The sequence below is a fragment of the Maylandia zebra genome, linkage group LG3 (assembly GCF_041146795.1).
Source record: "Maylandia zebra isolate NMK-2024a linkage group LG3, Mzebra_GT3a, whole genome shotgun sequence".
In the NCBI taxonomy this organism is placed as follows: Eukaryota; Metazoa; Chordata; class Actinopteri; order Cichliformes; family Cichlidae; genus Maylandia; species Maylandia zebra.
In genome coordinates this window covers 48,542,686-48,686,864 of record NC_135169.1, presented here as the reverse complement: position 1 = coordinate 48,686,864, position 144,179 = coordinate 48,542,686, and the positions used below count along the sequence as shown (strand labels likewise).

The window sequence follows — 144,179 nt, the reverse complement described above, 5'->3', positions numbered from 1 at the left end:
CTCAAAAAGCCTAATCTGGATCCATCTATACTCTCCAATTATAGGCCCATTTCCAATCTGCCCTTTCTGTCCAAAGTACTGGAACGAGTTGTCCTCAGGCAGCTCCAGTCGTTTTTAGACAACAACAGTCTCTATGAGAAGTTTCAGTCTGGTTTTAGAGCTCGTCACAGCACTGAAACCGCCTTACTGAGAGTTTTTAATGATTTGCTTTTAACTGTAGACTCTGGTTGTGCTGCAGTCCTAGTAACCTTAGACCTGACAGCAGCCTTCGACACTGTTGATCACAACATACTGTTATCCCGCCTAGAACACTGTGTCGGTCTGAATAGAATAGAATAGAATAGAAAGGTACTGTTTTAAAGTTTTTCCAGTCCTATCTGGATAACAGGAGTTTTTCTGTTCACCTCGGTGACCTGTCATCTCCCAGAGCTCCTTTAACTTGTGGTGTACCTCAGGGGTCCATTCTAGGCCCCCTGCTGTTTATTCTGTATTTGCTCCCTCTGGGCGATGTGCTGCGCAAACATAATGTGTCCTTCCACACCTTTGCTGATGACATTCAGATCTACCTCCCTCTGAGGTTAGACTGTAAGGACTCTCTGCAGCCGTTATTCTCCTGTTTGTCTGACATTAAGACTTGGATGGCTCTTAACTTTCTACATCTAAATGAAAGTAAAACTGAAGTCATTGTGTTTGGGCTTCCTAAAGACCCCAACCTTTCCTTTGATTTTATGGGACCCCTAACTTCCGAATGTACTTCCTCCATTAAGAGCCTCGGTGTTACTTTTGACAGTGCTTTTAAATTTGATAAACAAATCAGCTCCGTAGTCAAGGGATCTTTTTATCATCTACGGATTTTAGCTAAAGTCAAGTCCTACCTGTCCAGGAACGATCTAGAAAGGGTGGTCCATGCTTTTATTACTTCACGGCTGGACTACTGTAACTCCCTTTATGCTGGTTTAGATCGTTCCTGCCTGCATCGCCTTCAACTAGTGCAGAACGCTGCTGCTCGCATGCTGACCGGCTCCAAAAAGAGAGACCACATCACTCCGGTCCTCTGCTCTCTCCACTGGCTCACAGTTGCTTTTAGGATTGATTTTAAAATTTTACTGTTGGTTTTTAAGGTTCTGAACGGTACTGCACCTCCTTACCTGGCAGAGCTTCTTAGCATTTACCGCCCCAGGAGATCTTTGAGGTCAGCAGACCTGATGCTTTTAGATGTTCCCAGGTACAGACTAAAGACTAGGGGAGAGAGGGCTTTTGCTGTGGCTGCACCCAGACTGTGGAACAGTTTACCTCCTCACATCAGATTCTCCACAAGCCTTGGAACTTTTAAAATTGCTCTTAAAACTCACCTCTTCTCATTGGCTTTTAGCAAGGTTTAACTTATTGTTTTAATTTATTGTTTTATCAGTGAGGTGTTTTATGTACTTGTGTTTTATTGTATTTTATATTTGTATTTTATTGTACAGCACTTTGGTCAGCCTCGGTTGTTTTTAAATGTGCTTTATAAATAAACTTGACTTGACTTGACTTGATCCACGGATTAGGCCCTGGAAGCCGTTTCCTTCAGACCCCATTCCTACGAAACTGCTCAAAGAAGTCCTGCCATTAATTAATTCTTCAATCTTAAATATGATCAACCTATCTCTAATGATCGGCTATGTACCACAGGCCATCAAGCTGGCTGTAGTTAAACCTTTACTCAAAAAGCATCTCTAGACCCAGCAGTCTTAGCTAATTATAGGCCAATCTCCAACGTTCCTTTCATATCAAACATCCTTGAAAGAGTAGTTGCCAAACAGCTAACAGATCATCTGCAGAGGAATGGCTTATTTGAAGAGTTTCAGTCAGGTTTCAGAGCTCATCACAGCACAGAAAAAGCTTTAGTGAAGGTTACAAATGATCTTCTTATGGCCTCTGACAGTGGACTCATCTCTGTGCTTGTCCTGCTAGACCTTAGTGCAGCATTCGATACTGTCGACCATAATATCCTATTAGAGCGATTAGAACATGCTGTAGGTATTACAGGTACTGCACTGCAGTGGTTTGTATCATATCTATCTAATAGACTCCAATTTGTTCATGTAAATGGAGAGTCCTCTTCACACACTGAGGTTAATTATGGAGTTCCACAGGTTCAGTGCTAGGACCAATTCTGTTTACACTATACATGCACCCCCTAGGCAGCATCATTAAAAGATATAGCATACAATTTCACTGCCATGCAGATGACACCCAGCTCCATGAAGCCAGATAACGCACACCAATTAGTTAAACTGCAGGAATGTCTTAAAGACATAAAGACCTGGATGGCCGCTAACTTTCTGCTTCTTAATTCAGATAAAACTGAGGTTATTGTACTCGGCCCTGAAAAGCCTAGAAATATGGTATCTAACCAGATTCTTACTCTGGATGGCATTACCTTGGCCTCCAGTAACGCTGTGAGGAACCTTGGAGTAATTTTTGACCAGGATATGTCCTTCAACGCACGTATTAAACAAATATGTAAGACTGCGTTCTTCCATTTGCGCAACATCTCTAAAGTTAGAAATATCCTGTCTCAGAGTGACGCTGAAAAACTAGTTCACGCTTTTATTACTTCCAGGCTGGACTACTGTAATTCATTATTATCAGGATGTCCAAAAAACTCGCTGAAAAGCCTTCAGCTAATCCAAAATGCTGCAGCAAGAGTCCTGACAGGGACTAGAAAGAGAGAGCATATTTCTCCTGTTTTGGCTTCCCTTCAAACCCAGAATTGAATTCAAAATCCTGCTCCTCACATACAAGGTCTTGAATAATCAGGCCCCATCTTATCTTAATGACCTTGTAGTACCATATCACCCCATTAGAGCACTTAGAGCACTGATCCTGAATCCTCCCGTAGTTATGCTGCGATAGACGTAGGCTGCCGGGGATTCCCACGATGCATTGAGTTTTTCCTTTCCAGTCACCTTTCTCACTCACTATGTATTAATACAGCGGTCCCCAACCCCCGGGCCTCGGTACTGGTCCATGAGTCGTTTGGTACCGGGCCACGAGAGTTGAGAGTTGAGGCTCAGGTGTGAAATGTATGGTTTTCAGGATTTTTATCGTTTTTTTAGCGTTATTTTGTTATCGTTTTTATCGTTAACTCGGTTTTCCTGGGTCTTTTCACGTGTGTTATGAATAAATCTTCTTTTTTACGGTACCGGTACTAGGCCAGTCCGTAAAAATATTGTCGGGCATGAACCGGTCCGTGGCGCTTAGGGACCGCTGTGTTAATAGACCTCTCTGCATTGAATCATATCTGTTATTAACCTCTGGCTCTCTTCCACAGCATGTCTTTTATCCTGTCTTCCTTCTCTCACCCCAACCGGTCGCAGCAGATGGCCCCGCCCCTCCCTGAGCCTGATTCTGCTGGAGGTTTCTTCCTGTTAAGAGGGAGTTTTTCCTTCCCACTGTCACCAAAGTGCTTGCTCATAGGGGGTCATATGATTGTTGGGTTTTTCTCTGTATCTATGAAGCCCCTTGAGGCGACTTTTGTTGTGATTTGGCGCTATATAAATAAAATTGAATTGAATTGAATTACGGACTAAACCTGGGACATTTGTGGCCCCAGTGCATGTGCCCTATCTGCCTTGTTGGTGTCCTTGATTTTTAAAAGTAAAATGTCTTATTATGCTATAAATAAAGCCAGAGAGTGAAATCTGTGCTACACACAGTGGGACACTGCCATAGACTGGTGACCTGTACAGGGTGTACCTTGCTCAGTCTGTGACAGCTGCTCCAGCCCTTCATGACCCTGAATCAGATACACCATTAAAAAGGGGGTGGATGGATTGACAGGGGATCAGAGGTATGGTGGACTGTAACTAAATAATTAAATAGAAAAAAATTAACTGTAAAAATAAATCTGTTAGGGTGCCTGGGTTCGTTGACCCAAAATTTTGAGTTTTACATTATTATTGAACTTTGATTTTGCCATTATTTATCATTTCTAGTCTTTTGGTTTCTTAGAGTTCTGTCTTCTGGTTTCTGTCTCTGTGTTACATAGTTGTTCTGTCTCCCCCTGTCTGCTGTATCCCCTCGTCAAGTCCGCGTTGTCTGTGTTATGTTTCCTGTTTTACTTTGAAAGTCCATGTCTCATGTTAATGTATCTGGATTTGCTTCCCTTGTCTCGCTACCCTTATTTGTCCCAGCTGTGTTTCTCTGTTGTCTCCCATTCCCTGATGGCTCTCTCTGGGTATGTAAGCCCTGAGTTTTCTTTGGTCTTTGTCGCGATCTCCCTCATCCTATGCTGTGTGTTCTGTTTGGCTGCCTGTGTAAGTTTCTTTTGGTATTCTTGCTTTTGTTATATTTGTGTTTAGCGTTAAAGCTGTTTTAAGTTCACACTTTTACCTCCAAGTGTCTGCACATTGGGTCCACAGTTCCTGCCTGCACACAGCACATGACAAAATCATTGTGTAAAAACAAAACAAAATGCTGTCTTCTTTATTGACCATTTACCGTCAAACACATTTCAACTATAAGCTTTCATCAGTGCAAACCAAAGCCACATCCCCAGATATAGAACCATGGGAGGTTTAAACACTAATTAGTGTGAATGCTTGAAAAGTTAAATCAGAAGAGCAGGCTGTCTTTACACTGTCACCACGTCCATATAATAAACTCCACAGGCATGAAAAATGAGAATTCAGTAGACATGACATATGTGAGTGAAGTTGCCCCCCCCACCTTCTTCAAATCCAACAAAAGTGGTATCAAACGTTTGTGCTGGTTTGTGCTGCAAAAATTGTCGTTTGTGCTGCTATCATTTTAAAGATATTAATCAAAATTTCTAGAGGTCATCAGAGGTCAACCAGCCCCCCCACATTAATTAAATCAAACAAAATGGGTGTCAATCAACTGTGCTACGTTTGTGCTGGTTTGTTCTGCAAAAATTGTCGTTTGTGCTGCTATCATTTTAAAGATATTCAAGAAAATTTTTAGAGGTCATCAGAGGTCAACCAGCCCCCCCACATTAATGGAATCAAACAAAACTGGTGTCAATCAACTGTGCTGTGTTTGTGCTGGTTTGTGCTGCTAAAATTGTCGTTTGTGCTGCCTCTGTTTTAAAGATATTAATGAAAATGCAAACGTCAAAAGGTCAACCAGCCCCCCCACATCACCCAAATCAAACAAAAGTTGATGTCACAGGTTTGTGCTGCAAAAAATTTTGTTTGTGGTGCTATTATTTTTAAAGATATTAATAAAATTCCATCCATCCATTTGCTTATCCTTTTAAGGGTCGCAGGGGGTGCTGGAATCTATCCCAGCTGTCATAGGGCAAGAGGCAGGGTACATCCTGGACAGGTTGCCAGTCTGTCACAGGGCCAACACACAGGGACAGACAACCATTCGCACTCACATTCACACCTATGGGCAATTCGGATTAACCAATTAACCTCTCACCACAAGCTGCATGTCTTTGGAGAGAGCCCGGAGAGAACCCACGCAAACATGGCGAGAGAACCTGCAAACTCCACACAGAAAGACCCTGGCGTGATGGTGGAATTGAACTCAGGACCTTCTTGCTGTGCGGCAACAGTGCTAACCACCGTGCTGCCGTAATAATAACATTAAATAACATTTATGAAGAAATTAAAAGGGGCATGCCAGTAGGTGCGTATCAGTTTATAATTGGATAAGGTGTTTTGAGCCATTAAGCATGTGAGTGAAGTTGGCCCCCCCACCTTCTTCAAATCCAACAAAAGTGGTATCAAACGTTTGTGCTGGTTTGTGCTGCAAAAATTTACATTTGTGCTGCTATCATTTTAAAGAAATCCATACAAATTTCTGGAGGTCATCAGAGGTCAACCAGCCCCCCCACATTAATGGAATCAAACAAAACTGGTGTCAATCAACTGTGCTACGTTTGTGCTGGTTTGTGCTGCCTCTGTTTTAAAGATATTAATGAAAATGTAAAGGTCAAAAGGTCAACCAGCCCCCCCACATTAATGGAATCAAACAAAACTGGTGTCAATCAACTGTGCTACGTTTGTGCTGGTTTGTGCTGCCTCTGTTTTAAAGATATTAATGAAAATGTAAAGGTCAAAAGGTCAACCAGCCCCCCCCACATTAATGGGATCGAACAAAATTGATGTCAAACGTTTGTGCTGGTTTGTGCTGCTAAAATTGTTGTTTGTGCTGCCTCTGTTTTAAAGATATTAATGAAAATGTAAAGGTCAAAATGTCAACCAGCCCCCCCACATTAAGGGAATCGAACAAAATTGATGTCAAACATTTGTGCTACGTTTGTGCTGCAAAAATTTACGTTTGTGCCGCTATCATTTTAAAGATATTCAAGAAAATTTGTAGAGGTCATCAGAGGTCAACCAGCCCCCCCCACATTAATGGAATCAAACAAAACTGGTGTCAATCAACTGTGCTACGTTTGTGCTGGTTTGTGCTGCCTCTGTTTTAAAGATATTAATGAAAATGTAAAGGTCAAAAGGTCAACCAGCCCCCCCCACATTAATGGGATCGAACAAAATTGATGTCAAACGTTTGTGCTGGTTTGTGCTGCTAAAATTGTTGTTTGTGCCACTATCATTTTAAAGATATTCAAGAAAATTTGTAGAGGTCATCAGAGGTCAACCAGCCCCCCCCACATTAATGGAATCAAACAAAACTGGTGTCAATCAACTGTGCTACGTTTGTGCTGGTTTGTGCTGCTAAAATTGTTGTTTGTGCCGCTATCATTTTAAAGATATTCAAGAAAATTTGTAGAGGTCATCAGAGGTCAACCAGCCCCCCCCCCCACATTAATGGAATCAAACAAAACTGGTGTCAATCAACTGTGCTACGTTTGTGCTGGTTTGTGCTGCCTCTGTTTTAAAGATATTAATGAAAATGTAAAGGTCAAAAGGTCAACCAGCCCCCCCACATTAATGGAATCAAACAAAACTGGTGTCAATCAACTGTGTTACGTTTGTGCTGGTTTGTGCTGCCTCTGTTTTAAAGATATTAATGAAAATGTAAAGGTCAAAAGGTCAACCAGCCCCCCCCCCCCCCCCCCCCAGCCCCCCCCACATTAATGGGATCGAACAAAATTGATGTCAAACGTTTGTGCTGGTTTGTGCTGCTAAAATTGTTGTTTGTGCTGCCTCTGTTTTAAAGATATTCAAGAAAATGTAAAGGTCAAAATGTCAACCAGCCTCCCCACATTAAGGGAATCGAACAAAATTGATGTCAAACATTTGTGCTACGTTTGTGCTGCAAAAATTTACGTTTGTGCCGCTATCATTTTAAAGATATTCAAGAAAATTTGTAGAGGTCATCAGAGGTCAACCAGCCCCCCCCCACATTAATGGAATCAAACAAAACTGGTGTCAATCAACTGTGCTACGTTTGTGCTGGTTTGTGCTGCTAAAATTGTTGTTTGTGCCACTATCATTTTAAAGATATTCAAGAAAATTTGTAGAGGTCATCAGAGGTCAACCAGCCCCCCCCACATTAATGGAATCAAACAAAACTGGTGTCAATCAACTGTGCTACGTTTGTGCTGGTTTGTGCTGCCTCTGTTTTAAAGATATTAATGAAAATGTAAAGGTCAAAAGGTCAACCAGCCCCCCCACAGTAATGGAATCGAATAAAAGCCTTCAGTTTTCAGGCCCCTCTTCTGTGGAACCAGCTTCCAGTTTGGATTCAGGAGACGGACACCATCTCTACTTTCAAGATTAGGCTTCAAACTTTCCTTTTTGCTAAAGCATATAGTTAGGGCTGGACCAGGTGACCCTGAATCCTCTCTTCGTTATGCTTCAATAGATGTAGGCTGCCGGGGGATTCCCATGATGCATTGAGTTTTTCCTTTCCAGTCACCTTTCTCACTCACTATGTGTTAACAGACCTCTCTGCATTGAATTATATCTGTTATTAACCTCTGGCTCTCTTCCACAGCATGTCTTTTATCCTGTCTTCCTTCTCTCACCCCAACCGGTCGCAGCAGATGGCCGCCCCTCCCTGAGCCTGGTTCTGCTGGAGGTTTCTTCCTGTTAAAAGGGAGTTTTTCCTTCCCACTGTCGCCAAAATGCTTGCTCATAGGGGGTCATATGATTGTTGGGTTTTTCTCTGTATCTATGAAGCGCCTTGAGGCGACTTATGTTGTGATTTGGCGCTATATAAATAAAATTGAATTGAATTGAATGTTTCATTAGCGTGGATGTGGCACACTTAATCAAAATGATTTGCCAGTGGGACTGTTTGAGGAAAAAAGCCTCATCGGGTGAGGGATTTCTATGTGCGATCAATGGCACAACTTGTCAAGTCCCAATCCTTGGAAGAAGCAGAGGTCCTAATACGCAGCATTGCTATTGTGGCATTAAGTGAGACAGAAGGCTGTGACAGTTTTGGAAACCTCATTATGTCAGAAGTGTCCAAATCAAATCTGAAAAGAAAAATTGCAGATGAGACTATGTCTGTTTCTGATGACAAGGAAGAAGAAGACATTAGATTGGATCCATGCACAGAAATAAACACCGACTTAAGGCAGTGGGTGGCAGATATTTGTGAGGGGAGCAGGTGCCATGCTGAAGATCATGGTGATCGAGACAATATGCACCATCTACCTGAGCTCGTCCCACACCTAATTAGATTGGGAGGATACCTACCACTCTGGACTGGAGAAATGGTTCCCCTATTTCAGAGCAAAAAACTCACTGCAACTTTAGCTAATGTTGAAGCAGAGTTCAAGAACATTAAACATGGTCTGTTCAAGCATGAAAATCTCCCTATAAGGATAGATAAATTCATTGCACGTCATCTTGGTTTTATTGAAGGGAACATGCGGATCTCTTCTGCAAAACAAATACGAAAAGAAGCAGAGGTTGCCAGACAGGATGGTACAGTGAAGCGTCAGTATCCACACAAAGCCTTTGTGGAGCAGGAAGTGGATGATAACCCCTCTCAGGAGCCCAAAATTGACACAGACATAGACATACAGGAAGGGCACGAAGTACTGCAGTGCGTTTCACGTTGATATCAGGCGCCTCCTAAAAAGGGAAAAGAAAAGTTCATTTAAGGCAAAGTTTTCAGGTGTCATTCTTTGGGGAGAATACATGTTTATGAAACTGCATGACATCAGACTCTACCAAATTTTGGAGACTTTTCTTTTAAGATACAACCTTTCTGTCTCTTGTGACAGAGAGTCTGTTTCTTAATCATTTGACAAAAACCCTACACAGTATTTTAAAATAGTGTTCTCCAGATCAGAGCTGTAATCTATATAGAACATGGGGTTCAAAGCAAGGAAAAATTATGTGTTTATCAGTGAAACCTTTAATTTGTGTTAATTTTATCATTATCAATATATGAAATCTTCACCTTAAGGGACTTAATGAATGGTTTCTTCTAAAAATTAGACATGATTGAGTCATTTCACATCATATGAAAATATTAATTTTTAATACAAATTTGGCCCTACAAAAATGGAAACTCAGTAACAAAGATAATGGAGATTCTCTAAACACGAGCAAATATCACAGTAAAATTGTTGATTGTGATTTACACATTGGATGTATCCTCAGTGATTTGGTACAATTATACAACATTTTATAAGAACTGAACAACTGATGAAACTAATTATAGGCCAATCTCCAACCTTCCTTTCATATCAAAAATCCTTGAAAGAGGATTTTTGTTAGCTGTTTGATCTGTTTGATCTGTTAGTCAAACAGCTAACAGATCATCTGCAGAGGAATGGTTTATTTGAAGAGTTTCAGTCAGGTTTCAGAGCTCATCACGGCACAGAAACAGCTTTAGTGAAAGTTACAAATGATCTTCTTATGGCCTCTGACAGTGGACTCATCTCTGTGCTTGTCCTGCTAGACCTTAGTGCAGCATTCGATACTGTCGACCATAATATCCTATTAGAGCGATTAGAACATGCTGTAGGTATTACAGGTACTGCACTGCAGTGGTTTGTATCATATCTATCTAATAGACTCCAGTTTGTTCATGTAAATGGAGAGTCCTCTTCACACACTGAGGTTAATTATGGAGTTCCACAGGGTTCAGTGCTAGGACCAATTCTGTTTACATTATACATGCTTCCCTTAGGCAGCATCATTAGAAGACATAGCATACATTTTCACTGCTATGCAGATGACACCCAGCTCTATCTGTCCATGAAGCCAGATAACACACACCAATTAGTTAAACTGCAGGAATGTCTTAAAGACATAAAGACCTGGATGGCCGCTAACTTTCTGCTTCTTAATTCAGATAAAACTGAGGTTATTGTACTCGGCCCTGAAAAGCTTAGAAATATGGTATCTAACCAGATTCTTACCCTGGATGGCATTACCTTGGCCTCCAGTAACGCGGTGAGGAACCTTGGAGTCATTTTTGACCAGGACATGTCCTTCAACGCACGTATTAAACAAATATGTAAGACTGCGTTCTTCCATTTGCGCAATATCTCTAAAATTAGAAATATCCTGTCTCAGAGTGACGCTGAAAAACTAGTTCACGCATTTATTACTTCCAGGCTGGACTACTGTAATTCATTATTATCAGGATGTCCAAAAAACTCACTGAAAAGCCTTCAGCTAATCCAAAATGCTGCAGCAAGAGTATTGACAGGGACTAGAAAGAGAGAGCATATTTCTCCTGTTTTGGCTTCCCTTCATTGGCTTCCTGTTAAATCCAGAATTGAATTCAAAATCCTGCTCCTCACATACAAGGTCTTAAATAATCAGGCCCCATCTTATCTTAATGACCTTGTAGTACCATATCACCCTATTAGAGCACTTCGCTCTCGCTCTGCAGGCCTACTTGTTGTTCCTAGAGTATTTAAAAGTAGAATGGGAGGGAGAGCCTTTAGTTTTCAGACCCCTCTTCTGTGGAACCAGCTTCCAGTTTGGATTCAGGAGACGGACACTATCTCTACTTTCAAGATTAGGCTTCAAACTTTCCTTTTTGCTAAAGCATATAGTTAGGGCTGGACCAGGTGACCCTGAATCCTCCCTTAGTTATGCTGCAATAGACATAGGCTGCCGGGGGATTCCCATGATGCATTGAGTTTTTGCTTTCCAGTCACCTTTCTCGCTCACTATGTATTAACAGACCTCTCTGCATTGAATCATATCTGTTGTTAACCTCTGTCTCTCTTCCACAGCATGTCTTTTATCCTGTCTTCCTTCTCTCACCCCAACCGGTCGCAGCAGATGGCCCCGCCCCTCCCTGAGCCTGGTTCTGCCGGAGGTTTCTTCCTGTTAAAAGGGAGTTTTTCCTTCCCACTGTTGCCAAAGTGCTTGCTCATAGGGGGTCATGTGATTGTTGGGTTTTTCTCTGTATCTATGAAGCGCCTTGAGGCGACTTATGTTGTGATTTGGCGCTATATAAATAAAGTTGAATTGAATTGAATTGAAAAAGTTGAATTGAATTGAATTGAATGAAACAACTTACTTATGTGACCACATATGAAGTGTTATAACTTACCACAAAAGGTGAACTGTGCCACTGACCCTTGGTAGATCTGCACATGATAAAAAAAAAAAGCATTATAAATACTAACACAGCTATTAATAATTAAACTAGTGGGGTACATTTAAGATGTTAATGTCACAAAATAAAATAGACTGGTAGAAAGAAGTACAAGGAAATGGTAATGGGGGGAGCCATGAAAATATATCTTTTCAACATGATTCAGTGTGACAAAGCAAGGGCATGATTTTTTAAAAAAAAACAAAAAATAAACAGGTTGTCACGGTCCTGGGTCAGTGACCCAGTGTTTTGAGTTTCTTGTGCCTCTGAGTTTTTTGTATTATGTTCTTAGTTCTCTTTGTTGTCCCAGCGTATTCTTTAGTGTAGTGTCTTAGTTTGGTTTTCTTGTATTCTGTTTAGTTCTGAGTATTTGGTAGCTGCCCTCTGTGTTTCTTAGTTGCTCTGTCTCCCCTAGTCTAGTTTGCATCTGTGCTAATTCCTGTTTTACTTTGAAGGTCTGTGTCTCATGTGAGTGTATCCTACTTTGCTCCCTTGTCTCGTCAGTTCTGATTTCTCCCAGCTGTGCTCTCCTTCTGTGTCTCATTCCCCTCGTTACTTCCCATTGTATTTAAACCCTGTGTTTCTCTGAGGCAGTGCTGCGTCGTCCCTTAAGCTGTGTGTTTCTTCGTGTGCCTCTCTGCAAGGTGTGAGTTTATATTTTCCCAGTTTAATTTTGTATGCTCGTTTTCTGTGACTAGCAATTAAAGCTGTGATTTTGAGTTCATCCCCTGAGTCTGAGTCCTGCATTTTGGGTATCTATAGACTAGTGATGGCCAAATGAAGCTTTCCGAAGCACTGAAGCTTGTATTGAAAAACGGTTCATTACTCGAAGCTTTTCAACACAGTCCTTTCCGGTGACATCTGGTGGTGAAAATTTTGAAGAGCAGCTTGAATCTGCAAAATAAAACGGACTGCTCAATTATCACTGCTCACTCAAGAGTGGAGTTCTCTCTGATATTGGGCCACCGTTCCGTTGCTTTGAACATGTAATTGGTTTTGTTTTCTCGATTGGGGGGCTGAAAAAAATGTAATGCGTATTTGCGTAATACATTTTGATCAATAAACTTTCCCTATTTAAACATGCACTATGGTGGCCTTTCTTTGCTCATAACTCCTTGATGTTGGTAAATACAATAAGTGAGCAATATATATAATATACATATGATAATGCACAGCACATTATGGAGTATGCCCCTGCTGTGAAGTCCTGCCTCCATCTACTTGTCGTTTAATCACTGGACAGCTGGACAGGTTCATACAAAATATTAGATTAGGCCAATTGTCCTATACATATTTTTGACCTAGGGGTGGGATTGATTGTGAACTGGAAAGGGAAAATGCTTAGGAAGCTGAGTAGGGCTGCATCGTCACTGATTTGTAGAATCATTTTGATTCGATACAGGATCCGATTCAATTTGATTGGAATCTGGAAAGTTTTGCCTCAGTCAGAAATATTACAAGTCTGATCATTTAACAGTATATATCCATAATTTCGTATCTATTAAAAGAAAGCTGACACATGTGAGACTTAATTAGAGATGTAAACAGAGAGTTATGAAACCTGCAGCTGCAGAAGCCAGCGGGGAAAAAAAGAGGCAAACACAGCGCGGACCCGCCGACACAGCAAAATCTGACTCTGACGGGTCGGGTCCGCGCTCTGTGTTCACGTTTGTATGCAGAATCCGTAAACCTGCTCCCAGTTACTGTTTTAGCTGCATGGTGTTTGACGACATGTTTGTGAGGTTTAACCTGAGATGCTGGCGTTTCAGGCATAATAACGTTAATTTACAAATCGACACGGGATTTTAATGAATCAATATCACTTTATTCAATTTAGCATGGATTGTAATCAGAAAGGCGATAGTCAAAACCCACCCCTAATCAAGAACTTGCAAAGTAAAAACATGATCAATGTAAGGTAGCCCTTTTGTTATTTACAGTTAACAAGAGGATTAGTGTTACTGTGCGCTGGCTGAGTCTGTTTCTTTTCTTAGAAATAGTTTCTCCTGCCCTGAAGAAAATCCACTTGCATGGAACAGAAGAGGCTGTGGAGTGCAGGAACTACACTGCAAGTTGGTAGATGTGCAGGTATTCCTGGGTCCTGCAGACTATCACCTAAAAACAATAAACAAAATGATTTTCTAAACTGTGTAGCAATGTCATGTACGTATAGTGTCAAATACATTTTTGTAGTCTTCATCAGCTTTAATTCACATGGAAGTGTTCCTAAAGTCATATGCTGTAATGATATTTACATTATGAAAACATGATTTTGGACATTTCAAGTTTTTCACTTCGGCAGATAAAATGAATTGAGCAAAATCAACTCAAAATATTCCCACACGCCAGAACGTCCTCTCTTCCTCGCTGGCTCCATATCTGTCAGTGGAATGATCACCTCGTCGCTATCTGTCACCATCAACACACTCCACGAATCCCGTGGATGATTCACTTCCTTATATCTGTTTGAATCAGGTACCGAAGCAGTTACGTGCGTAATGAAGCTTCGGACGTCACTGGTCACGTGACTTTTGCCAAACGAAGCAAGCCTCGACACAGTGCTTCTGAACCAGTGTGTTGTTTTTTTCGACACACGCTCCGGAGCGTCAGCTTCAAGCGGGCCATCACTAGTTTGCACTATGGAAAGCACAAAATCAACTTCTAAATGAAAGAATGAGACAGGTCAGTTTTACTATAGATGCACTCTGGAACAAGATTAGTCAGACTGCAGGTACTCAAAGCACCTTGCACGCTCCTGCCACTACGTAAGCCAACGGCGAGGTGACGTTTTTCACTGCATTGTTGCATTTACCTCAGTTAGTGTAGCCCCGGTGCTCTTTTTGAATCTGTTCATGTTTTTCTAACGAACCTTTCCTAACCTTTCTCTGTACAGATCTTCCTGGACCCCTTCTTGTTTCTGGTGGACCCTGTTAGATGAACATGAGTGGATTCCAGTGTTGAGTGGGTTTGAGTGAGTCACAGACTGTGTGAAGAGGAGTGTGGACATGTTACCCTTACCCCGGATCCCCCACCCCCACAGGCCCCGATCCTTCATCACTGTATATATTACTGCTAAATATTCCATCAGAACATTTGATAAAATGTGTTATTTATTTAGAAAACCTTATTTTAAACTGTATCAAAGGAAAATTAGACTTGACAAGTCTTAAAGCTTCAAAGAAACGAAGAAGAGACAAAAAGTTTCAGACTCTGTCGTATTTGTGAGGTGTTTATTTTGGAGCATAATATATATAGCACAAAGCATCCACGAGACATTACACAATCAAAGGGCGTGACTGTTCAGTGGATTATTTCAGGCTTATAATCGCTTGAAAGATAAACTTTGGACCACATGTAAAAGAACTGTCATTATAAAAACTCAAGTTTGCATGCGTTTTATATGATATTATCTGACAAAGCAGAGCAATGTGTAAGGATGAGCAGGCAGCTGGTTCAGAAAGAGCTCTGGTCCAGTCTTTTCATGATGCGTTGGGTCCAGGAGGCAGACGCATCCACACACACTGAACGAGACTTTTTGGTAATGAAGCTGAAACAAAGAGGTGGAAATTCAGAAATCTGAATTTTAAATAAGCTTCAAAATTCTCTCAGTAAATATGTTGTAAAAATAACAATAATAATAATAATAATAATAATAAAGTATACTTTATTTATCCCAGTAGGGAAATTACTCTCTGCATTTAACCCATTCACTCTAGTGAAGCAGTGGGCAGCCACCAATCAGGCATCCGGGGAGCAGTGTGAAGAGACGTTACCTTGCTCAGGGGTACCTCAGGGTAGCCGTTCAGTGGTTTCGAATGCCCGAATATGTACTTTTTTTTTTTAAATGACCAGTAGACAAAATGTCATAATATAAACACTTAAATGTGTATTTCAAACAATTTACAAGCAAAATAGCCAAACATCCACGTAAAATTGATCAAATTATGAAAACAAGTTTGTGCATTTTTCTTGAACATTTACAGGATAAAATTAAAAGACAATAGTAGGAGAACAAATACAAGTTCAAATAAAAAGTATCAAACTCATACTATGTCCTGAGCATCATGTGTAAAATGACAATTTTTAATTGTCCAGAAACTCTGCAGTTACAATGATCATACTGCATAATTTTCATTACAGTATTTTCAGTATTTGTGTTAAACATTATGAAAATAAAATAAACCCAGTTTTCTTCACTTACATGATGGCAGACTTTGGGCATCGGTGATCAGTCAGTCGATACGACTTGATGAGGTTTGCTTGAATTCTTCCCGGGTACAACTTGAAACAGCAGGTGTCGGGACCATTTGCATCTGAGGAAAAAGACATTTCATTAGACTTACTCAAAAAATAAAACTTCTCTTTTAATGATGACACTTAAGGTAATCTTACTGTTGCAGTTAACTGCAGGCAACAAAGCAGCTCCAAGGATGCACAGCAAAAGGAACTGAGCGGTTTTCATTATGATTCCTCAGGAGTTGATGATGATGACGATAAAGACAACAGCTGCTCTTCAGACGCAAGCAAGGGCTTCTAAATATTAGGTGGTGTGCTGTTACATTTATCAAGATCAATACTTTTCTTTAAAGGTACATAGGGTGTCATTGGTGTGAAAGAGGGAGGGTGGATGTGGTTTCAAAAATTGCTGAAAATGCCTCTGACAGAACTTTCCATTCGGTTACATTGACAGGAAATGAAGCTGCGGTTTAGCCCAGCGATGCAGCTCAAAGCATGACACTGTTAACAAAACCAACTTCTACATCCCCCTCGCCCAAAAGTTTTAAAAAAATATGTCACAAAATATTATGACCACAAAAAAAACGCTAAAACAATCGTTGAGCAGTCCATATGACTCCATGAGTTTTGCTTTAATTCTTCTTGGTACAACTTTCAGCAGCAGTTGTTGGGATTATTTCCATCTGAGTAAAGAGGATTAAGATCAAACTTTTTAGAAAGTATAACAATAAAAAAAATATTGATGACCACCAGAGCTAGTCCTACTTGTAGATAATCAAATGGTATAAATTTCTAAATTCACCGCGCCTTGTTCTCAAATTATCGCATTCCTAAGACTTACAATTCAATTCAATTTTATTTATATAGCGCCAAATCACAACAAAAGTCGCCTCAAGGTGCTTTATATTGTACAGTAGATACAGAGAAAAACCCAACAATCATATGACCCTCTATGAGCAAGCACTTTAGCGACAGTGGGAAGGAAAAACTCCCTTTTAACAGGAAGAAACCTCCAGCAGAACCAGGCTCAGGGAGGGGCGGGGCCATCTGCTGCGACCGGTTGGGGTGAGAGAAGGAAGACAGGATAAAAGACATGCTGTGGAAGAGAGACAGAGATTAATAACAGATATGATTCAATGCAGAGAGGTCTGTTAATACATAGTGAGTGAGAAAGGTGACTGGAAAGGAAAAACTCAATGCATCATGGGAATCCCCCAGCATGTCTTTAAGACATTCCTGCAGTTTAGCTAATTGGTGTGTGTTATCTGGCTTCATGGACAGATAGAGCTGGGTGTCATCTGCATAGCAGTGAAAATGTATGTTATGTCTTCTAATGATGCTGCCTAAGGGAAGCATGTATAGTGTAAACAGAATTGGTCCTAGCACTGAACCCTGTGGAACTCCATAATTAACCTCAGTGTGTGAAGAGGACTCTCCATTTACATGAACAAATTGGAGTCTATTAGATAGATATGATACAAACCACTGCAGTACAAACCACCTGTAATACCTACAGCATGCTCTAATCGCTCTAATAGGATATTAGGGTCGACAGTATCGAACGCTGCACTGAGGTCTAGCAGGACAAGCACAGAGATGAGTCCACTGTCAGAGGCCATAAGAAGATCATTTGTAACCTTCACTAAAGCTGTTTCTGTGCTGTGATGAGCTCTGAAACCTGACTGAAACTCCTCAAATAAACCATTCCTCTGCAGATGATCTGTTAGCTGTTTGACAACTACTCTTTCAAGGATTTTTGATATGAAAGGAAGGTTGGAGATTGGCCTATAATTAGCTAAGACTGCTGGGTCTAGAGATGCTTTTTGAGTAAAGGTTTAACTACAGCCAGCTTGAAGGCCTGTAGTACATAGCCGATTATTAGAGATAGGTTGATCATATTTAAGATCGAAGAATTAATTAATGGCAGGACTTCTTTGAGCAGTTTTGTAGGGATGGGGTCTAAAAGACACGTTGATGGTTTGGAGGAAGTAATTATTGAAGTTAACTCAGAAAGATCAATTGGAGAAAAAGAGTCTAATATAACATCAATGGTACTAAGAGTAGTTGTAGATAATATTACATCTGTGGGATGATTATTGGTAATTTTTTCTCTAATGATAAAATTGTTATTTGTGAAGACCTGACCTCTGACCTTGAGATCACCTTGACTTGAGAAGGTCACAGGACTCAGACTTATACACTATTTTAAGTAGCTGCACCTGTGGTATCAATTTCAGAATCCTACACAAGTTATCTGATTCACAAACTTGGGTGTTGATGCTGCCCGCCCGTCAGTCAGCGTAGCCCCAAAATGATGAGGAAGATAAGGAACATTTCTTTGAATTAAAATGTTTTCTAATTTATAGGGAAATTGGTGAAATTAACATGGAGAAAGGTCTTTATTTGCATAATTTTCAGCTTAGAAATCTGAACTTTGAGGCACCAGACAAAGAGCGATTCAGAAGACCCCTATGAGCAGAACACCAAGGGAACAGTTCACCCTGCCCGGGATAGGGTCACTGGGGCCCTGCCCTGGAGCCAGGCCTGGGGAGGGTGCCCGCGGGAGAGCGTCTGGTGGCCAGGTCTTAGTCCATTGGGCCCGTCCGGTCACAGCCCGAAAAAGTGACACGGGCCCATCATCCTGTAGACCAACCAACCCCACAGCTTGGGCTCTGGAACCAGTCCCCTGGAGAGGGCTTGGACTCTGTCTCAGTCTAGTTGTCCCTGGTGAGAGGCGGGCTGGAGTGGGTATCCTAGTTTCCCCTCAGGTTGCTGCCTGTACGTGGTGAAGAGAGAGCTGAGTGTAAAAGCAAAGCTTTCAATTTACCGGTCGATCTACGTCCCTACCCTCACCTATGGGTATGAGATGTGGGTAGGGACTAAATCCTTGGCTCCTAGGTGAGGTGTACCGGGCACGTCCCGCCAGGAGGAGGCCCCGGGAGAGACCAAGACCACTGGAGGGATTATATCTCTTGGCTGGCCTGGGAACGCCTTGGTGTTCCCCTGGGCAAGCTGGAGGAGATGGCAGTAAATGGTTCTTAACAGTGCTTTTCTACTCTTCTGAGCACTCAAAGCGCTTTACACAACTTGTGCATTCACCCATTCACACCCATTCGCACAAACACATTTCCTTAGTGCTTTCTAACTAACATTCACACAATTCAATTCAATTTTATTTATATAGCGCCAAATCACAACAAAAGTTACCTCAAGGTGCTTTATGTTGTACAGTATATCCTATAATAATAGATACAGATAATAGATATCTATGTTTTTAGATATAAATAGTGAAACCAGCATTACCAGAAGGATATCTCATATGTTGATCTCCTCAGTAAGGAGTGTTTGGTTGTTGTGTCACTGTAACATCACGAGCTGCAGAGCTGCTGCAAGAAACTGAATGGCTTGAATGACCTTATGTCCATAAGTTTACAACCGAACCATATCTTCTGTGGGTATTTAAATACTTAAGGAGAAAATAAGAATTAATTTCTTTCAGGTTCCAATGTAAAATAAGTAATCTATATAATATATCAGGCATTACCCCTTTTTGCTTCTGTTTTGTTAAAGAAAATGTTGAAATAGGAGAGAAATGATCAGACTATCAGAAAAGAAGGAGCATGTGCCTCTGTCTGCTATCATCTGGCCAAACCATGGTCACACTGCCACCTGCTGGGACAAAGATGTTACGACAGCTACAGGATTGTTTAGAAACTAGATAGGCCTATTTAGTTGAAATGAATTATTTTAGGGCATTTTCAAATGAAAGTATTTCAATATGTAGTAAAATGATGTATAAATTATTTTTTTAAAAGTATAAATTATTTCACACAAACTTGATCACATATAAATATAAATGAAAGTCAAATCTCCAAAAACCGGTGAACCCCAAATCAACTGTGTAGTATATTCATTTCATAATTTTTCAGCACTAACCCATAATATTTTAGAAGGACATGGTTTCTTTATATATATTCTAATCTTAAGCACTTAAAGTGTTCATGACACATTCATTCAATGCTTCAAACATGGGGGCTAGGTGGCGTGTACTGTCTTACCCACGGGCACTTTATCATGCAGAATGGAGGAACCTGGGACTGATCCACTGATTTTCTGAATATTGGATACGTGCCCCTCTTTCAGAGCCATAAACATTACAGGGTGTATAACCCACTTAATAAATAATTAAATAATAATAATGTTAATTTTCTTAGCAACATATTCAGTCATGGTTGTAGGTGCACCCATTTATTTTAACATAAATGTGGCAATTTCAAGTTTGACCTGATGATGGCAGTGGTTTTTCACACCTACACTGCCAAAAGCCAGTTAGTTAGAAGTGTGTGTGTGTGTGTGTGTGTGTGTGTGTGTGTGTGTGTGTGTGTGTGTGTGTGTGTGTGTGTGTGTGTGTGTGTGTGTGTGTGTGTGTTTGCCTTATTTTCACACTTACTGTCAAATTTGGTAGAGAACGACTCTGTCTACCTGATCATAGGCTCTGAAAATGGATTTGTATAAAAACTCTCAGTCATTCCATTATTTTTCTCAGCTCAACAGTACTGTGTAAACGCCTTAAGCCAGCCTAAAAGTCTTTATTCCCTTATTTCCTAGGACTCAAAGTTTTAGTCTAACCTTTGACCTTTGTGAGGAGTTGTGCTTTCTGAGTGCTCTTGTTATTTTTAAAGTGCTATTGACCTACAGATCTCCAGGCTTTCTGAAGGTCTTTCAGAATTTATCTTTGGCTGCTTTTTCGCTTACTTCAGTCCAGTCCTTGTGCCTGAGCATATTCTTGTTTGTTAAATCTTCTAACACCTAACTCTGTATCGTTTAAGCATTAAAAATGTGCTTAACTCAAAGGATGAATCCTCACTGTGGAGGACAAAAGAAGTGTAGTGGTTTATACATTTACCAAAAGAGCAAAATATTGCTGGTTCAACCCCTTAAGGAGTCACGAATCCCTTTATGGCCATGTCAGGACGATCTGGTGCAAAAGCTTGCCAAGTCTAATATGCAGAGTTACCTGTTGTGGTAACCCCTTGTGAATAAGGGAGTAGTTGAATTTAGCTCCCACTATGCAATACCTAGGAAGTGTTTAATCGGCAAGTACTTCAATTTTGAGCAGAGCAATGATCCCAGACACACTGCCAATGCAGCGAACATACACCTGGATAAAAATGTAGTCATGGATCGGCCTCCCCAGAGAGCAGATCCAAGTCTGGGATCATTCTGAGATAATCTTGACACGGAAACAAAAGGTAGCCAATATCTGAAGAAGGGCTTTGGAATGTCCTTTAAGAATTCTTGAGAATTGTTTCCAAATAATACTTAAATATATTACCAAAGAAATTGCCTAAGAGGGTTCAGGTTGTTGAAGAACAATGATGATCATCTTAAATATTGACTTCAAAGGTGAATAAAAGTGTACAAACTAGAATTTTATTTAAATGTATGTTTGCACATTTTCATCATTGCACTTTTTTTTCTCATTTTTGTGGCAAAGTATACAGAAACAAAGGTTGGCTCAAGACTTTTGGACGTTATTGTAAATCCAGTTAATGGCTGCAAGAGAAATTAGGAACAGAAGAGGAAAGAATTGTATGGATGTATTTTGACCTCTGATGAATGTTCTAATCTTCGGCCATAACATAACTTAGCAATTTGCAACACCAAGCACAAGACTGTGCCTAATTACTCTGCTGGTTAATTTGTGTTAAAAAACAAACAAACCTAAAAACCTTTTTCTTTTAGATACTGGATGCTACATTGTTTTCTGTATGTCCATGGAAATATTTATACTGATATAAAAGAAAAAGAAATCTATTGTACAAGAGTTATAGGTCTAAGACAGAGTGCTGGGCCATTTCCTTTAATATAACTTCTCTAATATCTCTGACAAACTACATAAGGACTCAAAACAGAACTCACAGAAGGAAGTAGTTGTTCTTTGTTTGGGTGTTTTTGTTGTTGTTCTTTACTTAAAGTGAGAGTTACTTGATATGTTGTCAGTAGCGAGTTCATCAACAGGCAAGCATTCAATAAAGCTCAACAAGTTCAGAGACCAGCAGACAGAGTAGCATTAACTAAGGTGTCCTCTAGCCAGTAGCTCAGGAAGTCTGTCCCAGCTGACAGTGGGCAACAGCAGAGGTGAAGTTTGGACAGGAAACTAGTTAATCATTAGCAATTTGTAAAAGCAGTGGTAGTTAAGAAGAAAAAGACAGAACTGGGCCAGAAAATTATTATTATTAAAGAGTCAAATATTTATTTTTAATTACAAATGAAATTCCAATGATAGCTCAACCATAAGATTCTTAGTTGGTGCATCGAGGGAAAGCCAAACATTTACATACAGTTACAAATCAGTTGCATATATACTTTCAGAATCGACCAAATTATGTGTTATTTATTTTAAAAGTGTCATTTCACACAGTATGTAAGGAAGACTTGGCAACTCGTAAAGCTTAGAAGAAATGAAGAAGAGACAAGAAAAAGTTTCACACGCTTGTATTTTTGTGGTGTTTATTTTGGAGGATAACACATAACACAAAGCAAAGAGACATTACACAATCAAAGGACTTTTCAGTGGATTGCTTCAGGCTAATAACTAGCTTTGGATCAGTTGAGACAGAGTTGCACTAATTACAAAAATCATAAAGCCACATTGGATATGATATTATCTGATAAAGCAGAACAAAATGAAATGATGAGCAGGCAGCTGGTTTAAAAAGTGCACTCGTCCAGCATTTTCATGATGCTATCGACCCAGGAGAGAGACGGATCCATACAGACTGAACGAGCCTTTTTGGTAATGAAGCTGAAACAAAGAGAAATGCTGCAGTTATTATCGGTTCTTTTTTCTTTTTTTACTAAAAAAGTACAAATAACAAAATTTTCCAAAGTTTTCTATTTCAAATGGAAAGTGGGAAGTTTAGCATGAAAAAATGTCCTTATTTACATAACTTTCAGTTCAAAAATGTAACTTTGCATCATGTGCATAATTTTAATTTTTAATTGTACAAATATGCTGTTACAATGGTCATACTGCGCATTTTTCTTTACAGTAATTTCAGCCATTGTGTTAAACATTATGACAAGAAATAAACCCAGATTTCTTCACTTACATGGCGGCAGGCTCTGGGCATCGGTGATCAGTCATGTAATACGACTCCACAAGGTCTGCTCTAATTCTTCCTGGGTAAAACTTGAAGCAGCAGTTGTTTGGGCCATTTCCAGCTGAGTAAAGAGCATTAAGATCAGACAGTAAAAAAAAAAACAAAAAAAAAAAAAACATACTGACGACCATTAGTGCTACCCCTCATCTTCCTAGTAAATACACACATGGTTTACATTTCAAAATCCACCTCGCCTTGTTCTCAAGTTTTTGCATTCCCAACACTTTTAGGAAAACTTCTGACCTTGAGTTCAAGGTCACCGGGATTTAGACTTGCCTGATATTTTTAGTATTGGTTTGAAAATCCTTCACAAGTTATATCGTTCACAAACTTGGCTGCTGTTGCTGCCTACCTGTCTGGCAGGGTAGCACCAAAATGATGAGGAAGATTAGGAACATTTCTTTGTATTAAAATTTTTCGAAAGTGCTATATTTTAAAGGGAAGTTGGGGAAATTAACATGGAAAATATGTCTTTATTTACATAATTTTAAGTTCAGAAATCTGAACTTTGATTAAAGCCAGCTTCAAAATTCTATCTCAATAAATATGTACTTTATTTTTTCAAACAACTGCCTTCTAGTGTGTGCAACATATGATGAAAGCAAAGTATCCAAACACGTAAAAACTGATCAGAATATGAAAACAAACAAGTTTTTTCATTTATTGATCACTTCCAGATCAGACAGAGGTGCAGTGGTGATGCAACCTGACCTTTTATTTTGTTTAGAACCGGCACTAAAGTAATGAAAATATTAATGATGTGAGGATTCTGAGCAATGTGCAATAATTGATTAGTGCTGGTACAAAAGAATTCACAAACTATTCATCCATATCGTGAAATCAGCACCCTTACTAGATCTCTTATGTCGAAAACTTTGGTAAGGAAAGTTCAGTTGCCGTTTCACTCTATCACAAGGATGTGCAGAGCGTCTGTGAGAAACCTTCTCTGACGGTGTGTTGACTCTTGGGAGCTTCACTACAGGAGAAGTAGTTGCCGTTGTCTCATCCAGGTCTTCTAAGGGTTGAAATACAGGACAAAACTATTTAGCTGTATACAAAGAAAATAATGCAAAAAAAAAAAAAAAAACACCCCAAAAAACAACTTTCTTGTTTTTAACAATTCACAAAGATTCAGGTAGCTTTGGCTAGTGTTTTAATGATAATAAATCATTTTAAAAACTGCATTTTATATTCACATTCTTCGTTTATGATGGGGAAAATACTTGTTAAAGCCAACTTAAAAATTCTACCACAATAAATATGTACTTATTTATATAAAAACTCAGTAGACAAACCTTCATAATATAACACATAAATGGGTATTTTATATAATTTCCCTCCAGCAGAATGTGTGAAGGTGCCACTTCAACACAGGCCTTCTGCTGGACTAACTCACTGTTACCAGGAAGATATTCTGCTTGGTTAGGAGCATTCAGTTGTTGTGTACCTCTAACATCAGGAGCTGCAGAGCTGCTGTGAGAAACTGTCTCTGAGGGTGTGGTGACTCCTGGGACCTTCAGCTCCACTACAGGAGAAGTAGTTGCCGTTGTCTCATCCAGGTCTTCTAAGGGTTGAAATACAAGACAGCAGTGTTTAATTGGGTGGACTTTCAAACATATACTAAAATGTCTAAAAACACTATAGGCCCTCCAACACATGGTATATTCCAGGAAAGGTGACACCATTTTCTATAGAACTAAATAGTCAGTAGTTAGTGGTTTGGTACATGTTGATCTCCAGAGTCTTGAATGCTCTGGAGTCTAGAGCACTCTTCTGTAGAGTCTTAATTCTGGTTTGAGCAGGGATGAAAGCAGAAAGGAAGCTTACTTTTTAAGCTTGTGTTGGTGGAGTTGGTTTTATTATCAGGGATGTAGACTGCTGGTACACTTGATATCCAGTTTATGTCAGGTGGAGGCTGAATACAAAACCCTCTCAGCAGGATTTCCTCATCAGAGATGCTCGTGCTTCTTCTCTTCTCTGCACAAACACTGGAGATGAAAAGACATCACCTCAAAACGATCATTATATTTGAAATATGATATATTATAGGAGGAATAATTTTACATGAACATTTTCTATTTAAAACACCAAAAGCAAAGCTCTTACCTGGAACAAGATGCGGAGGTAAAAAGAAAGCAATCCACATGATGTTCATTAGAGCTACGATAACATGAGTCCACTGCATGTTTCTGTGTGCTGCTATAGTGCACCTGCACATGCACCTGGCACTGTGAGCACAGTAACAGATGGTGTGCAATAAAGACATGCTGAAGGATGCACAGCAGCCCTAAGATATTTTAAAATAACTTCATCTCTCTCTGCGGGTGTTTGTGGGTTTCTGATTGAGCAATTTCTCATTTAACCACAAAGAACCAACAGCACATGATCATCAGAGTGTCTGGTCTCCAGAGCACAAAATGTACCATCAGTGCTATTAACCAGCACTTGTACACAAATACACTCAATTCTTGAACATCACAGTGAGTTCACTGTTCTCAAGCTGCCTGAACATTCATTTGATCTATTGATATTGTTCATATGCGTGCTTCCCCATCCACAATGCGATGCCTTTTATCATCAGAATCAGAATCAGAATCAGAAAGGGTTTTATTGTCAAATGTTGAGCGGGTTTACAACATTAGGAAATTGCTGCGGTGCTTCAGTGCAAACATACGGTCATAAATTACGCTTAAATAGACATGAAAATAAAAATAAGATAAGAATTAAAAGTGCTACGTAGATAGATAGATATATACATGATATATACATGAGTGCAGGTGGTGATCAGTGCCAAACATGGAATGATGCAGTGAACACAGCGTAGGGTCATGTGTTAGTGGTGGGAACAGTCATACGGTTATTGTTCATGTGTTCAACAGCAGAAGGGAAGAAACTGTTCTTATGGCGAGAGGTTCTGGTGCGAATGGACCGGAGCCTCCTGCCTGAGGGGAGCAGGTCAAACAGACTGTGAGAAGGGTCAGCTGAGATCCGAGCTGCACGCCGCAGTGTCCTGGAGGTGTACAGGTCCTGCAAAGATGGGAGTCTGCAGCCAATCACCTTCTCAGCAGAGCGCACAACACGCTGCAGTCTCTGTTTGTCCCTGATAGTGGCTCCAGCGTACCACACGGTGATGGAGGAGGTGAGGATGGACTCGATGATTGCCGTGTAGAATTGCATCATCGTCCGTGTTGGCAGGTTGAATTTCTTCAGCTGCCTCAGGAAGTACATCCTCTGCTGGGCTTTCTTAATGACGGAGGTGATGGTGGGCTCCCACTTCAGGTCCTGGGTGATGGTGGTACCCAGGAAGCGGAATGAGTCCACAGAGGTGATGGGGGTGTCAGTCAGGATGATGGGGGGTAGTGGAGCTCTGTGCTTCCTGAAGTCCACAATAATCTCCACTGTCTTCTGGGCATTCAGCACCAGGTTGTTGTGGCTGCACCAGGACACCAGACGTTCAACCTCCCTCCTGTAGGCAGACTCATCCCCGTCCGAGATGAGTCCAATAACGGTGGTGTCATCTGCAAACTTGATTAGTTTGACAGACTGGTGATCTTAGATCATAGGTGATAATTTTCTTCACTTATTGAATGTGATATGAAAAAAGTGTGATGATCCTCTGCTCTCTCATTGCTTTGAAATACAGTTTCCTACAAAATCATGTAAGGACACGCGATGATCATTTAACTGACAAAATAATAGATATATATATACAGTGGCTTGCAAAAGTATTCGGCCCCCTTGAACTTTTCCACATTTTGTCACATTACAGCCACAAACATGAATCAATTTTATTGACTGGCAGCTGTACTTGCAGCAAAAGGTGGTTCTACAAAGTATTGACTCAGGGGGCTGAATAATTACGCACACCCCACTTGTCAGTTATTTATTTGTAAAAAAAATGTTTGGAATCATGTATGATTTTCGTTCCACTTCTCACGTGTGCACCACTTTGTGTTGGTCTTTCACGTGGAATTCCAATAAAATTGATTCATGTTTGTGGCTGTAATGTGACAAAATGTGGAAAAGTTCAAGGGGGCCGAATACTTTTGCAAGCCACTGTATACAGCCCCATGAGAATGTAATGAAATTGAAAACAATATAAAGCCTGGATGTTGCTCATTAATACCCTCGAAAGTTCCCCAGTATGACAAACTTTAGCCTTTGTTTTGGTTGGAGTTCCGGTAAATATGCTGCTAACGCTTCTAGAAAGCCTTCCTGGAAGGTTTGAGTCTGGCCTCTGACTGCTATCGTCAGGCCAAACCACGGTCGCACTGCCATCTCTTGGTACAAAGATGTTACGACAGCTACAGTCCCGTTTAGAAACCAGATCTCCAGCTGATCTCCAATTTTTTAACCACTAACCACTGATAGTTTGTAAGCAGATGGCATATGGCAGGACCTTTGAAGATTTATGATTATTATTTATTTAGTATTTTCTAAACGTATTAAAAAGCACTTAAAGTGATTAAGAAACATTCATAGAGTTCCTTATCTATCACACGAACACTGTATAGTACAAGAGTGTATATCTTATCTATCATTAAATGAGGCGTTGTTGTAGCTCAGAGGGGAGAGCAGGTCATCTACTGTTTAAAAAAAAACCTGTTTCAGTCTGCATGCCCAAACTCCACATTTCTCTCCGATGTGTTAATTAGAATGTGAATATTAGCTAGAACACACTTTGGCAATGAATGAGTGTGAATGAGGTAAATTGTGTAAAGTGCTAAACCAGAGTAGAAAAGTAGAAAAATTCTTTTACAGCACTTTGGTCAACAGCTGTTATTTTTACATGTGCTATAGAAATACATTTGACAATATTTGATGACCTGCTCTACTTTCAAGGAAATAAAGAATCCATAATGTATATAAAAAAGTATTAATATCCATTTTCTTAACAACATATTCAGCCATGGTGGGAGTGGACCATAACCCAGCAAGAACAAGGATAGCTGCAGTGGACAGTTGCCATCACAAAGCTTCAATAACAATTTGCAGAGTAAAATTTGTAGAGTAATTATGAAATTTCAAGTTTGGCCTGATGATGGCAGTGTTTTTTCACTTCCACACTGCCAAAAGCCAGTCACTGTTACACAGAAGTGTGTGTTAGTCTTATTGTCGTTTGAATAACACATTTAGCACAGAACAGCTCTTTAGCTGTTGTACAAGTGTAGTGTCACGGTCATGGTCACACCACATATGCTAATCATTAAAACCTTTGTATTACCCACAATTGTTTGTGGATCAACTTCAGACTTCACAACAACAAAATAGTTTGCCTTGTGGGAAATGTGTAACTAGAATGACTAAGCACTGACCTTGACCATCATTGTTAGAACCCAAGGTAAAAGTTGATCTTGGAAAAATATAAAAATATATCAAGAAACCATGTTGTTGTGCTTTCTGAGTGCACTTGTTAATTTTAAAGTGGTCCTGAGCTTCAGTTCTCCAGGCTTTTTTTTTTAAGTTTTCCTTTCACCACTTTGTCATTTATTTCAGTCCAGTCATTGTACCTTCCATTTTCAGAAAAATGTTTTCATGTTTGTTAAGTCACCTGATGCCCACTGATTCCCAAGGAGCTTTTTGTCAAATCTTAGCATTTCTTTATATGGTGAATAGTGTGTCCCCCCCCAAAAAACAATAAAGAAACTGGACGGCAAGCATAAAAAAACAGTCTACAGAAGATAAACAGAATCTGAAAGTGTTAAGAAATAGAAAAAAATCCAGTAAAAACTTGGCAAAGAAGGTCTGAGTGCTGCATCTGCACCCTCACTGCAGATGCAGCACTGCTCACTCACATGCTGGGCCATCTGACCTCAGGAAATCCCATGATAGGGTGGGGCTAGGTATCATGATAAGCTCAACTGAAACCTTGGCTGATTGTAAGCTACACCCGTTTTCACACCTTGGCTCGTGTGATTAGGTAGAGGATCATTAGGGGGTTGATTTTCCCTCTCCGGGGGACACTCCCACAGGGCTTAAATCTGGGACTGTCCACCATTTGACCCTAGAACTGAAGAAGCTTCTCAGATGAGAGGCGAAACATCTTCAAGGAAACTTACAGAAGTCCAGATGCTTTTCTTTCCAAGCTCCTTAGACTACGATGACCTGGATGACTGAGAACCTTTACAGAGAGATATAGGTCAAAGGTCAGGCACTGGTATAAAAGCAGGCTGATGTCAGCATGTTGTAATAAAAAGCATTTAAAAATCTCAAAATGTTTGTGTAGCTCTTGTCCTTCGAGGGCAGTTGTGCATTCTGAGTGCTCTTGTTATTTTTAAAGTGGTCTTGAGCTTCAGTTCTCCAGGCTTTCTCAAGACATGAACCACTTTTGTGTACAAATAACAGACAACTTAGCAAAGAACCTATTTTAAATTGTATCTTTGTTATTAGAAGCCTGTCACAAAACAAACGTTTGTTCTTATTATTTTAATTACTTATTTTAATTACTTTAATTACTTAATTTTAACTACAACAAATGCAAAGGGCAACAACACAATTTGACAGGAAAAAAAATCTGCATTTTATGCCCACTGATTCCCGAGGAGTTATTAGTCAAAGCTTAGCATTTCTTGATATGGTGAGTAGTGTGTTCTGAAAAAAAAGAATGAAAATGGACAAGAACAAAACAAAAATCGAAAAGCATAAAAAAAACTTGATACAGAAGATCTGAGTGCTGCATCTGCACCTTCGATTCATCTACTGCATCATCAGAAATGATCTGAGTGAAGCCATCAAGAAGCCATTCTTAAGAAAAGGAAAGTAGGAGAAAAGCTGAGGTATGACAAATTACACAAGAGCTAGAGTATCAGTATTAAAAGGCCTCATGGAGTTATGAATGCAAATTGGAAATGTTTTATTTAAATTAAGTCAGTATGTACAGAGTCAGGTCAGGAGAGAAGTACAATAATGTGCTTTTACAGACATCTGGGAAACATGGTGGGGCTTCTGTCCTGGTTTGAGGCTTTGTTTCATTTCACAGGAGTACGCTTTGACAATAAACTGGACTGGGTTAAAAACACTACTGCACTCTACAGGAGTGCAGTAGTGAATGAATAAAGAATCAGCTGAGAGTAACTCCATCTATACATTACCATGTGGAAAGTGTTTAATTGGCAAGTGGCTTCAATTTTCACAATGATCCCAGACACACTGCCAATGCAGTGTAAGTGCACCTGGATACAAAATTACACAATAAAACACCATAAGGCATGAAATGGCCTCCTCAGAGTTCAGACCCGGTAATATAGATCAAGCAAGTCAGTTTAGGCTCAGTGTAAATCAGGAAAAACTGTTTATATTTAGATACTGGATGCTACTGTCATGGTCCTCCAGTCCTCTCTGGTGTTGTGTTTTCGTTGTTCCTCCTTCCTCTTCACTCCTTCTCGCCAGTGCGGCTCATGGTCCCCGCCTTGATCCTCCGCTCCTGGTCGCAATTACTCACCTGCCTTTCATCACTTGTGATTGGTCCTGGCACTTTAGGAGGAACATCCTTCAATTGGTTCAGGAGTATGAAAGGAATCAAGCAAACTAGTGGATTAGAATAACCATCTCCATTTCAACCAAAGATGCAGACAAAGCAGACTTGTTCCCAAGAGTTTGCACTAGTGATGGCCAAATGAAGCTTTCCGAAGCACTGAAGCTTGTATTGAAAAACGGTTCATTACTCGAAGCTTTTCAACACAGTCCTCTCCGGTGACATCTGGTGGTGAAAATTTTGAAGAGCAGCTTGAATCTGCAAAATAAAACGGACTGCTCAATTATCACTGCTCACTCAAGAGTGGAGTTCTCTCTGATATTGGGCCACCGTTCCGTTGCTTTGAACATGTAATTGGTTTTGTTTTCTCGATTGGGGGGCTGAAAAAAATGTAATGCGTATTTGCGTAATACATTTTGATCAATAAACTTTCCCTATTTAAACATGCACTATGGTGGCCTTTCTTTGCTCATAACTCCTTGATGTTGGTAAATACAATAAGTGAGCAATATATATAATATACATATGAGAATGCACAGCACATTATGGAGTATGCCCCTGCTGTGAAGTCCTGCCTCCATCTACTTGTCGTTTAATCACTGGACAGCTGGACAGGTTCATACAAAATATTAGATTAGGCCAATTGTCCTATACATATTTTTGACCTAGGGGTGGGATTGATTGTGAACTGGAAAGGGAAAATGCTTAGGAAGCTGAGTACGGCTGCATCGTCACTGATTTGTAGAATCATTTTGATTCGATACAGGATCCGATTCAATTTGATTGGAATCTGGAAAGTTTTGCCTCAGTCAGAAATATTACAAGTCTGATCATTTAACAGTATATATCCATAATTTCGTATCTATTAAAAGAAAGCTGACACATGTGAGACTTAATTAGAGATGTAAACAGAGAGTTATGAAACCTGCAGCTGCAGAAGCCAGCGAAAAAAAAAGAGGCAAACACAGCGCGGACCCGCCGACACATCAAAATCTGACTCTGACGCGTCGGGTCCGCGCTCTGTGTTCACGTTTGTATGCAGAATCCGTAAACCTGTTCCCAGTTACTGTTTTAGCTGCATGGTGTTTGACGACATGTTGTGAGGTTTAACCTGAGATGCTGGCGTTTCAGGCATAATAACGTTAATTTACAAATCGACACAGGATTTTAATGAATCAATATCACTTTATTCAATTTAGCATGGATTGTAATCAGAAAGGCGATAATCAAAACCCACCCCTAATCAAGAACTTGCAAAGTAAAAACATGATCAATGTAAGGTAGCCCTTTTGTTATTTACAGTTAACAAGAGGATTAGTGTTACTGTGCGCTGGCTGAGTCTGTTTCTTTTCTTAGAAATAGTTTCTCCTGCCCTGAAGAAAATCCACTTGCATGGAACAGAAGAGGCTGTGGAGTGCAGGAACTACACTGCAAGTTGGTAGATATGCAGGTATTCCTGGGTCCTGCAGACTATCACCTAAAAACAATAAACAAAATGATTTTCTAAACTGTGTAGCAATGTCATGTACGTATAGTGTCAAATACATTTTTGTAGTCTTCATCAGCTTTAATTCACATGGAAGTGTTCCTAAAGTCATATGCTGTAATGATATTTACATTATGAAAACATGATTTTGGACATTTCAAGTTTTTCACTTCGGCAGATAAAATGAATTGAGCAAAATCAACTCAAAATATTCCCACACGCCAGAACGTCCTCTCTTCCTCGCTGGCTCCATATCTGTCAGTGGAATGATCACCTCGTCGCTATCTGTCACCATCAACACACTCCACGAATCCCGTGGATGATTCACTTCCTTATATCTGTTTGAATCAGGTACCGAAGCAGTTACGTGCGTAATGAAGCTTCGGACGTCACTGGTCACGTGACTTTTGCCAAACGAAGCAAGCCTCGACACAGTGCTTCTGAACCAGTGTGTTGTTTTTTTCGACACACGCTCCGGAGCGTCAGCTTCAAGCGGGCCATCACTACTATAGACTTTATCAAAGTAGATGTCTTTCTGAAAGTGCTGTAACTAAGTTTAAGAATATAATCCACCCACTGTTATCATCTTCAATGCCCTGTACCAACATAGAGCAGAGCAGCTATCTGATTGCTACCCCCAATTTCACCTCCTCACTACATACGACTCTGGATACTGTAGCTCCTGTGAAAACTAAGGTCTCTAATCAGAAGTACCTGACTCTGTGGTATAATTCTCAAACACGTAGCCTAAAGCAGATGACTCGTAAGCTGGAGAGGAAATGGCGTGTCACAAATTTAGAGGATCATCATTTAGCCTGGAGAAATAGTTTGCTGCTTTATAAGAAAGCCCTCCGCAAAGCCAGAACATCTTACTATTCGTCACTGATTGAGGAAATAAGAATAACTCCCGGTTTCTCTTCAGCACTGTAGCCAGGCTGACAAAAAGTCAGAGCTCTTTTGAGCCAACCATCCCTTTAACGTTAACTAGTAATGACTTCATGAACTTCTTCACAAATAAAATTTTTATCATTAGAGAAAAAATTACCAATAATCATCCCACAGATGTAATATCTACAGCTACTCTTAGTACCATTGATGTTATATTAGACTCTTTTTCTCCAATTGATCTTTCTGAGTTAACTTCAATAATTACTTCCTCCAAACCATCAACGTGTCTTTTAGACCCTGTTAGGTATTTTAGTACCATGGGAGCATTTACTGGATATTGTTTTATAGTGACATTATACAGGAAAACTCTGTCATTCAATAAGGCCCCTTTGTTTTAGTTATTTTTCTCTTTGACCCAAGAATTGATGTGTGAGAATCACAGGCTGGTACAAGGTTGAAATACCACAGAGATCACTCCCTCAGCTACATTAGTTTCTAAATCTCTTAGGAGACGCCTGTTGAAGGCCAGATGGTTTGTTTCAGAATTCACTAATGAAAGAACTCTTTATTTCGTGCCTTGAAAATATGTCGCTGAGATAATCACCATTGTAGCTGAACTGATAAACTATACAAAGGGTGCTTCTTCACCCAAGGGCAGGAAGACGCTCCCTTATCTTGGTCTGTACTGGTTTAAACTGATAATCTGCTGTCTCATGAATTTTACCCTCTATATAAACTGTTGTACTTGTGAATAAAGTTGAGTCAATTTGGGAAGACAACCTGAAGCAGTCTCTGTTTTCTTGTTCTCCCAAGCTGCTCCCGAGCTCGTACTAACACGCTGAATGGCATGCTTGAATATTACTTGAGAATATATTTGACTGTGTTACAGACTAAGGGACATTCTCTGCTGATAGGTGAAGGTACATTCTCTGCTGATAGACGTCCACGCCTCGGAGGAAGCCAATCTGAATAATCAAGATGGCGCCAGTATGTTCGGCTCGCCGTCACTCCACCTGTTTTCTGGTTTTCTGTTTGCTGTTCATTGCCTTAACTGTGGAAATTAACTCGCTCCGGACTTATGACCGAAAAACTCTTTTTATCATCCGAGACTCGGCAGTGACAGCACCTTTGTCCTTTGTTTTTGATGGGCAAACAAGCAGTGCGCCTCCACCGCTCGATGGCATTCCGCCTTACCTACGTCGCACCTGGTTCCTCCCTCCCAAGCTACACCGGAGAAAACGCTGGAGAAGACGAGGGAAGCGAAGTGGTCTCCTGGCTCGTACAAAGGCATTCCTGTCACTTTCTTGCCTGGCTGATCCTCTCCTTGTACAAATGGGTTTCTGCTACTCTGCCACTGTGAGAGGCTCACTCCAACCCAGAGGACCCTGGGTGCGCACTGTCTCTCCAACTCCGCCTGGTGCTGCTCCTCTTTCACCGGTGGGCCCGCTTCTCGGCCCGCGCTTCCTTCAGTCGTCTGGTTCACTCCTCACCATGCCAGCGGTGGCGTCCTCCTCAGGTGAGCGACTCTCTTCCACCTCCGGCCCGCGCCTGATGCCTGCTCCTCTCCTGCGTGACTCTCAAAGTACGTCGCTGGTTGCTTCTGTTCCGGGTGTTGGGTCATCGGCTCCTCTCCAGCCACGGATCCGCAGACTTGGTATCGTTATTTCAAACCTCCGCCCACTCAGCCGCACATCAACCCCGATGACAGCTACTGATCTCACCTTATCTATGGCTTTGATCAACACTCGATCTCTCTCCAATAAGACGTTTCTACTCAAGGATTTTTTCTCTTCTCCTGAACTGGATTTTATGTTCCTGACTGAGACCTGGCTACATGCCGGTGAGACTGTGGCTTTCTCTGAGCTTCTTCCTCCAGGCTGTTGTTTTTTCAACTCTCCCAGGTCTTCTGGTAAAGGTGGAGGCCTTGCCTGTGTTTTTAAATCAGTTTATGACTGTCATCAGATTTCATCTTTCTCCTTTTCCAGCTTTGAACTGCAGCTTTTTTAATTGAACTCATCTACTCCATTACTGTGTGCAGTAGTGTACCGTCCTCCCAAATTCAACAAGGACTTTATCAGTGAGTTTGGGGAATTCTTATCAGGACTTTCAGTAGATTTTGATCATTTTCTTATTGTTGGCGATCTGAACATCCATGTGTGTTGTCCATCTAAACCTCTGGTTAGAGACTTTGTATCACTGCTGGACTCTTTTAACCTGACTCAGTGTGTGTCTGGCTCCACACATGAGAAAGGTCACACACTGGACCTCGTCATGTCTCACGGCCTGAGTATCCACGTCTCTGAAATCTGTGAGAGTGCGTGTATCTCTGATCACCTTCCTGTTCTGTTTTCTGCCACTGCAGATTGTTCTGTTGCTGCAGTTAAAGCTCCTTCACGCCGCCACCGGATCATCAATACCCATGTACCATCCCAGTTCTCTGCTGCTTTCAACAACTCTGAGCTCTCCACGGTGGACTGGATTGACTCCCTGTGTGCAGAAGATTTAACTGCTCTTTTTAACTCAACATGCACTTCTATTCTGGACTCCATCGCTCCCCTAAAATCACTCCGTCCCAAAGCTCACGCTGAACCCTGGATTACAGACTCTGTTCGTGCTCTCAGGCGCTCCTGCAGGTGTGCTGAGAGAAAGTGGAAAAAGGACAAGCTGCAAATCTCCTTCAATATCCTGAGAGACTCTCTTTTAACTTATCAGAAAGCTGCTAAAGAGGCTAAGTCCTCCTACATATCTAACCTGGTCAGCAGTAATGTCCATAAACCTCAGACTCTGTTTCGTGTTTTAAACTCCATTGTTAATCCTCATACGTCCACCTGCCTCACACCTTCTGCCACCCTCTGCAATGACTTTTTATATTTCTTTGTTAATAAGATTTCCTCCCTGCAGTCTGTCATTCCACCTCCACTTTTCAACCCCCGTGTTTCTCCCTCGTGCCACTCTGCCTTTAACCAGTTTGAGCTAATCTCTCTTTCCCAGCTGCATGAAACGGTCTGCAAGGTCAAGTCTACCAACTGTTCCACTGACGCTATTACCTCTCGTCTTCTGAAGCAGGTCCTGGACTCAGTTGGACCTGTCCTTCTGGTCCTGATCAATGCCTGTCTCAGCTCTGGTTGTTTCCCAACACTTTTTAAGCATGCAGTTGTTCAACCTCTTCTCAAAAAGCCTAATCTGGATCCATCTATACTCTCCAATTATAGGCCCATTTCCAATCTGCCCTTTCTGTCCAAAGTACTGGAACGAGTTGTCCTCAGGCAGCTCCAGTCGTTTTTAGACAACAACAGTCTCTATGAGAAGTTTCAGTCTGGTTTTAGAGCTCGTCACAGCACTGAAACCGCCTTACTGAGAGTTTTTAATGATTTGCTTTTAACTGTAGACTCTGGTTGTGCTGCAGTCCTAGTAACCTTAGACCTGACAGCAGCCTTCGACACTGTTGATCACAACATACTGTTATCCCGCCTAGAACACTGTGTCGGTCTGAATAGAATAGAATAGAATAGAAAGGTACTGTTTTAAAGTTTTTCCAGTCCTATCTGGATAACAGGAGTTTTTCTGTTCACCTCGGTGACCTGTCATCTCCCAGAGCTCCTTTAACTTGTGGTGTACCTCAGGGGTCCATTCTAGGCCCCCTGCTGTTTATTCTGTATTTGCTCCCTCTGGGCGATGTGCTGCGCAAACATAATGTGTCCTTCCACACCTTTGCTGATGACATTCAGATCTACCTCCCTCTGAGGTTAGACTGTAAGGACTCTCTGCAGCCGTTATTCTCCTGTTTGTCTGACATTAAGACTTGGATGGCTCTTAACTTTCTACATCTAAATGAAAGTAAAACTGAAGTCATTGTGTTTGGGCTTCCTAAAGACCCCAACCTTTCCTTTGATTTTATGGGACCCCTAACTTCCGAATGTACTTCCTCCATTAAGAGCCTCGGTGTTACTTTTGACAGTGCTTTTAAATTTGATAAACAAATCAGCTCCGTAGTCAAGGGATCTTTTTATCATCTACGGATTTTAGCTAAAGTCAAGTCCTACCTGTCCAGGAACGATCTAGAAAGGGTGGTCCATGCTTTTATTACTTCACGGCTGGACTACTGTAACTCCCTTTATGCTGGTTTAGATCGTTCCTGCCTGCATCGCCTTCAACTAGTGCAGAACGCTGCTGCTCGCATGCTGACCGGCTCCAAAAAGAGAGACCACATCACTCCGGTCCTCTGCTCTCTCCACTGGCTCACAGTTGCTTTTAGGATTGATTTTAAAATTTTACTGTTGGTTTTTAAGGTTCTGAACGGTACTGCACCTCCTTACCTGGCAGAGCTTCTTAGCATTTACCGCCCCAGGAGATCTTTGAGGTCAGCAGACCTGATGCTTTTAGATGTTCCCAGGTACAGACTAAAGACTAGGGGAGAGAGGGCTTTTGCTGTGGCTGCACCCAGACTGTGGAACAGTTTACCTCCTCACATCAGATTCTCCACAAGCCTTGGAACTTTTAAAATTGCTCTTAAAACTCACCTCTTCTCATTGGCTTTTAGCAAGGTTTAACTTATTGTTTTAATTTATTGTTTTATCAGTGAGGTGTTTTATGTACTTGTGTTTTATTGTATTTTATATTTGTATTTTATTGTACAGCACTTTGGTCAGCCTCGGTTGTTTTTAAATGTGCTTTATAAATAAACTTGACTTGACTTGACTTGATCCACGGATTAGGCCCTGGAAGCCGTTTCCTTCAGACCCCATTCCTACGAAACTGCTCAAAGAAGTCCTGCCATTAATTAATTCTTCAATCTTAAATATGATCAACCTATCTCTAATAATCGGCTATGTACCACAGGCCATCAAGCTGGCTGTAGTTAAACCTTTACTCAAAAAGCCATCTCTAGACCCAGCAGTCTTAGCTAATTATAGGCCAATCTCCAACCTTCCTTTCATATCAAACATCCTTGAAAGAGTAGTTGTCAAACAGCTAACAGATCATCTGCAGAGGAATGGCTTATTTGAAGAGTTTCAGTCAGGTTTCAGAGCTCATCACAGCACAGAAAAAGCTTTAGTGAAGGTTACAAATGATCTTCTTATGGCCTCTGACAGTGGACTCATCTCTGTGCTTGTCCTGCTAGACCTTAGTGCAGCATTCGATACTGTCGACCATAATATCCTATTAGAGCGATTAGAACATGCTGTAGGTATTACAGGTACTGCACTGCAGTGGTTTGTATCATATCTATCTAATAGACTCCAATTTGTTCATGTAAATGGAGAGTCCTCTTCACACACTGAGGTTAATTATGGAGTTCCACAGGTTCAGTGCTAGGACCAATTCTGTTTACACTATACATGCACCCCCTAGGCAGCATCATTAAAAGATATAGCATACAATTTCACTGCCATGCAGATGACACCCAGCTCCATGAAGCCAGATAACGCACACCAATTAGTTAAACTGCAGGAATGTCTTAAAGACATAAAGACCTGGATGGCCGCTAACTTTCTGCTTCTTAATTCAGATAAAACTGAGGTTATTGTACTCGGCCCTGAAAAGCCTAGAAATATGGTATCTAACCAGATTCTTACTCTGGGTGGCATTACCTTGGCCTCCAGTAACGCTGTGAGGAACCTTGGAGTCATTTTTGACCAGGATGTCCTTCAACGCACGTATTAAACAAATATGTAAGACTGCGTTCTTCCATTTGCGCAACATCTCTAAAGTTAGAAATATCCTGTCTCAGAGTGACGCTGAAAAACTAGTTCACGCATTTATTACTTCCAGGCTGGACTACTGTAATTCATTATTATCAGGATGTCCAAAAAACTCGCTGAAAAGCCTTCAGCTAATCCAAAATGCTGCAGCAAGAGTCCTGACAGGGACTAGAAAGAGAGAGCATATTTCTCCTGTTTTGGCTTCCCTTCAAACCCAGAATTGAATTCAAAATCCTGCTCCTCACATACAAGGTCTTGAATAATCAGGCCCCATCTTATCTTAATGACCTTGTAGTACCATATCACCCCATTAGAGCACTTAGAGCACTGATCCTGAATCCTCCCTTAGTTATGCTGCGATAGACGTAGGCTGCCGGGGCTTCCCACGATGCATTGAGTTTTTCCTTTCCAGTCACCTTTCTCACTCACTATGTATTAATACAGCGGTCCCCAACCCCCGGGCCTCGGTACCGGTCCATGAGTCGTTTGGTACCGGGCCACGAGAGTTGAGAGTTGAGGCTCAGGTGTGAAATGTATGGTTTTCAGGATTTTTATAGTTTTTTTAGCGTTATTTTGTTATCGTTTTTATCGTTAACTCGGTTTTCCTGGGTCTTTTCACGTGTGTTATGAATAAATCTTCTTTTTTACGGTACCGGTACTAGGCCAGTCCGTAAAAATATTGTCGGGCATGAACCGGTCCGTGGCGCTTAGGGACCGCTGTGTTAATAGACCTCTCTGCATTGAATCATATCTGTTATTAACCTCTGGCTCTCTTCCACAGCATGTCTTTTATCCTGTCTTCCTTCTCTCACCCCAACCGGTCGCAGCAGATGGCCCCGCCCCTCCCTGAGCCTGATTCTGCTGGAGGTTTCTTCCTGTTAAAAGGGAGTTTTTCCTTCCCACTGTCACCAAAGTGCTTGCTCATAGGGGGTCATATGATTGTTGGGTTTTTCTCTGTATCTATGAAGCCCCTTGAGGCGACTTTTGTTGTGATTTGGCGCTATATAAATAAAATTGAATTGAATTGAATTACGGACTAAACCTGGGACATTTGTGGCCCCAGTGGATGTGCCCTATCTGCCTTGTTGGTGTCCTTGATTTTTAAAAGTAAAATGTCTTATTATGCTATAAATAAAGCCAGAGAGTGAAATCTGTGCTACACGCAGTGGGACACTGCCATAGACTGGTGACCTGTACAGGGTGTACCTTGCTCAGTCTGTGACAGCTGCTCCAGCCCTTCATGACCCTGAATCAGATACACCATTAAAAAGGGGGTGGATGGATTGACAGGGGATCAGAGGTATGGTGGACTGTAACTAAATAATTAAATAGAAAAAAATTAACTGTAAAAATAAATCTGTTAGGGTGCCTGGGTTCGTTGACCCAAAATTTTGAGTTTTACATTATTATTGAACTTTGATTTTGCCATTATTTATCATTTCTAGTCTTTTGGTTTCTTAGAGTTCTGTCTTCTGGTTTCTGTCTCTGTGTTACATAGTTGTTCTGTCTCCCCCTGTCTGCTGTATCCCCTCGTCAAGTCCGCGTTGTCTGTGTTATGTTTCCTGTTTTACTTTGAAAGTCCATGTCTCATGTTAATGTATCTGGATTTGCTTCCCTTGTCTCGCTACCCTTATTTGTCCCAGCTGTGTTTCTCTGTTGTCTCCCATTCCCTGATGGCTCTCTCTGGGTATGTAAGCCCTGAGTTTTCTTTGGTCTTTGTCGCGATCTCCCTCATCCTATGCTGTGTGTTCTGTTTGGCTGCCTGTGTAAGTTTCTTTTGGTATTCTTGCTTTTGTTATATTTGTGTTTAGTGTTAAAGCTGTTTTAAGTTCACACTTTTACCTCTAAGTGTCTGCACATTGGGTCCACAGTTCCTGCCTGCACACAGCACATGACAAAATCATTGTGTAAAAACAAAACAAAATGCTGTCTTCTTTATTGACCATTTACCGTCAAACACATTTCAACTATAAGCTTTCATCAGTGCAAACCAAAGCCACATCCCCAGATATAGAACCATGGGAGGTTTAAACACTAATTAGTGTGAATGCTTGAAAAGTTAAATCAGAAGAGCAGGCTGTCTTTACACTGTCACCACGTCCATATAATAAACTCCACAGGCATGAAAAATGAGAATTCAGTAGACATGACATATGTGAGTGAAGTTGCCCCCCCCACCTTCTTCAAATCCAACAAAAGTGGTATCAAACGTTTGTGCTGGTTTGTGCTGCAAAAATTGTCGTTTGTGCTGCTATCATTTTAAAGATATTAATCAAAATTTCTAGAGGTCATCAGAGGTCAACCAGCCCCCTCACATTAATTAAATCAAACAAAATGGGTGTCAATCAACTGTGCTACGTTTGTGCTGGTTTGTTCTGCAAAAATTGTCGTTTGTGCTGCTATCATTTTAAAGATATTAAAGAAAATTTTTAGAGGTCATCAGAGGTCAACCAGCCCCCCCACATTAATGGAATCAAACAAAACTGGTGTCAATCAACTGTGCTGTGTTTGTGCTGGTTTGTGCTGCTAAAATTGTCGTTTGTGCTGCCTCTGTTTTAAAGATATTAATGAAAATGCAAACGTCAAAAGGTCAACCAGCCCCCCCACATCACCCAAATCAAACAAAAGTTGATGTCACAGGTTTGTGCTGCAAAAAATTTTGTTTGTGGTGCTATTATTTTTAAAGATATTAATAAAATTCCATCCATCCATTTGCTTATCCTTTTAAGGGTCGCAGGGGGTGCTGGAATCTATCCCAGCTGTCATAGGGCAAGAGGCAGGGTACATCCTGGACAGGTTGCCAGTCTGTCACAGGGCCAACACACAGGGACAGACAACCATTCGCACTCACATTCACACCTATGGGCAATTCGGATTAACCAATTAACCTCTCACCACAAGCTGCATGTCTTTGGAGAGAGCCCGGAGAGAACCCACGCAAACATGGCGAGAGAACCTGCAAACTCCACACAGAAAGACCCTGGCGTGATGGTGGAATTGAACTCAGGACCTTCTTGCTGTGCAGCAACAGTGCTAACCACCGTGCTGCCGTAATAATAACATTAAATAACATTTATGAAGAAATTAAAAGGGGCATGCCAGTAGGTGCGTATCAGTTTATAATTGGATAAGGTGTTTTGAGCCATTAAGCATGTGAGTGAAGTTGGCCCCCCCACCTTCTTCAAATCCAACAAAAGTGGTATCAAACGTTTGTGCTGGTTTGTGCTGCAAAAATTTACATTTGTGCTGCTATCATTTTAAAGAAATCCATACAAATTTCTGGAGGTCATCAGAGGTCAACCAGCCCCCCCACATTAATGGAATCAAACAAAACTGGTGTCAATCAACTGTGCTACGTTTGTGCTGGTTTGTGCTGCCTCTGTTTTAAAGATATTAATGAAAATGTAAAGGTCAAAAGGTCAACCAGCCCCCCCACATTAATGGAATCAAACAAAACTGGTGTCAATCAACTGTGCTGGTTTGTGCTGCCTCTGTTTTAAAGATATTAATGAAAATGTAAAGGTCAAAAGGTCAACCAGCCCCCCCCACATTAATGGGATCGAACAAAATTGATGTCAAACGTTTGTGCTGGTTTGTGCTGCTAAAATTGTTGTTTGTGCTGCCTCTGTTTTAAAGATATTAATTGTTATGATATTTTGATACCACGGTTAGCATTTACAGGAAAACTGTTACTCAATAAGGCCCATCTACTAGTTGTTTTTCTCTTTCTCTGTGACCCAAGAATTAATGTGTAGGACTCACAAGCTGGTACCCGAAGGTCAAAAACACCACAGAGATGAGACCACTTCCTTACTCCCATCCTCCCTTTTTCTTTATCTCCTGGAAAAGGCTCGTTAAAGGCTAGGTGGTTTGTTTCAGAATTCACTAATGAAAGAACTCTGTATTTTATGTCTAGGAGTGTATTTTGCTGGGATGATCATAAATTATAGCTGAACTGATAAACTACACAAGGGATACTTTGCTCAGAAGGCAGGAAGACGTTTCCTTATTTAGTCTGTACCGGTTTGAACTGGGAAAGCTGACACACGAACCTTTTTTTCTCTATATAAACTGCTGTGTATCAAATAAACCTTTGAGTTGATTCTGGGAAAGCAATCTGAACAGTTTCTGTATCACTTTGTTCTCCTAACTGCTCCCGATATCGTAACTAACCCAGCTGAACGGCATACCTGAGTGTTACTTTGAATAATTAGGAGTCTTATAAGGAAAGGAGAAAACTCTGCTTATCGCTCACGCCACGGAGGAAACCCGGGACGGCAATTTCCTTCATTAATGAAAATGTAAAGGTCAAAATGTCAACCAGCCCCCCCACATTAAGGGAATCGAACAAAATTGATGTCAAACGTTTGTGCTGGTTTGTGCTGCTAAAATTGTTGTTTGTGCCACTATCATTTTAAAGATATTCAAGAAAATTTGTAGAGGTCATCAGAGGTCAACCAGCCCCCCCCACATTAATGGAATCAAACAAAACTGGTGTCAATCAACTGTGCTACGTTTGTGCTGGTTTGTGCTGCCTCTGTTTTAAAGATATTAATGAAAATGTAAAGGTCAAAAGGTCAACCAGCCCCCCCACATTAATGGAATCAAACAAAACTGGTGTCAATCAACTGTGTTACGTTTGTGCTGGTTTGTGCTGCCTCTGTTTTAAAGATATTAATGAAAATGTAAAGGTCAAAAGGTCAACCAGCCCCCCCACATTAATGGAATCAAACAAAACTGGTGTCAATCAACTGTGCTACGTTTGTGCTGGTTTGTGCTGCCTCTGTTTTAAAGATATTAATGAAAATGTAAAGGTCAAAAGGTCAACCAGCCCCCCCCACATTAATGGAATCAAACAAAACTGGTGTCAATCAACTGTGTTACGTTTGTGCTGGTTTGTGCTGCCTCTGTTTTAAAGATATTAATGAAAATGTAAAGGTCAAAAGGTCAACCAGCCCCCCCCACATTAATGGGATCGAACAAAATTGATGTCAAACGTTTGTGCTGGTTTGTGCTGCTAAAATTGTTGTTTGTGCTGCCTCTGTTTTAAAGATATTAATGAAAATGTAAAGGTCAAAAGGTCAACCAGCCCCCCCCACATTAAGGGAATCGAACAAAATTGATGTCAAACATTTGTGCTACGTTTGTGCTGGTTTGTGCTGCCTCTGTTTTAAAGATATTAATGAAAATGTAAAGGTCAAAAGGTCAACCAGCCCCCCCACAGTAATGGAATCGAATAAAAGCCTTCAGTTTTCAGGCCCCTCTTCTGTGGAACCAGCTTCCAGTTTGGATTCAGGAGACGGACACTATCTCTACTTTCAAGATTAGGCTTCAAACTTTCCTTTTTGCTAAAGCATATAGTTAGGGCTGGACCAGGTGACCCTGAATCCTCTCTTCGTTATGCTTCAATAGATGTAGGCTGCCGGGGGATTCCCATGATGCATTGAGTTTTTCCTTTCCAGTCACCTTTCTCACTCACTATGTGTTAACAGACCTCTCTGCATTGAATCATATCTGTTATTAACCTCTGGCTCTCTTCCACAGCATGTCTTTTATCCTGTCTTCCTTCTCTCACCCCAACCGGTCGCAGCAGATGGCCGCCCCTCCCTGAGCCTGGTTCTGCTGGAGGTTTCTTCCTGTTAAAAGGGAGTTTTTCCTTCCCACTGTCGCCAAAATGCTTGCTCATAGGGGGTCATATGATTGTTGGGTTTTTCTCTGTATCTATGAAGCGCCTTGAGGCGACTTATGTTGTGATTTGGCGCTATATAAATAAAATTGAATTGAATTGAATGTTTCATTAGAGTGGATGTGGCACACTTAATCAAAATGATTTGCCAGTGGGACTGTTTGAGGAAAAAAGCCTCATCGGGTGAGGGATTTCTATGTGCGATCAATGGCACAACTTGTCAAGTCCCAATCCTTGGAAGAAGCAGAGGTCCTAATACGCAGCATTGCTATTGTGGCATTAAGTGAGACAGAAGGCTGTGACAGTTTTGGAAACCTCATTATGTCAGAAGTGTCCAAATCAAATCTGAAAAGAAAAATTTCAGATGAGACTATGTCTGTTTCTGATGACAAGGAAGAAGAAGACATTAGATTGGATCCATGCACAGAAATAAACACCGACTTAAGGCAGTGGGTGGCAGATATTTGTGAGGGGAGCAGGTGCCATGCTGAAGATCATGGTGATCGAGACAATATGCACCATCTACCTGAGCTCGTCCCACACCTAATTAGATTGGGAGGATACCTACCACTCTGGACTGGAGAAATGGTTCCCCTATTTCAGAGCAAAAAACTCACTGCAACTTTAGCTAATGTTGAAGCAGAGTTCAAGAACATTAAACATGGTCTGTTCAAGCATGAAAATCTCCCTATAAGGATAGATAAATTCATTGCACGTCATCTTGGTTTTATTGAAGGGAACATGCGGATCTCTTCTGCAAAACAAATACGAAAAGAAGCAGAGGTTGCCAGACAGGATGGTACAGTGAAGCGTCAGTATCCACACAAAGCCTTTGTGGAGCAGGAAGTGGATGATAACCCCTCTCAGGAGCCCAAAATTGACACAGACATAGACATACAGGAAGGGCACGAAGTACTGCAGTGCGTTTCACGTTGATATCAGGCGCCTCCTAAAAAGGGAAAAGAAAAGTTCATTTAAGGCAAAGTTTTCAGGTGTCATTCTTTGGGGAGAATACATGTTTATGAAACTGCATGACATCAGACTCTACCAAATTTTGGAGACTTTTCTTTTAAGATACAACCTTTCTGTCTCTTGTGACAGAGAGTCTGTTTCTTAATCATTTGACAAAAACCCTACACAGTATTTTAAAATAGTGTTCTCCAGATCAGAGCTGTAATCTATATAGAACATGGGGTTCAAAGCAAGGAAAAATTATGTGTTTATCAGTGAAACCTTTAATTTGTGTTAATTTTATCATTATCAATATATGAAATCTTCACCTTAAGGGACTTAATGAATGGTTTCTTCTAAAAATTAGAAATGATTGAGTCATTTCACATCATATGAAAATATTAATTTTTAATACAAATTTGGCCCTACAAAAATGGAAACTCAGTAACAAAGATAATGGAGATTCTCTAAACACGAGCAAATATCACAGTAAAATTGTTGATTGTGATTTACACATTGGATGTATCCTCAGTGATTTGGTACAATTATACAACATTTTATAAGAACTGAACAACTGATGAAACTAATTATAGGCCAATCTCCAACCTTCCTTTCATATCAAAAATCCTTGAAAGAGGATTTTTGTTAGCTGTTTGATCTGTTAGTCAAACAGCTAACAGATCATCTGCAGAGGAATGGTTTATTTGAAGAGTTTCAGTCAGGTTTCAGAGCTCATCACGGCACAGAAACAGCTTTAGTGAAAGTTACAAATGATCTTCTTATGGCCTCTGACAGTGGACTCATCTCTGTGCTTGTCCTGCTAGACCTTAGTGCAGCATTCGATACTGTCGACCATAATATCCTATTAGAGCGATTAGAACATGCTGTAGGTATTACAGGTACTGCACTGCAGTGGTTTGTATCATATCTATCTAATAGACTCCAGTTTGTTCATGTAAATGGAGAGTCCTCTTCACACACTGAGGTTAATTATGGAGTTCCACAGGGTTCAGTGCTAGGACCAATTCTGTTTACATTATACATGCTTCCCTTAGGCAGTATCATTAGAAGACATAGCATACATTTTCACTGCTATGCAGATGACACGCAGCTCTATCTGTCCATGAAGCCAGATAACACACACCAATTAGTTAAACTGCAGGAATGTCTTAAAGACATAAAGACCTGGATGGCCGCTAACTTTCTGCTTCTTAATTCAGATAAAACTGAGGTTATTGTACTCGGCCCTGAAAAGCTTAGAAATATGGTATCTAACCAGATTCTTACTCTGGATGGCATTACCTTGGCCTCCAGTAACGCGGTGAGGAACCTTGGAGTCATTTTTGACCAGGACATGTCCTTCAACGCACGTATTAAACAAATATGTAAGACTGCGTTCTTCCATTTGCGCAATATCTCTAAAATTAGAAATATCCTGTCTCAGAGTGACGCTGAAAAACTAGTTCACGCATTTATTACTTCCAGGCTGGACTACTGTAATTCATTATTATCAGGATGTCCAAAAAACTCACTGAAAAGCCTTCAGCTAATCCAAAATGCTGCAGCAAGAGTACTGACAGGGACTAGAAAGAGAGAGCATATTTCTCCTGTTTTGGCTTCCCTTCATTGGCTTCCTGTTAAATCCAGAATTGAATTCAAACTCCTGCTCCTCACATACAAGGTCTTAAATAATCAGGCCCCATCTTATCTTAATGACCTTGTAGTACCATATCACCCTATTAGAGCACTTCGCTCTCGCTCTGCAGGCCTACTTGTTGTTCCTAGAGTATTTAAAAGTAGAATGGGAGGGAGAGCCTTTAGTTTTCAGGCCCCTCTTCTGTGGAACCAGCTTCCAGTTTGGATTCAGGAGACGGACACTATCTCTACTTTCAAGATTAGGCTTCAAACTTTCCTTTTTGCTAAAGCATATAGTTAGGGCTGGACCAGGTGACCCTGAATCCTCCCTTAGTTATGCTGCAATAGACGTAGGCTGCCGGGGGATTCCCATGATGCATTGAGTTTTTGCTTTCCAGTCACCTTTCTCGCTCACTATGTATTAACAGACCTCTCTGCATTGAATCATATCTGTTGTTAACCTCTGTCTCTCTTCCACAGCATGTCTTTTATCCTGTCTTCCTTCTCTCACCCCAACCGGTCGCAGCAGATGGCCGCCCCTCCCTGAGCCTGGTTCTGCCGGAGGTTTCTTCCTGTTAAAAGGGAGTTTTTCCTTCCCACTGTTGCCAAAGTGCTTGCTCATAGGGGGTCATGTGATTGTTGGGTTTTTCTCTGTATCTATGAAGCGCCTTGAGGCGACTTATGTTGTGATTTGGCGCTATATAAATAAAGTTGAATTGAATTGAATTGAAAAAGTTGAATTGAATTGAATTGAATGAAACAACTTACTTATGTGACCACATATGAAGTGTTATAACTTACCACAAAAGGTGAACTGTGCCACTGACCCTTGGTAGATCTGCACATGATAAAAAAAAAAAGCATTATAAATACTAACACAGCTATTAATAATTAAACTAGTGGGGTACATTTAAGATGTTAATGTCACAAAATAAAATAGACTGGTAGAAAGAAGTACAAGGAAATGGTAATGGGGGGAGCCATGAAAATATATCTTTTCAACATGATTCAGTGTGACAAAGCAAGGGCATGATTTTTAAAAAAAAAAACAAAAAATAAACAGGTTGTCACGGTCCTGGGTCAGTGACCCAGTGTTTTGAGTTTCTTGTGCCTCTGAGTTTTTTGTATTATGTTCTTAGTTCTCTTTGTTGTCCCAGCGTATTCTTTAGTGTAGTGTCTTAGTTTGGTTTTCTTGTATTCTGTTTAGTTCTGAGTATTTGGTAGCTGCCCTCTGTGTTTCTTAGTTGCTCTGTCTCCCCTAGTCTAGTTTGCATCTGTGCTAATTCCTGTTTTACTTTGAAGGTCTGTGTCTCATGTGAGTGTATCCTACTTTGCTCCCTTGTCTCGTCAGTTCTGATTTCTCCCAGCTGTGCTCTCCTTCTGTGTCTCATTCCCCTCGTTACTTCCCATTGTATTTAAACCCTGTGTTTCTTTGAGGCAGTGCTGCGTCGTCCCTTAAGCTGTGTGTTTCTTCGTGTGCCTCTCTGCAAGGTGTGAGTTTATATTTTCCCAGTTTAATTTTGTATGCTCGTTTTCTGTGACTAGCAATTAAAGCTGTGATTTTGAGTTCATCCCCTGAGTCTGAGTCCTGCATTTTGGGTATCTATAGACTAGTGATGGCCAAATGAAGCTTTCCGAAGCACTGAAGCTTGTATTGAAAAACGGTTCATTACTCGAAGCTTTTCAACACAGTCCTCTCCGGTGACATCTGGTGGTGAAAATTTTGAAGAGCAGCTTGAATCTGCAAAATAAAACGGACTGCTCAATTATCACTGCTCACTCAAGAGTGGAGTTCTCTCTGATATTGGGCCACCGTTCCGTTGCTTTGAACATGTAATTGGTTTTGTTTTCTCGATTGGGGGGCTGAAAAAAATGTAATGCGTATTTGCGTAATACATTTTGATCAATAAACTTTCCCTATTTAAACATGCACTATGGTGGCCTTTCTTTGCTCATAACTCCTTGATGTTGGTAAATACAATAAGTGAGCAATATATATAATATACATATGATAATGCACAGCACATTATGGAGTATGCCCCTGCTGTGAAGTCCTGCCTCCATCTACTTGTCGTTTAATCACTGGACAGCTGGACAGGTTCATACAAAATATTAGATTAGGCCAATTGTCCTATACATATTTTTGACCTAGGGGTGGGATTGATTGTGAACTGGAAAGGGAAAATGCTTAGGAAGCTGAGTAGGGCTGCATCGTCACTGATTTGTAGAATCATTTTGATTCGATACAGGATCCGATTCAATTTGATTGGAATCTGGAAAGTTTTGCCTCAGTCAGAAATATTACAAGTCTGATCATTTAACAGTATATATCCATAATTTCGTATCTATTAAAAGAAAGCTGACACATGTGAGACTTAATTAGAGATGTAAACAGAGAGTTATGAAACCTGCAGCTGCAGAAGCCAGCGGGGAAAAAAAGAGGCAAACACAGCGCGGACCCGCCGACACATCAAAATCTGACTCTGACGGGTCGGGTCCGCGCTCTGTGTTCACGTTTGTATGCAGAATCCGTAAACCTGCTCCCAGTTACTGTTTTAGCTGCATGGTGTTTGACGACATGTTGTGAGGTTTAACCTGAGATGCTGGCGTTTCAGGCATAATAACGTTAATTTACAAATCGACACGGGATTTTAATGAATCAATATCACTTTATTCAATTTAGCATGGATTGTAATCAGAAAGGCGATAATCAAAACCCACCCCTAATCAAGAACTTGCAAAGTAAAAACATGATCAATGTAAGGTAGCCCTTTTGTTATTTACAGTTAACAAGAGGATTAGTGTTACTGTGCGCTGGCTGAGTCTGTTTCTTTTCTTAGAAATAGTTTCTCCTGCCCTGAAGAAAATCCACTTGCATGGAACAGAAGAGGCTGTGGAGTGCAGGAACTACACTGCAAGTTGGTAGATATGCAGGTATTCCTGGGTCCTGCAGACTATCACCTAAAAACAATAAACAAAATGATTTTCTAAACTGTGTAGCAATGTCATGTACGTATAGTGTCAAATACATTTTTGTAGTCTTCATCAGCTTTAATTCACATGGAAGTGTTCCTAAAGTCATATGCTGTAATGATATTTACATTATGAAAACATGATTTTGGACATTTCAAGTTTTTCACTTCGGCAGATAAAATGAATTGAGCAAAATCAACTCAAAATATTCCCACACGCCAGAACGTCCTCTCTTCCTCGCTGGCTCCATATCTGTCAGTGGAATGATCACCTCGTCGCTATCTGTCACCATCAACACACTCCACGAATCCCGTGGGATGATTCACTTCCTTATATCTGTTTGAATCAGGTACCGAAGCAGTTACGTGCGTAATGAAGCTTCGGACGTCACTGGTCACGTGACTTTTGCCAAACGAAGCAAGCCTCGACACAGTGCTTCTGAACCAGTGTGTTGTTTTTTTCGACACACGCTCCGGAGCGTCAGCTTCAAGCGGACCATCACTAGTTTGCACTATGGAAAGCACAAACTCAACTTCTAAATGAAAGAATGAGACAGGTCAGTTTTACTATAGATGCACTCTGGAACAAGATTAGTCAGACTGCAGGTACTCAAAGCACCTTGCACGCTCCTGCCACTACGTAAGCCAACGGCGAGGTGACGTTTTTCACTGCATTTTTGCATTTACCTCAGTTAGTGTAGCCCCGGTGCTCTTTTTGAATCTGTTCATGTTTTTCTAACGAACCTTTCCTAACCTTTCTCTGTACAGATCTTCCTGGACCCCTTCTTGTTTCTGGTGGACCCTGTTAGATGAACATGAGTGGATTCCAGTGTTGAGTGGGTTTGAGTGAGTCACAGACTGTGTGAAGAGGAGTGTGGACATGTTACCCTTACCCCGGATCCCCCACCCCCACAGGCCCCGATCCTTCATCACTGTATATATTACTGCTAAATATTCCATCAGAACATTTGATAAAATGTGTTATTTATTTAGAAAACCTTATTTTAAACTGTATCAAAGGAAAATTAGACTTGACAAGTCTTAAAGCTTCAAAGAAACGAAGAAGAGACAAAAAGTTTCAGACTCTTTGTCGTATTTGTGAGGTGTTTATTTTGGAGCATAATATATATAGCACAAAGCATCCACGAGACATTACACAATCAAAGGGCGTGACTGTTCAGTGGATTATTTCAGGCTTATAATCGCTTGAAAGATAAACTTTGGACCACATGTAAAAGAACTGTCATTATAAAAACTCAAGTTTGCATGCGTTTTATATGATATTATCTGACAAAGCAGAGCAATGTGTAAGGATGAGCAGGCAGCTGGTTCAGAAAGAGCTCTGGTCCAGTCTTTTCATGATGCGTTGGGTCCAGGAGGCAGACGCATCCACACACACTGAACGAGACTTTTTGGTAATGAAGCTGAAACAAAGAGGTGGAAATTCAGAAATCTGAATTTTAAATAAGCTTCAAAATTCTCTCAGTAAATATGTTGTAAAAATAACAATAATAATAATAATAATAATAATAATAAAGTATACTTTATTTATCCCAGTAGGGAAATTACTCTCTGCATTTAACCCATTCACTCTAGTGAAGCAGTGGGCAGCCACCAATCAGGCGCCCGGGGAGCAGTGTGAAGAGACGTTACCTTGCTCAGAGGTACCTCAGGGTAGCCGTTCAGTGGTTTCGAATGCCCGAATATGTACTTTTTTTTTTAAATGACCAGTAGACAAAATGTCATAATATAAACACTTAAATGTGTATTTCAAACAATTTACAAGCAAAGTAGCCAAACATCCACGTAAAATTGATCAAATTATGAAAACAAGTTTGTGCATTTTTCGTGAACATTTACAGGATAAAATTAAAAGACAATAGTAGGAGAACAAATACAAGTTCAAATAAAAAGTATCAAACTCATACTATGTCCTGAGCATCATGTGTAAAATGACAATTTTTAATTGTCCAGAAACTCTGCAGTTACAATGATCATACTGCATAATTTTCATTACAGTAATTTCAGTATTTGTGTTAAACATTATGAAGACAAAATAAACCCAGTTTTCTTCACTTACATGATGGCAGACTTTGGGCATCGGTGATCAGTCAGTTGATACGACTTGATGAGGTTTGCTTGAATTCTTCCCGGGTACAACTTGAAACAGCAGTTGTCGGGACCATTTGCATCTGAGGAAAAAGACGTTTCATTAGACTTACTCAAAAAATAAAACTTCTCTTTTAATGATGACACTTAAGGTAATCTTACTGTTGCAGTTAACTGCAGGCAACAAAGCAGCTCCAAGGATGCACAGCAAAAGGAACTGAGTGGTTTTCATTATGATTCCTCAGGAGTTGATGATGATGATGACGATAAAGACAACAGCTGCTCTTCAGACGCAAGCAAGGGCTTCTAAATATTAGGTGGTGTGCTGTTACATTTATCAAGATCAATACTTTTTTTTAAAGGTACATAGGGTGTCATTGGTGTGAAAGAGGGAGGGTGGATGTGGTTTCAAAAATTGCTGAAAATGCCTCTGACAGAACTTTCCATTCGGTTACATTGACAGGAAATGAAGCTGCGGTTTAGCCCAGCGATGCAGCTCAAAGCATGACACTGTTAACAAAACCAACTTCTACACCCCCCTCGCCCAAAAGTTAAAAAAAAAAATATGTCACAAAATATTATGACCACAAAAAAAACGCTAAAACAATCGTTGAGCAGTCCATATGACTCCATGAGTTTTGCTTTAATTCTTCTTGGTACAACTTTCAGCAGCAGTTGTTGGGACTATTTCCATCTGAGTAAAGAGGATTAAGATCAAACTGTTTAGAAAGTATAACAATAAAAAAAATATCGATGACCACCAGAGCTAGTCCTCCTTGTAGATAATCAAATGGTATAAATTTCTAAATTCACCGCGCCTTGTTCTCAAATTATTGCATTCCCAAGACTTACGATTCAATTCAATTTTATTTATATAGCGCCAAATCACAACAAAAATCGCCTCAAGCTGCTTTATATTATACAGTAGATACAGAGAAAAACCCAACAATCATATGACCCCCTATGAGCAAGCACTTTGGCGACAGTGGGAAGGAAAAACTCCCTTTTAACAGGAAGAAACCTCCAGCAGAACCAGGCTCAGGGAGGGGCGGGGCCATCTGCTGCGACTGGTTGGGGTGAGAGAAGGAAGACAGGATAAAAGACATGCTGTGGAAGAGAGCCAGAGATTAATAACAGATATGATTCAATGCAGAGAGGTCTATTAACACATAGTGAGCGAGAAAGGTGACTGGAAAGGAAAAACTCAATGCATCATGGGAATCACCCAGCAGCCTACGTCTATTGCAGCATAACTAAGGGAGGATTCAGGGTCACCTGGTCCAGCCCTAACTATATGCTTTAGCAAAAAGGAAAGTTTTAAGCCTAATCTTGAAAGTAGAGATAGTGTCTGTCTCCTGAATCCAAACTGGAAGCTGGTTCCACAGAAGAGGGGCCTGAAAACTGAAGGCTCTCCCTCCCATTCTACTTTTAAATACTCTAGGAACAACAAGTAGGCCTGCAGAGCGAGAGCGAAGTGCTCTAATAGGGTGATATGGTACTACAAGGTCATTAAGATAAGATGGGGCCTGATTATTTAAGACCTTGTATGTGAGGAGCAGGATTTTGAATTCAATTCTGGATTTAACAGGAAGCCAATGAAGGGAAGCCAAAACAGGAGAAATATGCTCTCTCTTTCTAGGCCCTGTCAGGACTCTTGCTGCAGCATTTTGGATTAGCTGAAGGCTTTTCAGTGAGTTTTTACAGACATCCTGATAATAATGAATTACAGTAGTCCAGCCTGGAAGTAATAAATACATGAACTAGTTTTTCAGCGTCACTCTGAGACAGGATATTTCTAATTTTAGAGATGTTGCGGAAATGGAAGAACGCAGTCTTACATATTTGTTTAATATGTGCGTTGAAGGACATGTCCTGGTCAAAAATGACTCCAAGGTTCCTCACAGCGTTACTGGAGGCCAAGGTAATGCCATCCAGAGTAAGAATCTGGTTAGATACCATATTTCTAAGATTTTCAGGGCCGAGTACAATAACCTCAGTTTTATCTGAATTAAGAAGCAGAAAGTTAGCGGCCATCCAGGTCTTTATGTCTTTAAGACATTCCTGCAGTTTAACTAATTGGTGTGTGTTATCTGGCTTCATGGAGCTGGGTGTCATCTGCATGGCAGTGAAAATGTATGCTATATCTTTTAATGATGCTGCCTAGGGGGTGCATGTATAGTGTAAACAGAATTGGTCCTAGCACTGAACCTGTGGAACTCCATAATTAACCTCAGTGTGTGAAGAGGACTCTCCATTTACATGAACAAATTGGAGTCTATTAGATAGATATGATACAAACCACTGCAGTGCAGTACCTGTAATACCTACAGCATGTTCTAATCGCTCTAATAGGATATTATGGTCGACAGTATCGGATGCTGCACTAAGGTCTAGCAGGACAAGCACAGAGATGAGTCCACTGTCAGAGGCCATAAGAAGATCATTTGTAACCTTCACTAAAGCTTTTTCTGTGCTGTGATGAGCTCTGAAACCTGACTGAAACTCTTCAAATAAGCCATTCCTCTGCAGATGATCTGTTAGCTGTTTGACAGCTACTCTTTCAAGGATGTTTGATATGAAAGGAACGTTGGAGATTGGCCTATAATTAGCTAAGACTGCTGGGTCTAGAGATGCTTTTTGAGTAAAGGTTTAACTACAGCCAGCTTGAAGGCCTGTGGTACATAGCCGATCATTAGAGATAGGTTGATCATATTTAAGACTGAAGCATTAATTAATGGCAGGACTTCTTTGAGCAGTTTTGTAGGAATGGGGTCTAAAAGACACGTTGATGGTTTGGAGGAAGTAATTATTGAAGTTAACTAAGAAAGATCAATTGGAGAAAAAGAGTCTAAATTAACATCAATGGTACTAACAGTAGCTGTATATAATATTACATCTGTGGGATGATTATTGGTCATTTTTCCTGTAATGATAAAAATTTTATTTGTGAAGAAGTTCATGAAGTCATTACTAGTTAATGTTAAAGGGATGGTTGGCTCAACAGTACTCTGACTTTATGTCAGCCGGGCTACAGTGCTGAAGAGAAACCTGGGGTTGTTCTTATTTTACAGAAAACCTGACCTCTGACCTTGAGATCACCTTGACTTGAGAAGGTCACAGGACTCAGACTTATACATTATTTTAAGTAGCTGCACCTGCACAACTTTCAGAATCCTACACAAGTTATCTGATTCACAAACTTGGGTGTTGATGCTGCCCGCCCGTCTGGCAGCGTAGCCCCAAAATGATGAGGAAGATAAGGAACATTTCTTTGAATTAAAAATTTTCTAAAGTGTTATACTTTATAGGGAAATTGGTGAATTTAACATGGAAAAAGGTCTTTATTTGCATAGTTTTCAGCTTAGAAATCTGAACTTTGAGGCACCAGACAAAGAGCGATTCAGAAGACCCCTATGAGCAGAACACCAAGGGAACAGTTCACCCTGCCCGGGATAGGGTCACTGGGGCCCTGCCCTGGAGCCAGGCCTGGGGAGGGTGCCTGCGGGCGAGCGTCTGGTGGCCATGTCTTAGTCCATTGGGCCCGTCCGGTCACAGCCCAAAAAGTGACATGGGCCCATCATCCTGTAGACCAACCAACCCCACGGCTTGGGCTCTGGAACCAGTCCCCTGGAGAGGGCTTGGACTCTGTCTCAGTCGAGTTGTCCCTGGTAAGAGGCGGGCTGTAGTGGGTATCCTAGTTTCCCCTCAGCTTGCTGCCTGTACGTGGTGAAGAGAGAGCTGAGTGTAAAAGCAAAGCGTTCAATTTACCAGTTGATCTACGTCCCTACCCTCACCTTTGAGATGTGGGTAGGGACTAAATCCTTGGCTCCTCTGTGAGGTGTACCGGGCACGTCCCACCAGAGGGAGGCCCCGGGAGAGACCAAGACCACTTTTCAGACTAAGGAGAGAATAAGAATTAATTTCTTTCAGGTTCCAATGTAAAATAAGTCATCTATATAATATATCAGGCATTACCCCTTTTTGCTTCTGTTTTGTTAAAGAAAATGCTGAAATAGGAAAGAAATGATCAGACTATCAGAAAAGAAGGAGCATGTGCCTCTGTCTGCTATCATCTGGCCAAACCATGGTCACACTGCCACCTGTTGGGACAAAGATGTTACGACAGCTACAGGATTGTTAAGAAAATAGATAGGCCTATTTAGTTGAAATTAATTATTTTAGGGCATTTTCAAATGAAAGTATTTCAATATGTAGTAAAATGATGTATAAATTATTTTTTTAAAGTATAAATTATTTCACACAAACTTGATCACATATGAAAGTCAAATCTCCAAAAACCAGTGAACCCCAAATCAACTGTGTAGTATATTCATTTCTTAATTTTTCAGCACTAACCCATAATATTTTAGAAGGACATGGTTTCTTTATATATATTCTAATCTTAAGCACTTAAAGTGTTCATGACACATTCATTCAATGCTTCAAACATGGGGGCTAGGTGGCGTGTACTGTCTTACCCACGGGCACTTTATCATGCAGAATGGAGGAACCTGGGACTGATCCACTGATTTTCTGAATATTGGATACGTGCCCCTCTTTCAGAGCCATAAACATTACAGGGTGTATAACCCACTTAATAAATAATTAAATAATAATAATAATTTTCTTAGCAACATATTCAGTCATGGTTGTAGGTGCACCCAGGAGAGCACGCCATGTCATCACAGAGCCTCGGTTTATTTTAACATAAATGTAGCAATTTCAAGTTTGACCTGATGATGGCAGTGGTTTTTCACACCTACACTGCCAAAAGCCAGTCAGTTAGACAGAAGTGTGTGTGTGTGTGTGTGTGTGTGTGTGTGTGTGTGTGTGTGTGTGTGTGTGCCTTATTTTCACACTTACTGTAAAATTTGGTAGAGAACGACTCTGTTTACCTGATCATAGGCTCTGAAAATGGATTTGTATAAAAAAACTCTGTCATTCCAATATTTTTCTCAGCTCCACTAAAACAAGATGAAAGTCTGCACTATAATCACATCTTGTTTCTTGTTTGTTAAATCACCTAACACCTAACTCTGTATCATTTAAGCATTAAAAATGTGCTTAACTCAAAGGATGAATCCTCACTGTGGAGGACAAAAGAAAATTCCAGATTACATAAGAAGTGGGTCACATCATTTCATATATCAGTGTGGAGGATGTCAGGAGAGAGGTGCAGCGTCTACAGACATCCGTGAAACACAGTGGAGCCTTGATTGAGGCTTAATTCTAGCCAGTGCTGTTGGAATCTTGTCAAAATTGATGGCATTATCAGTGCAGAATACCATGTGATGCATCATGCAATAACATCTGGGGTGGTTCCATAGTGTAGTGGTTTATAAATTTACCAAAAGAGCAAAATATTGCTGGTTCAATCCCTTAAGGAGTCACGAATCCCTTTATGGCCATGTCAGGAAGATCTGGTGCAAAAGCTTGCCAAGTCTAATATGCAGAGTTACCTGTTGTGGTAACCCCTTGTGAATAAGGGAGTAATTGAATTTAGCTCCCACTATGCAATACCTAGGAAGTGTTTAATCGGCAAGTACTTCAATTTTGAGCAGAGCAATGATCCCAGACACACTGCCAATGCAGCAAACATACACCTGGATAAAAATGTAGTCATGCATCGGCCTCCCCAGCGACCAGATCCAAGTCTGGGATCATTCTGAGATAATCTTGACACGGAAATAAAAGGTAGCCAATATCCAAAGAAGGGCTTCAGAATGTCCTTTAAGAATTCTTGAGAGTCGTTTCCAAAAAATACTTAAATATATTACCAAAGAAATTGCCTAAGAGGGTTCAGGTTGTTGAAGAACAATGATGATCATCTTAAATATTGACTTCAAAGGTGAAGAGAAGTGTACAAACTAGAATTTTATTTAAATGTATGTTTGCACATTTTCATCGTTGCACTTTTTTTTCTCATTTTTGTGGCAAAGTATACAGAAACAAAGGTTGGCTCAAGACTTTTGGACGTTATTGTAAATCCAGTTAATGGCTGCAAGAGAAATTAGGAACAGAAGAGGAAAGAATTGTATGGATGTATTTTGACCTCTGATGAATGTTCTAATCTTCGGCCATAACATAATTTAGCAATTTGCAACACCAAGCACAAGACTGTGCCTAATTACTCTGCTGGTTAATTTGTGTTAAAAAAAACAACCTAAAACAAAAACAAAAACAACTTTTTCTTTTAGATACTGGATGCTACATTGTTTTCTGTATGTCCATGGAAATATTTATACTGATATAAAAGAAAAAGAAATCTATTGTACAAGAGTTATAGGTCTAACACAGAGTGCTGGGCCATTTCCTTATAACTTCTCTAATATCTCTGACAAACTACATAAAGACTCAAAACAGAACTCACAGAAGGAAGTAGTTGTTCTTTGTTTGGGTGTTTTTGTTGTTGTTCTTTACTTAAAGTGAGAGTTACTTGATATGTTGTCAGTAGCGAGTTCATAAACAGACAAGCATTCAATAAAGCTCAACAAGTTCAGAGACCAGCAGACAGAGTAGCATTAACTAAGGTGTCCTCTAGCCAGTAGCTCAGGAAGTCTGTCCCAGCTGACAGTGGGCAACAGCAGAGGTGAAGTCTGGACAGGAAACCAGTTAATCATTAGCAATTTGTAAAAGCAGTGGTAGTTAAGAAGAAAAAGACAGAACTGGGCCAGAAAATTATTATTATTAAAGAGTCAAATATTTATTTTTAATTCCAAATGAAATTCCAATGATAGCTCAACCATAAGATTCTTAGTTGGTGCATCGAGGGAAAGCCAAACATTTACATACAGCTACAAATCAGTTGCATATATAACTCATAGATTGTGTTTAAATTAATTGTTTGGTTTTTTTTTTGCCTGTCCCATTTGGTTCTTTAGCCATCAGAATTGTTGTCTGAAGACCAACAAGGATACCCAATGGATTTACTTTGCCAAATGGATCATCGTGGCATTGCCGTATTGGTCCATTTGGTCGATCTTTGTTTTTATTATTTATTATATTTTATTTTCAGATGTTACAGATGGGACAGACATGAGTGAGGGATAGGAAAGGGAGAAAGAAAGAGGAAGGAAAGGGAAAACAGAAGGGGAGAGGGACAGTGAGAAAGGGGGGGAGAAAAAAAAGTAAAAATCTCCTGGATCACCTGTTGAGAGAAAAATAGAAAACAAGCAAAAAAAACAAAGCAACATACTAAACACAACACCATCGCATTAATCTAGCTAAGTGTAAACAGCAGTAAATACTAAATATTCAATGTTGTTGTGCAGCACGCAGGACAGATGTGCTTCGAAGTAGCGGCCAAGAAAGGTGTAATTTGGGTCTACGAGCAGTGAACACCCGTGTGCATACCTGTGTGGATCAGCGCGCTTGTATTCCAAAGGTTTCTCCATGTAACGATCTGCTAGGGAGTGTGGGGGGGCCACAGCCCCGTCCTCCAGGGTGTGAAGCGGGTATGGAGGAGATCAAAACTCCAGACATCCAGAGGCCCCCAGAACACAAGAGACCAAGGAAGACCAACAGAGGGGCAGCCGCGCCACTGTCCCAGTAAGAGCTGAGGAGAGTCCCAGATGAGGGTTCACTCAGCAGCCGCGGAGCAGAAGCCAGGGGGAGTTGCAGTGACGCGCCCATGAGCTCCGCCGGCCCCCAGCTGTGCCTGAGTGACCGAGCCCCAGGCCGAGAGGCCGGGGGCACCCCACCTCCGAAGGGGTGTTTAAATTAATTAATTGTACTTTCAGAATCGACCAAATTATATGTTATTTGTTTTAAAAGTGTTATTTCACACAGTATGTAAGGAACACTTGGCAACCCGTAAAGCTTAGAAGACATGAAGAAGAGACAAGAAAAAGTTTCACACGCTTGTATTTTTGTGGTGTTTATTTTGGAGGATAACACATAACACAAAGCAAAGAGACATTACACAATCAAAGGACTTTTCAGTGGATTGCTTCAGGCTAATAACTAGCTTTGGATCAGTTGAGACAAAGTTGCACTAATTACAAAAATCATAAAGCCACATTGGATATGATATTTGCAGATAAAGCAGAACAAAATGAAATGATGAGCAGGCAGCTGGTTTAAAAAGTGCTCTCGTCCAGCGTTTTCATGATGCTATCGACCCAGGAGAGAGACGGATCCATACAGACTGAACGAGCCTTTTTGGTAATGAAGCTGAAACAAAGAGGCGGAAATGCTGCTGTTATTGTGTGTTGTTGTTTTTTTAAACAAAAAAGCAAAAATAACTAATAGCTACAAAGAAACACGGCTACAGGATAATGTTAGGAGACAAAACTAAAAGAACAAATATGAGTTCAAATAAAAAGTAAACGTAGAAGATGTCCTGTGTGAAATGAAAAAAAAAAAGAAAATGTCCAAAAACTGTCCAGTTACAATGGTCATACTGGATATTTTTCATTACAGTAATTTCAGTTATTGTGTTAAACATGAAAACAAAATAAACCCAGATTTCTTCACTTACATGGCGGCAGGCTTTGGGCATCGGTGATCAGTCATGTAATACGACTCCACGAGGTTTGCTCTAATTCTTCTTGGGTAAAACTTGAAGCAGCAGTTGTCGGGGCCATTTCCAGCTGAGGAAAAAGCATTAGAACATGTTTCATTAGACTTACTCAAAAAACCTCTCTAATAATGATGACATTAAAGGTAATCTTACTAGTGCAGTTAACTGCAGACAACAAAGCAGCTCCAAGGATGCACAGCAAAAGGATGTGAGTGGTCTTCATTATGATTCCTCGGGAGTTGATGATGATGAAGAAGATTAAGACAACAGCTGTTCTTGAGACGCAAGCAAGGGCTTCTAAATAATAGGTGGTGTGCTGTTACATTTATCAAGATCAATATTTTGAAAAAAAAAAGGTGCATATGGTGTCATTGGTGTGAAAGAGGGAGGGTGGTTGTGGTTTCAAAAGGTGCTGAAAATGCCTCTGACAGAACTTTCCACTCGGCTACATTGAGAGGAAATGAAGCTGCGGTTTAGCCCAGAGCTGCAGCTCAAAGCATGACACTGTTAACAAAACCAACTTCTACAGCCCCCCCAAAAGTTTTAAAAAATATATGTCACAAAATATAATGACCACAAAAACACTAGAAAAACAATGCCCCCGAACATCACTGTTGGCTATTTCTAATGTAATGAGACTGTGCTGGCCAGAGTAACATTTCAAAATCAACAAATCTATTTGAACAATGTGTGTTATCATTTTTTTCGTGCTACATATAGTCATGTGCTGTACCACAACAGTCCTTGCGATTGCTATGGTTGCGGGTTGCTGCAGTCATCTGTTGTTTTCATGAAAGACACAACTTAACCAACTTAACTGTTAAACTAACTTAACTGTCTTAACAACTGAGCACTATTAAAACTTGAAAGTGTGACACAAACCAGAATGTTAACATTCACACTATATGTTGTGCTTCAGCAATGCAGCCAGTACTTTTCAAAAGATGCGTTTTTTACTTTGCAAAGCGATCGAGGATTTTGCTAACCAGTTGGGAAATACACATTTATTCCTGAGTATTCTCCGGCTTTAACAAGCACTTAAATAGTGATTGCCATCAGCCTCAACTAACCACCAGCCAACTGGTTGGGAAATATTCTTTTTTTTTGTGTTGCCAAAAGGTGATCAATCTCTAGACCTGTTCATATGATTTGTCAAATCATTTAAACGTCACGTGGTCAGCGTGTGGTCATATGACCCTATCATGGTCATAGTGTTTATAGGAAAATGGCCGCAGATCTGATCTTAACAAGAACCTTTTTGATTCACGCATTTTTGTTTTGGTTGTTGTTGTGTTTTTGTTTTATATATCAGCTGTAAAACAAATCAGTGATTGTTTGTAGCAGCTGCACATGTTACTTAGAAATAGTCATGAAATATTCACATAGAAACAAAGATAGCTAACAAAACAATGCCATGGGGTTTAAATTATATACTTATATATGTTGGAGAATTAAGCTGAAGAAGTAGATACAGATTTTAGATGAAGACAAAACTTCACTCTCTGCTCATATGAGGATCAGATCTGTGATTAAAGGCTTTTGTGGACTCCAGGAGATTTTTACATTTAAAACTGGGCCACTGTTGTCTGACGTAGGTCTGTTTCAGAGAACCCCATTTGATATTTATGTAATATGTTCACTAATCAGTGGTTTATCACCACTCATCGAGAATCAAAGCAAAAGTGCGGATCACTCAATACTAACATATAGATTTTATCTCAGGTAAAAGTGTGGCAACCTTTTCACAAGAAAGTGTAAATACACCACAACGCATTGCTGCAGCAATGACTGTTGCACTAACCACATAAGCCATCGTGTTCTCACTCCGGTTAGGCTCAAAGGCACTCTGGGAAATTCACTTCCACCTGTTGATCTATACAAGGCAGGAGGAGAGTTGTAATCCAGTAAGAAACAAACTAGCTCCTGGTTGAATATGTACATCTTTTTATTATAATAAAACCATCATTTATATACATTTCAAGTGAGAAACAGTTGCGCGGTGACCTTCTGCTGTCTCCATGTATATCTATCAGTCCTCTACAGTACACAGGTCTCTTGGAAAAAAAGGAATACAAGTCAGACAATGCAAAACGACTGAGAACACCCAGCAAATCAACATGATTATCAAGCAATGGTACATCATCTAAAATATCTTTCAACCCAATTTAGTTTGAATCTTTTTGACCACAAAGGATCAAACGGTAGTGTTGACAGGTAGAGCTGATACCCAGGCCAGCTTTAAATGTAACAATTAATTGGTAACTAACAGGTCTAATTGTGAAGATACCACTTAACCACACAAACAAGACATACACATACAGACACACACTACAGTTTGCAAACAGCTACCTAAAAAAGGTGGAGAAATAACACGAAAATCAACAACCCGTTTTTAACCACGAGACGATCAGAGGCACAACTCAAAGGCTTGCACGTATGGCTTGCAAAAAGCTTTAGCTGCAGTCCTGCAGTGTTTCACCACAGTGGGGGAGGGGGTGCATTTAGAAGAATGATCAGACATAGTATTGCACGGTGCTGAGTCAAAAACACAGCAGGCGCCCTTTCAGCGGCCATGTGGCTGAGACGATGATGAATTACAAAACGAAAGGAGTCTTCCTGTTTTTAAAGCCCAGACTGAACGTTCTACTTCAGCTAATGTCCAGGGATTTAAGAAAGCACAGCCTCAGCTAAGGGTTAAGAGATTGAGTTCACTAATATAACAGGAAAGACCGACTGGAACTCCATCACACACAAATTCAGCAGCACAACACAGCACGTGAAGCAGTTTCACAAGGAACGACGAGACATTTCCTCATACATCGGCCTTTCATTCCTCTGATGACGCTTGTGCACAATGGGCTTTCAAAGTCATCACTGTCACAAAACAAAGATCAGATCAGGAAATGCAGTGTGTTGACTTTGCACAGTGTATCCAATCAACGTAGCATTGGCTCCGCCCACTACTGGTGAGGATGGAGTGACACAATAACCACAGTGTGAATGCAGTGTCAAGGCCTCAACTTAGTGACAACCTCAACTTTAAGCAGCCACAATACCCTGACACACGCAGCAGTTAGCAGATCTAGGCCAGATCTCTCTCCACTATGCTACTGTGACACAAAAGACAACACAATCTGTGTCATCTCATGATGAAAAACTAAAAGTAGAGATTTGCAGGCTGTGTAACGCTCAATATCCAACAATCCGCTTCCTTCTTCCAACTTTGTGTAGGGCTCTAACTAAATATTGCTTCTATTATCAAATAATCAGATCTGCTACCCTAATAAAAACTCTATAAAACAACCAATTTAAAGCCCCCACAAAACAAAAAAGCAGCAAATCTTTAAACCAAAGTAAGAAATCTCTGTTATACTGCACTTTGCTCCAGAGTGGAGGATTTAAAACTGTGAGGGGCACCACAACATGACGGGTAAGATGGTTACAGTGATGCTGCAGGCTAGTAATCTGACCAACAGTCAATAACTACAGCTGCAACAGTGACGTTTACACACAGCTAATGCAAGTAATTAAAGGCCGTCTATGCAGGATTTTAAACTTTAGGAATCTCTCTGATCAACCACTTACGACCCACCGTATGTTGCGGTGTAGCTATTTAAACTTTATGCCCAAACCATTCATCCTTAATTTGTCACATAAATTACCTGGAACCAAACCTGGGTTGTCCCGCTCTTTCACGAAAAGCCAAATTTGTACCTCGAGATGGTGCAGCGAGTCCACCAGGCACGTCACTAAGAATGTACAATGACAGCCGGGTGGAAAAGCCCAGCCACTTGATTAAAAAAAGTGAAGGTTTTGGTTAAATTTCACAGATGGCAATTGAAAAAAATACTTTTAAGCCAAGGACGACAGACCCACGATGCAAACAGCAACAACAAAACTCCTGCATAGCGAGCCTTGAAAGTAAAAACCATCAACAGCTGACTGCACACTCCTCAGAGTCTCCACATCTTAATGCTTCAAAGTTAATTTCATTGGCCAGTGTGGTTAGTACTTTTAGATTGCTCCCTGGAAATCCTGCTTTGACCACACGCGCCGTGCACAGACCTCAAACCTGTGCATAGAGCAAAGATTAATTCAGCTTCAAACTGACCCAAATTTCTGTGGTTTGGATGGTTGGCGAAGCATGAGACTGTCAAAATGGAAGTTGTACTATATTCTGCTCTGATCTTGCACCGCTCAGAGCACACTGAATACACAAGTGTCTTCCGCCAAAACAAACACAATCATCAGCTTTTTAGCTTTAAATAGATCCTATCACAGATGTTTGTGGACACGTAGAAACAGCCTTCTAGCTCTACAGTTTTTTTTTAAATAAACTGGATTAGTACCTCACTAAGCCTGAGAACTCAGGGTCAAGACTCTGAAGCGCTCTGCTGCCAGGAATGACTAAAAACATGCAATCAGGGCAACTGCCGGTGGGGACAGTGTACCAGGATGGATGCAAAGTCAAATAACTACAGTGGAAAGTTCTGAACCGTTCAGAGTATTTGAACTTTGTCGTTATCAGTGAAGTGATTGCTATTGTCCAAAAAGATGGTTTTTCCATCTTTCATATTCACGCAAATTATGCAGCCAAATGCGTGCAAAGCCCCTCAAGTTACAGCCTGCAATCTAGAATGTGTTTAAAAAGAGATTAAAAGTGCTCCAAATGTGCAGACAGAAGCTCAACGACAACCCTTCATTTGTCTGGACCAAATCCATCCTTTTCTTAAATATACTAAATAAATGAACAAAAGACTTCACACTCACACCAACACATCTGAAATCATAACAAAAACAAGCTAATTAATTAATGCAAATTAATGTACCACAAATATATTAAATACAGGGGAAATCCACATCTAACACTTTACCTCATTTATTCCAGTCTCGCTGACACAGGCAGCTTCTGACCTCTTCTAATGAACTAAAACTGTAACGCGGTGCTCTCAAACACACCACATTTTCTTATGTGCATTTGTGTCATACCTTCATGGATTATAACCTACAAAACTCCCCCTGTTCAGAAGAGTTGTCTTCATGGAACAGCTAAGGTGACAATTTGGCCCTGATTACAAGCCAATGAAAAGCAAACTCAGAACAAAAGGAAATAAAAACATGGAGGACACAAAGGAATGTGAGAAAAATTAAAGTGAGTGGAAAAAAGGTGCCGCTACGCAGAAGGAGACGCACAGAGACAGCTAGGAACCCCCTCACATATTTATGTCGTTTACAGATTTGACTACGGAGATGAACATTGCTGTAGACACATTTAAGCTTCATTTGCCGAATCAAACAGAAAGGATCTGAGAGCTGGCAGCAGTGAAGGAGTTGATGTAGTATCTGGTATCTCTGTGGTTTCCTTCAGTCTCTGGGGAACTGAGTCAGTCGGGTAGGTTCATATATGTGGGAGTGTGTGTTACATTCTTCAGCCTTTCCCAGCTACAAGTTTCCAGTTTGCTGCTGGGCCTCTGAGCAGAGGAGGGGTGCTGGAAGTTAAATAAGGCCTCATATTCCTTTTTCACACCCCTGCTCAGTCACTGAGACCCCCTCCAGTGTTCTGGTTCCAGTCGGAGGAGTGGCATGCCTCTGGAGAAGAGCTTTATCACTGCAGCCTCAACTGGACGTGTCCCCAACCTGACAGAAGATCTCTCTCAGGTCCATCAGCTTGGGCAAGAGTGTAGGCTTTTCCAAAGGCTGGAGGGGGTCTGATTGAGTACTTTAGCTTGAGCTGGTTATGTTCTGATCTCAGCTCAACGCTTCAGCACCGGGCAACCTCGCTCCCGATCTCTTCTGCTCCGTCAGCGCCTGCAAGACCTGAGGGGAAGAAGCAGGAGTGAAAAAAAGGTTTTCAAAACAAAGATGCAGTGATGGGGGTAAACAATGTTTTCAGACACAGTATCTAGAAAAAAAATCCCACCTGTGCCCACTTCCTGTTGCGGCTGGTCATGTGAATAGCAGCAATGTGCTGGAAGAGCTGGTCGGCAGGGATGAGGTCAGGCAGGCGGGTGAGGAACTGAGCCATGTGGATGAAGTCCATGCTGGTCAGGACATCCTGGTAGAGGCGAAGCAATCCCAGAGCCGTGCGGAACAGGAACTCTTCACCATCTCTGCAGAACACATCCCACACTCGACACGCCAGGTCCAACGGCAGCGACTTGCTATACAGAGTGAAGATCCTGAAGGGACAAATAGATGGGAAGGAAAAGTTATTATCAGCTAGCACTATATAAAACAAAGTCACTAATAGCAACAGAAATTTGAAATGACCTTTGTTAACATATTAAAGAAACACATGTACTGAGTTACAGTTTCTTTGCTGAAATCTGACTTCATGTACCAACTTCTAAGATCTACCCTCACATCCTGATAGATAAACAAAGGAAAGATACAGTATAGAGTAAAAACTACTCATCCGTCTCCCTTCAAACGCACTTCTTAAGTGACATCCCATTTTTATTCCATAAGGTTTAATTTGATGTCTAAACCTTAGCAGCTTTAACAGATTCAACTCTTCTTTTACATAAAGTTTAGGAAAGCATTTATTTTTGTCCATTCTTGCAGAGGTGCACTGGGACATCCCCAAACTGTTCCCACAAAGTTGGGAGCATGAAATTATCCAAAATGTCTTGGTATCCTGAAACATGAAGAGTTCCTTTCACTGGAACAAAGGGGGCAGGCCCAACTTGTGTAAAACAACCCCACACCAAACTTTACACTTGACATATAGTGCAGTAACACAAGTACCGTTCTCCTGGGAACCACCAAACCCAGACTCATCATTTGGATTGCCAGACAGAACATGATTGGTCACTCCAGAGAACACACTGCTCCAGTGGCAGTGTGCTTTACACTAGAGATGGCACGATACCACTTTTTTATGTCCGATACCGATATCATAAATTTAGATATCTGCCGATACAGATATGAATCCGATATAGTGTTTTTTAATCAACAAAACTGTTTTTTAAATATCTTGCTGTATTTTGTATAAGTTCATACTCAAGTTTAAAACAACAACTACACTAAAGCTATTCTGTTATACCTGTATACAAAAAAAAATATTTCATAGTTCAGCAATACTGATCAATCTAATAAACTTAGACCTACACCATCCTCCCTATTCTGGTATTTTAAAGAGTACTTAGCGTAAATATTAAGCAACCTAACTAATAGGGTTCCAACTCCCAGCAACAACAAAAATAAGTAAATAAAAAATAGGGAACCACCCCTCACGCGCCACCTCATGATGCTTAATCAACGTAATCAACCTTAATTTGATGCAGTGTGAAAAAAAATGCACAGAAATCAATTATTTTTCAAGAAATATTAAATAGATTCAACATCTTTCTTCAACAAAATTGCAGACTGCACAGATGGTACCTTCCCAAAGGAAAAAGTACTATAGCTTACTAGGGTATATATATTAGACTTAATAGTCACTATATACAGTAATTGACTTCTATTCATTTGACATCAAATTAAAACTTTCGGTGTAAGATAATTATTTATTAAAAGCTCGAAATTTTAAATGAGAATAAGAAAGAAAAGTATGTCTTTGTGCCCCCTTTTCCCTGTTAATGCCCTATCGGCCCCCCTGGCTAAACTTTGCTAGATCCGTCCCTGCACAGTTACCAGCCGTCAGCTACGTAGAAAAAGATCCTCGAGTAGAAAGTAATATTAAACGTGCTGCTGTTGTTCAGCCGCTGGTTTCCTCTTTCTGGTCCAAAGTGGGCGATAAACAAACAAGAGAGACGGACTCGCAACAGAAAAGCCGATCAGCTGATCATTAAGCAGTTTCATGATTGAAGTAGCAGCAAGAAGAGGCAGTCGCTCCATATATCGTTTGGTAAGCTTAACGCAGGAATGCTTTACAAACATTCAGAGATGGACTTACACACTTGCTTTACTTCTCTCGGGGATAACTTTGTCGGAGATGAAATGCCGGGTTGCTAGCGAAGCTCCAAATGCTATCCAGACCACCGACAGGTCCCGCATGCCACAGCCGCTCTATCACGTGATGCATACTGCTCCGACGTGCTAACGTTCTGAGGTGAGTTACGGCGTGTTGCAAGTTTTGTGAGGTGCTTTTGTGATATTTAATGGATCGGATTACATTTTTTATTTTTCTCCGATATCCGATCCAGTAATTTAGGTCAGTATCGGACCGATACCGATACGTAATATCGGATCGGTCCATCTCTACTTTACACCACTGCATCCCACGCTTTGCACTGTGCCTGGTGATGTAAGGATTCAGCTGCTGAGCCATGGAAACCCAGTCCATGAAGCTGAAGTTGTTCACGTTTGTACCGCAGCATCCACTGTGATTTTACAAGGCCTACCACTTCTGTCAGTTCCCAGTTGCTTTGTTATAATTCCACTAACAGCTGACTGGAATATGTAGTAGTGAGGAAATGTCTGGACTGGTAGCACAGGTGCATCCTAGCTTGAATTCACTGAGTTCCTGAGAGCGACCCATCCTTTCACAAATATTTGCAGAATTACTCCGCATGCAAATAAAAAAACAAAAACACTTTTTAAAAGAAAAAAGGCTCCTTTCTACGTTGTTACAAGCTTCAAGAGATTTAGAAGCGAGCCGACTACCACCTGCTCTTAATAAAACTAAAAGGCTGTTTTAGGTGTAATTACAAACAAACAAAAAACACAATAATTCACAATATTAAAGTCAGAAGTCTGTGAATAAAAATAAATGATTGATATTATTGCCCTAGTTATGTGGCATATATGTGGTTAAAGTGAAGATACAAACACAAATTTCTACCTCAAATGGGCAGTGACCACTCATACAACCCCTTTCCTGTTTTCTCAGAAACACACCTGACACTGAAAGTATGACAAACTGAATGTGAGGCAAGTGTCATGTTTCGAGATGAAGGCATGTAGCGTGTTTTCAGCAAGACGGGGTACAAAGTGCACTGTGCATGTGGGTGGAGGACGAATCGGTAGAGCTTTGCTGCATCAGTGAAATGACACACTGCCAAGTAATTCATGTTCATCAATAGATGCAAGTTCACTGTTAAAACAAAACAGGAGATATAAAATAAAATGAGGCAATAGCACAATACAGGGAAGCACTCACCAGTCAATTAAATAAATATCAGGTGTCAAGTTGTTTTTCTTGAAATGTGCAAATAGCTTTGGTAGATTTTCTTCAAAGAACACTTCAAATGCTGCAAAGTACGTCAACATCTGCGGAGAGGAGAGGAGGTGGTCTTAGAGAGAAGTAAACCCAAACCACACTTACAGTTTGCTCAGTGAGTCAGACACAAATGACAGACACTTTGGTTTAAATGGAGACAAGTGTGTAAACACAGTAGAGATGATGATGGGACAGTAACATTACCAAGTTTATAAATGTAGTTAGAAATAACAGCACTAGCACTGCTATATTCAGTAAAACAGGTAATGGAATTTACTGACGTATTAGGTATTACTGATAAATGTTTTAAGTCAAACAGATTTTTTTTTTTTTAAACCGTTAAGTTCTCAACTTTACAGCTGAACAAAGAGCTTGGCGGAAAAAGGTGATTTGCAGTCAACACATATGTATACATATATGTTTATTTAAAAAAAGCTCAGAGTCATGTGTATTTATAGGTACTGCGTGTGAAATAAGTGGGCGCGCACGTGTTTGCCATGCTCTTTGTTTACTTACAAGGCTGTGGTCAACCCTGAAAAAGGCCATCTGACAGGGCTTGTTGAGCAGGTTGGCAAAAGCTATGAAGGCATCGGCTGTGTCCAGGTTCAGGATGAGCACAGCAGCGATGAAGGACATTCCCTGCACCTTAAAAACACACAAACACAGAGTCAGTACAAGCGAATACTTACAGAAACCCTAAAACCGGTGACGGTGCGAGCTTGTACGTGTCAAATGTTGTAATATTTAGACAGAAACACTGGCAGGAAGTCATTAACGGGTAACCTTGCATTTGAGTCAGACACTATTAATCGGTGCAGGCGCTTTGACAGTGATGTGCAAGTATTACAAGTAGTGTGGACAATAAATCTGGGAAGAGAGATGATAATGCTGATGGAGAAATGGAAAGAAATAAACCTGCGTACAGCTTACACAGACTGAGAGTGTGTGTATGTGTAGCTGCTCATGGGTTGGGGTCAAATGCAGGAAGTCACAGTCATTTCTACCTGTCTATAGACAAAAGCATGGGGCTGCGGGTAGGAGCAGCAAGGCAAACCACAGCAGCACTGCTCATTAGTGCAAATGCAGCAATTTTGCTGTAAGAGCACACAGTGATGATACTGAGAGAAACAATAAAACAGAGAGCACAGTTGGTCAGGTCCATTACAACTGACAACATAAACAAAATATAGCGGGTGACTTTTTAAAAATACTGCTTTGCGATCGTTGCTTCTTTATCCCAAATATTCGCTGGGTTCACACTTTGTAAATGTGCAGATTGTTTGCTAATGCTCCTGCGCACGTCTTGTAAATTCAATGTTTGGAGGTTTGGATGATTTAATGAATAAAGAATCAATCTGAATACATCCCCCTATGGATTTTTGGTTTGTTTGATATTTTAACAGGCCAACACTGTGAATGAACAAAAACATACATTTTATTAAATAATAGTTTAAAAAATAAATAAAACTTCAGCCAAAAAATTCAGTTTGATTTCTAGGAATCAAGTAAACCATGAAAGTATCACAAGGGAGGATCAGGGCATCGTGAGAAACTAGAGTCGGAAATCCAGGGCGTCACTGAGGCTCAATACAAAGTCTCCTTGAAAGGAAGAAAAGAGCGAATGGAAGGAAAATATTTGAGGTCTTCTAACTTTAAAATGGAACCTACATGCTGCAGAAACCCCCTGACCAATCTCCTGGGCACGGTATTTTAGGGTTAGTGAACGTCACACAGAACTGATCTTTTGACTGGTTGCTGGTGATGAGGCACAAAAAATCCCCCCAAAAACACAAAAGACAAAACAGCGCAAACAAATGTGAATCTGTTGCTTAGAGAATTCTAGAAATTACTCTGAGCACATCACCTGTTAAACACACTAATGCCAATCATAAATGTAATATTTAATACTATCAGAAATGAAAAATTATTTGCTTTTAATATTAATGCTCAGTCCTGAGGGTCCTTCTAAATTTCCAAGTAATTTTTGCTTGCTTAGAAAATTCTGTAAATTTTCACGTGTGGTCTTGTTCATAAGTAATTCAGCAGAGGTTAATCACGGGCTCCCTTTTCTACAGTTGGCTAGCCCCACATTCTGTAAATAGCATCCTACATTTTACTCATCATAGCTTGCAAAAAGGAACATAAGTGAGTCAAGCAGAAATAGGAAACTTAAAAAGAAATGCATACATATGGATGTATCCCAACTGAAACCCAAAAAAGATCGCAAACAGAAAACCAGATCAAATGAGACTTAACTACATTTGTCCTTCGTATGATTGATACCAAACACGCAGAGTTATCCTTTTAGATCAGCTCTCAGCATCAGTAACAAATGTATCTACTGGAAATCTGAAGCACCTTTATTTACACTAAAAACAAACCTATGGCATAATGTAATAAATCTGAAAATGCATCATTTTCCTCATACAGAGCTTTAGTTGGGTGGAAACGCTCACACAGATTGCTAACAGGACCATCCTCTATATGAATCTGATGATTTCATTAAAATAAAAGCCTGTGTATGTTAATACGTGTCATGTTTTATAATGTTAGACCACATCTATTAATACATTCTATTGAGGGGAGTGACTATTCATGTGGTACTACTACCACACCAAAGCTTATATAACTGTAATTCATGTGCAATATATTCCTTACTTACAATCAATTAGCAGCTTTTGGGAGGTTTTTGAGAAAAAATACTGGAGAATATGATGGAGCTAAAGAAGGTTGTGCACAACTGTTTTATAATTGATATGAAAAAGACAAAATGCATGAAATCAATCCAATGAGTATGAAGTGCTTTAATATCAGGACACCTAGTGAAATATCAGTGCTTGAAAGAAATACTTAGCGCCAAGAGTAAGAAGATAAAGATGGCACAGCAGGTAAAGCATTTATTTACTTAATGAGAAGGAATCGGGCCTAAATATTCTATTATTTCTGGCAGGATTTTGTTTTTCAGACTGGTGAAATATTTGAGAACCGTACTCACAGACAGTCATCCCATCTGTCTGTCTTCTTATTCATTTGGTGACTTTGAGGTAAATTACCGTGCTTTCCCCTTTTTGCTGCACTTACATTGAGCCCAGGTATCGAACTGTATCACACACCGGCATAGAAAATGTTGCCGACTTCATATTCAGTACCCACTCAGCTCCTCGCGTGTGGCAGCAACCTCCCACTTGGTGCAAATTGAATCGTCTTATTTTAAGCTAATATTAGGCTACTGTAGGTGTTGTGTGGGAGATCAAAGTCTGTTTAACCTTCATAATACACAATGAGCTGCAAGGTGCAATATCTTAAAGTTCACTTAAAATTTCCAAGAACAGTCACTTTAGTTTCAAGAAGACAAAGTCGTGGAGCGACTCCAAGGGAACAAGACTTATATTTGTGGTGTAAAAATGACCCGTTTTATCTACTACCTGAACAAATGTATTAAACAGAAATTGTTTTATTTGTTCGTTTGTTAAATAAGAGCATATAGATGAATAAACTCTTTATGGTCTCTAAAAATCAATCTAAATTTCAGCGCCAGCAGATGTAAGAATCTCATGACTAAACAATATTTTCTATACTTGAGATATTCATGTGGCACTTTGTGTTTTTGTCCTAAACATGAAGCTGTAACATGCCCCAGTCACAGGTGTGAGTATCACAACATGATGTAATATTGGTTAAGCATGTGTGACTTACATAGCCAACATCAGGCCTGTAACAAGTGTATGCTCCCAGAATGCTGTGCAGCACGTCGTGATAGGGCCCACCCTGATGACGTACAAAGAAAAACAAAACAATGGAACAATGAGTCCAAAAACGCACAACGTACACACACCTTTTTACATTTACAAGCTTTCAAAACCTGTTTCAATCATACAAATATTTTTTTTACAAAAATAAGCAAGACGTTCCTTTCATGTCTTGCTCAGTTTAGTCACGTTTTCCTTCGGTGCATCCCATTACCCACATCGTGCTGAAACGTTATTCTAATTCTCTCTCACTGACCTTCTGGAAGATGCACAGTTGTGGGAAAGTTCTTGAGATGTCCAGCTTGATGAGCTCGAGACTTGACTCTCTGTCTGAGGAACCAACATCTGCAAGACATTTCAGCACATTAAAAAAAAAAAAAACTGGAAAAATATGAGTATTATTATAAAATTAAAGAAGTTTCTTTAGAAACTCCACCTTCACTTTCAGTCTCGGTGAAGAGTGTCGCTGTGCTCTTCCACTTCTCCTTGGCCCGGGACAGACAGATGTTATACAACTCTGCACAGACACACAAACAGCAGCACAGTGAAGTTAATGTGAGAGATTGGAGGGACGCACAAGTTTGAAGACTGAAATGTGAACGTGATAAATGGACAGAAAGCACTCGCATCAGCAAACAGTGAAGGTGACTGAAGAAAACATGTCCCCCAATTACAGAAGACTGCACTGCTGTGCAGCCTTTCCTTTGAACTGCTGCTGCCCTCTGGTGCTCAGATGCTAGATTTAATATTGAGCGTTCAGAGAGGAGACGTGGAGATTTACACTAGTGCTCGAGTCAAATCTGAACTACAACAAGCTGCTTGTAGGATGAAGAGGTTAAGCTGATGATCGGTTAGCCTGTGGTATGCAGCTCGTTAAAGACAGATTGAAGCATTAGTTGATGCTAGGACTTTAAGCAGCCTGTCGGGTGATTGGTCTAATAGAGACGTTGATGGTTTGGAGGAACCGATTAGTGAAGTTAACTCGGAGTTTTAAAACAGCTGATATTTATTTAAAGCTGCTGTAAATAATTGCACGTTATGACAAGTGAACAATTTCTCTAATCATTAAAGACAGATTATTACTCTGCTATATTACTCATCTGCAAGCCAGTCAAAGACATTAGTAGTAGCATTAGCATCAATAATAAAAATGCTTCTGTGAAAGTGAGGGAGTGCTGTCACTGAGCTGCCCATGCAGCTACTTTAAAGGGACTGAAAACTCCACGAGTGTGTGTGTGACTGCAGTGTGTGTTTTGGTGTGTAGGATAGTGTAGCTCCAGTTAAAACGATGAATAGCACAAAGTGGAGCAGACCAGCTCAGCAGTCAGAGAGAGTGCTTATCTGCAAGCAGCCTTGAGGGTGCTGAGGAGCACACACACACACATTTGAGCATGCATGCACACAAACACACAGTCTAAGGAATGCCAATTTCAGTTTGTACTCCATTCTCAAGAGGAAGATGAGGGTAGTGTGTGTGTGTGTGTGTGTGTGTGTGTGTGTGTGTGTGTGTGTGTGTGTCGTCTGTGCAGGATCAGCGAAGTCATTGAAATGCTGCACATTCTCTCGTGTACTGGGGGAATTATTGGACCGTGCTCCTTAATGGACACGCTCTTCCTTCCTCTTCTATCCATCTCACTGCCACACATTCAACTACAAACACTGAGACAAATTGGTGCACCCATCTGCGTGTGTGTGTGTGTGCTTTTATTACTTATTTTGTGGGGATGTGTGTTTTTGCAATCACCCAATGAGAAGAACACCAACTTTTGAGCATCAAAACGCTCGCATTAAAGAAACTGTTACATTTTAAGTTGCAGACATAATTCAGGGCTAGGTTAAGTTAACCCAGCTGGCAGTTTTTAGGTTAAGGTTTGGCCTGCTAACAGATCTTTTAACTTGAGAAAACACACACACACTCATTCCCACGTACCGTGTGTTATGTTGAGATCGTTGCCCACAGCCAGGCTCCACACTTTCCCTCTGACACTGGGGGGGATGCCCTGCCACCAGAGGTCCCTCACTCGTCGAGATGTACACCTGTAGCAGTGGGGGATTAGAGGGGAAAAAAAATGTTAAGCACATCAGAGTCTATGATAAAAATGTTTTATAGAGTGGGCTGTAGGTTAACAATAACCTAATTGGCAAACCACTGATTCGAAAGCAAGAAAAACACTTTCCTTCAGTCTAACACCATCTATACTGTCTTCTGTTTGTATTGTTGTAGTAATAAAGATACAATAGACTAAAGGAACGATCTGGCAGCAGTACTGTAGCGATGTTTGGTAGTGTGAAGTGAATTAGTCACATATTAATCAAGGAGTACACCTGCAGGAGGAGCCTGGTACTTTTATGAAGATTACCTGAGATGACCACACTGGTTTGAACGTGTTTTTCCAGCTTAACCGCCACAACAAGTTGTGTCTTGTTATATTCTTATGTCTGCATACTGCATTTCCGCCCTGCAGTGCTGGCCAACAGCAGCAGTGTACTAAATGCTCCCAAGAAGGATCAAATATTGAAGATTCAGTAAACTTTTAAGCAGGCAGAGAAGTAAAACTGTCTATGTGGTAATAAAGGAATAGCGAGTTGAATTTGTTGGTCATTATTTTCTCTGACTTGTACTTCTGTGTTTTTTATTAAAAATTCAAGTCCAAAGTCAACAACACTATTGCGTGTTCTTCCAACATGTACACTCCTATAGTCAGGCTCTTTTCAGGGTCAAATTCAAGCATTTTCAAGCACCTGTACAAACCCTGAATACTGTACATGTTGACCAAGGAATACTGCACATTGAGCATGTTGCACATTTTGCAAGTTCTGCATTAAACTGAGAATAAAATGGCAGTAAAGCTCCATGTAATCCCACAGTGTAACATGCAGCGAGGACCAACATCAGGCTTAACCTTCGTAGCCACCTAAACACAAATGCTAAACACTGATACGGCATTTTTGTTGTTGTGACTCTAGCTGTTGGTATGGAAGCTAACTGCACAACTGAATATACCGAAGCAAAGCAATGAGCTTTGTTATTGTTAAATATGTTATAATTCAAACCAGAGTCTTTTTTGTACTCACACTGTACTCCAATTAGGCAGGATGTCTTGGTTCCAGGTCTGAGCTGCTGTGCCAATGCTCTCTTCAAGCTTGCATCGATCCTCCAGCTGCTTCTTCCTCCTCTGAGCTTCTTTTAACTCTGCAGAAGTCATTAAACATAAAATTACATGGGAAAGAGAGGAGCGGACAACAGACTGGACAGAAATAAGAGTCTGAACTATTGTGTAGTGTGCCAGGCTGAGGACAAAAAAAAAAGAAAGCAACATTGATGCTGAAGCTGCAGCCTCAGTTCACTCCACTGAACTCACCCCTCTTCTTAACCTGGGCCACCATCTCTTCATACTGCTGCCTGTGTTTCTGTGCCTCCTCAGCTGGCTTGGCAGGCAGGTTACTGCACATGCAAATGCACACACACACACACACACACACACACACACACGGTTAGCAACTATGTGCTCTTGCATTACTCATGCTGAGCAATCTTGGAGTGTATAAAAAGAACATCAGGACAGGAAGCTGCATGTGTTTATGGAGTGAACACAGCTGCTTATATTCCAGTAAATTCAACTTACTGCCTCTTTAACATGCTACAAACATTAGATAACCCTTTTTTCTTTTTTTTCATCTTTTCCAGTCTTTCTAAATCACTTGGCTGATGTCATGCTAGTTGCTGGTTAAAATCAATAAGCATTTAAATTTTCTCAACACCTTTGCCTTTATATATCAGCCCCTGGCAACAAAGTTTATTCTTGGAATAAGGACTCGGAATAGGCTCAGGGAAAGAACATAAAGGAGGAACATAAACATCTAACTGATAAAGAAAACACTCCACAGCACGTACTACAACGGACCTTGAGAAAAGAAAAGAAAACACAATGAACTAAAGGAACATTTACAATCATTACAGTGCAGATTGTTTTCCTTTCCACTATCTTGCTTTGAGTCTTCTGCATGGCAAAAAAAACGTATCAAAACTGTGTATATGGTTAACAATGTGCAACACAACTTTCATTATTTGGACGGCTTTCATGAAGTTCAAGCAGATCAATTCACTGTTACTCATATAACACGAAATCACAACAACAGTCGCGTCAACGTGCTCTATAATGTATGATAGAGGATACAATCATACAGAAAAGCCCCCAACTTGGCGATAGTGGGGAAGAAAAACTCCCTTTTAACAGGAAGAAACCTCCAGCAGAACCAGGCTCAGGGAGAGACGAATAGCACAGCCGAAACTGATTAAGCAGCTCTGCTACTTAAGTGACATGATCCTATACTCCGATTAAAAAGTGTTCCTTTAATTTTTTTTTCAACAGTGTATAAAATGCTATATACATATGTGCCAAAGTCATCAGACTATATTTGTTATACTCTTATCAACTGTGACAATAAACATAAATACAAACGGCATTAAATTCAAACGTATTCAATTATTAAATTGCAATGTGAAAAACAACATTCGTAACAATGCTAAAATAAATCCATCTTTGTTAACAGCAAAATAAATGTTAAAATATATATGCTATGTTTAGTCACATTTGTTATAAAACACATCATTTGCACTTTTCTTGCAGGTTCAGAGCTTGTGTGCAGACACATGAGAGGCTGCATGCCACAAAGGGAGCAGCAGCTGAATGCAGTTCTGCCATTCATGGTGTCAAAATAAACTTCCTGGTGTTCACAGAAGAAATGTGTCTGAATACGTTTTCATACACTTAGCTCATGGCTAAGCAGCAGTACTCAAAGATGTTGCTCGGCATGTCTGTCTGCCTGAATGCAAAAACATTACAACATACTAAAGAAAAGAAAAAAAAATTACAAAAGGGAGGGTAATGAAACCAAGCTCAGCGAGGGCCATTAAACTTTCAGCAGCACGTCTCTTTTACCATCTGCGATACAAGCGGGGAAACAGTGAGAGCTGAAACAATGCAGAACAGAGCCTAACGACCTGGCAGGGGAAGGAGAACTGATAAGAAATGAGAGGAAGAAGGAGATTGGCTTTTATGTCTGATAAGCAAACTCAGCTGACAGTGAGAGGGAAAGAAAAATGTGACTGCGCCGTTTGTGTTTACATACGCAGGTCTGTCTTCTAGTATCAGCGCAGTGGTGGAGAGAGGCTCAAAATCCAGGTTTTTCCTCACACTCTGCCTCGGAGATGTTGGGTTGCCAGATCCAGCTCTGCCACTCTTTGTTTCATATTCCTGACATCAACAAAAAAATAGAAAATTTAGACATAGAAACATGAAAGTAACAGTGTAACTGTGTCACAGGGAAACCAACTTGCTTTTGAGGTCAGTTTCATTTGGTCTATATTTAGTTTCACACATTAAGATCTGCAGCATTTAAACTGAAGTGAAGAACAGAACAAGGTAGAGCACTAACAAAGGTCACAGGAGGCCTCAGTTCATGCTGTAGCTTGATGCAGACCGGTTAATAATGGAGGGAAAAAAGTTGATAAAAGAAGAGATGACTACTATTCTGTATTTGTATGACGTTAACTTGACATGGCCTCTGAACATTTGCCAGCTGCTGTTTAACGAGTCTGTTGCTTCTGCTTCACTACTGGGAATGTGATACAGGACTTTTAGGAAGAGAGCACCATGTGACAGGCAGTCATTACAGCTAAGACCACACTACACACAAGACCAACCGTCAGCTGACTCACAGGGTGTGTGTGTGTGTGTGTGTGTGTGTGTGTGTGTGTGTGTGTGTGTGTGTGTGTGTGTGTGTGTGTGTGATTCAGAGAAGGCCTGTCATAGATCTTATGGTGTGCTGCTAATCAATTAGGAAGCTATAAATGGGGTGAGTGCAATATGAGTGCAGAAACACCCCAAGTGTGACCAAAATGGCCTCCAGTGTGTAGTGTTGGTTAATAATGCAGGCTGAGATCTGCAAGCAATCAACAACACTATACCACCAATGGGACACACACACACAGTCGGAAAATCTATTCCCTCAACAGGACTGTGTGTGCACAAGTGCATTCATGACTTTTGTAATGCAGCCAGTGTCATTAATTTCTTTGTGTTTGTGTCTGTTGCACCTGCTCTCAATTGGTGTTGGGGGTGGGGTGAGTAAATAAAGGTAATTGGACCTAATTTTTCCTTGAGGTGGGGGGGTGGGGCACCAATATGCTTGTCATACTCTGCACCACGCTTTGGTGTCAGGCAGTCTCACACCTTTCTGTTTTTTGGGAGGTGTCCGCCCCCTCCCCTCCTCCCCTCACACAGGTGATGCAGCAAGTGGTAACAAACACATGAGGAAAGATACTTATGTGAAAATAAATGGAAGAGAAATAACAAACCAATAAAACACAACACTAGTTTTAGAGTTTAAGGTATCATGTGAAGGTGATTGAAACAGAAACATGCACATGATGGAGGGAGATAAGATGAGCTAAGCTTGTAGTGTGGAAGAGGAAAATTCTGCTACTGTAAGTGACTGAGGAAAATTAGAGAGGAGAGTACTACACAGAAGGTTATTTAGCAGTGCCATTTGTGTGTACTTCTGTCTGCTTTGCCTGTAGTTGCTGTCCATATCCTCTTTCATCTGCTTTGCATCTGTCTGTCTTTCACTTACTCTGTGCTTGACTGTTCTTTAACTGCACCATACTGAAGATCACTGATCTCCCGAACTGGCTAATTTAGCTTCAATCTTCTGTTTCATTGTTTTGGTTTCTTGACTCACAGATTTATATTCAGTCATATTAATCCACCCACCTTTGATTCCAGCAGCTATTTAAAGTATTTAGCTGTCAGTCAGATATTTCTCCTAGGAGTCTTCCCAAACATGCTTCCAATGAAATCCTGAGGTTGTTCACTGAACTTAGAATAGTAAAGTCTCTGTTAACCAGGTTTTTCTGGTCAACCATAGTGGTTTAATTGCTTAATAAAGAAATAACAGTCATGTGCTGCTGCATGGCTTATTAAACATGATGTGTACTCAAGCAGCTGCAGGTCAAAGAAAAAGGTTAGAGATGTGCTGCCTGAAAATCAATGGATACTGCAGAGAGGGGGAGGAAGAGCAGATTTTGAAGAGGAGTAGGCATCTGTTCAACCTGGCATCTGTTCAGCAGCAGAGCAGGTACACGCACCAACGTGAAACTAAAGAAGAAAGGATGTGTGAGTGGCAGTGCTGAGGTGCTGATGAGAAGGTGTTGGTGCAGTATTAAAGTGCCCGAGGTAGAAAAATATGTAAAGTTAATGAGGTTATTTAAAAAAAAGAAAGAAAGAAAAAAAAAAAAAAAAAAAAAGATGAGACATGGCTCCAATCCTTGATTCTCTTCATGGCTCCCTGTTAAATCCAAGGGAGTTTTTATATCCTGCTATCACCATGCGCTTTCTCAAAGGAAATGATGTGAATGTTGGGATTTTCTCCCTATTATTGTAAACTTACTGCAAAATTATTCTTTACCTTACAATAAAAAGTACCTTGGGGTGAATGTTGTGTGTTGGCACTATATAAATAAAATTTATTTGAACTTAAAGCTGAAGTGAATTGAAGTGATCATCTGGGAGGTGAGGCCAAAGAGCTATTGTGCCATTGTGACAATGAAACAAAATCCAGTAAAACGGTAACCCAACTATTCCAAGTCTTGATGCATCCTCAACCATCCAGATAAGGAAATCCTAGAAAGTTTATTCTGTTCATCTGGGAGAAATATTTCACTCATCCAAGCGATGTTGAGATAATTACAATCAACCTTTTGTGGCACACTACTCCACATTCCTCTGTTACCTCACAGGTAGTGCTACAAGTTAATCAACACTTAAGCTGACGAAGCATGAGCAGAAAGGATGAAACATTACTTTACCAACTCTTCCTCCTGTGGTTCTGTCACTATTATAAATGCAACACATTTGTTTTCTTGTTTTGCAACACAAAAAGCTTCTGCTTTACAAAAACAAAAAACTACACCCTGATGTTTATTGCCCTTGTTTTGGATACTGAAAGCTTGATGCATACAGCTTGATTTCAAACTGCTCATATGCAAAGGTGATCAAAGATCTCTTCCCCAGTTTCCCTCTGCTTACCACTGATCAAATAACAGAGCTTTATCGGACTGTGCCACGCCTCCTGATGTTTCATACTGTTTCATGTGGAAAGATATAGTAAAATCCAATTCATTTGTCATCCTGGTACAGGAACAAAGCTGTAAATAACACTTGTAAAACGTGCTATATTTCTTAGAGACTCAGCGCTGGGAATAAAGGCAATCTGTCATCTGTTATACCCGTTAGCTGCAATAGCAATTGGATCCCATGATAACCTACAGCCAAGGCAACCTGCTTTGTCACTATGGCTTTCAGTAAAGTTCTCCAATTTCCTGGTAGTGATGTAAGAGCTCTCTGGGTGCCTGGCTGGCACAGTCTTTCCGATTTAAAGCTATAGACGTGAGGAAGCTGCTCTGTGATGATGACCTCAGGATATTTTCTTTAATGATTCGCATTTGGTCAGTCAGTAATATGTGTTCAAAGTCAAATGAAATTCTGCTTGAGAAGAGGTTAATTTCACTCCTGGTTGTAAAACCGTCCTCCTACAGTGTCAAAGAGCATAGCCTCTGCATCAAATCCTCAGAAAAACACCACAGGGCTTTCTAATAATGCAAGCTGGGAGCTGAGAGGAGACCTCAGTCTGCTTATCCTTGTCGCCAAACTCAGCTTTTCACCAAATGCTGCTTAAGGCATCAACAAGCATACAACAGAGTAAAATACTAATTGATTCTCTATCATTTGTTATGTAGGAAGGTAGGGGTGTGTGTCAATTTACAGGTTATCTAATCAGAAAGGTAGTAAATTCTGCTGAAGGTCTCTTCCTGGTAAAATGCTTTCCTAATGTTGCCTTTTCACAGAGGATTTCACAGCTATTGGGGTTGTCTCTCCAATAGTGTATGTCTGAAGGTTCTCACTCATCCAGGTCATCATAATCTAAGGAGGTTGGAAATAAAGGAGTCTGGACTTCTGCAAGTTTCCTGGAAGACGTTTCACCCCTCATCTGAGAAGCTTCTTCAGTTCTAAGAGCAACCGTGGGGCTACCGTGGTTCAGGGGGTTGCCGGTTCGATCCCCAGCTCTCTCTGTCCTGGTCGTTGTTTCCTTGGGCAAGACACTTTGGCCAACACCAGTAGGTGGTAGGTTAGAGGGGCTGATGGCACAATATGGCAGCCTCACTTCTGTCAGTCTGCCCCAGGGCAGCTGTGGCTACAACTGCCTGCACCAGTGTGTGAGATTGAATGAATAGTAGAATTGTAAAGTGCTTTGGGTGGCTCTTCTATGTTGTGCCATGCACTTATGAAGTGGCTGTTTGGTCTTGGGGACACCCCCATAGGGCTTAAAATCTGGGACTCTCCACCAATTACTCTTAGAACTGATGAAGTTTCTCAGATGATAGGTGAACGTCTTCAAGGAAACTTAAAGTCCAGATGCTTTTCTTTCCAAGCTCCTTAGACTGTACGTTCTGTACTTAACACTTAAAAGGTACTTTTTGACAATGTTTGCTATGGACTCCTATTATGTTGTGACCAACGTCTGGTATATGAGAACACCATAATGTAAATAGTAGACACACAAGCAACATGAAATTCTGCCTGTTACGTTTGGTTGCGTAACAAAAACAAACTTGACCTAACAAAAAAACAAAAATAAACATTTTACTCCTTTTTCATCTTCTGTCAGTAGAAGTTTGTCAATAGGATGATTCTGCGTGAGTACCAGATTGAGTTTTTATTAACCTACAGATTAAAAGGTTTGTGGTGGTGAAAAAAAAAATCAAGGTTAAATCAGGAACAATCAAGAACCACAATGTCACTTTGTTTTTAATGCCAACCATCATTGTCATTATCCCATTTGCTTATTTATATCATCTATGACACGTGACCTTACTCATGTTGGAGTAATTAAATGTTTCTGAATTGCTTTCAAACAAGGATTCCAACTGCATGTAGTGTCTTTGGCACAGGACAGCTGACACATTAATAACAGTTCTCACAGGGGAGCTGAGGAGGAGTCTGTAATGATCTGGCAGAAAGTGAACAATATCTAGACAAAAACATAGAACTGAATACTGGCATCAAACACTCCAATGAGACGTCTTAGATGAGCTGTTTCTTTTTAACTGCATCAGTGGTGACAGCAGGAGGAAATCCCTTGGATGTCCCTACAATTAAAAAAGACAATGCTACTTCCACACTGCTACACATACTTTGGTAATACTTGGTAAAGGGCTACAGGTCAGGTTCCATGCAGTGGCGATGCTCTGTCCCCTAGCTGGCCAACCAACCATCAACACATCCAAAAACCAGACATTATCTTTTTAGAGACATTCCAGCAATCATCACCCTGCTCCCCAACACAAAGCACAAAGCTACGGCTATTATGGAATAGCTTGAAAGAGGCTATTACAGGATACCCGAGATGTCCTTTTCCTGTGCTGCTTCTCTTTCAACCTCTGACTACCAGTGTCCTCTGATTCTGCCAGACAAGGCGAGAGACAGTGGGTCATCACACTCACAATGCAGCTGCTCACTCACCATGAACGCTGCGGTTCTGTACAGACAGCCAGTCCTCCGGTGGGGGTTCGTCTTGAAAACCCTAGCCTAGCATCATTGCTGCTCCACAGGGCTCACTCCTGGCAACAGGAAACCCAGGAGGTGAAAAAGAAGGGCTGCTGACAGAGCAACACACCCCGCATTACAAGATGATACAGCACCATGATACCCTGTTTCCTCCCCCCACTCTCTCAGTGTCCCTCACTTGGAGCGGTGACGCTACACTGATCCACTCTAGTCTGTCAGTGCCGCTGCTGCGTGTGTGTCAGCAAATCAGCACCACCGTGTCGCTGCGCTCGAAGGAGCTCTGCACTCTGCTGTGCTCTGGCAGGCGCTCTAATCAAACCCCGAGTAATAGATTAGTTCACAGCCACTCTGGCCTCCACTCTCTTAATCCAGTCAGGACAGAATGAGCAGCTGCGACTTAAGAACTGATAGATCTTTTAAAGACAGCATAACAACACATGAAGAGATCTAAAATTGAATGAAAGCTGTGATTCCATTTCTAAACATTCAGTTGCCTTTCAAAGACGCAAGTATCCAGAAAGCTTTTGTTGCTAAGGCTGAAACACAAAGTTCAACTAATGAAGGCTTCAGGTGCTGTGGCAACATTGTATCTGTACTCTGGACAGATGGAGGGATGGAAAACTTGAGGGGGGGGGGGGGGGTCTGAAAATGTTATTCTATTCATTTCTATGTTGAAACTGGTTAGATCCATTAGCAGCATCTAACCAGTTGTTAGAGGAAGCTAACATATCAGAGGAAACCAAAGGCTAGGCAGTTAAGAGGATTATAGGCTGATACGACCAATTTTTTTCTTCTTTTTTTTTTTTTTTTTTTTTTTTTTTAAATAAAGTCAAATTATTGCAACCATGCTACTAAATTTAGACAACATATGTTTGGCTATCAGCTTCTATGTGAACATTTGTTGAGAATCTTTTATTTTTTATTTATTTATGGTGACAAAAGGTAACTTGATTCCAATTATTATATTGTTCACACACGTGAGCGAGGTGCTGGACACACGCAGGGGACTGGCTATAAATAACTGCATTATACAGTAAAAACAAATCACATTGAGACTAGATTAAATAAATAAGCGCGTAATCTAATCCTCTTTCCTTCATTGAATTTATCTTTGTCTCTTTTTATGCATTATTAATGTGAAATCAGACTCGAAGTCACAACAAGGCCTTTAAACACAGTGGAGCACAGTGATGTTTTACTCTCAGCAATGCAGAATTGGTGTACATGACAGAATAATGATTCATAGCTTTGGGAAAAACTGTTAGTGGAAACAGCACAGTGAGTCTCATAATAGCTCAACAATAACAGAGTCAAATAGGAGTCCACACAGAGTCCAGTAACTCCTCCGTGAAACAGCAGCAGCACTGGCTTAACAAAGCCTTGAAATCCGAGCCTTGTTAACTGATTCCTCAGGTCCAATATAGAGTTACAGCCACAGACAGACTTGTGTGTGTACATGAGCACTTGTATATCAACATGCAATTTAAAGCCAACTTGTTAAAAGGTTACACATTAACAGAACCTTTAACTGGGCTTCCCATGCACAAAGATCACTGTAGAGTGCTTTTTCCTTTGTATCAGAAACGGGGCAAATGGAAACACAATAACAGGTTTCTGATGGCTCTAATTACATGTTAGCATCTGGTTCTTTAGTTTATTTTATCAGCACAGAGCGACCCTCTGCTTTTATTGAGCCTTGGGCACTTTTCTGTGGAAGTGGGAAAAAATAATAAGTATTCAGGCACCAGCTGGCTATCTGGCAGTGTTGTCAAAGACCTTGACATTTTGAATACTGCATAACAAACACGTTATGCTTGCTCTCCACTAAACCCAGTCACATAGAGAGAAACAGAAAAATAAGTATATATAATATTTTAGCAGGTTCTACTTGTATACATGCAACTGTTTCTTCTATTTTGGCCATTTTACATCAAAAGACAAAAAATATTTTAGGCAGCCATAAAAAGAATTGATGATTCATTATAACCGAAAAGCTGGAGCTCAAAGCAAATGGGTGTCCATAAAGGAAGCAACTACCAGCAGCCACAGAAAGTCAATGAGATCGAGCAACTTCAAGAAAAGATGGAAAAAATAACCACTGACCATATGAAGTTAAAATATACAGATCGTTTTCATCTTTGAGGTGAGCAACTGCAGCTTGGAATGTCTGATAGCGACCAAACATCACTGTCTGTCAGGGATAATACGTGTAGCATACTTACATCCCCAAAGGAGTATATTATCAACTACTTCAGCTGTCTTCCTGAAGTCCACTGTATTGTAATAACATGCTCCTGCTATAGTGACCATGCAAATAAAATTCTCCTTGTCATGTAAAACCCAAACCATGACCGTGCATGCTCCCTGCTTTGAATAAACGAATAAATAGCTCAAGTCAAACATTTGCTGGGCCATCTACTATACTTCTAAGAGCTGCTGAAGCCAAACAGAGGGGCCACTTCAATTTCTGCAAGTGGTATTTTTTTTAAATATAGCAGCTGAACCTGCATGTCATTTTTCAGCTCAGTACTCTTATTGTTCGAGAATACAGCAGATTGTATGCATGATCTGAGTATTTTGAACTTGCTTATGATGAGAGCCATTATGAACCAACTACTGACGAAGGCTTCTTTATCAGTCTTAAGTAGTTATGATGTTACTGTACTTTACCTCATGGTACAACATTAAGGCTCTGCTTAAAACTGAATCCAAGCTATCTGTCTGACCTTTGAACAACAGATGCACACTCTGCAGAAACACCAATTCAAAACTGCACTTTCTGAATTGAACTGATCACATTTTGGGTCAGAGCTGGACCCTGGATCATGGAGCCAATGCCTACTTGTATTAGCGTCAGTTACCTTATGAATATAATACCAATGGTTTGTGCATCAGACAGCTGGCTGTACAGTTTGACTGGGGCTGTGATGGCAGCACCTTCTGCAGTCACATAAACCGCTCCTGATGGTCTATGCCAAGGCCAGATCAACCCCATTCATAGCACACATGCGGAAGGCTGGTTTATAAGGACAGTGACCGACTGGAGTAGGATGTTGATACCTTATCAGCTTTATCAAACTCCAGACTAAAAATGTAATTATACTTTTCATGGTTATTTTCCTGTTGGAGTCTTCATAATTTTATTTGATGGTTTCCATTTTTCTGCATAGTCACCACAAACAGAAGATCAGCTGCTCTGGGAAGAAAAATCCTTTGTTCTACTGAAGTACGCAAGGCCATGTTCTGTGTGTCAACCAAGCAAAGCACACACAGAGCTGAACAAATGGGCTACAAACAGACAAACTCTCCTTGGTTTATAAACAGGACAGTGAAACTTCATGTAAAGGAGAAACAGTTCCTTTTCTGATTAGTTTTCTCTCAAACGAGCAGTGACCTCCACCTCACACTGGGGCGGTGCCCAGCTGAGCAACAGGAATGAAATTTGGCACATCGCAAGTCTGAGAGAACAGTTCTCATCTGGAAAAGAGTTAAAGGCACATACCAGGGAAGGCAGAGGTTCATCTGCAGTGGTGCAGACACTGTACTGGTGTGCTTTGAAAATAAGAGCTGAGTGTACAGCAGAGCTGTAAATTCATTGGTCGGTCTATGTTCTTACCCTCGCCTATGGCCACAGGCTGTAGGCAGGGACTGAAACAATAGGATAGCAGATGGCTGAAAACTACAATATACCTGCTGCAACAGTCGGTCACTTCGCTCAGCACAGCAACTGTGTTTCATAGACATTTGTTTTATACCTGCTGTTACAGAAGGCTGCCGCAGTATTCTCCTGAACTATAGATATGGCCACTTAGACAATACATCCACATAAGCGTTGATATAGGAGGAAAAGAAGCCAAAACTGGAAGCCAAGATGTTGTCAAAGGTTTTTTGCAAAGTTTTTTCCACAAATTGTCAAGTTTTCTGCATCTGTGCATCTCTGATCATGTGCTACAATATCATTAAAATGGCAGTAAAAACCAATACAGATGTGTCTTCAACCCAGCTCTAGCAGCGCACCGTGCCAAGTTAAAAAAAATTGAGAGGTGCATAAGCAGCCGACTGGCATCAAAATTGATGCGCAACACTACATCATGCCACATGAGATTAAGCCTAGCTAGTACATTGAAAGAAGCCTGGTTCAGGAATCTTTTCTAGAATGTCGTCAGGATGCCTCCTTGTTTTGGAGTTTTAGGCTTGTCCTACCAGGGAGGTGAAGAAATTAATTGGAGAATGGAAAGTATGGTGGGGAAATGGAGATCTGCACATCACTGCTTGGACTGCTGTTCGTCTGACGCAGACGCAACTACTGCCCACGTCTCCATCCTTTCTGGCAATTCAATAGGTATGCTCGTGCCACAAGCCACACACAAAATAAAGCCCCTTAAGTTCTGCTGAACCCCTGGTCTGACTACAGATTCTACCTTTTGTATTTTCTTAGGGTCTTTGAGGGGGCTTTCCCGAAGTGGGACTTTCCCAAACAGCTTCCACCCAGGATCCTTCTGCTCCACAGGCTGATTTTCCTTCACTCTCCTGGCAAACAGGCTCCTGAGAGAGGAGAATGACACAGAATTAGAATGGACGATAATTAGCTCATTATAACGGCAACAAAAAGGAAGGAAGGCGTTGACAACCTGCCTCCTGACTAAAGCAATCAGTGAGGTGAAACACTGTAGTGTGTGTGTCTCTACTACTGGAGGGGACAGCTGATGTAAAGCCACATATTGTATATTTGACTTAAAGAACAAGGGGTTATAGGTCGCAAGCCATTTAACCTCCTACCTTATATGAGCGATATTCAATTAAAATTTAAAGGTCTAGTTAGAGAAAATTTCCTCAAACCAAGGTCCAAAATATCAAAGTTCCAAATGCATTATAATTTAATGCAATATATAATAAAGTAGCCCAATTTTTGAATCAGTAGTAGTTTGAAGTTATATAAGAATATTAAATCTACATTTATGGTAATTTCATTTTAATGGAGAAAGACAGAATTCAACCAAAAAATCCAGAAAGAAAATATTACATGAAAGTAATAAATAAATAGATTTGCATGTCTCTGAGTAAAATAAAAATTTGATTCCCCCACAGATTGACTATAATCATGGGACATAGCCAGTCAATTCCAGATACTACTGATCTTAACTTGTTGTGTATAAAGTACACCTTTTCACAGAATCAATTTGCTTTTATTCCAACCTATCCACGACCACAGGTAAGACCAAAGATCGATCAAAGAACGTGACAAGACTGCAGATCTGCACAACGCTGGGCTACACATGGATGAGTTACAAGAACATCAGCAAGAAGCTTGGTGAGAATATGACAACTGTCCGTGCAATTATTCAGAAGAAACTGTCACCCTTGAAGGAGTTCTTCCCTCACAGGGTGAGGATGATCACAAAAAAAGTGGATCAGCCTAGAGCTACACTTGTTAATGACGTAAAGGCAAATAAGACCACAGTCACCAAGAACACCACTTTTAACACACTACACATTGAAACCTTGCAGCGTTCCAAGTTCCCCCCTTGGTTATGCGGCCGATCTTACAAACTCAGAAGGAGAACATTTCCCCCACTGTACATCGACTATTGTAGACAAAGGAAAAGGCTGACCATACTAGAATAACAATAAGATAAATGTGAGAAATGTGGCACTAACGTAAAATAGAAATGGTGCATCAAAATCTAGTAATAGGTCTGGGTTCAGATCCAGATTGTAGTCTGCCTATTCACGACTTAGGCACAATATGGAAGAAAGCATTGGGAAATGGTTGAATTTGGGTGTTTTTTTGTCCCACTGCCACAGGTGTATAAAACTCAAGCACTTGTAAAAGAATGGGTCATCTAAAGAGCTTACTGAATTTGAGTATGGTAGTAAAAAAGATGCTACTGTTGCAACAAGTCAGAGTGAAATTTCGTATCGGCAAGTGGTATTATTGCAAAACTAAAGTGTTTAAAAACCACATCAACATCATGTAAAGTTACGGAGCAGGCTTGCCATGTGCTGAGACACACAGTGCCTAACTGCAGAGTTCCAAATTTCCCCTCATTATTGCCGCTTTGACTGAAGAATACTACCTTCATCCAATGAATTTTGTGAATTCCCATTTGAAATGAATTGTATCCAGTCTCCTCTGCACTGCATTGAAAGTGCAGTGGTTTCAGCCCACCTGGGGTTTAAATACTACCTGCTAAACCGTTGAAAAGCTTTCCTTTGTTCCACAACATTCACTAAGCCGTTTAGCCAGCTATTCGGTTTTATTTTTTATTCATTTATCACTGCGTTGATGTCACTGAGCTGTTAGAGGTGGCTTTAATTAAAAGCCCGAATAGAGGCAAGCTGTGAAAAGACATTTAAATTGGTCAAATAAAAAGCCTCTTCTGATCAAGCAGGGCAAGAACAGGCACAATAGAAGGCTGTAACATCAAAGAGCCCACACACTGCTGTTTGTCTAAGGCTGAATTTCATCAAGGGGTCTTCTATAATGATTTTCACACGTCAGCTAAATATGACATTTTCAAGCTTTGGCTCTCAGCAAGTTGTACAGACATGTGGAAAGAGCCGGGAAGGGTCAAATAGGTCTAAATGCACAAGTTGTCTCAGTTGAATCAGTGACCCCTGACCTCTTAAGTGCTGCACAGCTTGACCTGTGCCCCGTGGGTTGGTCTCGAGAGTAGTGATGACAGGAAACATGCTGCCAAACACAGGACAGACTCATTCAATGACTGTCACCACATGTGCTACAGGCTTCTGTTTTTGCTTTGGAAATTGCTTCATTCAAGATGTTCTGTGCTCAGTAAAACCTTACAGTTCCTGTCATCTGGACAACAAAATGACACTGGCTCTTATCTTGCTTAATAACAGTAGTTATAAAGTTATTATAAAGTGCAATTAATACTAATCAAGAAGAAGCTGCATCATATCAAAAACAAGCAATGCTTTGCTGCTAGTAATCACTTATGTTCAATTACTAAACAAATCTTGCAGCTGCTCTAAAATTAGTTTGTAATTTTCCTTTTTTATGATTTGGTAATATTTCAGTTTTCTAGTTACAGTAAAACAGCCCAAGTTGCAAATATGACCTATATTCCACAAGAAAAAAAAAACAAAACTAACATGCACAGAGACCAAACTACTATAATAAAGCTCACCACCTCTGAGCAGCTAACTCAGCTGAACTTCCCTTGTTCTATGCAAGTCTGATCTCTTCAGGAGCTTTTAATTATCTTAAGAAGCCAATTAAAAAGCTCTATTTTAAATTCAGAAAAGAAATCCATGAGCTATGAGCCCTAAAATGCTGAGGCCTGAACAACTTATTCAGCAATATTAGCTGAGAATTAATAGGGAAGAAGTATTATTTATGTATAACCTGCAGGTTTTCCAGTATTCAGAAAGCAATGTGTTTTATGAGTTACAGAGCAGTCTGAGGAGCAAATATCAGGAAAAAAAACATTATTTCTTGTAGACCATTAATACTGTTAGGAATCAGAAGGTGACGCAAGACAGAAAGATGACAATACCATCACACTGCAACTCTGGACAACATTTCAAACAGCCAAGCTTTACAGCCAACCAGCTGTAATTGCTTATGAAACGTAACAAAGATTAACAACAATTTTGCTAATGATTTACCATGGTGACATTTCAGTTTCCAGTGACAACCTGAAAACAAAATAACTTGATCTTAACAAGTAAATCCATTTATGTTCACAGTCAGGCATAAGCTGGGCGAGTCGCCATTCTATTTACCCTCTAATGCCAACGCTTCATTCCTGCCTCGTTGTAGCTGCACGTTTCACATCAACCCTGCATATTTTCCGCTCTGCTTGCTGATAACTACAGTACACAAAGATAAAAGTAATGGAATGTTACTCCCAAGGTGAAAAAAAGAAAGCCGTTAAAAGCCAACACTTTTAATATTTTACAAACTGTAAATGCACAGTGACATTTAAGCTGAACTTCTCTGCTATTTTCACAATTGCACAGACAAACCAGTGAACAAAACAAAAAAACCCCCACCATTTTCCATACTATCGCCATTTTCTTAATATTTTGACAAAGAAGTGCTTGAACGCATAAGACATCGGTAAATTGTACAGCACCATTTCACACTCAAATATAGAGGAAATGGTCAATTTAAGGATGTAATATCTACTGACATCAAAGCCATCTAACTCCACCCACAGCAAACAGAGGAAGGAAACGTTAGCCTTCAGATTACAAAGAAACAAAAGATGGAGAGGATAACTGAGGAACGCATGGGGTGACGGAGGAAAGAGTCATTTAGCCACAAAGACCAGGGGAACGACAAGGACTATTTAACAGATTTCTTTTGAAGCTTGGAGAACTCAAAACAATTCAAGGAAAACTGCTTCACAGACTTTGCACAGGCTGTACTGAATGCTACACTTAAGAATCCCATTATTATCATTGCTCACTCCCTGTCATAGATTTACTTTTAGAAAGACGAGTACTGGCAAACATGGCAAAGTTTCATATATTGAATCCAGCTTTACTACTTTTGGTTCTGAATGATGTTAATCTGAACATGTCGTTAGAATCTGATCTCTCTGGTTATGAGAACCTACCTCCTGTTTAATTCTTCTGTCTTAAAATGAATAAGGATTATTTATAAGTGTTAATCATACAAAACTACTAAGAGTTCTAGAATTTAACACTTCTCTTTGGTGAGGAGGACAGACGAGCTGACCCATGCAACAGGGCTCTCCAACACCATTATAGGCAATCCATCCCTCCATCGCAATTCCAAAGACTTAGAGAAGTAATACCAAGAAGCAGGGTGTGGAACAATATCTTAAAACACTGCACAGCCGTGAAAAACACAAATTCACAGCTTAAAAAACCCAATTACACCCTGATGGCTTCCAAAGAAATTAACAACAATAACAATCTTGGCAAAATTGGACATTCTAGCAAATTCACCACAAAAATGAGAATGCTTAGAGAACCTGCTAAATGCAACAAACCCCAAGAACTGCATCTCAGACTCAACATTTAACATGCTGACATTTGTAAACGTTCAGAAAAAGACTTTTAAAGTATGGCTTGTTTGGAAGGGTTGTCAGCAGGAAGCCTATTCTCTGTAGAAAGAAAATGGCTGCATGACACAGGTTTTTAAAGTTGCATCTGAATAAAAAACAAAAACAAAAAAACAACAACTTTGGAACGATGTCCTTTGGAAATAAAGACAAATCCAAAGTAGAGATGTTTTACCATAATGCAGTGTTGTAGTTGAAAAACAAACAAACAACATGAGCACAAGCAGTGGTTTTGTAACAATTTATTCTAGTTAAATGTGAGGCCATCAGTGGATGAGCCCTGCGAAAGCTGATGAAGACCCAGAGGGAACATCACGAGTGTAGATTAGATGATTCACGAAAACACGGCTAAACTCAAACTTCTCAAACCACAATGTTTCAGTGACTTGTTTTTCAAGCAAATAAAGATGGCAAGTAGAAAAGTAGAGGAATTTCATAGTTTGTGAAAGTTATTGAACTGATTCCTGGTCCACGGTTATCAGTTTGGTAATGTGGATAGCAAACTGATAGCTTGCTATCCACACTAGCTTTGGCTGGCCTAAAATCAAAATGGAAAGCATCTCTTGATCCTTTGCAATTTACTTGAATACCAAATCTGAGTGTGGATGATGCAATCATGCCGCAGAGACTATACTCCCATTTTAACAGTAACAGCTGCACATTAAAGAACCTTTAAGAAATCTTGGTAAACATGCCCACCATCACAGGGCTTACTAGAATATATTATTGTCATCTCAACCTAAAAAATAAACCCACTAATAAATCTTAAAATGTGGTTCAAAGCTTGGGAAAACATTACTTGGTCAATAATCAACTTTTTGGCTCAACCAACTAATTATTTAAACAAGAATCTGTACATCTGTAACGCAAAAGCAATACTGAAAATATGCGATATGCCAGAAAAAGTAAACTGTCAGCAGGGAGTAGTGAACACGAGTAACCTCAGAAAGCCTCTATAAAAGAACGCAACACAGATCAAAGTGCAGAGGCCAACACGGTGCCACCTTTAAGAAGCAAACTTTGACTTCAACTCCTGGATTACTCAACACCTCGTGTGGATGCCATGTGTTTTGTTTTTGCTTGTTTTTGGCTTTCGTGTCTGCAGGAACATGGTTTGCATTCAGTCAGGGCCAAAGTTGCTTCAACGTGACATCTGAATTGGTGCGGCTACGGTCGAGTACTCAAACGGAACAGCTAGGAAGAACCAAAGAACTGACTGTCAGAAGTGCTTATTTATATATGGTCAGTGTGAGCTAAGACATAGCACTAGATTATTTTTTCCCCAAAGGATTTTAAGATTTTTAGCATTTCACAAATCTGGTTTTCAGCCTTGATGTCTGCAAATAAGGTGATAAAGTGTCTCAGCATGGTTACAGGCCTGAATTTACAATAAAGAGACATGACTCAAAAAAATTAACACAAGCCATCTCAAGTAGAAAAGCAGACTCAAGTCATAGAAAACATAAAATAACCAGGACAAAGAACTGCTCAAAGCTGCCAAGCAGAAAAAAAAAAAAAAAAAAAAATCCAACAGGAAACAGTAGCCATGACATGTCAATCAAGACAAACTTATGCCACCAAATACTGTTCATTGTCCTACCTGTCAGTGTACAGCATGAGCGATGGAGTTGCCATCCTGCTCTGTTAATGCAATTACACAACAGAGAAACAAGAGCCTGAAGTCTAAGCTTCAAAAGACGATAAGAGGAACAGAAAAATAGCAAAAACCCTGTGGTTAAACTCATAGATCAGCAAGTCCCACTGCATTTACGGCTTTTACTACAGAGTGTAAAAAAAGCCCTACACAGCCCTTTGTTCAGGCAGAGTGGAAAGGAGGGAGCTGCTCTCTCCTCTGTGTCCCCACCTCCTCAGTCACAAGGCTGACTTCTAAACAAATGGGATGTAAGGAACAGGAGGAATGAGTGTGAGAAGCAGGAATCTGAAGGGCAATCAGTAAATGAGTAACTTTTACTTGTGACGAATGAATAAAAACCAGGGATGACGAGTTGAGTTTGAGGGAGTGCCAATTTAACACTTGATGTTACCTCATTAACTGATTAATTCAGTCAGTAAACATTTTGAGTGTGTTTGGAACTTGGATTCAATTTGAGGAAAACCAGAGCAGGCAGTGGATCATTTCATTCCCGTCATCCTACCCATCTAATAACTACAACCAAAACAAAATGTAAACTCATGGTTTTGACTCAAATGCATCTTTCCTGAAATATATATTGGGAAAGATGCATTCAGCAGAGAGGAATAGTACATTTCTTGCAAGTCAAACAGAATACGGAAATTCCAGGTTTGGCTTCAGTTCCTAAAAGAAATAAAGCGTCTGAAAATTAAAATAGAGTCTCTGCTTACGTTTAAGTAAAACCTCCAGGCACCGATGAAAAGAGGATTTAAACCAAGGTCATCTCAAATCATCACATTTTTGGCAGCTTTCATTTGCCAAGTGAACTCCTACACAAATACAGAAACAAGAAAAGGGCTACTTTCAGCTGCTCTATTACAACAGTGGGCAGTTCCACATGTTTGATTTGGCAGAGTCTTGCACCAGATGCCAAATATGAAATGATTCACACACTAAATCAATGAAATGTTACATTTCGGTAGCAGAGTAGATCTGGGTTAGAGGAAGGAAGAAAGAATGAGACCATGCGATCTGACACACGTGGCAATGGCACCAGCAGCCTCAAGCTGAAAGCGGTCTCAGTTGAGATTACACTTTTTCAAAACTCAATGCACACAACAATCTCTGCAGCATCTGTAGTGCTAAATGCAAGCTATCCATGACAACACACTTGATCTGAAATAAGAGCCTGGTCAAATACAAAAAGAAATCTTGGTAGACTAAAAGCGTTCCTCAGAACGTGTGCAAAAACCTGTAAGTCAAATGAAAGTAACTTTAGCATGTCTGTGCCAGCTTATAACAAGTTGAACCCGAGTATGATGATGAAACTTGTAGTGAGACATCAAAAACCTCATTAGCATTTTCTTCAGGCAATTAAGTAGTTTGATATGTTCTTGTTGGCTGGCGTTTTTTAACTTAGTTACTTACTACGAGGACTACGGTCACCATCCTGCTGCCTTTTCTGTGCACTTAACCCTCTAACTTCATCTTAAATAGTCTTAGTAAACTGCTGTTCCCCTAAGGTGCTCTATCTGTAACATGCACAAGGAGGAGGAAGAGGAAGGAGCACCACACCTTTAGCTGCACACATTCAGAAATGGGAAGTAGCCCATTAGATGCAATGTCATGACAGTATCGTCTTCACAAACAGAGAAGCAGTGCACACTCTCTCAGGACAAGTTATGCTGTTAAGGACGTTCCCTGCCAGAAAACAGAAAATTCCTCAGGATCTGAGATACTGGGTAGGGATGCACATATCTGATAGTCGTATATAAGGGGACAGAGTGCTTTGAATCAGCACAAATATGCTCCACTGCAGGCCTCTAAAAATTCCAACTGCACATTTGGGTCACGCTGTGCATTTGTTGAATATTGAAGCAAACGGCCCCCTCACCCCCCTAAAGAAAGAAAAAAAGAAAACCCCAAAGATCCAAAATCACAGTATGAAGAGTACAAACAGGAGTCGCTAACATCAGCACAAACAACAGTGGTCAACAGACCAGTTGTATGTAACACATCTTTTTGACACTGGCCCCATCTGAAAGCAGCAACGTGCAACCACCACTGAAACTTCATAACTTCTACATGAAACAGCACAGAGGAAGCTGACGGCAAAGGGTCAGTCGTTTGAAGGCATTTCACAGTCTGTTTGCAGTAATTCATGTAATTAACAGCAAACTATAGTCAAGTGAGTTAACATGAGCCAGAAGCTCCAAAAACAGCACTTTCCTTGTTAGCTGCTCTCGCCCCTTTTCTCTTTATGTTCGTTTTAGCACTTGTGAAGCTTTTACTGCACCTACAGTAGAATATGGAGTTTCTTGTTAGACATACTCTGCATGTGTGGCTCTAAGAGCAATGCTTAGTGCTGAGAAACTACTGTGAACATAAATTAGAGCAGCAAATTCTCACTGAGCTTAAATTAAATCTGTTTTGTTCACCATGGTTTTGTTATTGTTTTACCAACAAATACAACTTCAGCACATACATGAATGAACTTTAGATTTATGTTATAAGGATGGGATCAGTAATAATTGGTCTAACTGGTCCATTTGTACTATTGAAACATGATGTGCTGGGAGCTGGTGTCAAAAGGTGTGAATAACAAGCAAACCAGGCTTTACCAGGGGTGTTCATATACTAGTCTGTATCTTAAACACAAGAGACAACATGTAAGTGGTAGCTAGGTCGCTGCTGTGCTTTAAAGCTGCTATCAGACTCATGCTTGGCTATGATTTGGATAAGCAGAGGTCAGGGTCATGATCTTTTATGTTCTGGGTGAGCTGCAATTTCCAAGAGTGGTGGAATGGGTCAGAGGGATATTTTGCTTAATGCACGTTTGTGAAGCAATCTTAAGCATACAAATTCTGCAAGTCAAAGAGGAAGTTGACAATCTAGTATTATCTCAGTAAGGCTGGCTACAATGCTGCTTTTAGTTTTTCTTCTATTTCTGCCCTATTATGGCCTCATAACATTTGTGATAGATCAACATTTCTGCCCACATATTTCATTATACTCCAGCATGGTGCAAAGATCTTGAAGAAAGTTTACAGCCCTTAATTTGTAGTTTACATCCAAAGAGACAGGCTTTTTAGATTTTTTTTTTTTTTTTTTTAAGTGTTCTTGGACATCAGGCTGTCTGGAGGTCTTTTAAAGTTTTTCCTTTGGACAACTGCTGCTTTTTCATAAAACAAAAGGCAGCCAATATCCAAAGAAAAGCTCTACAAATGTCCCTCCTAAATCCTGCAACTCCTCTAAAAGATTCTAAATTACAAGTAGTGGTGTGTGGATCACACCATATATCGATCGTGGCTCAAGAGTTGGCAGTTCGTCTTGTAACCAGAAGGTTGCCGGTTCGAGCCCGGCTCGGACAGTCTCGGTTGTTGTGTCCTTGGGCAAGACACTTCACATACTGCCTACTGATGATGGCCAGAGGGGCCGATGGCGCGATGTGGCAGCCTCGCTTCTGTCAGTCTGCCCCAAGGCAGCTGTGGGTACAGCTGTAGCTGCCTCCACCAGTGTGTGAATGTGAGAGTGAATGAATAGTGGAATAGTGGAGGGCCCCGAAAAGCGCTATATAAATGCAATCCATTATTATTATGATATATACACGATTCCTCTGATACCAGATATGTATGTTCTAGAATCGATTCTCACATTAAAATATTGATATTTTAGTAATTTAGTAATAAATTTGTACTTTATCATTAACAAGAACACAGTGGAAAGTAGCCGTTATTGGGATCGTCTAAATGATTGGTAGGAACAACTCCTTCCTGTCGTAGTGAGATGCAAAATGCTGCAATATAAATGTGTCACGGCTTACGTGTTGACAATAAGGGCTGATTGCAAACGGAGTCATGTACCAGCTAAGATGAGGTTTGTGGCACATGTGGCAAGACCACAAACAAAAATAAATCATAGCACAGAATATGATGACTTTATGATGAGGATGAGAGGGACAGGTGATGCTAGGGCGAGACAGAGTCCTTTGGTGCTACAGGCACCATCTTGGTACAGAGACAGAAAATGTGGGGATGTGTACCACTGCTGCCGATTTTTGAAAAGTGACTTATGTCTAGGCTTAGTTTTTGTTTTGATGTTTAAACAAGTTGAATTCCCCGCACCCTTAAAACTATGGAATCACATTTGTTCTTGTTTGTTGTTAATTTACATTAATAAATATGGTAATGAAATAAATACATGCCTGAATGAGTAATTAACTTTAGATGTTTACCCTGAGATTACCTCACATGAATTCAATTGACCTAGATTTGGTCAAGGTTGTAGAGTACATCGTTGACAGTGGATTATACAGGTTAGGTATCATCAAAATATATTATCTATATGCAAAAAACAGCTACTGTAGGCTTTGAAAAAATAAAAATGCATCCAATAAAAACACAGCTCAAAAATATTTCATATATAAGACAAATAGATAATAACGTGAGTCTAAAAACTTTCTCAGTTGTATTATTATTTTAAATCATTTGTTTCAAATGATTGTTAATTGAATATTCCAAAATGTAGGTACTGACTTTACAGGTTTTTTTATTTCTTATATGATAATTGTTCATAATTAAACAAGAACAGATAGTCTGTGGGGGTGTGGTGGGGTGTTACAAATACAAAGTACAGAACCATGGACTTACCTTGCAAATAAACTTGCTAGTGGTCCCAATTTTCTCTGCCTCCCATCCTCTTCTTTCTGCATGACTTCTGCCGCCCATAAGTCTCTGGAGGTTCCCGCTGAAGACGACAACACCACTTCTGAAAAGTGGTTAGTGCTGCTGTCGGCTGTCTCCAAAGTGACAATCGCACTGGAGTCAGATGTAACTGTGAAATCCAGGATGTCTTCGTTGGAGACCGACAGTTCTGTGCTCATGCTTGACACGCTGCACACAGAGATGTCATCACTACGGTTTAATGCTCCGCCCCCAACACCAGCTCCCATGGTGGAGGATAATCTGAGGGTGGGGCTAAAGAGGCGGATGTTGTCATAGCCACTGCGGGGAAAGGTGGAGGATTTTCGTACAGTGGTGCCATCAGAGGGACCATTGTCCAGAGGTAATGTGGCGGGGGTGTCGTGACTTGATTCCAGCATAAGGCCTCCGTCGCTTTGCCTTTGGTGACTGTGAAGGAAGGGCTCCGGAGGATTGATCTCCAGAGTGGGGATACCAGAGTCCTGGGAAGTCAGGCTGTGGTTGTCTGGCTCCAGGTCTGGGTAACTTTTCTGTGGGCTGCTATAACAGACAGTAGTGGGCGAGCAGGATGGCTTGTAGATGGGCAGGACGGCGTTGCTGTGTGTGGCCGCTCTGGCCTCATGGCAGTGATTGCTGATGTGATCATTTAGGTGAGAGGCCGTCGGGTCTTTGACCACAGAGCCATTCTCCACTATGGTTCCTCCAGGCATAACTGTAGGAAACAGAAATTTCAGTTTAACAACATAAATATATTTATTCACCTCCTGATAACTAGTTTGAGCCAATTTGCTGTAGTCTTTCATAAAAAGTACGTTAAAAAAAAAAAGTGACAATTCCATTGTTACATTGTTGAAATAAAGAAGCACAGAGAGTGCAAACTTCTGGCAAGGCAGCTCATTCTCTGGTCTCTTTCTTTGTTTTTTAATACACTAAGGTTAAAAATAATTAGTTCTGTTAAAATTAAAGCGTTAATGCAAAGTAATCCGCCATCACGGTCAACACGATTAAGATTTTTAACGCTATTAATGCATCTGGAGTGCAGAATGATTCAAAATTCCCGAAATGTTTCTGTCAACGCATTTTGGGCAGTTTGTCCAAGTAGAGTTACCTTCACACTTGTGCAAATGTGCAGTTGATCTGGTAGTGACGGGCAGCTGAACCAAACAACTCAATATAGAAGATGATAAACGCACGTTTGAGTACGTTTGAATATTTAAAAAAAAAAAAAAAAAAAAAAAGACAGAACAGTCAACCGACATAGTATTATGCACATTGTGAAAGAATGAATTCTCTTTTCACCGAAGCACTTCCATCTTAAAATATCACATCGACGTGAAGCATACATTAGTCGTGGATGCTGCTAGGACTAACGCGTCACCAAGCTTGCAACAAACCACTCACAGAGCATTGGCAGATTGCAACAAACTGCAGACCTATTAATATCTTTGGGAACATGCGCTTTACATAGCTTTGGTTCCTCGTTTCAAGGACTTGAAGCCTCCCCAAAAGTGACAGAGAGAGAGCGGATAAATGTTTACAGAGTTTTTTGTTAACATGAATGTTCAAGGTCTTGATGCATTCTCAATCATCCAGGAAAATAAATCTCCAAATTCTGTTCATCCAGATTCTGTTCATCTGGACGTAGCGTTTTGTGGGAGAAAACGCTACGTCCTTCAGTGGGCTGGTTTCAGTCATTATGCAAATGTACTGTTTATAAGATTGGGGAAACCTGCAGTCAGCTGAGACTGAAGAAGTCACTTGGATGAGTGACGAAACGTTTCTCCCACAAAACGCTACGTCCAGATGAACAGAATCAACTTTTTGGAGATGAATGTTCAAGATAAATAAACATGTTAAGTACGCATATTTTCCCTTTTTTCTTGAATCTGTTTGCTCGTGCAAAATTAAATGTGATTAATATAGAATAAAAATAAATGGTATTTAATTGTGATTAATCAAAATTAATCCAGAGTAACCCTGTGATGAATCGGATTAAACATTACCTATTAATTTTCAATTCAATTCAATTTTATTTATATAGCACCAAATAACCTCTAGGTACTTGCACAGTAGATCGTACAATAACAAATACAGAAAACAAACAAACAAACAAACAAACAATCATATGACCCCCTATGAGCAAGCACTTTGGCGACAGTGGGAAGGAAAACTCCCTTTTAACAGGAAGAAACTTCGAGCAGAACCAGGCTCAAGGGGTGAGATAAGGAAAACAGGATAAAGACATTCCTATTAGTATGTAGGTTTTTTAAAAAGTTGTATTTCACTGGTGAGAACCAGTTTAAGCATACATTCTTTGTGTTTACTCTCCATTTACTTCATTATATTGCATAAATGTCAGTTACAAGCTTAAATATAAAGTTGAAAAAATGTAATTGCAACCAGGCTGTTGATCAAGTAATTGCAATTAATCGCGAATAATTACAGAAAATTGTGCAATTAATTAGTTATTTTTTTACTCTATTGACAGCACTAAGAATAATGTAATATGGAGTCAAATTGATAGAAAAGCAGTGCATTATAAAAGTGAGATCAGAGGTGAAATGTGACATGGCATTTGGATGCAAACTATAATGTGACAATTAGTATCCCCATATACCAGTTTCAAATGTTGCCAATATGAACAGAAGGCAGTAAAATTTTAAACAGTTAAAGATAAGACAGTTTATGAAAGTTTGACCTTATTTGACCTTGAAGAGGTCAGAGATCCAAATGTGATTGCAAAGGTGGGAAGCGGCCTTTCTCCAAACAGCTTGTGTGGAACATGGCTTTAACTTTCTGCAGTTAAATCACCGTCCTGCAGCATCTACATACCTATGCATGTGACAAATAATAAAGAACCTAGAACCTATTCGTGGAGGAATTTCTTAATTTCTCTTTCAGCTTGTTGAGGTTCTGGTTGCGCTCTGAATACAAGTTCACGCACATTTTTCCTTAATGTGAATTTCTCTATATACAGACACCAACAGATTTTTGGTTTCCAAAGATTTGTCACAGCTAATCACCATCTTATCAAACGCATTGCACACAAATGCCAATTTAAACCCATTCAATGGCAAACTGATAGGAAACTCATCATCATATTTTCATTTTATTGGCGGCTTGATGCAATAAAATCCATTTAATAACAGCAACTGACTGCACTGTCTTCAAAGCAACTAGGAAAATAAATCTCAAGTTCACTGCACACAGTTGGAATACCTTTGGTTATGTCGTGGTCCCACACCAAAGTTTTCCCTAGTATGACTGCACCATAACTGAAATGTTTTAATTTGCATTTTGTTTAAAGAGGCTATATAGGGGTCATTTGACAGCTCAGTGTTGTTATTCGTGGGCTTTAGCCAAAATGATCCCACTTCTCTCCTTCACAAACAAAGTTTGAACAGTATGTGAGTGAAGCTTCTGTGCTTACAGAACCTTCAGCTCAAATAACCACATCTATGATATCGCCTCTCAATGACATCATCAAGGCCCAAGAGTAAGAAGAAAAAGAACAACCCAGAAGTGTCTAGATCAGTCTGAGCTTTTGGCCCACAGGACTTACTTGTACACGCGTATACTTGCACTTTGTCTATGTTTAATACGGGCATCCAACCTTTCAATAAACACCTGCTCAATCAAATAACCACAGCTTTATTAGAATTAATGGGCTAGGCAGAAAAACTGCAGAAAAGTTATTTTTGACTGTACATCCCATTGATATTGGTAGCTTTAATACAACAGGATTAAAGGTTTCCTCTAATTGACATTGGATACACGAGCATGTGAGCCTAACTAGGTGAAAACTAATCCTAAAGTAACCCGACTGTAACTGGAGTCTGCAGTGTAATGTGAACATGTTTTCTGCTGGGCTCCATCCTGCTCCAACCCCAGCTTAGAAGCTAGTGTGTCTAAGCTCTAAGCTGCATTAGCAGTGACAGGAGAGAATTTCAGGAATCCTTTCATTAAACCAATTCTGATGCGGGGAGGGGGGGTGTTATCTCCTGCACTCTGGCAACAAGGGAAACTCTCATAAACTTCAGAGCACACATGGTGGGTTTAGTGTTCCTACTACATAACTCACAGTGGCCCGACTTCCTAAATTTAATCACACAGAAATAAACGACAGGCATGTTAAGACAGTAAACAGGTTACGATTAAACAAACCACGCCCTAATCAGTAAAAATAAATACCCTTTCAAAGTCAAAACCCTAAAAGAGTTGAGTGCTCTCCAACGCACTGACACACGAAGCCAGATTTTTACCCAAGCTCTAAACCCTGACCTGCAGGTAGTCATGTGAGCCAGGCAGACTTTGTCCCAAAACACAGCAACAGGTTGTGCCACTGTAGAAATCAAAATACAAGTAGAGGAGAGGTCACCAACAAATGTCAAAATTAATGATGATGACCCTACGGTCATTATTATTAATACTGCTATGTATTCTGAAAATATTAAAAGGTCTTAACAGCTAAGCACTGAAATGTAAAAGCTGTGAAGCATGCGGCCGCACCAGAGTTTTTTTTGTTCTTGTAAAAGTAATGAAACAGAAACAACAAGATTGCCTTCATTGTCTGCCCAACTTAGCCGCCTATTTGAATACACACACAGACACACACACACACACAAATCTGGTTCTTCAAGTCATGATATGATGACTCTATGGACACCATAAGGAAATGCAATATTACGCCACTATATCCCTGACTAACAGCAGAAATTGTGAAAAGTGGGCCAACACTTTCACAAGCAATGGAGCCAGTTTTCAGTTTACCTGCATTTGTTTAAAAGCACATCACGTGTTATGGCATAACCCAATTCCAAATATCTGTGTCAGGTATATGGAGGATTCCAGTTTTCGGGAGTGGTTACAAATATTTATTCCATGCCAATATCACTTTCTACAAAATTGAATGAAAGTTCAAGTTTTATTTATTCTGAAATGATGTGCAGAACTGAAGACTAGCCATAGCAATTTGCAAACTCACTCAGTGACGCTTGATATTTGAGATATGTGACGAAATAAAAAGTGCAAGTGCTGTTTAATGTATAATTAATCTATGCCGAATTCATGCCCGTATCTATAAAACACGAATTATTCAACTGGTCATAGTTAAACATCTGTGTAAATTCGCGATATTACATAGTTTTGATTTTTAAAAGTTTTTCTAATGTAGTTTGGTGTGACATACGTCACCAGGGAGGGCAGCACACTCAGTGTCAGGGTCACGGTGAACATGTCATGTTGTCTAACCGCGATAAATACACAGAACTGAGACCGTGCTCGACAGTAACGTACCACAGTGGTTCTCCCTCCGGTCCTGTGTGTCGTGGGCCGTGTTGGCCATGCTGCCGGTTAAAGCTACAGGTGGGTGACAGGTAGGCGCTGGCCGGAGTGGTCCATGATGATGCTGTGACTAGTGCTGCACCACCATCAACTCCCAGCCTCCTCAGCGGAGCTTCGGCCAAACGAACAGCACTGAAGTCAGCTCATTTGTTGTCGAATAAATTCCCCGGAATTCAGTCGGAATGCGGCCAGTGAACACACAAACGCCGTGTTGAACCGCACTTGCTCGCCAAGTGCACTTGCCGCTGACGCCAACTCACTAATTTCACGAGCGCTTCCTCAAATGGAACCAACACTTTTTAAAATGAGAGAGACATGTTGGTTTAGCCTTCCCGGCATCACAGCAGGACAGGAAGTGCTTCTCCGCTCTTTTGTGAATCATAGAAACAAGCGCATTTCTCAAGTTTCTCCGGAATCGTTAAGATTTCATACCTGTGTCGATGCTTCTGCCGCCATTTTAAAACAAACTTGTACGGAGAGTGCGGTCTAATCGAGTAAAGAGTGCTCCCTGTCGATGGTTCACCTGTCTGGACCTGAAGGCATTATTAATCGACTTCGCAACCTGCGGGCTTATTATTTATATCACTGACCGTATGTTACTTCTACAATATAGACGGTTGTATGACGTAGAAGAGTAGTCCTCCCAAAATAAACAATTAAATAACATTTTTAAAGTCGGGTTAATGTTACAAACACATTTTATTAAATGTATGTTCATATTAAAACCATATTGAGCCAATATCAACAGAAGTATATTCAATAGCATCGTAAACTGAAATTTCACAAATTGCTATAATAACTGAGCACCTGCTTATCAAATTGTGAAAACTGTCATTAGAAGTGCTATAGGCCTGAAACTTTTAAGAAGATATACTCTGTATAAATAAAGTGGAATTCTACAGAAGCAGCTCTGGGAAAATGTATAATTGTTATGACACAAAATAATGTACAGAGTTATCTCCTATATGTCTACACCATTTTGGGTGGCATTCCTTTATAGGCCATATAAATAAAAAGTTGATGGTAGTATTTTTAATTGTACAAATCCTGTAGTGACAACAAACCTCTGTTTTAAATAAATATTTTAGTAGCAAAATAATATTTTCTTAATAAAATATTTTTTTCTGCTGATAGAAAACCCAGTCTTTGGTTACACCATGACATTTTCATATCCCAACTCTTCTGTAGCATCCGCACAACTTGACAAAAGACCTGTAAAACATGGTTGTGAATTCTGGATTGTATTGTAACATATCATCAACTACTTAAGTGTATATTTTCTTATAAACATTAATTCTCAAGCTATTCCCAATTCCCGTTACATATTTATAGGTCTAAATAAGGGATAGCTAGAATTAATATGAAGTAATATGACACTGTTGAATATCTGGAAGTCCTACTCGTCTTTTTGTTTTATAAGTTTACAACAGATTTTCTAATTACTAATAAAAGTTTTGTGCAAAGCAGCAATTATTCATCCAAACTCAAAAAATATCAAGGTTAAAATATTAAGTGTGTCCATACTTTTGGATTGCAGTTTTATTAAGTGCAATTTCCAAAATTAATCTAAAGTGTAGGTGGCTGGCCTTTCACTTAGAGATAAGGTGAGTTCAGCCACCCGGGAGGAGCTACTCATCCGCCACATGAAGTGGTTCGGCATCTAATATGCCAGCATGTTTTCTGTACATAGTAAATTGTTAGCAAATGCATAATCATAATAAAGTAATATAGTGAACTTTAATTATTACTGCTACTATTATTAATGAAAGCTTTTATTTTGATTGTAGACATCAATATTATAAAAAGCTACACTTAAATGCTATGCTCAGGAATATCAACCTGTTTTCTGCATTGTTGTGGTGTAACCCCTCCCACCATGTCGCTAGCCTCCACCATTTTAACGAGAAGGCACAGATCAAGTCTGACAGAAGCAACACTCACACATGGGATAATCATTTATCTCGTTTGGTCATCTTATTAACACACATTGGGTTTGTTTGACAACCACAAACATCACATTCATTTTATTCTGTTACATTAGAAATATAAAATCTTAATGTGTATGTGTGGATAATCTCATAATGTTAAATATTTAGTCACAATTCTTCAGTGCAATGGATAAATTATTTAAGGCTGTTGCTGTTATATTAGCCTTTCAAAAACCAGCTAATAATGTGTTGGAAAACCACCTTTGGTACACAAAAGTATACAGGATCTTAAAAACATTGTCCGCAAGAATAAAAGCTGCAGTCTGACATGTGCTATAAATACTTAAGCAGTTGGCAGTGCCTCACCTGCTCTCTAGTGTCACCGTGAGGCTGACGAGCTAAAATGTAACGCTGCTCCTATTTCCTTTCAACACTCTAGATCAGGGGTGGGCAACTCCAGGCCTCGAGTCCAACACAGCTCCTTGATCCAACACAGCTGATTTAAGTGGCTAAATTAGCTCCTCAACATGTCCTGAAGTTCTCCAGAGGCCTGGTAACGAACGAATCGTTTTAATTCAGGTGTGTTGACCCAAGGTGAGATTCAAAACCTGCAGGACACCGGCCCTCGAGGCCTGGAATTGCCCACACCTGCTCTAGATAATGCAAAGACACAGGAACCTACAGACTGCATTTTGGTTTAATCCTTTATTATGTGTTAAGAAAATCCACAATGAAACAAAAATAATTTACTCAGGGTGAACATGAAATAAGAACACAGCTACGCAGGATACATAGGGTTCAGGAACATAGAGAAGAGGGAGGGCAAAGGAGCATCATCTACTTGGGAATGAACAGACGAGGAAAACTTGGGTTTTCTGTGCTGGATATGCTGTTCAGAACACAGCGCAGTTGAAAGTTTGCTTGTAAGAAGTCTCTCCGAACACATAAACCCTCTCTGAATGCGTTTACTCGTCACGTTTTGTTTCAAACACAGCCTATCAAAATGGAAGAGTTAAATACAGAACTCCCAAGTAAGTGTTTTTTGTGATTTCTTGCACACATTCACTGACAGTTTCACACACACACACACAGTCATAGCATTCTTTCAATCACTTTAACCTCACTCGTAAGTTTATTTTTTTTACCCATAATAATCCAACTAAAAAAGATGGAGTGTGATGTTTGCATGCTGTATTTTTAGAGACATTCCATAAGTTTGTTTTTTCTGTCCCATGTGTTCCTCACTCAAAAGCGATCCACATGCAAAAGTAACTAAAGGACATTTCTCCATATTCTCTTCAATGTTTCCATGCGCCAAGGTATTGCATAGGACTTGGGGCTCGTGGGACTCCCTTCCACATTGCTTATGCAATTTACAATGGCTTAGTTCTTTTTTCCCCCCTTCCTAAAACTACAGCTCTAAATTAATGACAGTCACCTCTGCTGTTTGGAAAGAACTCCTGTCAATAATTTGTTCAACATTTGAAGAAAATGTTTTACATTGATGCATCAATGCACTGCCACAGGTCTGAGTGTAGACTATGCAGTATGCTTATATTAAAAAATTCCTGAGTGTCTCAAAGAAAGGTGACAAGACCCTGAAGTTAAGTACCTTCCATTCAGCTACTTGGGGGGCCCTTTTTTAAAATCAAGCGGCATTGGACTAAAACTTTGGACCTTCAAATCTTAATTTTCTACAGAGCCATGTCAAAGCCATGCCCAAAATAAAAACACCTTTACCTGCGACAGTGCATTACTGTGTACACTGCTGACATGTACCCATGACAGAGGGATGATTTTGGTAATCTGTGCTTCAGTTTGGGGTATGATATGACAACAACAAAAAAAAAAAAAATTAAATATGAAAATAAAAAGAATATATACACACTGCTACTATCCTCAAACGAGAAGACAATAAAAGATCAGACAGAAAAACACCTTTTAGGAAACATGCTTATCTGCAAATATTTTGGGGTTTCAAAAGCAAAGGTCACACAGGGAGGCACATGTGCCACGACAAATTGGTAGCCAATTGGATCAGGGTTTTAGTTCAAGCTAGGCCAAATTAATGAAGGTGAAGCTCACCATACACATATTTAAAAAAAAAAAAAAAAAAAAAAAAAAAAAAAAAATCAACAACCACTCATTCTGAACCAGTAGTTTCACAAGTTCTATGTCAACACACACACACACACACACACACACACACACACACACACACACACTGACATTACTTAATATTTCATTTCAACATGATATAGTGAACACCAAAAGATAAAAATAAAATAAAAACAAAACCCATATGGAGAACAAAAAGCATTTGTACCTTAGTGTAGTTACGCCTTTTTTTAGATTGAACATTTGCCCCACCACTTACACTGCTATCAATCTGTTTAGCTGCAGCAGGGAGAACCAGTTTTGGCCTTTCCGAGGATGGATAGAAAATGAAGACATGCTACCTGCAAGTATTTCTCCTTCTGCTGTTACAGGAGAGTAAGACATCAGATAGGTTTCATTAAAATAAAAATCCAGCCAAATTAACTAGGAAGGGCAAGTTTTCTATTAATTTTCTTATAGGTTATCTGAGGGACAACAAATAAAATTTTTGTCATCTTTAAATCAAGAGTCATATAATAAAACTGCAACTTCAAAATATTTTGAACGTATTTATAGCACCAATAGTGTGTACCATTAAAATTACAAAAGAAACAGAGACCCCCCCCCCCCCCCCCAAAAAAAAAAAAAAAACAACCCACACACGCTCTCTCACACAACCTCCCACCCCAAATAAACAAATAAACAAACACAAAAAAAAAAAAACCAACAACAACAACAACATATCTCATTCAATTGCAATGCAGGTCTCTGGAGAGAAAAACAAAACATTAAAAGAAAACAAAGACTGTAGTCATGTCTTATCATGATGGGTTATTACCCCAAATCAAACGTTGCCCCCCAGTGTCTTTTACAGCATTGCATTTTCAAGTAGATTATTAGTATTTTTTGCCAAACAAAAAACTCATTTGATTTCCTTATTTTTATTCATTTGTTTAATATTTTTGCGACTCACAAACCACACTATATCTACTGCTGGATTCTAAAAAGACTATCACCATTCCAAAAAAAAAAAAAAAAATCTCTCACATGGGGAACAGAGATTCAGAATGAAGCTGCACACATTCTCTACTTCACATTCAGAAAGTCATCCAAACAAACTAAACTTTTAAACTGAACTCTTAAAAGTCTTATGGTGTCATTCAAAGAAAAAAAAAAAAATGTTGTATCGTCTTTCTGAACACAATCTTGTAAGTAGAGGATGCGATAGCAGTCGTTTTCACACAACTACAAAGGAGGAGTGAGGCTGGACAAACATACCGAACAACCATTCAAAGACCACCAACTACCAGAGACCTAATTCAAAAAGCAAAAATGGTGGTAACAAAATGGACAACAATAGAACAAAAGATTGTCCCTCCTGATAACTGTGAGACTTGAAAAGGGACCAGTGTACAAAAGAATCAACCCAAACAAATTCAAAAAAAAAAAAAAAATGCCTAAATGCTTAAAAATGCACATCCGCACATGGCATCACTCAAACACAGAACATATTTTTTTTAATTTTCCTATTTTTGTTGATCCGATTGTTGATTACACAAGGTTTTTTTTCTCCTTTTTTTTTTTTCTCCTTTTTTAAAGTTAGAAAATGAAAACCAACAGGGTTTATGCATTGTGGGATTTGGAGGGGCGTCTCAGAAAAAAAATGAGCCTAAATTAGGTTTTCCAGCTCTGAGATGACCCTGAATCATTGCTGGTAGAGAGGTCCAGTCACAAAAGGAGAGGAAGAAAGGTTTCCTCTCTGCAACAGGTAGAATATTCAAATGTTGCTGCTCCCTGGAGAAGGACAGAAAGAAAAATGGTCAGATTCTTAACTAGAACTAGACTAGACTAATGCTACAAGCAGAATGTCTCTAGATACCAGAGTAGCAAAATTGTAAAAGAAACAACTACAGTTTCGGTAAAGCAGACAATTATATGCTGAGAGAAAAACTTAATTCCAATAATCTCCCAAAAATAAAATCCCCTGTACAAGATCTTCAAAAAACTTGTCTCAAAGTCAAGTTCATTGAGATTCAAACTTGTCCACGTGGCCTCATTCTCAATTATACACAAACTTAGCAGCCCACGCAACCCACCCAACCAACGGGGTGATGACTATACCCCATCAGACTTTTACAGCTGAGAGGTAAAAAGTTGTTTCATGTGTTCTACACAATAATGGCATGAATAAGATAAGGATCTAATGTTTTCCAAGTTTTACCTGTGCACTGAGATCCAGGGAAGAGGGGGGAACAAGTTGTGTTCTGCCACCAGCACTCATCTTGCTGGTTCCCAGTTCCTTCCTGTTCACCTGTATTTAACAGAGAGAACTAAATAAAACAAATACACAGTTAGTTGTTTGTTTGTTTTTAAATCCGTATTCATCCAACAGATTGATTTCACAGCAAATGACAAAACACCGTGTAGAAATTGACAATCAGAAATCATTTGAATAAAGACTTACCTCTGCCACATCTCCAATAAAGTCGTAAGCAATCCCATACTTGGGAATGTGACCAGTTGGTGAACACGAGCAGAACCGCTTTTCTCCTGAAGATTCGTCTTTTTGAATCTTGGTGACTGAAGTGTCCGTCTGTCCACCTGCACTGGTAACAGCTGCTGCTGTTTTGCAGTCTAAGCAAATCTCTTGCTCAGCGATTGGCAGGAGGGTACTGGAGCCCTCCTGTGAATCCAGAGAGGTCTGAGCACTCTTCTCCATGCCAGACTTCTTTAATCTGGGTAAGAATTTACCAGATTCCAGTTCTGACTTTCCATAATAAGGGCCCTCGCACTCTGCGTCCTCCTCCAAAGGTTTCAGGTCTGCCTGAGGATCATCGAAGACGTCAACTGGTGCTAGGATGGGAAAACTTGTCTCCTCTTTGTCAGACTCAGCCTCAGAATCACTCGCTCCACCAGGGGACAACTCAGAGGCAGATATTGGTCGGAAATGGGTCCTGGGGGAAATACGAATGGCCCTGTACTGTGTCCGATTGATGCCATATATTCGAGGGTGAAAAGCTTCATTCTCAGAGTCTGAGCAAAGAATAGATTTTGGCTTGAACCCTGGACTGAATGACGCCATATCCTCAGGCTCAAAGGAACACTCAACATGAAGGACTTGAGAGAAGGGACTGTTCAGGTTGAAGGATGCAAATGGGTATTCTAAACCTTGATCCTCACTATGCAGGCCTCCATAAGATCCAAGCAAATCTTCATGGAAGATGAAAGAAAATCCCTTATTCAATCCATCGCCACCTCCTCTAATGGCCTGGTCACTCTGCCCAAAGGACACCAGTGGCCTCCACAGGGGCCTGTGCCCAGGTGCAAAGCAGCTGCTTGTGTTCATGAACACATCAGTGCCAGTGATGGTGAGCATATCTGAGCCTGAAGCAGATGCAGCTACAGCAGCGCACTGCAGCAAGTTATCTTGGGCATTACTTGGTGGCACAACAGCCCAATTCTTATCACCGCTTAGTGTCTTCAACTCTCCATATACCCCTCCTAGGATGAACGACGTGCTTTCCTTGTCAGAGTTCAAGTCCCAGGGCTTGGACGGAGTCATGTAATCCCCAGCACCATCTAACTTGGAGAGTTTGTTTTTGGCCAAGTCCTGCTCTTCTTTCTTGCCTTCCCACAGGTGGTATTCTGACCGCTGCACTGCTTTTTTCTGAGGTCCCTGAATTGGAGCTCCTTTCGCATGCACCTCCAGACAGCTGCAGCAGTAACCACCTGACTCCTCTGAGAAGAGGCCCTCACTGGATTTTTCTGCTCTTTGACGTGACGTTACAGATTTGCTGTTTCCAATTGCAGTCCAAATGTCTTTTATTATCCCTGAGGTGTAGTTATCACTCTGTTGGTTTGTGTTGTCCGAAAACATGCCGGTGCTATACTGTTTACTCTCGTCCTCTTCCAAAGCTATACCACAAATGGACTCCAATTTAGATTTTTTGGTGAAGGTCTGATTGGATGCTGTGCTAACACTGACCTCCTCACACTTACGGCCAGAGTCTTCTTGCAAAAAATCCAAGATTTCATCCTCGAGATATGTACTAGTCAGAGGAGGTATTATACAGTTAATCTCTTCACTGCCAATTTGAGCAACATCTTCTGCTGGAACGTTTCCTTGCTCATTATCAGAACGAGTCTCCTCCGAATGAGACCACGGACTGCACGTTCGCGTTGATAGGTTGGAACAGTGTTCAGTTTCGTCAAAGGCACTATTTTTGGTCCATATTAGCAAACGAGACTGTTTATTTGAATGTAGGTCGAGACAGCTACTAGAATCGGTGTTGTTTTCGTGACCAACGGTGAGTGAGTCGCATGGAAAAGGAAAAGTAGGACTGTCGTACTGCAGCTCGAAAAGAGAGAAGCAGGATTGTTCACTGGTGGCTTCAGGAACGGGGCACTCCTCCAGATGTCCTGACAGTTTGCTCAGTGTGAATGAAACACTATCGAGGAGAGGAGAGAGACGGATGGGAGAGTCTCCTATGAAGCTTTCTCCATCTATATCCTCTGAAGTAGATGGTGAATAACATCCCCAAACTTGCGCCATGTTTTCAAGATCCTCCATTAAATATCCAACAGATCCTGAAGCTTCCTGCATTGCACTTTTCCCTTGCTGCTCAAGGCCATCTAACACTAAACAACATTCTGCCTCAACGTCTCTTTGCTCTTTGCTTTTCTGTCGAATCATGCTTAAGATCCGACTCTCTTGTATTGAATCTGAGGCACTAGTATCCAATATGGATTGATAAATATCTACTTCATAGAAGTGAGTGAATTCAGACAGATGCTTGTCATCTAAATCTCTACTATCCTCTGGCTGAGGGCAGCTTGAGGTCCCAGTGAGTTCAGCAGCTTCATCGTCTGCTTCGCCAGGCCCTTCTACAAAGTGCCCATCCACAAATGAGCCTGCTGCTAGGTATGCTCTCTGGTACTCATTGGCGATGTAGATTCCCTGGATTCTCTCCGGCAGCCTCTCCATGTTGGTTGACAAGGAAAAGCCACCGGGAGAATCTACCTTGCTTCGATATTTTGTTTCCAGCTTGCTTTCTCTGCTGCTGAAAGGTATGAAATACTCTGTTATGGGCTCAGTGTACCAAAGTGGCTCCTCCATGTATTCTTTTCTGTTCCTGGCCTCAATTCCGGACTCTTTTGCTTCCACCCAGCCTGGATCTTTACGAATCTCTTTCAGCGGTCTCTTCCCCTTTTTGTAAGGCTGTGGTTGCTTGGCAGTGCCACCGGTGGTGCCACTACTGCTCCCTCCAGTGTTTCTTCGCTCTTCTTTATCAAGAACCTTCACCTGCAGCTTCACTTGCCCACTGTTGCGTGTTCTCCTGTTCTTTGCAGCCTCCCTGGACTTGTGCCTTATTCTAACTGCCTTGCTTCTTGATGACTTTGAGTCACCCTGGTTCCCACTTGAGCTTGAGCCTGCCTCACTAGAGCCAGAAGACCAAGATCTTGGTCGGTATTTGCCCTCAGATCTGTGTCTCATCTGTCTCTTAGAGTGGACAGTAGGTTTCTCCTCTGCTGTTGCACCACTGTGATATCTGTTTTCTTTCTCCTTCTTGCCTCGTCGTTGCTGGCCTCTCTCGCTGGTTACAGTAGTGATGGTACCACACGCCTCTAGGTTTCGCTCCTTTGCAGCCTCGCCTTCACTGTTGCAATCTTTGGGGGAAGAGGTGTCTGTGCTAGTTTGTGGGGCTGCAGAGGATGAGGAGCTTGAATACGTACAGGCCTTAGCCTTGTTCCACACTGTCATAATCTCCTGGAGACAAACAGATTTCTCTGACAAAGGAGGAAAGGCTTCATAATACCTGCAGATATAAGAGATGAGGAAATGGGAGTTACATGCAATTTAATTCAAATACAACTGCAAAAGGTCACCTTTATTTTTTAGTAAAACACACACTTTGGATGAAAACGCCCACATTATATAGCTTACATTTCCACCTGGTCCTTTGAAGAGGGGGACTCAACACGTTCTGGAGACTGAGAGCCATCAGATTTCCTTCTAATCTGTTTTTCCTCTGCACAAAACATTAAACACCAAAACATCACATTAGAACAATCACTTAATGTTTTTAAATGAAATGATTATAGATTTGATAACACAGGATATCAAACCTTTCTGTTTGTTTTGGATCTCCTTCAGTTTAGAGCAAAGCTCTTCAACAAGGCTTTCAATTCCAGAGTTCTGCACAGATGAAAAAGACAAAAAGATTAGAGATGCATATTTTTATACTGTACTTAATAATTCCCACAACGACCCAATTTTGGACAGCAAATCTCAACAATGAAATTTATCAAGATATTGCAGTTTTCTTGCTTGTTTAGTAACAATATAAACTGTTTTATAAAAAAAATATTTGTCATACATGGTTCAAAACAAGAAGATTTTAATATTAAATAAAGTAACCAGAATTAATGCAAAAATTATAGCTTTTTAATTATTTCATTCAGATGGAAGAAAAAAAAATGCCATCCAACCCTGCCGGTCCTTCTTTTAAAATAGTAATTGCTCCCGTTTGTTAAACTATGAATCAACTGTGATTAACCACAATATTTTAGAAAGCCAAGTTCCGTAGCCAAATGAATCCTAATTAGTGCTGTTCCTGTTAAATTGAGAAATCACTTAAATAGAACCCATCTGACAAGGCAAAGTAGACCAAAACATCTCAACACACTCTACATCATGTCACAAGGCTTTGGGACTCCAGCAAACCACGGTGAGAGACATTATCCACAAACAGAGTAAACACAGCTGTCTGGATGCATGCTGTCCAGGATACTACAGCTATGAATGGGGGGAAAAAAAATAAATAAATAAATAAAAAAAAAAAATATATATATATATATATATATATATATATATATATATATATATATATATATATATATATATATATATATATATATATAAATAAAAATTGCTCCTGCTGAAGACTGAAGATGGACACACAAAGTCATTTCACTGCGTGATATAAAAACATGTTGTACAACCAGGCTACGAAAGAGGATGCTAGCAGCTGGAAATGCATGACCCAAATATAAACAAATGATTTGACCAAGTGTGGTTGAAGCACCCGCTAGTTCAAATATGTAGGACAGGAAGAGCAAATGCTGAATGGAAATTACTAATGCAGCTGCATGGTAGCAACATAGGGGTGGTTGAAACGTCTGACAAGGTTGATTTCCTTTCGTTATTGCTAAACAAAAATGTTAAGCAGTTATTTTAATATAAAAAAATAAAAATACTGGCAACTGCCAGTGCTACCCCTCAGCCTGCTAGCACACACATCTAGGTTTGCTGTTATTGAGTTCACAAGATTTTCAGAAAACATGACCTTGACCTCAAAGTCAGAGGTCACTGAGATTCAAAATCCCAGATTTTTAGTAGATTGAAAATCCAACATCCCCAACATTCTCAAGTTATCGCATTCACAAAGTTTTTAGAAAACTTGACTTATTACCTTAACGTTGAGGTCAATGTCACTGGGATTTGAATTGATCCTAAAAAAAAAAATTTGACACCTACGGTATCAATTTCAAAATCCTATGTGTCTCATTCAAGTTATCACATTCATTTGGTTTTCAGAAAACTTGACCGAGGTTGAGGTCACTGAAAATCTCAGATTTTTTGGGTGTCCACACCAATCTCCCATCTACCCACCAGGTTGGTTGACAAGGATATCCCATTAGCCTTTAAGGCCAAGAGGTAAAAATGAGAAAATGATAATAAGTTACTAGAAAAAAAAAGGATGGGAAATGCTCTTCATTTACTTATAAATCCTGCTGCCTGCAAGCATCAATAAAATGTTGATCAGTAATTTTTCCCACGCATTTCAAAATTTTTTGGAACATTTGACACATTTTCTTGGAATATTATGATGTAATTTTGAGGCTCTAGAGTCCTCTCTTACATGGAACAAGGCATAACCTTCCCAAAAGTGGCTAGCCTAGAAAAATTACACTAAGACCCACTGCAGGCCTCACTTGCCTGAGTCATGGTCGGCATTCACGACAATAAAAAATAGACAGTGGGAAAAAAAATGGCACCCATTGAAAAGTTCCTTGGTGAAAACCATTGCCATCTAATTTGCCTGAATTAAAGCAAAGAGTGGGCCAAAAGCTGTCCACAGCAATGACTGCAGTTCTTGCTGTCAAGGGTACCAGAGGCAACATTTTTAATGCAACATGCAAGTGTGACAAAAAATGGGAGAAAACAAACAAACAAAAAAAGCACAATCCTGCCTTAGATAAGACTGCAGTGTTCCTAACACTACTACTCTTACCCAAATGAAAGAATGAAAAACACAAGATGGACATAACTTGAGCCAACTGAATTACAAAAGCTCAGGCATGCTCAGAAACAATTGTTCTATATTTAGCTTTGGTACAGAAATGCTTTCAAAATGATAGAAAAAAACCCCCAAAAAAAACCCCTCCACTAACGATAAATAATTGACTTACGCGTTTTTAACAATGTGCAGTTGCTACATATACTGTTACAATACACTGCTTCCTTCAACAGTTGAACAGAATGTGAAAAACAGTAACTGTAACAAAAACAACAACTTGTTTAAAATGCCAGCTTAAACCAAGGAGTCAGAGCAATGAGCGTGAAACAAATAAAAACAACCATTTCTCAACAGTTTCACATATTTGTTGTTCATTCTCCCAGACAACAAAATTTCTTCCCATACCACTTCATTAAAAGGAAACCAAAGTTTTCTCCTCCCTGTGTTTCCTCTTGCATCATTGTGCTAATGCTGGTCAGCTGACAACCCACAGACTCTGCTGCAATTCCGTGCACTGTGTACTAGTTAAAAAATAGAGTGCAGAGTCCAGTCCCCAGGGAGGAGCTCCACACTCCTCCCTCTTGCCTTGCAGATCCTTCCCCCTTTCTCCTTCCAGCTATTTACACTGTGTCATTCTCAGCTGAAGCACACACCCCTTACTACAGCTGACCATACATGAAAATGCCAGCAATTTTTTTTCTGCTGTTTTTCCCCTTCATAAAAATAGAAATGCAATCTAATTTATACTTGTGTAATACCTTAACCCCTTACACAAATTATGTTGATTTTGAAGGTCATTTAGAAGTCAGAATAGCACTATTTTATGTTCAATAAAAACTTAACTCCTGACAGTAATATACCCCTTCTAGTGCAGACTAATAGAAGGTGTGACCATCCAGCAAAAAAGGTGACTATGCATTTTCAATACAGATCTCCATTTTACACTGCTTTGGCTTCACATACTGACATAGCTTTATTCACAGTCTATCCACTGCGATTCAATCAATCAGGAGCTGCATGACTGCACCTTAACAAATGACAAGAATACTACAGTAACAGATTCCTTACATAATTAGCACCACCATGTCTCTTGTATTCAGACTGCTTTTCATTCACAAGTTTCCCAAAAAAATGGAGTCAGTGACAGTCACCGACAGGTTTATCAGGTTCCAAAGCAACAGTGATTTGAGTTCATCACTTTAAACCACAGAAAATAAAATCATTAAAAATAAAGCCTAAGTTGTGTCATAATGAACAGCTGAACAACCGCAGAATTACAAGGGCCAAGTAGAAGAAAGCTTACTTCATCAGATGCAGAGCGGAGACATTGCACAGCGGCTTGCTTCTTCATTTCCTCAAGACTCAGATCGGTCCCTCCCTTCTTCTTGCTCTTGCCCCATTTCTTCCCCGTTCCCTTCTCCCATCCCAAGAAGATGTCATTTTCCTTTCGCACACAAACCAAGAAAAGTCAATCACAAAGCATTTTAAAATGTAAAGGCAAAGAGCAAAACTCAAAAGATTCCTCTTTTGAATCAGTGGTACAATTGCCAGTTGAAAGAAAATCCACACTGTGAACCTCTCCTGGCAAACTGACTTATTCCGAGACATTTTTATTCCTACACCAGCAATGAAAATAATTGCTTTAGGGTAAAAGAAAATTTATTTAGATTTCTGAATTCTCACCTGGTCTTGTAGGTCATAATCATAACTGTCATGCAGGAGAAGACTGAGAACATAGCGGGTGTAAATCATGGCATCAATCCCGCACTTCTCAAGCTCCTGGCCTAGCCAGCTTTGCACTGGACCCAGCGAATGAAGCAGAGACATCTTTGAGGCAGGCAGGGGGCCCACAAGAGGGTAGGGGCAAGAGAGGTTCTCAGGAGGAGCAGGACCGTCTGAATCGGTGCTCACTGGACGCATGGGACCTCAGGTATTGGCCATTCTTGGGTAGAGCAACATTATGACAGGTATTTATTGTTGGGTGGTTGGTGGAGAAAGGTGCAGAGGCGATTAACCTATCTGAAAGAGGAGGCTGTCACTCCAGCAGTACAAACTACATGGGGAGACATGTAGAATGTTTTTTTGTTTTTGTTTTTTTTTTTATTGCTTTGAGCAAAAAGGGGGGATGTTACTCATCAGGCATGGCTTAATGCTGCTGATAGATTTCAGCTTCTGAGCAAAACACAAGACGTGTTTGCATTTTAGTCAGAGGGGTCCATTTTGTGGCTACGTCTTACTTCACCGGCACAACCTGAAACAGAGTAAACAAGTTTCTCACATATATTTTCAATGTAGAATGCAAGAGAGCATAGCAAAGCAGCGTGAATCAGGACCTTTTTTTAAATAAAATTTAAAAAAAATACATGAAGACACAAGTTTGCTCCTTTCAGCTGAATATAAGATGCATTTTATGGAGGAAACAAAGGAGCATTTAATGTTATAATAGGTTCAATTGTAGCATGTGTGTCAGATAATCAAATCTTTAATTTTTTTTTTGTTTCTATAAAATCTTAACAAGTATGCCCAATCTCTTTCAGCAGAATAAAAAGGTTTGTTTTAAGCAATGTTGCATTTCCTCAAAATATAGCCGACTGTGACCCTTCACATAATTCTCAAATGCTCATGCTATTCAGGTCTGCATGCCATTTAAGTGACAGACAAAGTGAAACATGTTTGTAGTGCAGGGCATGAAGAAATCCTTCCTGTTTGACTACTTTTGTGTATCACGATCACAAAACATCCGCATTGTTTCATGACTAATATCGCCAATAAGTTCTGTATTAGCGACAAATCCAACAGCTGAGTGTAACTGCGGGCAGTGAGCAGGGGAAGGCTCGTATAGCAGCGGTGGATTAGGACACCGACGTGAAGAGCAAATGGAGGCTGCGGCGATTTGATTGGCTCCAGTGCTCGTCATTCAGCGGTGGTATATTATAAGTTACGACATAAAAAGGTCGAGATATGAAGCCTTAGAGCTTGTCATCACGTGATTCCAGCGGCCGACACCTTTATGTATAAGAATGTTTATAGAAGTGCAGATGGACAGCAGCCGAAAGGTTAGCTAGCTCGAAAACTACTAAATATGGCTGACCAGTATCTCCAACCCAGCTGTTTCTTAAATGCACACCATCTCCGGCCGGCAGTTAGCTTTTCACTGCACGACACCAGACCAACTTTATCCAACAGTACTCAAATTATCCCACATGAGAAACAAATGCGTGCCGCTTTAGCGGGTTTATTGTGACTTAGCGCAAATATTAACTGACTTAACGTCACGCCGTTGAGCTACCGAGTGCGGCAAAGCAACTACAGGGAAATCTAGAAGAATATTTAGTATTAGTCAGAAATGTCATCACCATGCCAATATACCATTTAGTCTGGCATTAGCCAACAGCTGTGGCGTCAGCTAACGTTGCGCAGACTTATGCTATAAGAGTCATTTTGCAGTCAAACAGCAAGGTTAGCTTGACCACCGACCTTTAGCTAATAAGCCGTTAGCCAAGTTAGCTGCCGACAGCTTCTCATTTTTGGTCATAAGACGGATTTTAATATTAATGCGACTACTACCTAGCATACATAATTATAACGAAGTGTTTGTTTGATTTGGTTCGTTTCTTCTTTTTTTTAAATCTGAAGACTAACGCTACTGAAGTGGTGAGCAGGTAAACGGAGCTTGTTTCTATACGGTGACAGAGACCTGACAGTTCTCTATTAAATATATCAACACGCTAACATTTGAGCAACTTTCTGTAACACGGCACATGAAAATAGCAAGCACAGAGTCAAAACAAAACGGAGATGCGTTTTTATTAAAACCGAAACAACCATTACATAAGGTTAGCTACGCTTGTTGTTGTGACCGAGGGGGAGGAGGAGCGCCTGCCCGGTAGCCTACAGAGGACTTTCAGACGTTTCCCTTCAAAATTGTGCGTCATATCGTCGTATATAGGCAAAGCAGTAAGCTGCTTAAGCATGAAATACAGAGTAGGAACTAGGATATTTCAATGCGAAAAGAAAACTTCCATGTGAGTCGCTGGTTTACGTACCTGCCGTTGGCTGAAGTTAAGAGAAGCAGCGAGAGGGGAGCGGCTATTTCTCTCCCGCTGCTGTTCCGAGCTCGAGCTCTGGAATCTGTTCCAGTCGCATAGCTATCATGGACGCCGACAGAAATGGCGCTGTTTTCACGTCTGGTGCGTCTTCAACAGCGTCAAGGAAACTGGCGTCATTCGGGCTCAAACATCAGAGAAGGTCATACTGTGTCGAGACAGAATGCGCAGAGCCAAAATGTCCGCTGAGTAATGGCAGTTTCATTTAGAAACTGATCCCAAATGCACCGCCCTTTGCGTTCGTATCCAAGCAACAACGCAAACCGCTGCTGATCCTGCTCGTATGGGTTGAACCCTCCGCTGGGGTATTGCATCAGAAGGCCATCTAGTACTGTCAAAGGCGGGTCTGACGGGGTGTCCCCCACGCCCCCTGAAGGGTAGTTTCAATTCCGGCGTCCCCCCACTAAAAATTGCTGTTTTAACAAAGGAAACGCCAACATTCACTGCGTGGGAATACAAACTTGAGTTGAAACAAGAAGAGAGAAAATCACTGTGTCCTATAGTAAAACGGATGATACAAGTTAAATGCAAATTTCATTCAATAATGACGCCTTCTTGTCTGAGTTCTAAGAAATTGTAGATATTATTCAACAAATTTCATGTACACATTTTGGTACAATTAAATAACATTGTTCACTGTGACATGCTGTCTCGTTGTCATTTGAATGCCAATAATGAAGTAGTGTACTCTTAATTTGACACTTTTTCATAATATGTTTTTAATAAAGCAGGTTAAGTCTAAACTGATGCAGAACTGATGCAGGTGATGACCACGCTCAGCATATTTATCTGTATGATTCACAAAAACAAGTACATATGTCAGACAGTTTTGACCTTTTGCTCTTATCAATATGAGACAGCTGGAGCTTTATCTCATACTGTCTACCATCACTGGTTTGAGTGCAGCTTTTGAGTGTCACTTTTACCACTATTACTATTTATAGCTCTGCCATTCAACAAGAAAAAGATTTAATATTTAGGATTTTGTAACAAGAACAACCAGCATCTCCAGATTACTGCAAATAGGAAAAATTATGGTTCAGTGGCAGTAGTGTGTGTCCACTGGCAGTTATGGATCGCCCATCTACGTGCAGAGAGCATTTGTTGAGAAATGGCGGCGGTGTCAAAAATATGTGATGCAGCCAGTCCCACATATTTTTCTATGTGTTGTTATTAATCCATCAGCCAACTGTGGAGAAATTATAACATATGAATTAATAAAGTAAAACTGAGTGTTAAAAACAGCTACTGTCTGTAGTTTTCATGCTGTATTTTTTTCATCTTTGATGGGTTTTTTGTGCTTTTCTCTTCTACTGTATGTGTCAATCAAGTATTCAACCAATGCGCAGTGTTGTCCACATTAAGCAATACAGTTGAGAGCATGCTCATGTTTGTACAAATCCCCTCTCTGTAGGCAAATACAATCACATAATCATAAGACTGTGTATTTTGAGAGGGGGTTGATGGTGCTTGTTCTATGGACTGCCTTCTAATAAGGATCTATAGTGTGGCACTCTTTATCTGACCCCAGGGGTTATGACCTTTGTGCTGAGACGAGCCAAAGCCTATTGACCAGCTGTTTCTACCACCATGTGTGCAGATACACACACACAGCACAGTCTGCTTCAATCAGGTTAGCACTAATGGTGAGGGAGCACCCAAACTGCTAACTGTGACTACATCGTAATAATCACCACCACAATATTCCAAAATTAGCACCATTCAACATCAGACTGTGAACTTGGCAGCTGGCAAGTTAATGTCCCATTTGAACGTGTTGGAGAACTGTGTTGTAATACATAACTTTACCAGGGAAGTCCTGTAAAAATTCAGGTATGCAAAGCTAATGCACAACAGCCACATATGAATTTCTGTTTTGTCTGCAAGAGCACTGGGGCTAAAAAGTCAAATTCATATTGACTTTTTGTCACCTGGAGACTAAAGCCATGATGAAGTATTATAAGTTTTCAGCATCAACATTTTGTGCACACTGCAAATTCAAGATGTTTTTTTTTTTTCATTGTTTACTTTGTTCACTTTTTTTGCCTTTCCTGTTACATGATAACATCTCATGAAAGCCTCAGCCATGAGCACGGCAGCAGTTTAGCTCAAGGCTGTTTGACATCTTCACACGTATCTCATCACCAAATTTGCTCAGCAGCAACTATACACTGCCCAAGCGATTTGTGAGGATTAAAATACACAACGTTGGGCTTTGTGGAAAGTACGGTTTTGTAATACCACAAGTTTCCCAATACAAAGCACAGAGTCAGGTTAAAAAAAATCTAGCAGATCCTGATAGCCTAATCAATACAATCACTCAGGCAGTCTAAATTAGATGTATCAGTGTGCAAATTGAAATCAAATGTAATCTACAGAAACAAGAATCAAATGTAATAAAATATATATATATCAATTTTGGCCTAATTTTTGTCTTATTACAAGTTGGTTTCTTTAGTAAATTTAGTAAATCGTCCACTCTTCTCTCACCCCAAATGGTTGCGGCAGATGCCCGCCCCTCCCTGAGCCTGCTTCTTCCTGTTAAACAGGAGTTTTCTTCTTCCCACTGTCGCGAAAGTGCTTGCTCATGATTGTTGGGCTTTTCTCTGTATGTATTATTGAAGGGTCTAATTTACAATATAAAGCGCCTTGAGGCGACTGATGTTATGATTTCACGTTGTATAAATAAAATTGAATTGAATTGAATACGAACTGGATGTGGTACAGGATCCTCCATTCACAGAGCAACAGCTCAATCTGCTCTGCTCTTTGCTCTGACAGCTTTCTCATTTGCCAGTGTTAATTGAAAGTCAATTTGGAACAGATGGCAGAGTTAAAAGATGCCCCATAATCCTCTCAGCAAAAGGCGTTAGGGAAGTGGGGGTAGGGAAGTATGCCTCTGGGTGATAGCACTACAATGTTATGACAGTAAAATGTTTCTCATAATGCTATAGCTTTGCTTTTCAACAGAGCACACAGTAGCATTTCAAAGTGAAATTGGTTCTCATTCACATGGTGGGTCAAACCTTTTATTTGTCACAAGCATGAGAGCAACCAAAGCTGATACTGATTTGAGTTTTAAAATATAATCTCATTAGTTGAAGTTTCCTGCAAATTTCTCTATTTTCATGCTGTAAAAAAATATAAACAATCTCACAACTGAAAACTTCAATGAACATTCAAAGAAACTATATACAATGGGATACATACATTTCACGTTCTTGGAAACAACTAGCTCCCTTCGGTGAAGTGATTTACTACACCTGACTGCCTCATTAAAGGTCAATACTCGCTGTGTATTTTCAATTTAATTTAGCTATATAGTGTCAAATCACAATAACAGTTAGGGGCGCTTTATATTGTAAGGTAAAGACCCTATAATAATAAAGAGACAACAGAGAAAACCACAAAAATCAGATGGGCCCCTTATAAGCAACCACTTTGGCTACAGTGGGAAGAAAAAAATTCTTTTGAACAGGAAGAAACCTCTGGCAGAGCCAGGGTCTTGGAGACCCATCTGCCATGACCGTCTGGGGCTGATGAGAGAGAGACAGGGCAAAGACTAGTCCCCATTATTATTGCTGTCACCTGTAGTAACCTTCGCACCTACAGCATAAAGTGGCAAGTATTTTAAGGAGAATATTCTAGAAGATTGACATATGTCATTGTGGTATTTTTCAGGGCCCAACATTTTATTAATTGTGCAAAACCTAGATATTCAAATAAAATAGTGTAGAGAGTATAGCAGTCTTTATAAAGACTTTTGTGGGTTTTCAAGAAATTACAGCTTTTCTGAGGTTCTGTTTACGCTTTTTAAAGATAAGTCAGTTGACCATCTTTCAGATAAAGTATATAGAATAATTGAAAAATTTGTGCTTACCTCGCGAACCTGCTAACAATGCTAATATTGAGTCATGATATTTTGTAATTTGAGGTAAGCTATGTTGTTAAATTGTATAAGAAAAGGTCCCCCGTTTATGTCATTATTAGGTAGCACTTTATCAGTTGTACAGTAAACCACTCTATACATTTTATAGTACCTAAAGCTATTCAAAATAGCTCATATTAATAAGCTAAAGTAAGTTTTGTTGCTAGCAACACTAACAACACAACAGTAGTAGTAGTTTTCCTTTGTAAATAAATACTAGTAACAGTTAATCCTCAAGTAACAACTAGTTTGGGTTGTGCAGCCCTTTTAGTTTAATGATTTATACTTAATGTCTTAATTTAACTGTGTGATTTAGCCACTTAGCTATTGCTGCTGAGAGTAGCATGTGAAAAAATAAACAAAATTAATTTCAGTCAAATCTGTAAACACAATGAGCATAGGGACTTGACTTCATTAGGTTTGAGAAATTCACACCATGTTCTGAAAAAATGAATGCTGAAACTAAACTAAAATATATTATTAAAAAAACATGGAAAATACAAAACTAATAGTTTAATGATCATATTCCATATACTGTAAACAAAAATAAGCAAAGAATATAAGAAAGAATTTTAACTAGCGCAGTCAGCCCAGCATCAAATGCATCTGGTAGTTAGTAAAAACAAATTTTTATATAAAAACTAGTTCCTGTGCTGCAACCAGATTATCTGTGCTTTATGAGCACTTGTGTAACACACATGGTAAGAGATGGTATAACTGGGTCAAGTAAGTATTAGCTTGGTTACAAATAGCTAGTTCTACTAGCTCCTGATCCACCAGTACAACTACAAACAGTAATGGAAAATGAAGAAAAAAGAAACACCAGTCATTATATTTTATTACCAGTATGCATTTATGTAGAGTAAAATACTTTCTATTTTTATTTTGAGTACTAATGTCACTAATAACTGTATTATTAAAGGACTGTTATCAATTGCACAATGCAGTTAGTCAGTTATTGTTCAGTAAGTATCAGTAAGAGCATATTGATACTGTCTGTATCGAGTGTATTTTTCTTTTATAGGGCTTATTTCAGACAGAGAATTTATTTATGTGTTATCCATATAATCGGATTGAATTTATGAAACATATTCCTCATTATTATAAAAATCTAATCACATGTTAGGATTCAGTGCTGACTGTAGAAACTATAGCTCACATGTGCCACAAACGGCAAGTTAATTCTCACCTCCTGTGAGGGTGACACACTTCTTACAACGCTAATCTATTTACAGAATGTAAATGCTCATGGAGAGACCAATCACAGCTTGATGCATTATTCAAAGAGACCAATCAGCATAATTAGAAGACCAATGTGACTTAAATTCTTTTTTCTCATCTCCAGACATGTTTACCGCTGTCTGTGCTCTTTCTGACCACTAATTGCATAAATGCATTTGTATGTGCTTTGACAACAACTCCTCTAACTGTGACTAGTGTGGTTGAGTGATGTTTTGTTTCCTGTGCTCAAACTTGCACAATGCTCCTGCTAGCACTCAGCCTGCACACTGTATCTCTCCTCAGGCCATTCACAGAGATATTAATAAAAACAAATCCATCATCTTCTCTCGATTTGTCATTGTTTTACCTGCAGTGCTGACTGCAGTCTTTTCAGCTTTCCTATTCTGGAAATAGGAAAGCTTCCTATTTCCAGAATCCAGAATCCTTGCATCCTACTGTAATCATGCCTCAGCTTGCAAATATGTATCAACAGCTCTAGCATTAAAATGCTGATTTTAAATTCATGTAAAATAGATGGGCTTTGTTTTGCCAAATATATGTTGCCATGGGGACCTTTGTTGCTTATGTCTTGTTTGATAAAGAGCTGTGAGATTGAAAAGAAAATGTGATGATAATAATACTGATGCAGATGAAACTCCTGTAGTTCACCTAAACTAGCTGAGTGGAGGCTTAACAACTTTCCTGACTGGTGCAATGCATTAATCCTTATATGTCTACTTATCTCACAAATACCCTTGCAGCTCCCTCACTTAAACCACACAGAGTATTTTCAGCAGTGAGAATGCTTTTGATGCAGACTTCCTCTATTTGGTGCTACATGTGAGACAGGGCAACTGTAGACCACGTCATAACTTTACTCTCCAAATATCATCGTGGGTTAATTTGTAAATATGGATTTCTGTCAGTGAGCCAAGCAGCAGCAGCAAATAGCACTTCAGTAGGTCTCTGACTGTTTGCTGTCTGAGGATACTTTTGTAATGACGACATTCATGTTAAAGGTCAGCCTGGTTTCTGCTGTAGGAAAACTCATCAGTACATAATCTAAAGAGCTGTTTGCAATATTGACAGTTATGACTTGACCAGAGAGCTCACTCAGTGAGTCATTCAATGCAGATCAATGTGTCTGACAGCTCTGGGCCTCTTCCTGTGATCACATGGAGCCCCTTAACTTAAGGTGCTTAAAGAAGTGGTGAAATGTAATTGATTATTACATTTTGATCATCAACAGTAGACTAGTTTGTGTTGTAAAACAGCACAATTTGGCACACAAGCAAATGCTAATTGATAAGCTGATGATTGAATGGTTTCACTCTTGATTGTGGACTTTGTAGATAATGATCTTCGATGATATCTAGGAATTTAAGCTGCAGATGTTAAACACAGCACATGTTTTGCAGGGAGAGTAACTGTGAAAGCAAAGGCACAATTAAAGGCTTTTATGTGTGCTAATGGTTTTGGATGCTTTGAGATATGTGCTGGCTGAGAGTGATGTGACGCTAAGATAACAGTGTGTAAATGTGTCTTGTTGCTGAAGGGTTTTTCTTGGGCCGCTGATGATAAAGGCGAACAAGGTCTTCCTGTCATGTGGTTGGCTGCATGTCAGTGAATGAACAAGTAAGACAGAGAATGGCCCTGTTCACGTAAGGAAAGCACACATACATTGCTGGTTTTAATTACGTCAGAGGCAAATGGGTGTGAAAGCAATGAAAATGTGGATTACAGCACGGGGTCACAGTCTTTCCACAGAGGGCCTGTTATCAGCACAGCACAGGCATGAATGTGCTCTCAATGCAAATGCCCTGGCCTCACAGTCCTCAGTCAACCTGTCTGCTGTTTGCAAATGATGAAACTGATAGTCAGTTCAACAGGTTTACAGTTTCTTTTTCATGCTCTGTTTGATCAGATCGAGTTTAACAACAAATTATTGAAAATGCAGATTTACAGTAAATTTACCCATAATTTCATACAAAGTAAAAGATTTGGTACAAACCATGTTGTATTTAGATTATTTTGTTATTATTGTGTTACTGTACTAACTTTCGCAATCGTGCAACAGTTACTAACAAAACAATTATTGTGTGTTTTTTTTGTTACTCATGCTACGAAAGTTCTTTGGTTATCAGAAAGATGACAAGATGTGCCTTTTCCTGCAAACTCACACTACAGTTACCTAACTCTAGTTCATGTGAAGGAAGGAGGTAAATAATAGAACTCTACAACTTTTACTATGAGAGGCTCTTTAATGTTTATTGCATGATAAAACAAGAACGTGATAGACAGGCCCAGGTCACAAATAATTACCCACTGGTGCTAACACTTAGCACCTGCATGATAGCATGCAGCACGTTAACACAAAGCTAGTAGCAAAGAACACTCCATGCAGACACCAACCAAGCCAAGCTTAATGAGGAATGATGAGCACTCATTATCAACTTTCATGTCAGCTTTGTGATAATACTTCAAAGGTGAAGGTAGGACAAATAACCTAGCATGTCTTTGGTAAAACAGAAGCACCCAGGAGAAACCCATGTGGGCACAGGGAGAACATACATCGCCATACAGAAAGGCCCCAGCTGACTTGAGCATTCAAGCCCAGAACCTTCATGCTGTTTGCATTTTTGCAATACGTCATAATGTTTAACCATTTTATACTTAAGATCCCTGAAGTATTTACAGCACATATTTGTAGCACGGTGACTCAGTCAGACAGTCATAGCTTTCAATCTCTTCTCTTCAGGACTGAGTCTACTTTGCTCCCAAAATGGTTTATGTAGTTAATGACTTTGTGGTATCTTTTCATGGTTATTTATGTGGGTCTCTCACGAACACGATGGAGTAGCCAAAAAGTCAACAAACTGTGGAAGGTTTAGTCCTGAAATAAATCTGAAACCCAAGCTGTAAGTCACAGTAGCTATGTTTACAGTAATGTTTCCTAACCACTTAGTTTTTAGTGTGCCTCCTTAACATACCTGTAGTACAGATGCAAATATGGCATCTGTATGTTAAATGTGGGCCAAAAGCTTGCTGAATCACATCCAACCTGCTAAAGTTCACTGGTTAACAGGTAAAAATAAATTGCCATGGGTCTGAACACATGGGCACATTTAAGCAGCTTGGCCAAATAAAAGACAGAGGCAAAAAAAAAAAAAAAAGACAGAATTACATCAGCGTTTTATACTCTGACCCTCAGGCCTTGAGTCAGGGAGACACAAAAGAGGACACAAGAGTAAGTCAGCTCTGCCACTGTGTTGCTGTGTTGACTCATTAGACATAGTACTAAAAATATAATTCAAATAGCAATGGAATTTTTGACTAGTGTCTGATTTTGGAATTTTCCTTCATGACCGTAAACATATTTTTAACATAAACTGATGCAGGAACGGTCCTCTTTGAGTGCTTCACTTGATGTTTAAGCAAAACCTACTGCCATTTACAGTCAGAAGTAACCATTTACTTTTTGTTTCCTCTAAATCGAACTGCTGTTAAAAATAGCCCTGACCAGTTGCAGTTTTTCCTCCTGTTGAAATTATATTTCCTGAAAACAGCAGTGCTCAGGTGTTTCATGACGTCATGGATCTCTGAGCCATTGTTAAAAATCAAAGCGTGTGACACCTGTAAAAATGTACAGCACCTGTAAAAGTTTGTTTATTGAACTCACTGTTTGACATTTCAAGAAAACAAAGAATGCAGTCAGGGCTTGGGACATTATTTAGTTTATTATTTAGTTTAGTTCTTAAAAGAGAGTGATGAGAATATGATGCAGTTCAACTGAATTTAATTGAGTGTAAGTGCTGATTGAACTCTTTTAAGCAGAAATTCTGCTGATTCACCTCTTTTCTGCAAAGTTTTCAGCCTTTTCACCTCTTATCAGCACAATTCTCAGCCGCTTCTGCTTATTTCAGCACAATTGTCAGTCTCTCCACCTCCACAATAGCCACCTTGAGACCTGCTCAGGGCAACTTTTTTTGTTTCAACTTTTTCAGCTTTTTTCAGCAGACATCTTCAGCGTTAAGGCACAGCATTTTCGCAGGAAATGCAAACTTTTCTAGTTACACTTGCAAATACTGCTGCCTCCAAACTGCAAGCATCAATAAAATGTTACAGTATTGTTTTCTATATCTGTGCATATATCCTTATTGGTAGTTTTCTTGAAATAGAAGATCTTCATTTAAAAAAAAAATCTCTGATAACATTCCTGAAGCTAGCGCCCACCCCTACTGCGCGTACTGCAAATATAAAACTGATATATACTTACATCATGAAGCAGTTGATGTTTGGTTTCTGACAAATACAGTAAAGAGGTGCGTTCTCCCCCTCCATACCAGTGTTCTCAGGCACTGGTACATGGTCAGTGTCAGACACTTCACTGTCCTACAACATACCACATAGGACCACATTAGAAATGACATGTATGTAGACATGCTAATTATACCTGGCTAAATGGATGCAGTAACAAAATGTTACTTAACTACTCTAGTTATTAGTTTCCAGATGTGTGCAGTTGCTCCAGTCTTACTGACAGTATACTGTTTCAAACACCAGTGCCAACATTTTATTTTTTAAATCTTAGTATGATTCTGCACCAAGACTTGTGGCCTGTTGCTCGGTAACTTATTGTCTGACTACATTAACTACAGTTCATAAACATCATTCATTTTCTCCTACTTATTTTATTCAGGTTGTATTCCAGCTGTCATAGGGCAAAAGTACACCCTGGACAGGTCGCCAGTCTGTTGGAGGGTTATTAGAGAGACTCAGACAACCACTCACACCAACAGCCAACTAACCTAACCCCGCGCATGTCTTTGGAGTTCAACACCAGTCTGGCCGAATCACAGATAAGCAGGGTGTCTGTGCTGCAGAGCACAGCTGTGTCAGAGACTCTTGACATCAATGTAGCGTTAAGGATGCGGAGCGATGGGTGCACTAACGTAATGAAATTATGAGAGTGATCGTCATTGTCTCTATGTTGTTGCGCCCTTATTCGTATTACTGAAACCATATATCTATTCTAGCTCACCCTAAAACTGTGGATAAAATTAATCTGTTAATAAACGTGGTCAATTATTTGGGAATGTTCTGGCAAGAACGTCGCATTCTTCCGGTGGGGAAACTAGTCATAATACATAGTAATTATAATAACAATGATAAATATAATCACCGGTAAAGTCAGTTAGCGAACACTACTGGCATGTAATGCCAATGACGACCATTTCACAAACTGTCGAAAATGCTCAAAATGTTGTCGGCACCAAAAGTGAAGGGCTGACAGTTGTGTTATATACGAACCGTAAGCGCTAATGTTGGTTAGCATCAGCTAAAGCGAGGAAGTTTGACACTTGCAGAGGCAGTGAACGCAGAGAGAGCTTAAAAACGCATTGTGGGGTTTTTTAGTCTTTGCTTCGTTGCTTTGATTTGGGATTTTTTTTTTTTTTTTTTGCATTAAGACGTTGCCCACAAAATTACAGATATAATGGTGACTTAGCTGCCCGTTGGATAAACCCATGGACCTTAGAAAAGATCAACACTAGTGATGTGACGTTCTGTATCGAGGCTTCGAAGCTTGTGTCGAGTAATTGAGGGAGCGTTTCCGCGATGCACGTATCGAGGCTTGCTTCATTTATGGGAGGAGCTGAAAATGATGACGTCCGAAGCCTCACTGCCCGGCTGTACCACGTGACTGGTTCATGAAGTGGTTCGAACTTTGCCGCGAGATATGACAGCGATATAAACCCCTCAGACTTCATTCAAAATGTGGGTGTTTGATGGAGAGTTGCGGTTAGTGAGAGTTTGGAGACAGTTTGGAGGTTTATGAGAGTGAGGAGAGAAAGTCAGGAGAGAATGGAGCCAGCTAAGAAGAGGATGTCCTCCCCTGTGTGGGAACATTTTGATCCTCCCAACAAGGTATGTAAATTTCAGAAGATGTATTTTCATAATACTGATGGTGCAATACAATTTATGTTAAGCTGTCTTGACTTTTGTACAAGGTGAAGTGTTTGCTATGTGCCAGGGAGCTGGGATATAACAACAACACCTCATCCATGCTTAGGCACTACAGAGCTTTGCATGAGAATAAGGGGAACACCGATTGTGGAGCAAGACCAGGTCAGCCATCAAATGCAATGATAATATAGCATGCCGTAATGTTACTAAATGATATAACAATATTATACAACTGTTATAAGTTAAGTGTAAAGTAAAGTGTGCGTGTTAGTCCCCATAGGGAAATAGTTCCTCTGCATTTAACCCATTCACCCAGTGGGCAGCCACCAATGCAGCGCAGTCAGCAGTGTGTAGGGATGGTACCTTGCTCAGGGGTACCTCAGGGTAGCCGTTCAGTGGAGTCGAACCCCCGACCTTCCGATCATGGGGCCACCACTCTACCTACTGAGCTATCCCTGCCCCTGTGTGTGATATTTATATTTGTGCTTTGTCTTTATTGTCTTTCCTCAGGAGAACAATCTCAAATAGCTGAAGACCTGGTCAGCATGGTGATTGAGGACTCCCAGCCATTTAGCATTGTGGAGGACAAAGGATTCAAAAGATTTGTTAAATCATTAAATCCTAGCTATGTTCTCCCCACTAAAAAGGTCATAAAAGCAGTGAAACTTCAGTTTTTACAGAATGAAATGTGAACAGGCAGGACTGAGGCTCAAAGCCTCAGTGTGTAGCTGTCCATACCTAAACGTTACAAAAGCACAACCACTGTCCACACCCCAACCACACCTCACCTCACAGTAAATGATCATTTCCATTTTAAGCATTTCCAAATAATCATTTTCCATACTGCCAGTATAAATATACACAGTATACTGCCATCACTACAATATACATGTTTTACACACTCCTTTTGTTGTTGACATTTACAGGCTGTGTGCAAAAGGCCACACTCTTCAAATTCATGCCAACTAATATTTTTACGTCCAGTAGGTGTCCTACTAGAGCAAATGAAGCTTCAAGAAGCTTTGCGCTGGGATGAACCAATTGGATGAAAAGCTTCAGTGCTTCATGAAGCTTCATCTACCCATCACTAATCAACACTACTCGGATGTAAGCACCAGTGTATAACACAATAGGCAAAATTACGCTTGCTAACCTTTCCACATCACAGGCTTCTCATTAAATAAACATTTTTTTCAAATACTCACCATGATCTGAGACCGTTTAAATATTTTGTTACTCTGAAAATATGGCAGTATGAAGCTAAACCTTTAGCTTGACGGCTAAAGCAATGCTAAGATTTACACGGAAACGATCAGCGGACATCGTTAAAGTACTATTGGTCTACATTCTTCTTCTGTGGTAGCAGCCTGGGCAGAGTAACAGCCAACTTTAAACTGCGCCATCTGTTGGCACAAATTACAGTAGAAAACATTATTGCGACAACACGTTTTTTGGGGAAAAATAACAGAGATTGAAACTTTATTGATAATTTGTCCAAATTGAAAAATGCCCTCCTCCAAAAATATCACGTGACAACCTCATTGCCTTACAGAATTATGACGTCACACACATGTAGAATCTTACCACCATTCTGATCCTTTGATCCTTTGATCCAAAAATCTATAAATAGCGGTGAAGAGCAACGACTTTTAGTCCGTTTCTCGCAGCATTGATGTGTGCAGCATTGAACCGTTCGCCAGAAAAGCCTTTTGAAATATTTGGATCCTTTGCAATTCTAACTGTATCCAGACCCAAGATGTCTCAAACAAATCCAAAGGGACAAGAAGTTGACCCCTACACTCTTCCCTGGGATGAGCCACTAGACTCTTCCCTTTCCTCTCTTCCTTGGTGTGACCAAGTCGAACTAGAGGAAAAGCGTTTGGAAGAAATGGAGGATGAAGCGCTCAGAAACACCGAGAAGATTAAGTTCTTGATGGAGGAAAATGAGCAAAAGAGCGCTCAGCTAAAAAAGTTGTCATACCAGCTTCAAGAAAAGGAAGCTATTATTGAGGAGAAACAACAAGATCTCCATGACATGGACAAAAAGAACCAGGAGCTCCAAGGAAAGCTTGATGAAGCCCTGCAACAAAATAAAAAACTTGTCCAAGAGAAAAAACAAGACGGCACGAAGAAGAGAGGGCTGTACAGCAATCTCCAAGAAATGGAGCTAATGTACAGTGTATACAAAAAAAAGCTTGATCGCACACTGCTAGAAAATGAAAAGCTTCTCCAAGAAAAAAGGCAACAGGAGTTAAAAGAGAAAGAAATGGATTCCAAGCTTCAGAGCATCAAGCAACACAATGAAAGCTTGCAAGGAAAGCTTGATGAAGCTCTTCGACAAAATAGAAAACTCCTCCAAGAGAAGAAAGAAGATGGCATGAAGAAGAGAGGGCTGCACAGCAACCTCCGAGACATGGAGCTAAAGTACAATGTTGACAAAAAAAGGCTTGATCGCACAGAGCAAGCAAATGAGAAGCTCCTCCAAGAGAAAAGGGAACAAGAAAGCAAACAAAAAGAAATGGATTCCAATCTTCAGAGCATCAAGCAACAAAATGAAAGCTTGCAAGGAAAGCTCGATGAAGCTCTGCGACAAAATAAAGCAATCCTTCAAGAGAAAGAGCAGCTGGACAGAAAGCAGGGAGACATGGAGTGCCAACTCCAGCTCATGGAGGGAAATGACAGGATGCTGCAGGTAAAGTTCAATGAGACACTGCACAAATATCAAGACCTGCTTCAAGAAAGAGAACAGCTGGTCAGTAAGCAGAGAGAAGAAAAACTTCTTCTCCAGGAGTTTGAGAAGAACAACCAAAACCTGCAAGAACTTTACAACAAACTGAAGTTCAAAGCATCTGAGCTGGAAGGAGAAAATGAAAAACTACAAAAACAGGAGGTAACATCTAAAGTGCTGACAGAAAGGTTGGAAGAAAAACAAGCCGAAAAAGAAGAAGTGGTGAAAAAATGCAACAAGCTGCAGAAGCAAAACACCGAAACAATCGAGGAGCTGATCCTCATCCTTGAGAAAAAGCAGAAAAAGAAAAAACGCTTCTGCTTCTTCTCGAGGAAGAACACTCCTTCTCTCACTACTGCCAATGTCACCTCTTCTTCCCCCACCTCTATTCCAGCTTAATTCCCCCCCCCCCTTAACTACTAACACCTCTCCCATCTCCCTCCCCTCTCTTCACAGTCACCCCCCAACCAGTCCCGACAGTTGACTGCCCCCTCTAGAGCCTGGTTCTGTCATAGGTTTCTTCCTTTAATTTTAAAGGGAGTTTTTCCTATCCACTGTCGCCTAGTGCTTGCTCGGAGGGGATTGTTGGGGTTTTCTCTCCTCTCTCCCTTTACATCCCACCCACCTTCTCTTTTTTCTTAACAATTGAACAATTAAAAACAATTGGCTGCTAATTAAATGTGTCAAATCAATGTCTTTATTCAAGAATACAAGAAATGGGTAATAGCTGCATGTGTGTTTGTGTGTGTGCATAATATGCATACTTTACGTGTTGGATCCAAATCCCACAAGGAATTAAATAAAACAAGAAGACAAACAAAAACAAATATTTCTCTCCCTTCCCAGGTCAGGAATCAGGATGAGGAAGAAATGAGGTCAGATCAGTGCAGGTTTTTGCACTACTGACAGAAAGTTTCTGCTGATTAAAAAAAGTATGTCGATATTTCTGAAATACATTTGCAAACAAATAACTTTGACAACTTGTGTTTTTTCATAAAAGAAAAATCAGAGAGCAGAGCTGGTAAAACAGCTTAGCTCCGCAGGTTACAGGAGATCAGATGCCAAATACTTTTCATGACAGTCTTCGTTATTGCATAAATCTCCCCTTTTATCATTGATCAGTAAATCACTGCATATACATTCATCTAACCGTTATAATTTCATGAGTAAAGATTCTCAGATGACTGAATGGCGGTTTTAGTAAATGTTGAACTTTATTGTGATTTCTATTTTTAGAATCAATAGCACACATTTTGATTTAGTTTTGCAAGCTGCTGATTTCACACAGATCCACTGCCCAAACGTGCCTTTGAGTTTTTCATCATTTAACAAGAATAGGCTCAGGCAATCATTGTGTAATTAGGCTTTGGGAAGGTCTGGGGACAGGTATGATGGTGGTGGTTTTAAAGCACTGTGGCACAACAGCTTGACTCAGGGAGATGTTAAAGATGCCCGCTAGGACATCAGTCAGCTGGTCAGCACGGGCTCCGAGCACGCGTCCAGGTATATTGTCTGGTCCAGCAACTTTGTGTGGGTTGACTTTAGTGAGAGTCCTTCTCACACTGGCCGTGGACAGGGACAGCACTTGGTTGTCTGGCAAGGGGCTGGCCCTCTATAGTCCATCTTGCGTCCCACTTAAACAAGTGCGTGTTCACACTGCCCCTGGATGTCCTGGCCTCTGAGGTTAAGGTGTACGGCTCCTGGTTGTCAACTGACCAATTTATCATGGCAAAGTCTGTGGTGGACAAAAGATAAGAGGCTGATTATAAAAATGATCCATGCACGCCTTATGACCTACAGCATGTACAGTTAACACAGCTAAATGGCTGTGAAATTGTAAAATTACTTTTGAAATAAAGCTATTCAAAGTCAATTAACTGTGACTATAATAATAGCAATGTTAGCCAGCAAACAAAGCATTAGCACTAATTAAAATAAGCTGCTAGGTGATGTTACCGTTTCAAGTTCTCTCATTGTTTGACATGTAGGGCAGATATTTTGGTGACACTGAGATTAGCCAGACACTAAACAGCAGTGTAATATCAACGCTAGATTAGATGTTTTCTAATCCGATAAAATGACATTATTCCTGTTTATAGAAGATGTTTGTCGTCTGTTTGTTTGACTGACAGGAACAGGAAATAGTGGTTGGAAATTACTGTTGGCGTTACATGAGGGTAAAGAAGGGCTTTAAGCACCTGGGTAAAAACTGGACCCATGATGAAACACTACAACAAGTACAACATATTCTTCAGTTTTAATATGTGACCATACTGTGCAGACTGCTGATGAGTTACACGGTTACATTTCATTAGTCATTGTTAAACTAAAGTGGTAAGCAGTTACTTTATCCTTTCACTTAAAATTTCCAGGAAAAACACTACCTTGGCTACTTTTGTGCTTACATTTGATCTATGCTGGGTCACTACTTTTGCACTATAATGCTGCTGCTGACACCTTGGTTCACACTGACAATTAGAAAAAAGCTGATATGAAAAGAAGGATGGAAAATGCCTGGAATTTAGTTACACTTGCAAATACTGCTGCCTCCAAACTGCAAGCATCAATAAAATGTTACAGTATTGTTTTCTATATCTGTGCATATATCCTTATTGGTAGTTTTCTCGAAATAGAAGATCTTCATTTTTAAAAAAGAAAATCTCTGATAACATTGCTGAAGCTAGCGCCCACCCCTACTGCGCGTACTGCAAATATAAAACTGATATATACTTACATCATGAAGCAGTTGATGTTTGGTTTCTGACAAATACAGTAAAGAGGTGCGTTCTCCCCCTCCATACCAGTGTTCTCAGGCACTGGTACATGGTCAGTGTCAGACACTTCACTGTCCTACAACATACCACATAGGACCACATTAGAAATGACATGTATGTAGACATGCTAATTATACCTGGCTAAATGGATGCAGTAACAAAATGTTACTTAACTACTCTAGTTATTAGTTTCCAGATGTGTGCAGTTGCTCCAGTCTTACTGACAGTATACTGTTTCAAACACCAGTGCCAACATTTTATTTTTTAAATCTTAGTATGATTCTGCACCAAGACTTGTGGCCTGTTGCTCGGTAACTTATTGTCTGACTACATTAACTACAGTTCATAAACATCATTCATTTTCTCCTACTTATTTTATTCAGGTTGTATTCCAGCTGTCATAGGGCAAAAGTACACCCTGGACAGGTCGCCAGTCTGTTGGAGGGTTATTAGAGAGACTCAGACAACCACTCACACCAACAGCCAACTAACCTAACCCCGCGCATGTCTTTGGAGTTCAACACCAGTCTGGCCGAATCACAGATAAGCAGGGTGTCTGTGCTGCAGAGCACAGCTGTGTCAGAGACTCTTGACATCAATGTAGCGTTAAGGATGCGGAGCGACGGGTGCACTAACGTAATGAAATTATGAGAGTGATCGTCATTGTCTCTATGTTGTTGCGCCCTTATTCGTATTACTGAAACCATATATCTATTCTAGCTCACCCTAAAACTGTGGATAAAATTAATCTGTTAATAAACGTGGTCAATTATTTGGGAATGTTCTGGCAAGAACGTCGCATTCTTCCGGTGGGGAAACTAATCATAATACATAGTAATTATAATAACAATAATAAATATAATCACCGGTAAAGTCAGTTAGCGAACACTACTGGCATGTAATGCCAATGACGACCATTTCACAAACTGTCGAAAATGCTCAAAATGCTGTCGGCACCAAAAGTGAAGGGCTGACAGTTGTGTTATATACGAACCGTAAGCGCTAATGTTGGTTAGCATCAGCTAAAGCGAGGAAGTTTGACACTTGCAGAGGCAGTGAACGCAGAGAGAGCTTAAAAACGCATTGTGTGGTTTTTTAGTCTTTGCTTCGTTGCTTTGGGATTTTTTTTTTTTGCATTAAGACGTTGCCCACAAAATTACAGATATAACGGTGACTTAGCTGCTCGTTGGATAAACCCATGGACCTTAGAAAAGATCAACAATACTCGGATGTAAGCACCCGTGTATAACACAATAGGCAAAATTACGCTTGCTAACCTTTCCACATCACAGGCTTCTCATTAAATAAACATTTTTTTCAAATACTCACCATGATATGAGACCGTTTAAATATTTTGTTACTCTGAAAATATGGCAGTATGAAGCTAAACCTTTAGCTTGACGGCTAAAGCAATGCTAAGATTTACACGGAAACGATCAGCGGACATCGTTAAAGTACTATTGGTCTACATTCTTCTTCTGTGGTAGCAGCCTGGGCAGAGTAACAGCCAACTTTAAACTGCGCCATCTGTTGGCACAAATTACAGTAGAAAACATTATTGCGACAACACGTTTTTTGGGGAAAAATAACAGAGATTGAAACTTTATTGATAATTTGTCCAAATTGAAAAATGCCCTCCTCCAAAAATATCACGTGACAACCTCATTGCCTTACAGAATTATGACGTCACACACATGTAGAATCTTACCACCATTCTGATCCTTTGATCCTTTGATCCAAAAATCTATAAATAGCGGTGAAGAGCAACGACTTTTAGTCCGTTTCTCGCAGCATTGATGTGTGCAGCATTGAACCGTTCGCCAGAAAAGCCTTTTGAAATATTTGGATCCTTTGCAATTCTAACTGTATCCAGACCCAAGATGTCTCAAACAAATCCAAAGGGACAAGAAGTTGACCCCTACACTCTTCCCTGGGATGAGCCACTAGACTCTTCCCTTTCCTCTCTTCCTTGGTGTGACCAAGTCGAACTAGAGGAAAAGCGTTTGGAAGAAATGGAGGATGAAGCGCTCAGAAACACCGAGAAGATTAAGTTCTTGATGGAGGAAAATGAGCAAAAGAGCGCTCAGCTAAAAAAGTTGTCATACCAGCTTCAAGAAAAGGAAGCTATTATTGAGGAGAAACAACAAGATCTCCATGACATGGACAAAAAGAACCAGGAGCTCCAAGGAAAGCTTGATGAAGCCCTGCAACAAAATAAAAAACTTGTCCAAGAGAAAAAACAAGACGGCACGAAGAAGAGAGGGCTGTACAGCAATCTCCAAGAAATGGAGCTAATGTACAGTGTATACAAAAAAAAGCTTGATCGCACACTGCTAGAAAATGAAAAGCTTCTCCAAGAAAAAAGGCAACAGGAGTTAAAAGAGAAAGAAATGGATTCCAAGCTTCAGAGCATCAAGCAACACAATGAAAGCTTGCAAGGAAAGCTTGATGAAGCTCTTCGACAAAATAGAAAACTCCTCCAAGAGAAGAAAGAAGATGGCATGAAGAAGAGAGGGCTGCACAGCAACCTCCGAGACATGGAGCTAAAGTACAATGTTGACAAAAAAAGGCTTGATCGCACAGAGCAAGCAAATGAGAAGCTCCTCCAAGAGAAAAGGGAACAAGAAAGCAAACAAAAAGAAATGGATTCCAATCTTCAGAGCATCAAGCAACAAAATGAAAGCTTGCAAGGAAAGCTCGATGAAGCTCTGCGACAAAATAAAGCAATCCTTCAAGAGAAAGAGCAGCTGGACAGAAAGCAGGGAGACATGGAGTGCCAACTCCAGCTCATGGAGGGAAATGACAGGATGCTGCAGGTAAAGTTCAATGAGACACTGCACAAATATCAAGACCTGCTTCAAGAAAGAGAACAGCTGGTCAGTAAGCAGAGAGAAGAAAAACTTCTTCTCCAGGAGTTTGAGAAGAACAACCAAAACCTGCAAGAACTTTACAACAAACTGAAGTTCAAAGCATCTGAGCTGGAAGGAGAAAATGAAAAACTACAAAAACAGGAGGTAACATCTAAAGTGCTGACAGAAAGGTTGGAAGAAAAACAAGGCGAAAAAGAAGAAGTGGTGAAAAAATGCAACAAGCTGCAGAAGCAAAACACCGAAACAATCGAGGAGCTGATCCTCATCCTTGAGAAAAAGCAGAAAAAGAAAAAACGCTTCTGCTTCTTCTCGAGGAAGAACACTCGTTCTCTCACTACTGCCAATGTCACCTCTTCTTCCCCCACCTCTATTCCAGCTTAATTCCCCCCCCCCCTTAACTACTAACACCTCTCCCATCTCCCTCCCCTCTCTTCACAGTCACCCCCCAACCAGTCCCGACAGTTGACTGCCCCCTCTAGAGCCTGGTTCTGTCATAGGTTTCTTCCTTTAATTTTAAAGGGAGTTTTTCCTATCCACTGTCGCCTAGTGCTTGCTCGGAGGGGATTGTTGGGGTTTTCTCTCCTCTCTCCCTTTACATCCCACCCACCTTCTCTTTTTTCTTAACAATTGAACAATTAAAAACAATTGGCTGCTAATTAAATGTGTCAAATCAATGTCTTTATTCAAGAATACAAGAAATGGGTAATAGCTGCATGTGTGTTTGTGTGTGTGCATAATATGCATACTTTACGTGTTGGATCCAAATCCCACAAGGAATTAAATAAAACAAGAAGACAAACAAAAACAAATATTTCTCTCCCTTCCCAGGTCAGGAATCAGGATGAGGAAGAAATGAGGTCAGATCAGTGCAGGTTTTTGCACTACTGACATAAAGTTTCTGCTGATTAAAAAAAGTATGTCGATATTTCTGAAATACATTTGCAAACAAATAACTTTGACAACTTGTGTTTTTTCATAAAAGAAAAAAGAAAAATCAGAGAGCAGAGCTGGTAAAACAGCTTAGCTCCGCAGGTTACAGGAGATCAGATGCCAAATACTTTTCATGACAGTCTTCGTTATTGCATAAATCTCCCCTTTTATCATTGATCAGTAAATCACTGCATATACATTCATCTAACCGTTATAATTTCATGAGTAAAGATTCTCAGATGACTGAATGGCGGTTTTAGTAAATGTTGAACTTTATTGTGATTTCTATTTTTAGAATCAATAGCACACATTTTGATTTAGTTTTGCAAGCTGCTGATTTCACACAGATCCACTGCCCAAACGTGCCTTTGAGTTTTTCATCATTTAACAAGAATAGGCTCAGGCAATCATTGTGTAATTAGGCTTTGGGAAGGTCTGGGGACAGGTATGATGGTGGTGGTTTTAAAGCACTGTGGCACAACAGCTTGACTCAGGGAGATGTTAAAGATGCCCGCTAGGACATCAGTCAGCTGGTCAGCACGGGCTCCGAGCACGCGTCCAGGTATATTGTCTGGTCCAGCAACTTTGTGTGGGTTGACTTTAGTGAGAGTCCTTCTCACACTGGCCGTGGACAGGGACAGCACTTGGTTGTCTGGCAAGGGGCTGGCCCTCTATAGTCCATCTTGCGTCCCACTTAAACAAGTGCGTGTTCACACTGCCCCTGGATGTCCTGGCCTCTGAGGTTAAGGTGTACGGCTCCTGGTTGTCAACTGACCAATTTATCATGGCAAAGTCTGTGGTGGACAAAAGATAAGAGGCTGATTATAAAAATGATCCATGCACGCCTTATGACCTACAGCATGTACAGTTAACACAGCTAAATGGCTGTGAAATTGTAAAATTACTTTTGAAATAAAGCTATTCAAAGTCAATTAACTGTGACTATAATAATAGCAATGTTAGCCAGCAAACAAAGCGTTAGCACTAATTAAAATAAGCTGCTAGGTGATGTTACCGTTTCAAGTTCTCTCATTGTTTGACATGTAGGGCAGATATTTTGGTGACACTGAGATTAGCCAGACACTAAACAGCAGTGTAATATCAACGCTAGATTAGATGTTTTCTAATCCGATAAAATGACATTATTCCTGTTTATAGAAGATGTTTGTCGTCTGTTTGTTTGACTGACAGGAACAGGAAATAGTGGTTGGAAATTACTGTTGGCGTTACATGAGGGTAAAGAAGGGCTTTAAGCACCTGGGTAAAAACTGGACCCATGATGAAACACTACAACAAGTACAACATATTCTTCAGTTTTAATATGTGACCATACTGTGCAGACTGCTGATGAGTTACACGGTTACATTTCATTAGTCATTGTTAAACTAAAGTGGTAAGCAGTTACTTTATCCTTTCACTTAAAATTTCCAGGAAAAACACTACCTTGGCTACTTTTGTGCTTACATTTGATCTATGCTGGGTCACTACTTTTGCACTATAATGCTGCTGCTGACACCTTGGTTCACACTGACAATTAGAAAAAAGCTGATATGAAAAGAAGGATGGAAAATGCCTGGAATTTAGTTACACTTGCAAATACTGCTGCCTCCAAACTGCAAGCATCAATAAAATGTTACAGTATTGTTTTCTATATCTGTGCATATATCCTTATTGGTAGTTTTCTCGAAATAGAAGATCTTCATTTTTAAAAAAGAAAATCTCTGATAACATTGCTGAAGCTAGCGCCCACCCCTACTGCGCGTACTGCAAATATAAAACTGATATATACTTACATCATGAAGCAGTTGATGTTTGGTTTCTGACAAATACAGTAAAGAGGTGCGTTCTCCCCCTCCATACCAGTGTTCTCAGGCACTGGTACATGGTCAGTGTCAGACACTTCACTGTCCTACAACATACCACATAGGACCACATTAGAAATGACATGTATGTAGACATGCTAATTATACCTGGCTAAATGGATGCAGTAACAAAATGTTACTTAACTACTCTAGTTATTAGTTTCCAGATGTGTGCAGTTGCTCCAGTCTTACTGACAGTATACTGTTTCAAACACCAGTGCCAACATTTTATTTTTTAAATCTTAGTATGATTCTGCACCAAGACTTGTGGCCTGTTGCTCGGTAACTTATTGTCTGACTACATTAACTACAGTTCATAAACATCATTCATTTTCTCCTACTTATTTTATTCAGGTTGTATTCCAGCTGTCATAGGGCAAAAGTACACCCTGGACAGGTCGCCAGTCTGTTGGAGGGTTATTAGAGAGACTCAGACAACCACTCACACCAACAGCCAACTAACCTAACCCCGCGCATGTCTTTGGAGTTCAACACCAGTCTGGCCGAATCACAGATAAGCAGGGTGTCTGTGCTGCAGAGCACAGCTGTGTCAGAGACTCTTGACATCAATGTAGCGTTAAGGATGCGGAGCGATGGGTGCACTAACGTAATGAAATTATGAGAGTGATCGTCATTGTCTCTATGTTGTTGCGCCCTTATTCGTATTACTGAAACCATATATCTATTCTAGCTCACCCTAAAACTGTGGATAAAATTGATCTGTTAATAAACGTGGTCAATTATTTGGGAATGTTCTGGCAAGAACGTCGCATTCTTCCGGTGGGGAAACTAATCATAATACATAATAATTATAATAATAATAACAATAATAAATATAATCACCGGTAAAGTCAGTTAGCAAACACTA

At 40.2% G+C, this 144,179-nt stretch overlaps 5 protein-coding genes and 2 long non-coding RNA genes across 13 annotated transcripts; all 7 read right to left on the bottom strand.

The window, feature by feature from the left end:
- Positions 1 to 14,721: 14,721 nt before the first annotated feature.
- On the bottom strand, positions 14,722 to 16,054 carry LOC143416564 (eotaxin-like). Its single transcript, XM_076881970.1, has 3 exons — positions 15,895 to 16,054; positions 15,704 to 15,815; positions 14,722 to 15,049 (listed from the first exon to the last, which is right to left on the bottom strand). The coding sequence occupies exons 1-3, from the start codon at positions 15,962 to 15,964 to the stop codon at positions 14,956 to 14,958; spliced, it is 276 nt and encodes a 91-aa protein (XP_076738085.1). The 5' UTR covers positions 15,965 to 16,054; the 3' UTR covers positions 14,722 to 14,955.
- A 34,730-nt stretch (positions 16,055 to 50,784) lies between these two features.
- On the bottom strand, positions 50,785 to 52,135 carry LOC101483253 (eotaxin). The gene is made up of 3 exons (XM_004567065.3): positions 51,970 to 52,135; positions 51,779 to 51,890; positions 50,785 to 51,122 (listed from the first exon to the last, which is right to left on the bottom strand). The coding sequence occupies exons 1-3, from the start codon at positions 52,037 to 52,039 to the stop codon at positions 51,029 to 51,031; spliced, it is 276 nt and encodes a 91-aa protein (XP_004567122.2). The 5' UTR covers positions 52,040 to 52,135; the 3' UTR covers positions 50,785 to 51,028.
- A 7,532-nt stretch (positions 52,136 to 59,667) lies between these two features.
- Positions 59,668 to 60,812, bottom strand: LOC101483534 (C-C motif chemokine 3). Its single transcript, XM_004567066.6, has 3 exons — positions 60,482 to 60,812; positions 60,287 to 60,398; positions 59,668 to 59,979 (listed from the first exon to the last, which is right to left on the bottom strand). Exons 1-3 carry the CDS (start codon positions 60,549 to 60,551, stop codon positions 59,886 to 59,888), a joined length of 276 nt encoding a protein of 91 aa, XP_004567123.1. The 5' UTR covers positions 60,552 to 60,812; the 3' UTR covers positions 59,668 to 59,885.
- Positions 60,813 to 62,255: 1,443 nt separating this feature from the next.
- On the bottom strand, positions 62,256 to 107,048 carry tbc1d14 (TBC1 domain family, member 14). Of its 6 annotated transcripts, XM_004567068.5 has the most exons (15): positions 105,036 to 105,111; positions 104,556 to 104,898; positions 99,210 to 99,972; positions 88,290 to 88,413; positions 78,374 to 78,498; positions 76,603 to 76,685; positions 76,316 to 76,433; positions 75,171 to 75,277; positions 73,677 to 73,757; positions 73,497 to 73,585; positions 73,188 to 73,259; positions 70,008 to 70,136; positions 69,432 to 69,541; positions 66,249 to 66,507; positions 62,256 to 66,145 (listed from the first exon to the last, which is right to left on the bottom strand). In XM_004567068.5, the coding sequence occupies exons 2-15, from the start codon at positions 104,602 to 104,604 to the stop codon at positions 66,077 to 66,079; spliced, it is 2,178 nt and encodes a 725-aa protein (XP_004567125.1). In that variant the 5' UTR covers positions 104,605 to 104,898; positions 105,036 to 105,111; the 3' UTR covers positions 62,256 to 66,076. The 6 variants fall into 6 exon arrangements, with proteins under 6 accessions (XP_004567125.1, XP_004567126.1, XP_076738083.1 ...); XM_004567069.2 differs by lacking the exons at positions 104,556 to 104,898; positions 105,036 to 105,111 and adding an exon at positions 106,898 to 107,048; XM_076881968.1 differs by lacking the exon at positions 104,556 to 104,898 and having other exon boundaries at positions 105,036 to 105,125.
- A 173-nt stretch (positions 107,049 to 107,221) lies between these two features.
- On the bottom strand, positions 107,222 to 121,551 carry kiaa0232 (KIAA0232 ortholog). Its single transcript, XM_024799968.2, has 8 exons — positions 120,975 to 121,551; positions 118,612 to 119,179; positions 118,232 to 118,372; positions 114,755 to 114,824; positions 114,573 to 114,657; positions 111,093 to 114,444; positions 110,850 to 110,958; positions 107,222 to 110,422 (listed from the first exon to the last, which is right to left on the bottom strand). The coding sequence occupies exons 2-8, from the start codon at positions 118,846 to 118,848 to the stop codon at positions 110,406 to 110,408; spliced, it is 4,011 nt and encodes a 1,336-aa protein (XP_024655736.1). The 5' UTR covers positions 118,849 to 119,179; positions 120,975 to 121,551; the 3' UTR covers positions 107,222 to 110,405.
- Positions 121,552 to 135,549: 13,998 nt separating this feature from the next.
- Positions 135,550 to 139,136, bottom strand: LOC106675168 (uncharacterized). Of its 2 annotated transcripts, none has more exons than XR_003022491.2 (3): positions 138,979 to 139,136; positions 137,610 to 137,725; positions 135,550 to 136,610 (listed from the first exon to the last, which is right to left on the bottom strand). It is a non-coding gene; the product is annotated as an uncharacterized LOC106675168 (long non-coding RNA). The 2 variants fall into 2 exon arrangements; XR_013096957.1 differs by lacking the exon at positions 138,979 to 139,136 and adding an exon at positions 138,644 to 138,908.
- A 2,039-nt stretch (positions 139,137 to 141,175) lies between these two features.
- LOC143416563 (uncharacterized) lies at positions 141,176 to 143,908 on the bottom strand. The gene is made up of 2 exons (XR_013096958.1): positions 143,243 to 143,908; positions 141,176 to 142,243 (listed from the first exon to the last, which is right to left on the bottom strand). It is a non-coding gene; the product is annotated as an uncharacterized LOC143416563 (long non-coding RNA).
- Positions 143,909 to 144,179: the final 271 nt, after the last annotated feature.

Excerpts from the sequence above, each read along its gene's own strand:
- LOC143416564 (XM_076881970.1), bottom strand. The coding sequence starts at position 15,964 with ATGAAAACCGCTCAGTTCCTTTTGCTGTGCATCCTTGGAGCTGCTTTG. Across the intron at positions 15,816-15,894 it reads GCCTGCAGTTAACTGCAACA|ATGCAAATGGTCCCGACACC; the intron begins GTAAGATTACCT and ends CTTTTTCCTCAG. Across the intron at positions 15,050-15,703 it reads TGCCCAAAGTCTGCCATCAT|CTTCATTACCAAAAAGTCTC; the intron begins GTAAGTGAAGAA and ends TCTTTGTTTCAG.
- LOC101483253 (XM_004567065.3), bottom strand. The coding sequence starts at position 52,039 with ATGAAAACCACTCAGTTCCTTTTGCTGTGCATCCTTGGAGCTGCTTTG. Across the intron at positions 51,891-51,969 it reads GCCTGCAGTTAACTGCAACA|ATGCAAATGGTCCCGACAAC; the intron begins GTAAGATTACCT and ends CTTTTTCCTCAG. Across the intron at positions 51,123-51,778 it reads TGCCCAAAGTCTGCCATCAT|CTTCATTACCAAAAAGTCTC; the intron begins GTAAGTGAAGAA and ends TCTTTGTTTCAG.
- LOC101483534 (XM_004567066.6), bottom strand. The coding sequence starts at position 60,551 with ATGAAGACCACTCACATCCTTTTGCTGTGCATCCTTGGAGCTGCTTTG. Across the intron at positions 60,399-60,481 it reads GTCTGCAGTTAACTGCACTA|CTGGAAATGGCCCCGACAAC; the intron begins GTAAGATTACCT and ends CTTTTTCCTCAG. Across the intron at positions 59,980-60,286 it reads TGCCCAAAGCCTGCCGCCAT|CTTCATTACCAAAAAGGCTC; the intron begins GTAAGTGAAGAA and ends TCTTTGTTTCAG.
- tbc1d14 (XM_004567068.5), bottom strand. The coding sequence starts at position 104,604 with ATGGCCAACACGGCCCACGACACACAGGACCGGAGGGAGAACCACTGT. Across the intron at positions 76,686-78,373 it reads ATACTAGAAGACAGACCTGC|TAACCTGCCTGCCAAGCCAG; the intron begins GTATGTAAACAC and ends TTGCATGTGCAG. Across the intron at positions 75,278-76,315 it reads CTGCCTAATTGGAGTACAGT|GTGTACATCTCGACGAGTGA; the intron begins GTGAGTACAAAA and ends CCACTGCTACAG.
- kiaa0232 (XM_024799968.2), bottom strand. The coding sequence starts at position 118,848 with ATGCGTCCAGTGAGCACCGATTCAGACGGTCCTGCTCCTCCTGAGAAC. Across the intron at positions 114,825-118,231 it reads TCCGCTCTGCATCTGATGAA|AACTCTGGAATTGAAAGCCT; the intron begins GTAAGCTTTCTT and ends TCATCTGTGCAG. Across the intron at positions 114,445-114,572 it reads TCAAAGGACCAGGTGGAAAT|GTATTATGAAGCCTTTCCTC; the intron begins GTAAGCTATATA and ends TTATATCTGCAG.